We start from the raw sequence: 144,179 nt of genomic DNA on the forward strand, positions 1-144,179 counted from the left end.
TCCGTTTGAGATCCATTGACTAGAACAGCAATACTAGAGGTAGTAATGCAAGACATGATGAGTTTGGTGATTTTAGGAGGGAAATGAAAATAGTGGAGGGATTTACGGATAAAAAACCATTCCAGTCGGTCAAAAGATTTCTCCAAATGGATTTTAAGGAGCATTTTGCCCCTATTACCTTTGATTTTCTTGTAGTGGTGGATAATTTCTTGAATGATAATAGCATTGTCAGCTGCATGTCGTCCTTTGAGAAAGTTTGATTGAAAGGGGCCTATGAGGGTATCTAAAAAGGGTTTTAGACGGTTGACAATGATTTTGGTAATCACTTTATAAGTAGTATTATAAAGTCCAATAGGCCTGAAAGTTTTCAGCTCGTTGGCATTAGGGAATTTGGGTATCAAACAAAGAAAGGTAGTGTTAAGCTGTTCAGGGATGGTATGGTTATCAAATACAGAGTGACAGTTGTCATAGATTGTTTTTTGGACAATGTGCCAATATTTTTGATAAAAAAGGATGTAATCCATCCGTACCCTGACTTTAAAAGGTTTAAACGAGAAAATAGCCCTAGTATAAATCATGGTTGTTTAGTGGTTTGTCTAATGCTGATAAATCAGTAGTACTGGATGAGACTAGGGAATTTTGGGTGGTTAGCCAATTTGAGGATTCATGGCTTGTTTGATAGATCCTTTGAAAATAATTAAAGGTGTGTTGAAGGATTTGGTCGGCATCATTTATCCAATTATTATTAGCATCCTTAAAAAAAGAAATTCAATTTTTCCTTCTCCTATTAAGGATACTTATGTGGAAAAATTTGGTACTAGCATCACCTTCACCAAGCCAATTTATACGGGAACGAAATTTTCAGTAATCCTCTTCTACTTTTAAAAGAGTGCTATACTCATTAGTGAGGGTTTGCTCGAGATTTTTTAAGAAAACACTCGTAGGATAATTGGAGGATTTTGGATACCACTAAGTCGAGCAAGAATTGTTTTCTTTTTCCTAAGAACATCACCGAAATTATTGGCAGCCCAATCTTTAACTTTAATAGTGAAAAGAGTGGTGGCATTGGTTAAGTTCTGACCATTCCAAGTATTCCTAACCATAGAAGTAAATTCAGGGTGTTGGCACCAGTATGTTTCAAGCCGAAAGATACGATTAGTGTGAAGCCTAGTGCAATGAGATAGGAAAATGAGAAGGGGTGTATGATCAAAATAAGTCTTAGGCAGATGAGTAACAAATGTATTCGGGTAATATTCAAGCCATTGTTCGTTAATAAAACACCTATCAAGTTGTTCCAAAATTAAATCAGGACGATTATATCTATGATTAGACCAAGTATACTTAGCCCCCTTAAAACCAAGGTCCATAAACTGACAGTGATTAATGCACGATTGAAATCTAGATGCTCTATTGCGATTAATAGGTCTCCCGCCCCATTTATCTTGTTGACTAACAACCTCATTGAAGTCACCACCTAGGAACCACATGCCCTTGAAATTGTTAGCTATATTTTCTAGATTTGACCAAAGTTGGGACCTAATATGTACATGAGTGCTAGCATAAACAGTACTAAACAACTAAGGATGGTGATTAGGTAGTACCTGGATCATTGCATGGATTTCCTGACCATCAAGACGAATATGGCTAAGTTGGACATGGGAATCATGCCAAAGTATAGAAATACCTCCCGACTGGCCCTGAGCAGGAATCTCCACCATATTACAAAATTGGAAGTCATCTCGAATGCCCATGTGATTGGTCATACGAGTTTCCAAGAGGGAAACTAGGGAAGGGTTGTGGGTAGTTAGTAGGTCCCTAAAATGACGGCTAAATTCATCATTATTTCCACCCCTGATATTCCAAATCACAATATTAGGAAGTCTGCTCGTTGAGGGATCGAAGGGGGGATGTTGTAGTCCTTCACTGATGGGCTTAGTATTACTTCAAAATTGCCTACTGCCTCGTTTAGTGGAGGTCTGATGTCGAGGGAGCATTTGTATAGTTCCTGTGTGTGGGCACTTGCACACAAACTTCTTGTCCTCCAGTGCTTGGAACAACATGATCTTGATTGCGTGTAGGTTTGAAATTTCTATGAACAATGATATGTTTAGTGGTGGGATGATCCGTTCTTGTTCCACTATTTCTTCATCTTCTTGTACGGGTGCATTGTGATGGAGATGAGGTTGTGTTTGATGGATATCCATCGGTGGTGGAAAGTGTTGAGGCACAGGTTGTCATGCATGGATCAAAGGAGGAGTGTTTTGATCCTGTGGAGCAAAGAATGGGAGCTGGTAAAAGAGTTGCATATTCTGCAATGGATTGTAGTGGTGTGGAAGGTTCCAATGAGCCTGCATGTTGTGAAGTAGAGCAGGTGCCAATGCTGGGGCTATTGAGTCGAGAACATTTATCACCCAAAGGTGGTTGATGTAGTTTGACATGGCTAGCCTCATGCCCTCTGAAATTAGCTGGGCTAGTATCTGAGAGTTCTGGAGGACAAATAGAACCTCTTGGTTCTTGATGTTCAGTGTAAAGAAGGTAGCTTGTCCCTGAAGACCTTGTTCCAACTATGTTATTGGTTGGTGATCCGGGGAGAGTGTATTCGTGACATAGATTGGAAGATTTGAATTTGGTACTTGGTTGTCTATTCTGGATAGTATGGACATTGGTGGGGGGATAATTGATTTAGTGGTATTCTCCTTCTTGTGAAAGGTTGTGGTGGATTCATTTTGAAGAGTGAAGGATGTAGAGGCAGTAGGAGTTTGGGGCTCGTGAAGCAATGATTGATCAGGTAATATAGGGTTTGTAGTTTGCATGCTTTGTGTAGTTACTTCCGATTCTAGGTTCTCTTATTGGGGAATTAGTTTGCATGGCCACATGGCCATTGTTGTGTGACAAGTAGTTAATCGATGTATTAGGGGAATTATGGGTAAGAGGGGGCGTGCCAAGTAGGTGTTTAGGGAGTGGGGCCACTGGTTTATCTGTAGTGGTATTGCATGCAACAGCATTGCCATGTGGACTAACAATTTTGGGGGTAGTGGAGTGGTTTCGTGTGGGAATAGAGTGGGGATTATCTGCATATTGACTAAGGGAGATATCATCCAAATCAGTTCTAGCAGACTCTTCTTCCTTAGTTAAATCCTTACTATTAGCAAGCAATGATGAGAATTTATTAGAGGTTTGGATAGGAACAATAGGATTAGCATTAGGATTATATTGTTTTGTAGTAGAGAGGCTTAAATCCTCAAGCTTTTGTTGTTCAGTAGTAAAAGGACTTTTAGGCTTGAAAGCTAATTTTTGATTATTAAGGAACTTACCTGATGTTGCATCAAACATATTGACAGTGATACATGTTTGGTTACCCATGTTTTTGACCCTTAGAGGAGTGGCAGTGTTGCGTTTATGTTTATGGCCTTTTGGGAATGACACTGTTTGCCACTGCTCCTCAGTGGAGTGCTCCTTACCTGTTGAGGTAGATGATATCACCCAAGGTCCTGTTTGAGTCTGCTTCACTATCTTTTTGTTAGGGTAGATGCATGAGGGTGCTATGTGACCTAAACAACCACATGCTTTACACAAAAAGTTTTCTCCTTCATATACTAATTGTTGTAGATGAGTGCCAATTTGAATTGCAGTTTGGACAAGTTGATCTAATGGGACCTGCACACATAGTCTTGCATACCTCCCTCTAATTGTTGAGCTAGTACATGCATCTATACGTAGTAGCTTCCCAATTGAGTTACCAATTTTCCCAAGCACTATCCCATTGTAGAACTCAGTAGGTAATTGAGGAAGACGAACCCAGACTGCTGAGTATAATTCCTTGGCTTGACTGGTTACAAAATTTGGTTCCCACTCGGTAATGACCATTGATGAACCATGGCGCTTGTTGTAGAGCTTTTTCCATGCTTTCTTCTTTGGTAAATTTAACTACATAAAAATTTGATCCCAGGTCAATTAATGGAAATGTTTCGTTTGGTTTCCAAAGTTCTAGGATCCTTCTTTTTAGGTATTGATGACCACTTTTTTACCAAGGAGTTTGATTATGAGAGAGAATCGTCATGTTGAGTACACGCGCTGGCTATCCTCATAGGATAGAGAGATATGAGTGAATTATGGGGACAATGATTCATAGTCGGAATCCTCCCTCATTGGCTCAGCATAGTCAAGTAAGGTGACGTTGGAGTTAATATGAGTATTTATTATAATTTCGTGGGAGAGTAATTTCTCCTTAAACGAGGGATTGTTTGGAATATTTGAGGCGGAATTTACTGGTGATAATGGATGATAAGTAGCTTGATCATGCGGTTTTGGAGGAATGGATGCATGGGATGAGTTTGTTTTTGGGTTCATTCCTTGCTAACCAATAGTAGAAGATGAGATAGAGAGAATGTCTTCTTAATGTTAGGAGACAAAAAAATATGAGATTTTCTTTATTGTAAAGATAGAAATTATTTTCTTACAAGAAAAGAAGGTTATCATTTTACCATTTTAAGAATTAAGTGTACGAAAATTTATATTCTTTATATAAGATTAGGAAAATTAGAAGTTGAGAAAATATGTGCATTTTTTTACATGAATATTTTAATGAAATAATAAGTGTATATATTTATTTTATATTGTACCACATGACCATAATAGTAAAGTATATTATAGTATGATGTATAAAGTGTGTTAAAAGTGAATAGTATTTTAAGAAAGTTAATATAACCTTTTTTACGTGGGTAATAAGTTAATTACCGGATAGCGGGGTATTCCTTAATTAATTAATTGGTGATGGGATAAGATTAAAATCCACCCCACCCCCACGTGGCGGCCACCCTTTCTTCAAGTGATGACTCTCGGTCATATTAGATTAGGTGACAACCCAATTTCAAGACAAGCTATGCATAGAAAAGTTACAGGTCTTTTAATAACTAAAATACTTATGTTTCAACACTTTTTTGGAAAGAGTAGAAATCTTTATTCTTATATGTCTCTTGGTTTCGACACTTCTTCAGATTCTGGAAGTTAAAGGATTATATATAGTGTTTGGACTTTTGCTCTTAAAATCTATCATGGTCGAAGTTCGTCACTGGGATTCATCAAGTACCAAATTACAACACTTTTTGAATTGTTTTCCTCCTAAAGTTGGTACTCTAGACAGGACTATTGTTGCAATTATTGTACAACTTGGATCGATGGTAGCCAAATGTGATGGTTACCAGAGTCTACCATGGAATGGTAAACTGATAAACTGTAGAAACTGTGTTAGTTATGCAAATGAATTAGTGTATAAGGCGTATGAAACCATAATTTCGTAGGTAGAAGAATCCATGTGTTTATGATAATTTGAGATGTTAAATTGAGCAGTAAGGAGCCAATATTTTTGTAACTGATTGTATTAAAAGGAGGAGGAAAACAAAAACCGTGTTCACTGTAATGGTGTTAGTTAGAATCATAAAGCCAACTCTTATCATCCTGATCAATGAGGATTTTGTCTTTAATATTAATTGATCGATGAGGATAAGAACTCCAAAATGAGTCTCATGGAAGATAACATCCATATCTGTCGTGAACTTCTCTTGTCCTATTCCGGGGAGGCACTCAACTTCATGCTAAGTTATAGAACAAAAAAATAGAAATTCAGTGACCTAGTCACACTGCTCATCATTGTTGTAGCATCTCTATGGTTCTCCTGCCAGGAAATTCCAATACCTTGTGCTCAGGTAAGTTAAGGCTATCCCTTCTTTCTTTTGGCATGATCCATATGATATAAACGAAACAAATAAATGCACTACTTCCATAAATGACTCTATTCATAGAAGTATTAGAAATGCCTATGTTCTTGAACTCCCATAGTCTTACTATCCTATCGTCTATTCATGGGTCTTAGAGAATACGTAAGTGTATAAAGTTTGTTTCATGATATTAATTAGAGGTATAATGGTCTTATGACGTTCCAAGAGATTTTATTAACGTAATTGTCATGCATTGCATTCATTTATACATGTACATTTACCCATGACTCAGACGGCATTATATACGCGTATATATGTATATATATGTATATAGGATATGGAAAAAGGTTACGGCATTATATACGCATCACAACCTGATCAACTGGTATACGATGATGATGTTGCCCATAGTGGCTGAAACATGACTCAAATGGCATTATATACGCGTATATATGTGTGTATATATATATATAGGATATGGAAAAAGGTTACGGCGTTATATATGCACCACCACCTGATCAGCTGGTATACGTTGATGATTTTGCCCACAGTGGCCGAGATGAAATGATGGGACGCCCTCAGAGTCTTAATGATGTTATGAACACATGTACCTATGCACGACATGACATTCATATGCATATGCATGACACTATAAGTATTTCATGATTTACAGAGCTATCCAGACTTACAGGTTGAGTCCTTTACTCCACGTTTCTTCGATGTCCTTTATATACTTATTTACATGCCACATACTCAGTACATTATTCGTACTGACGTCCTCTTGTTGGGGACACTACACTCATGCCTGCAGGTATATATAATTATTCTTATTGACGTCCTCATAGTAGACGAGATTGACATTCAGCGAAGGATCGGTAAGACTCCACCTCATTCGGAGTGCAGCCGAGTCTATGAGTCATCGTGTCAGAATTTTACTACAAACTTATGGGTAGACCGGTACCCTATCCCATTTGATGTAGCATAATCTTAGAGGATTTGTAGACAGAGATTCCGATTGTACAGTATGTATAGCCTTGACGGCCCATATGTATTCATGTTTTAAAAAAAATGGTTCAGTGATACAGTATTTTCCACTTATAGTTATTACGATTTGTGGCCATGTTGGTCCATGATAGTTACCAAGAAAAAAATTGAGTTACAGAGTAGTTTGCTCGGGCCAGTGCGGCACCGGGTGCCAGCCACGCCTCCCTAGGTTTGGGGCGTGACAAAGTGGTATTAGAGCGGGTCATGTCCTAGGGAGTCTAAAAATCAGTGCCTAGTAGAGTCTCACTTATGGGTGTGTTGTGGGCCACATTTATAATTGAGAGGCTATAGGGCATTTAGGAAATGTTACCCTTCTTTTGTTTCCAGATCGTGCCATAGAGCTAAGTCATAACAAGTCAGCATGAAGTTGTCGCGAGATTTTATATGCACCAGAGGTGCAGGTATCACAGTAGATCTTTAAGGCGTAATGTGGAAGGGAGGTTATGAAAGAAACAGAAGATACGATGCGATATTGAAAGGTAAGTAAGGTAAAGGTGAAGAAGATACGAGATACTTAAGTACAAATGGTTGTGAATAGCCGAGACTACAGATATAGTTTGAGTTTTAGTTTAGTTTATAGATGAGACCCTAGTGAAAATTTCGTAAATATCTAAGAGTTAACATTCGAGGACAAATGTTCTAAAGGGGGGAAGGATGTTACACCCTGTATTTTAATATTAGGATGACTCGTAGTAATTCATATAAGCTTGAAGGGATTAAGAAAATGGAATTATTTGCCTTAATTATTTAAGAACCACGAAGCATTATAGCAGAAAATGTGACTGATGCTGGATATATAGAACAATTTCTTTTTGTATCTATATAATTACTTCAATCGGAGGAGAGCTCAAACCAAGAAAAATGGACATGAGAATCGTCTCTTTACCTACAAATGGGAAGCAATATATAGCAAATTGTGGGACAATTGAGTCATCTAACCCTTTTCTTTGAGCTCTATGAAACTTATGAAATGTTTCACTCTTAGAATTAACATGTCTAAAGAATGAGTTCTATTGCCCTTTTTTCAAATTAGAATAGTCTATAAGAGGGACTTCCCTCATCATTGATATGTGCCAAGCTATTAATCTATAAAGATAAAGTTATTTAGAGAGAGGTATATATATATATATATATATATATATATGGATCCACTTGTGCAATATAAGAAGTCTTGTAAGTAAATGACTAAAGCAAAGTTAGAAAATTGTTCATATATCAACAACGACACAAAAAATATATCCAAGATACATAACTATTCAAATCTCAAATCAATCGTGAGGTTATAAAGGATTTGTGACTATATTATTATAAGATCCCGTAAGTTTAACAATCTTGATACCATTAGATATTATTATAATGTGGTATTTTCTTTTAAGTGGAGTATTTTAGTAAAAGTTTTATAAGTATAATTTTGGATAGTTACCATTATTACTATTTTTGGATATGGATTTTGAGTGGAACATTTTATAAAAAAAAAAGTTTGATAAATATGATTTTATATAATTATTAATATTACTACTTTCAATTATACTCATAATATGAGAAAGTATGATGACCTCTTGAGGTCATCACTTGTTTTAATGAATTCTGTGTTCTGAGGCCTTAAAAACCTCTTTTAGCATCACCTCGATTTGCGTGCACAGTCCGAGCGCATAGTTGGAAAGCCTATATGTGAAAATCTATGAAAAATGATAAATTTTGACTATAAAATGAATCAATTTGACTTCGGTCAATATTTTGGGTAAACGGACCCGGACCCGTGATTTGACGGTCCTGGAGGGTCCGTAGGAAAATATGGGACTTGGGCGTATGCCCGGAATCGAATTCTGAAGCCCCAAGCCCGATGAATGAATTTTTGAAAGAAATTATTTTCTGAAATTGTTTATAAAGTTTGAAAATGAATTTTTATTAGAACATGTCGGTATCGGGCCCGTATTTTGGTTCCGGCGCCTGGTACAAGTCATATATATGATTTAAGATGATCATGTGAAGTTTGGTAAGAAACGGAATCCGTTTGACGTGATTCGGACCTTAAATGCAAAATTTGATGTTTAAGAAGTTTTGATAAATTTCATTGATATTGAGGTTTAATTCGATGTTTCTGATGTTATTTTGGTGATATGAGTACATGAATAAGTCTGTGGGATGTTTTTGAGGTTGTGTGTATATTTGGTTTGGAGTCCTGAGGGCTCGGGTGAGTTTTGGATATGCCACGGGGTACATTTTGAACTTAGAAAAGTTGTAGATTTCAGTTGTGCATAGCAGGCTTGCAGGCTTCGCATTTGCAAAGTCTGGTTCGCAAATGCAAGTGGCTGATCGCAAATGCGAAGGAAGCCAGGCTTGCTTAGTCTCGCAAAACAGAAACACATTAGGGCGATTTTTCAAAGGCTTCTTCTTCTCCAAATCAATTGTAAGTCATTTTTAACTAGTTTTCTTCAATCATTAACATCTTTTAACATGATTTCAACTTCTATGGGAGAAATTTGGTGTTTTGGGTAGAACCTAGGTTTTTTCAAAAATTGGGGATTTGGACCTCGATTTGAGGTCCGATTTCAAAATAAATTATATATTTGAGTTCGTGGGAGAATGAGTAATCGGGTTTTGGTTCGAACCTCAGGTTTTGATCGTGTGGGCCCGTGGGCGATTTTTAACTTTTTGGATAAAACTTTAGAAAATCCATTTTCATGCATTGGGGTTGATTCATTTAGCATTTATTGATGTAATTAAGTAACTTGTGACTAGATATGAGCGAATTGATGGTGGAACCAAGGGGTAAAGCTATAGTTGAATTGTGAATTGTGTTCGTGGCATCAAGGTAAGTGTTTGGTCTAACCTTAGCTTGAGGGATTAGGAGTTGTGTCTTATTTGCTACATGTTAATTGTGAAGTACGACGTATAGGCATGGTGATGAGTATCTATACGTTGGTGTCAAGCATGCCCGTGAGTCTTGTATTATAATTGTTATGACTCTGTTATGGTTTATTGCGCTTCATATGTTATTACCACTATTGTTCCCTTACCGGGAAGTTTGTTTGATATTAATGATCCCTTGTCGGGATGTTTGTTTTGATAGTATTGTTCCCTTGCTGGGATGTTTGTTTTGATATTATTGTTCCCTTGTCGGGATGTTGTTGTAATATCATTGTTCCCATGCCGAGAAGTTGTTATATTGCTCCTGTTCCCTTGTCGGGATTCCTTGTGATTATTGTTGGCTTGTAACTGGGAGTAGGTGGTACGCCTACCACAAGATATAATGAAAAGGGAGCGGGTGGTACGCCTACCACAAGATATAATGAAATGGGAGAGGGTGGTACGCCTACCACAAGATATAATGAAATGGGAGCGGGTGGTACGCCTACCACGAGATAAATAAAATGGGAGCGGGTGGCACGCCTGCCACGAGATACATGAAATGGGAGTGGGTGGCATGCCTGCCACGAGATATAGGAAATGGGATCGGGTTGCACGCCTGCAACAAGAGGTGAAAAGAAAGTGAAATCTGCCTTTCTTTTCCTTATTCTTGTTAGTGGTTAATTTTGATTCCTTTATAATTCTGTTGATATTCTGTTTTACTTGTTAGTCCCCGAAGTTGTTTCCCCCTCCTATCTTTAATTGTTTATTTCTTTTCCGCTGTATATACTTGAACTGCACAGGTTTATTTGGTAGTCTGGTCCTAGCCTCGTCACTACTTCGCCGAGGTTAAGCTAGGCACTTATCAGCACATGGGGTCGGTTGTGCTGATACTACACTCTGTACTCTTTTGTGCAGACCCCAGTGTTATGGACTTCGGACCGCAGTGAGATTGCTGATTCTTGATCATCAGGCGACTCGAGTTAGTCCTGCAGGCCTTGGCGTCTCCTTCTATCTACTATTCCTGTTTCTTTCTTGCATTTCTAGAGACAGTGTTGTATTTATTCCTTTCAGGCCCTTTATTTGTAGTATTCTTAGACAGTCTGTGAAACTGTGACACCAGTTCTGGGTAATCGAGACTCAAATAGTTGTATTAGATATTCATGTTCATATAGCTTATTGTTTCTTTCTTCCGCTCGTGTTAAATTCCGTTGTTTAAATGTTATAATTTCAAAATTTTTAATGAATATAAAATGGGTAAAAAGGTAAATTATACAATTAATTGGCTTGTCTAGCTCGTACTAGTAGGCGCCATCACGACTCCGGAGGGTGGAAATCCGGGTGGTATGCCTACCATAAGATATAATGAAATGGAAGGAGGTGGTACGCCTACCACAAGATATAATGAAATGGGAGCGGGTGGTACACCTACCATGAGATAAATGAAATGGGAGCAGGTGGCACGCCTGCCACGAGATACATGAAATGGGAGCGGGTGGCATGCTTGCCACGTGATACAGGAATGGGATCGGGTTGCACGAAAAGAAAGTGAAATCTGCCTTTGTTTTCCTTATTCTTGTTAGTGGCTGATTTTGATTCCTTTATAATTCTCTTGACATTCTATTTTACCTGTTAGTCCATGAAGCATGTTTCCCCCTCCTATCTTTAATTGTTTATTTCTTTTCCGCTGTATATATTTGAACTGCATAGGTTTATTTGGTAGTCTGGTCCTAGCCTCGTCACTACTTCGTCGAGGTTAAGCTAGGCACTTATCAGCACATGGGGTCGGTTGTGCTGATACTATACCCTGCACTCTTTTGTGCAGACCCCAGTGTTGTGGACTTCGGACCGCAGTGAGATTGCTGATTCTTGATCATCAGGCGACCCTAGGTAGTCTTACAGGCGTCTGCAGGCCTTGGCGTCTCCTTCTATCTACTATTTCTGTTTCTTTCTTGCATTTCTAGAGACAATGTTGTATTTATTCCTTTCAGACTCTTTATTTGTAGTATTCTTAGACCGTCTGTGAAACCGTGACACCAGTTCTGGGTAGTCGAGACTCAAACAGTTGTATTAGATATTCATGTTCAGATAGCTTATTACTTCTTTCTTCCGCTCGTGTTAAATTCCGCTGTTTAAATGTTATTAGTTTGAAATTGTTAATGAATATAAAATGGGTAAAAAGGTATATTATGCAATTAATTGGCTTGCCTAGCTCGTACTAATAGGCGCCATCACGACTCCCGAGGGTGGAAATCCGGGTCATGACAGAAAGTTTATGAGATTTTCTTTATTGTAGAGATAGAAATTATTTTCATACAAGAAAGAAGGTTATCTTTTTACCATTTTAAGAACTAAACGTACGAAAATCTGTACTCTTTATATAAGATTAGGAAAATTAGAAGTTGAGAAAATATGTGCATTTTTTTACATGAATGTTTTAATGAAATAATAAGTGTAAGTATTTATTTTGTATGGTACCACATGACCACGATAGTAAAGTATATTATAGTATGATGTATAAAGTGTGTTAAAAGTGAGTAGTATTTTAAGTAAGTTGAGATAAAAAAATTTACATGGATAATTAGTTAATTACCGGATAGCGGAGTATTACCTAATTAATTAATTAGTGATGGGATAAGATTAAAATCCACCCCACCCCCACGTGGCAGCTACCCTTTCTTCAAGTGATGACTCTTGGTCATATTAGATTAGGTGGCAACCCAATTTCAAGACAAGCTATGTACAGAAAAGTTACAAGTCTTTTAATAACTAAAATACTTATCTTCCAACACTTTTTTGGAAAGAGTAGAAATCTTTATTCTTGTATGTCTCTTGGTTTCGGCACTTCTTTAGATTCTGGAAGTTAAAGGATTATATATAGTGTTTGGACTTTTGGTCTTAAAATCTATCATGGTCGAAGTTCGTCACTGGGATTCATCAAGTACCAAATTACAACACTTTTTGAATTGTTTTCCTCCTAAAGTTGGTACTCTAGACAGGACTATTGTTGCAATTATTGTACAACTTGGATCAATGGTAGCCAAATGTGATGATTACCAGAGTCTACCATGGAATGGTAAACTGATAAACTGTAGAAACTCTGTTACTTATACAAATGAATTAGTGTATAAGGCGTATGAAACCATAATTTCGTAGGCAGAAGAATCCATGTGTTTATGATGATTTGAGATGTTAAATTGAGCAGTAAGGAGCCAATATTTTTGTAACTGATTGTATTAAAAGGAGGAGGAAAACAAAAACCGTGTTCACTGTAATGGTTTCAGTTAGAATCATAAAGCCAACTCTTATCATCATGATCAATGAGGATTTTGTCTTTAATATTAATTGATCGATGAGGATAAGAACTCCAAAATGAGTCTCATGGATGATAACATGTGTCTGCCATGAACTTCTCTTGTCCTATTCCTGGGAGGCACTCAACTTCATGCTAAGTTATAGAACAAAAAAAATAGAAATTCAGTGACCTAGTCATACTGCTCATCATTGTTGTAGCATCTCTATGGTCCTCCTGCCAGGAAATTTTAATACCTTGTGCTCAGGTATGTTAAGGCTATCCCTTCTTTCTTTTGGCATGATCCATACGATACAAACGAAATAAATAAATGCACTATTTCCATAAATGACTCTATTCATAGAAGTATTAGAAATGCCTATGTTCTTGAACTCCCATAGTCTTACTATCTTATCGTCTGTTCATGGGTCTTAGAGAATACGTAAGTGTATAAAGTTTGTTTCATGATATTAATTAGAGGTATAATGGTCTTATGACGTTCCAAGAGATTTTATTGACGTAATTGTCATGCATTGCATTCATTTATACATGTACATTTACTCATGACTCAGACGGCATTATATACGCATATATATGTATGTTTATACATGTGCATTGACCCATGACCAGATGACGTTATATACGCGTATATATGTAAATATATGTATATGGGATATGGGAAAAGGTTACGGCGTTATATACGCACCACCACCTAATCAGCTGGTATATGATGATGATGTTGCCCACAGTGGCTGAAATATGATTCAGATGGCGTTATATACGCGTATATGGGTATGTATTCAAATGGCGTTATATACGCATATATGTGTATGTATTCAAACGGCGTTATATACGCGTATATATGCATGTATATATATGTATATGGGATATGGGAAAGGTTATGGCCTCAAAGGCTTGATGATGTTATGAGCACATGTACCTATGCACGACATAACATTTATACGCATATGTATGACATTATACGTATTTCATGATTTACAGAGCTATTCAGACTTACAGGTTTAGTCCTTTACTGCACGTTTCTTCGATGTCCTTTATATACTTATTTACATGCCTTACATACTCAGTACATTATTTGTACTGATGTCCTCTTGTTGGGGACACTGCATTCATGCCTGCAGGTATATATAATTAGTTTGACGAGCCCTCATAGTAGACGAGATTGGCATTCAGCAAAGGATCGGTAAGACTCCAACTCATTCGGAGTGCAGCCGAGTCTATGAGTCTCGTGTTAGAGTTTTACTATAGACTTATGGGTAGACCAGTACCCTATCCCATTTGATGTCACATAATCTTAGAGGCTTTGTAGACAGAGATTTAGATTGTACAATATGTTAGAGGCCTTAACGGCCCATATATATTCATGTGTTTAAGAATGGTTCAGTGATACAGTATTTTTCACTTATAGTTATACATTACGATTTGTGGCCATGTTGGCCCATGATAGTTACCAAGAAAAAAAATGAGTAACAGAGTGGTTCGTTCGGGCCAGTGCGGCACCGGCTGCCAGCCACACCTCCCCAGATTTTGGGCGTGACAAAAGCCATAGGGGGTAGCATGAGCCTTGGAGCCATTGATGACCATGTCTAACAGCTTGATGATGAAGGTAGGCCAATTAATTTGCCTTCCACTTTTCAGGCACTCCATAAGAACTAGGTTCATATAATTTGCAATATGCCTTCTCTCCTGTCTAGGCAATATGCACTTGTTGACAAATTCAAACAAGACCTTGTGTTGTGGCCTCATTTCACTCTTCTGAATAGACCTAGCCTCATTCAAATCTTTAGCATCACAGAACCTACTGGTAATGTCAAGGGCAGTAGGAAGGGAGTCCAGACAAGGCCACATTTGCCTTTTATAGTCATCAAACACTTCAGAGGATATATCAAGGATCTCTCCCAGTTTCTCTGCATCCAAGGACACTTGAACTCCTTTCACCAGGCTGCTAACCTTGCCATCCTAAACCTCTGCATTTGCCATGAACTCAATGATCTCATTCCTTGATAGCCTACCATCCATCTGAAGGACCATGTCCTTCCACCCTTGAGTAGCTAAGGCATCCACCAGTCTCTTCATTCCTGGTTCCACTAGGTCTTTCAGCAATCTACCCTTCAAAATCTTTCTTTTTCCAAACATGGCAAGCTTGTCTTGTTCACCATCAGACTCATCTTCTTCTTCTTCTCCACTTCATTCCTCATCTTCAAAAATTTGTACTTGTTTACGTTTCACTTCAGACCTTGTCCTCTTGGCTAATGAAGGTTCAGCAGCCTCAGACATAGAGGAAGACTTCTTGGAAGAAGTCTTGGGCTTGGGGGTCTGAACCTCCACTGTTGGAACTTCCTCCTGATGGACCTGTTCCATCTCCTTAACTTCTACAGCCTCTGAGGACTCTGCAACCTTCCCTTTTCCTTTAGCCATCTTTTTCTTCTTACTCTCAGCTAGAGCCTCTTAGAGATCACTCTTGATAGCATCAAGAACAAGGATATAGTTAAGGACAATGATAGAGATGATAGAGTTTTGGAAGCTCCAAGGCCATTTACAAGATCTCAAGCTAAAGAGTTGCAAGCTAAGGTTGCTAGACTTCAATGGCAAATAAAGAAGCTTTTAATTGTAGAGGAAGAGCTCAAGCCCAAAGGAGATGAATTGTCCAAGTTTTACAATTATTTGGTAGTCCAAATTGAAGTCCAAAAGGAGGAAGATTGGGTTACCAAATCAGCCCTTGAAGTCCACCAATAGGGCTCAAAATGACCTTAAAAGAGGTCCAAAAGGGGGTGTTTCAAAAGGAGCCCAATTGGAGTCCAAACCAATGGCCCAAACTAATAGTTTTAAGGCCCAAATCTGCCCCAAAAGGATTTGGACGCCCCCCACTTAATTTTGATGGCTTTTGTTACCCCTTAGGAGCCACCTACCTAAGTTTGATGGCTATTGTGACCCCTAGCAGCCCCCTACCTAATTTAGATGACTTTTTAGCAACCCCCTACATTATTTTAAGTGCTTTTAACTCCTATAAATAAGGAGTTCTTCTCATTCATAAGACACAACATTTATTGATTAAGTATATCATACTTTGAGAGTTCTTTTGAACCTTTGTTACTTGTGCTTTGAGATTTATCTTTCAACCTTTACTAGTTCTTAGTTCAAGGTAGTAAGATTACTTCTCTTTTATGATATCTTTGATTCCTTTGTGGTATTCTTAGAAGGCGATTAATACTAGTTATTAATTGTTGTCTCAAGTTACTCGTAAAGTGGTCAAGATCCGAATCTATTGTTTTGATTTGCTTTTTAAGTAAAGGCGTTTGTTTTGTTCCATAAATCAAGACGTTGTTACTTTGATCTTGTCAAGGCTATAGAACTTACGTTCTTGGAAGTTCTTGGAATTCTTTCCTTGAATTCTTCTCATATCCTTTATTTTCATCTCTTTAATTCTAGTTGTTTAATTCCTTGTTGTTATTGCTTCCGCATTTACTTCTCAAATTCTTACTCTAATTTGGATTCCCGACCTAGTTGTTATCAAGTGGTATCAGAGCGGTGTTTTTATCAAGATTTCGTTCTTGGTAAGTCTTGCGATTTCTTGAATACTAAGAGCAAAAAAAACGAAAATCAGTTTTTAGAACAAAAAATAGAATTGCGTGCTCTCCGGGATATTTCTTTTGTATGTAATTTGTTACCAAAAATTAACAAAGGAAACAAGAAGAGGGGATCCTAGATTTTCTTACTCTTTCTAATCTAAACATATAATCCTTTCCTTTTTGTTCGCGTCATGGTTCAACCGAGCCTAATAGTTCTAGGATTTGGTTTTTCTTTTATTAGTTCCCCAAAAATCTGAATTTTACTACTAAGAATTTCATACGAGTTGGGTTTAATTATAAATCTACAAAGTATTTTGTTCAAAGGTTATTCCGAGAAAAAAAAAGAGAGCTAACTTTTGTGATACAGTTTACACTTTTTTTTAAAAGATGTCGCGTACAGGTAATGATGACGAACGAAGGGTTCTCCAAGAAGCTGAAATCAAAGCAAGAAATGATTTTACCTTGCAAGCTATGCATCAACAATTTGAAAGGTTGAATTTGCAACTCCAAGAGATGAGGGATACCATTGCTGATCAAAATGATACAATAGCTGAACTTAGGAGGGAAAATAATGTTAGACCCCAAGCTAGGAGAAATTTACCCCATGCTCCCATTGTAAATCAAGAAAACCCTATAGATGATTTTAATGATATTGATTTTGATAGGGTGGGAAGAGATAGGAGGGGACAAAGAGGTAGAGTAGAAGATGATAATATAAGTAGTATAAAGATGAAGATGCCATCATTCAAGGGAGCAAGGGACCCAGACTTGTACCTTGATTGGGAGAGAAAGGTTGAAGCCATCTTTGATTGTCACAACTACTCTGAGGGTAAGAAAGTTAAACTTGATGTTGTTGAGTTTTCTGACTATGCTGCTATTTGGTGGAAAAAGCTTGCTAGGGACATATTGCAAGAAGGACAAGCACCAGTTGCTACTTGGGCTGAGATGAAGAGGGTGATGAGGAAGAGATTCGTGCCATCACACTTTCAAAGAGAGCTACAACAACGTCTTCAAACATTGAAGCAAGGGTCCATGTCTGTGGATGAGTACTTTAAGGCTATGGATATGGCTATGATCCAAGCTAATTGTACAGAGGAAGAAGAGGCTACAATGGCTAGGTTTTTAAATGGTTTAAATAAGGAAATAGCTGATGTAGTAGAATTACAACAATATGTAACAATAGATGAGTTAGTTGATTTGTCTGTAAAGATAGAAAATCAAAATAAAAGAAAGCAGACTAGCTCGTGGAAAGGTCGGACAAGCACCATCTCCAAGAAGCCATGGCCATATCATGAGATGAAGAGTTCTTCTAGACCTCAAGAAGACAAGGGTAAAGGTAAATTTTAGAACAAAGAGGGAGGTAAAACCTTTAACCCTAAACCTTTTACACCTTCTAGTTCTATTCAATGACATAAATGTAAAGGAAGGGGTCATATGATGCATGAATGTCCAAGTAGAAGAAACATCATTCTTAGAGAAGATGGAGGATATGAGAGTGAAAAAGGTGAGGGAGAAGAAGAGGAAGATGTGAGTGATAAAGATGATGTAGAACTACCTAATGAGGGCATGATTGGGGTAGTTAGAAGGATTATGACTATCAATTTGGCAAGCAATAGTGAAGAACAAAGGGAGAATATATTCCATACTAGGTGTGGGATAAAGGGAAAAACTTGCTCTATGATCATTGATAGTGGTAGTTGTGCTAATGTGGTGAGTTCATACTTTGTGGAAAAATTGGGACTTGCATGCATGAAACACCCTACTCCATATAGACTCCAATGGTTAAATGATAGTGGTGAACTAAAGGTAAACAAACAGTGCATGATTTCATTTAATGTTGGTAGATATGAGGATGATATTCTTTGTGACATAATACCTATGCAAGCTTGTCATATCTTACTGGGTCGTCCTTGGCAGTATGACAGGAATGTTTTTCATGATGGAAGAAAGAATAGAGATTCTCTTGAACTAAATGGCAGGAAATTTACTCTTGCACCTTTATCTCCTTCTCAAGTGTTTGAAGATCAAAAGAGATTAAGAGAAATAATGGGAAAACCAATGTGAGAGATAAAAACTGAGCTTGAGGAAAAAGAAAAGAAAGAAGGCCAAGAATTAGAAAAAAAGAGAGATGGCCGAGAGAAAGAGAGAGAGGGCAGCAATTTGAGAGAAGAGATAAAAAAGAGTTTGAATGAAAAAATAGACAGTCTTGGTGAGAGGAAAGAGGTTAAGGAAAGAAAAAAAAGAGTTTTTATATAAAAACCAAAGAGTGTTTAAATGCAAGAAAAGAGGGGCTGCCCATAATACTACTTACTTACAAAGAGACTTTGATTAATTCTGAGTTGCTAACTTCTTCTTTGCCAAGTAGTATTTCTTCTCTTTTGCAGGATTTTGAAGATGTCTTTCCAGAAGATATTCCTAATGGATTGCCACCTTTACGTGGCATTGAGCATCAAATTGATTTTGTACCTGGATCACAAATCCCAAATAGGCCAGCCTATAGGAGTAATCCAGAAGAGACAAAAGAACTTCAAAGGCAAGTTGAGGAGTTGCTTGAGAAAGGTTTTGTGAGAGAGAGCATGAGCCCTTGCTCGGTTCCCGTCCTATTGGTACCAAAAAAGGATGGAACTTGGAGGATGTGCGTGGATTGTAGAGCAATCAACAAGATTACGGTAAAGTATCGCCACCCTATTCCTCGTCTTGATGACATGTTGGATCAATTACATGGATCCAAAATCTTTTCTAAAATTGATCTAAAAAGTGGTTACCATCAGATTCGAATGAATCCTGGAGATGAATGGAAAACTGCTTTTAAGACCAAATATGGGCTTTATGAGTGGTTAGTTATGCCTTTCGGCTTGACTAATGCACCTAGCACTTTCATGAGATTAATGAATCATGTTTTTAAGGATTTTCATGGAAAATTTGTTGTGGTGTACTTCGATGATATCTTGGTCTTTTCTAACACTTTAGAAGAGCATGTAGAACACCTAAAACAAGTTTTTGAAGTTCTTAGAAAGCAATTTTTATTTGCTAATCTTAAAAAGTGTACTTTTTATGTGGATCATGTGATTTTCTTGGGTTTTGTAGTTAGTTCTAAAGGAGTTGAGGTTGATGAAGAGAAAATCAAAGCAATAAAAGAATGGCCTAAACCTAAGAGTGTAACTGAAGTTAGGAGTTTTCATGGACTTGCTAGTTTTTATAGGAGGTTTGTGAGAGACTTTAGTACCATTGTTTCTCCTTTAACTGAAGTTATTAAAAAGGATAAGATTTTTAAATGGGGAAAAGAACAAGATGATGCTTTTAACTTGTTGAAAGAAAAGTTATGTTCTGCTCCATTGTTACAATTGCCTGATTTTTCTAAATCTTTTGAAATTGAATGTGATGCTTCGGGCAAAGGAATAGGTGCTGTTTTGATGCAAGATTCTAAACCTATTGCCTACTTTAGTGAAAAGTTAAGTGGATCCACATTGAACTATTCCACTTATGACAAAGAGCTATATGCTTTGGTAAGGGCTTTAGCCACATGGCAACATTACTTGTGGCCAAGAGAGTTTGTCATTAAAAGTGATCATGAATCCTTGAAATACTTGAAGAGTCAAGGTAAGCTTAGTAGAAGACATGCTAAGTGGGTTGAATTCATTGAAACGTTTCCTTATGTAATTTCTTACAAATAAGGGAAAGAAAATATTGTTGTTGATGCACTTTCAAGGAGGTATGTCTTAGTTTCTACCCTGACTTCTAAATTAATGGGTTTTGATCAAATCAAGGGACTTTATGCTAATGATGTTGATTTTGGCAAAATTTTTGCAGATTGTAAGTTGAGTCCTTTTGAGAGGTTTAACCTCCAAGATGGCTTTCTCTTTAAGGAAAATAAGTTGTGTATTCCTAATTGCTCTTTACGTGAAGTATTTGTAAGGGAAGCACATTGTGGATGGCTTATGGGACACTTTGGAGTCCCAAAGACACTAGATATACTGGCCGAAAATTTCTTTTGGCCTGGAATGAGAAAAGATGTTGAAATAATGTGCGCACAGTGTTTGGAATGTAAACAAGCTAAATCTAAAGTGTTACCACATGGTCTTTACACGCCATTACCTATTCCTACTTCGCCTTGGATTGATATTTCCATGGATTTTGTGTTAGGTTTGCCTAGAACAAGATATGGTAAGGATAGTATATTTGTTGTGGTAGATAGGTTCTCCAAAATGGCTCATTTTATTCCTTGTTTAAAGACTAATGATGCCTCACATGTTGCTGATCTTTTTGTAAAAGAGGTTGTCAAATTTCATGGTATACCTAGAACTATTGTTAGTGATAGGGATGCTAAGTTTTTGAGCCACTTCTGGCGTGTGTTTTGGGGGAAGTTAGGTACTAAATTGTTGTTTTCTACTTCTTGTCACCCACAAACTGATGGACAAACTGAAGTAGTTAATAGAACCTTAGGAAACATGTTGAGGGATATTTTGAAAGGTAAATTAACTTCATGGGAAGATCACTTACCTATGATTGAATTTGCTTACAATAGAACAATTCATTCTTCTACAGGTATATCTCCTTTTGAGGTTGTTTATGGTTTTAATCCCTTCACTCCCCTTGATTTATTACCATTACAAACTAATGATATTGCTAATCTTGATGGTAGGACAAAGGCTGAGATGATGAAAAAAATTCATGAACAAACAAGGCTTGCAATTGAGAAGAAAAATGAGCAAACTGCCTTGAGAAAGAATAAGGGACGAAAGCAAGTTATTTTTAAACCTGGAGATTTAGTTTGGGTTCACTTTAGAAAGGAGATATTTCCTTCCAAAAGGAAGTCAAAGTTGCATCCTAGAGGAGATGGCCCATTTCAAGTCCTTGAAAGGATTGGAGACAATGCTTACAAGTTGGACCTTCCTGGTGAGTTCCAAGTAAGTGCCTCATTTAATGTTGCTGACTTATCTTTGTTTGATGTAGGATCGAATTCGAGGACGAATTCTTTTCAAGAAGGGGGAATGATAGCATCAAGAACAAGGATATAGTTAAGGACAATGATAGAGATGATAGAGTTTTGGAAGCTCCAAGGCCATTTACAAGATCTCAAGCTAAAGAGTTGCAAGCTAAGGTTGCTAGACTTCAATGGCAAATAAAGAAGCTTTTAATTGTAGAGGAAGAGCTCAAGCCCAAAGGAGATGAATTGTCCAAGTTTTACAATTATTTGGTAGTCCAAATTAAATTCCAAGAGGAGGAAGATTGGGTTACCAAATCAGCCCTTGAAGTCCACCAATAGGGCTCAAAATGACCTTAAAAGAGGTCCAAAAGGGGGTGTTTCAAAAGGAGCCCAATTGGAGTCCAAACCAATGGCCCAAACTAATAGTTTTAAGGCCCAAATCTGCCCCAAAAGGATTTGGCCGTCCCCCCACTTAATTTTGATGGCTTTTGTTACCCCTTAGGAGCCACCTACCTAAGTTTGATGGCTATTGTGACCCCTAGCAGCCCCCTACCTAATTTAGATGACTTTTTAGCAACCTCCTACATTATTTTAAGTGCTTTTAACTCCTATAAATAAGGAGTTCTTCTCATTCATAAGACACAACATTTATTGATTAAGTATATCATACTTTGAGAGTTCTTTTGAACCTTTGTTACTTGTGCTTTGAGATTTATCTTTCAACCTTTACTAGTTCTTAGTTCAAGGTAATAAGATTACTTCTCTTTTATGATATCTTTGATTCCTTTGTGGTATTCTTAGAAGGCGATTAATACTAGTTATTAATTGTTGTCTCAAGTTACTCGTAAAGTGGTCAAGATCCGAATCTATTGTTTTGATTTGCTTTTTAAGTAAAGGCGTTTGTTTTGTTCCATAAATCAAGACATTGTTACTTTGATCTTGTCAAGGCTATAGAACTTACGTTCTTGGAAGTTCTTGGAATTCTTTCCTTGAATTCTTCCCATATCCTTTATTTTCATCTCTTTAATTCTAGTTGTTTAATTCCTTGTTGTTATTGCTTCCGCATTTACTTCTCAAATTCTTACTCTAATTTGGATTACCGACCTAGTTGTTATCAACTCTCACTCTGTGTTCACCCTGCTTCTTGTAGCTCTTCCCTTTGGCAATAAATTTTCAGTAGTTGTTGGGGATGAAGCCTTTTTTTCTTGGAGGGTTTAGGAGCACTGGGGGCTTTTGGTGTGGGAGTTCTTCGTTTTTTTTTTATCATAACTTGCCCCAATATTTTTCTATAAGTCTGCTAGGGTCTCTTCAGTAGATGAACCAGGTTCATCTCCTTGTGTGCTTAGGCTAACTAACCCTTCAGCAGCTTCACCAAAACCACTTTCCCCTGACTTCTTGCCACTCTCTTCTACACTTTCTTGTTCAACCCTACAGATAGCAAGCACAGACACATCGGGTGTGGGTGAATGATCAACCACTCTTTTCCCATTTCCCCTCTCTTCACCACATGCACCCTCTCTCTCTTTTTCTTTTTCAGATTTCTTTTTACCTCCACTCTTCGTAACTTAGGTAATTCTACATCCCTATTAGGCCCAACCAGAACAAACCTAGTTTCTACATTTTCAGTCAAAGAAGAACTTACCTTAGAAAGGGATTCTTGAGTCTTCTCAGAGTCAGAAGACCTAGGTCCTTCCCCCTCACTAGCTGATTTATATGACTCAGAATCAGAGTTGGAGTCAGAGTCTTGGGCCTAGCTTGCCTTTAATTTCTCATTTAATTTCTTTGAGAGAGCCCAAGACGCTACTGTTTTCCGAGCAAGCATTTTCACCCTTCTCAGCCTGGGTTTGGGAGATGTACTAGGTGGAGGAGGTGTAGATGAATTAGATGGAGTGGGTGGTGGAGGAGTTTAAGGATTGTCTTGTGGGTTTGTCATGATCGCTGGTTTCTTGGGAGAATTGGTGAGTTAGAATTTTGGAGAAGAAAGCAAGTGGATATGAAGAGGGATTTTTGACGGTTTAGAATTATGGAGATGGCAGGAGGTAATGATGTGTATTTAAAAAGAAATACACATTTAATGTATAACGGCAGCCTTAGCAATGGTCAATTAGAGGTCTAATCAACCTGAAATTTCAGGTTTGAATGAACGGTTAGACTTCCCCAGATTTTAGGCAATTTTTGTAGTTTAGAGTTCTAAGGCTGACGGAACTAGTTCAAAACTAACAGATAGAATTTTCTAAGGAATTGAACAATTGTAGGACTTCTGCTCATGATTTAAATATTTATATTTCTAATTGTGTAAAGTATAGAAAACATACCTTAGCTTTCAGATGAACCCATACTGATGAACCAGATTCTTCATTTAGAATTCTCTTGATGATGCCTCAATTTACCATAATAGAGAAAATTTTGTAAGAGATCAATGAGTCATATTAACACATGTCACAGGAGTATACTAATTATAGTATGAAGCTGAGTAAAGATTAATCTAGATATTTACACAAGTTCAGATTTCCTAGCCAATTTTTTCTAAATTTTTCCTTTTTCAGTTTTTTTTCTTTTCATTTTTTTAATTGTGCATTCTGAGCTTGTCCTATTAGGTGATCTTAATTATCCCTAATTCCAACATGTTCCTCTCAAAGTTTTCTCTACTCAGTGTTGTAGTGAAGATGTCAGCAATTTGTTTATCAGTAGCGCAGAATTCTATGGAGATCAATCCTTTCTCATAGTTATCTCTTAAAAAGTTATGTCTAACTTGTGCTTAGTCCTCTTATGATGAACATGGTTCTTTGTCATACTTATAGCACTAGTGTTATCACAGAAGATAGTAATGCAACCAACTTCAATGCCAAAATATATCAGCTGTTGTTTGATCCACAAGAGCACAACAAGAGGCAGCAGCAACATATTCAGCCTCAGCAGTGGATAATGCCACTGAATTCTGCTTTTTAGTGGCCCATATACAAGACATGAACCAAGAAAATGAGACATACTTGAGGTGCTCTTTTTATCTAGAAGAAAACCTGTATAGTCAGCATCAGCATACCCTACTAGATTGAAATTACTACCTTTGGGGTACCAAAGACACAGATCAGTAGTGCCTTTCAAATATCTCAGTATCCTCTTGACAACAGTCAAATGAGATTCCTTTGGATTAGCCTGAAAACGAGCATAAAGCCCTACATTGAAAACTATGTCAGGTCTGCTGGCAGTAAGATACAAAAGTGAACCAATCATACCCCTATACAACTTCTGCTCAACAGATGAACCAGGTTCATCTATGTCTAATTTAGAGGCAGTTGCAATGGGGGTGTCTATTTCCTTTGATTCATCCATTTTAAACTTTTTGATCAACTCTTTTACATATTTCTGTTGATGTATCATGGTTCCATTTGGGTTTTCTTTGATCTGTAAGCCTAAGAAAAAGTTAAGCTCACCCATCATACTCATTTCAAACTCACTTCTCATTAATTTGGCGAAATCCTTACTTAGTTTGTTAGTGGTTGCCCCAAAAATTATGTCATCAACATATATTTGTACCACAAGAAGATCCTTACCTTTTTCCCTCAAGAATAGAGTACTGTCAATTTTACCTCTATTGTAGCCATATTCAAGCAGGAATTTGGACAATCGTTCATACCATGCTCTAGGAGCCTGCTTGAGTCCATAGAGAGCTTTGTCTAATTTGTACACATGTCCAGGTCATTCCTTGCTCTCAAACCCTGGAGGTTGTTTAACAAACACTTCTTCTTTTAGGTAGCCATTCAGGAAGGCACTTTTAACATCCATCTGATGAAGAGTGTATTCCATGTGATCGCTGCAAAGGCTATGAGGAGCCTTATTGCCTCCAGTCTTGCAACTGGAGCAAAAGTCTCATCGTAATCTATACTCTCCTCTTCGCTGTAACCTTGGACCACAAGTCTTGCCTTGTTTCTTGTAACTGTTCCATCTTCATCAAGTTTGTTTCTAAAGACCCATTGTGTGACAATTACTAATTTGTCCTTGGGTTTTGGAACTAGATGCCAAACTTAACTTCTCTCAAACTGATTGAGTTCATCTTACATTGTATTTACCCAATCTGCATCCTGCAAAGCCTCAACAACATTTTTAGGTTCAATAAGAGATAGGAAAGCATCAAAAGCACACAGATTCTTTAATTGTGATCTAGTTTTAACTCCAGAGGTTGGATAAGTAATTATGTTCTCAATGGGATGAGAACTTTGATACTTGTGAGGTTTCACAACCAACTGATTTTTGCTTGATGTTTCTCCCATGTTCTGTTGCTGAGGAACAGAGTCATGAACATGTTCTTTTAGGAGATTGGCTTCAGTTCCTCTTTGATCTGTTCCCCCTGTCAGGTTGCCATGGATGGAAGAACCTGTTCCATTACTTGTTCCTTCTTTTGGTGCCACTTTAGCTTGAGCTGAGACTTCACTCAAATCTTTTACTAACCCAATAACTTCATCTTCATGTTCCTGTCTCTCAGAAAGAATGTTAGTTTCATCAAACACTACATGTACACTTTCTTCTACACCCAAAGTTCTTTTATTGAACACTTTATATGCTTTGCTATGTGAAGAATATCCCAAGAATACTCCCTCATCACTTCTGGGATCAAACTTACCTAGGGAGTCTTTTCCATTATTGTGCACAAAGCACTTGCATCAAATGCCCTAAGATGGGATATATTTTGTTTTCTCCCTTTAATTAACTCAAGGGGAGTTTTCTCTACAAGAGGTCTAGTCATGCATCTATTTATGATATAACTTGCAATGTTTACAGCCTCTACCCAGAAGCTATGAGGCAGTTTACTAGAAAGAAGCATAGTCCTGGCCATATCTTCAAGAGTCCTATTCTTTCTTTCAACTACTCCATTTTGTTGAGAAGTCCTAGGGGCAGAGAAGTTATGATCTATATCATGCTCATCACAAAATTTAGCAAACTTAGCATTTTCAAATTCAGTTCCATGATCAGACCTGATTGATGCAAGTTGATTACCTAGTTGTTTCTGAGTTTTTCTAACAAAGGCAGTAAACATGTCAAATGCTTCATCCTTAGATGTTAAGAATAGTACCCAGGTAAACCTAGAATAATCATCAACAAGTACCATCACATATTTCTTACCACCTCTGCTCAATGTTCTCATTGGACCACAGAGATCCATATGAACCAGTTCCAACGTCCTAGTTGTGCTTACCATTTTCTTGCTTTTAAAGGATGATCTTACCTGCTTCCCCCTTGCACAGGCCTCACAAACTTTGTCTTCCTTGAACTTGATGTTATGTAACCCTATCACCAAGTCCTTGGAGACTAATTTGTTGAGTTGATTCAGACTTGCATGATCATGTCTTTTGTGCCACAAGAGGGGATCATTGTCCAACACACTCAAGCAAGTGAGTTCATTTTTTGAGAGAGTGGACAAATCTACAATGTAAATATTGTTAACTCTTTTTCCCTGCAAAACAATCTTTTCGGTGGTAAGATTAATCACAAAGCATTTGGTAGAAGTAAATGCTACAAGGTTACCTCTGTCACACAGTTGTGACACACTAATTAGGCTATATTTCAAGCTATCTATCAAGTAGACATTCTCAATGGAGTGTTAGTTTGTCTTACCTACCTTTTCAACCCCAATAATCTCACCTTTCTTCCCATTTCCAAATGAGACATTACCTCCTTTTGAGTCCTGAAGTGAAAGGAATTAGTTCTTGCTTCCAGTCATATGTTTTGAGCAACCACTATCCATGCACCATATTTGGCTACTTCCCTTCACTTGGACCTCTTGTTCATCATTTGATTCTCCAATGGCCATAAGTGCTTGTTCATCTCCAGTTTCATCTTCTAAATCCTCATCTGATGTTTCTCCCCAAACAGCAACCATAACCTTTGTTGATCCTTTGTTTCTTTTGGGTTGAACCTGTTCCTTCGTTTAGCCCTTTCCTGCTTCCATTCAATTTCCCATTGAGGATGGTTCTTGATCATGTGATCAGTCTTGCCACATTTGTAGCAACCCTCGTTGGTCTGTTTCTCAGGAGCCCTTGGTTTGTTGAAGGTTGTACCTCTTGAAGAACCTTTTCCTCTCAGTAGGTACTTTTTGAAATCCCTTGTGATCATGGCCATTTCATCATCCTTCAGATCTGCACCTTTAGCTATTCTAAGAGCCAGACTCCTTTCCTTCTTGGGTGCATCCATTTTCATGGTTTGCCTTCTCAGTTCATAGGCAGTGAGGTTTCCAATCAGTTCATCCAACTTGAGAGTAGCAATGTTCTTTGATTCCTGAATAGCAGTGATTTTGATTTCCCAAGTCACTGGTAAGACCCTTGTCAAGATTTTCTCAACCTTGTCTTCTTCAAGGATAATTCTCCCAAGAGATTTAAGTTCATTTGTTAGTGTTGTGAACCTTGTGTACATCTCCTGGATAGTTTCTCCTTCCTTCATAGTGAAATTCTCATATTGAGAATATAGCAGTGTTCCTCTTGATCTCTTTACTTGAGGAGTTCCTTCACGAGCCACTTGTAAAGTGTCCCATATCTCCTTAGCAGTGGTACAGCTTTGAATCCTGTTGTACTCGTCTGGACCCAGTCCACACACAAGCCATTTCTTGGCCTTGGCATTCTTTTCCCATTTCTTCAAGTCTTCAGCAGTGCAATCAACTCTTGTCTTTAGCATGTCCACTCCTTCAGCATTCTTCTTTGTAGTCGCCAGGGGACCATCAGTGACTATGTCCCAGAGTTCATAGTACTGACCATTAAAGAGTGGAGGCCTAGCAGCGGATTGCCCTTCCTAGTTTCTAGGTGGTGCACTCATCTTGATCTTTTCCTAAGGTGTTAACCTCTTCAAGGATAACCCGCTCCGATACCAATTGATGTTTTAAACGTCAATACCACACAAGAGGGGAGAGTGATTTGTGTGGTACACAATTTTCGCTTAACTGAACTATAGAAGGACCTAGTTCCTCTATGTGTTCCAACTACTACTGTTTGCAGAATAATAAACAAAGAAAATAAAGAATGTAGAGATTTTTACGTGGAAAACACCTCGCTTAAAAGGTGAAAAAAACCACGACCTACTACTCAGTAGGGTTTTCCCAAACTTCCACTAAAATCACTGAGCCAAAACAGCATTTACAAAAAGCCTTTGTAAACCTAAGGATTAACTCTAATCCCGTTGTGGCACACAGCCTCAACTGTTGCAACAACTTCAAGTTAACTCTAACAGAACACTCCAGGTACCTAATACAATTGCTTCTATGAAAGCTGAAAGGTACAATGTAAAATTACCTACTACAATTGAACTAGAATAAAAGATAGACACATGGAATTGGTTCTTCTATCTCGTTCAAGTAGCTTCAAGATTGCACACTCGAATCACACATAAATTGCTTGCAAAATCGCTTTGCTCTTTTGCTCTCAATTTAAGTTTAACTTCTGCTTATATTCATTCCTGTAAAAGAGAACAACACTGACATTTAATAGGTTAGTATTCAAAGATTGACTAGGATTCAAATGCTACTCTTCTATTGTAGAAGAGTTCAAGGTAATCTCAAACTCTAACATTATCTTCTTCCTATACTGTGTTCTCTTCATGTAAGGAGTCTTTCTCTCCTTATTTAATATGCAACCTTTTCGATCAGATCAGGAGATATTGCTTCTCGATCAGTTAGATTTATCTCTTTCATGTGCATCTCACATGTACAGGTTGATCATGATTGTGCTTCACAAGATGGACCTGGTTCATGTCTGAGTTCTTTTGTCAATCTTCAAAACTTCACCTGTTCTTGGGCTAATAAGCAGCTTCCACGAGGGGTAGAGGGCGAGGCCGAGGCAGGGGCAGAGCTCAGCCCAAAGCAGCAGCACCAGCGGTGGAGCCTCAGGTTGAGTTTGATAATGAGGTTCAGGGCTAGGCAGTTCTGGTGGGCCCAGCTCAGGTCCCAGAGGGGTTCATTGCTACCCTAGTACTCTAGGATGCTCGGGTCCGTCTAGTGGGCCTTATAGAGAGTGTCACCCGGGGAGGCTTGCTTCTTGTAGCACCCACCGTCTCTTAGGTTGGAGGAGGAGCCTAGACTCCGCTACCCTCACTCCGGAGCAAATGGCTCCCCAGTTTCAGACTCCAGCAGCTCAGCCAATTGGAGTAGTTCAGCCGGGTGTGGTAGCTCAGAACGGTGATGGAGCAGCTATGTCTGTTGATGCCTTGCGGAGATTAGACAGGTTCACCAAGCTCTTCACTACCACTTTCAGCGATGCATCTTTTAAGGATCCCCAGGATTATTTAGACAGCTATCATGAGGTTCTTAGAAAAATGGGGATAGTGGAGACCAATGGGGTCGACTTTGCTGCTTTTTGTTTGTTTGGATCCGCCAAGACTTGGTGGAGAGATTATTGTTTGGCTAGACCAGCTGGGTCACCAGGCTTGACTTGGGATAAGTTTTCTCAGCTATTTCTGGAGAAGTTTCTTCCTATCACTCAGAGGGAGACCAGGTTTATTGATTTGGCCCGTCATGCTCTTCTTATACTTCCCATTGAGAGAGAGAGAGAGTGAGGAGGTTCATTGAGGGACTCGTTCAGCCTATCCGATTGTAGATGGCTAAGGAGACGGGGAGTGAGATTTCTTTTTAGGATGCGGCCAATGTGGGCAGGAGAGTTGAGATGGTTCTATCATAGGGGGGTGGTCAGGGGTATGACAAGAGGCCTTGTCATTCAGGCAGATTTAGTGGTGCCTCGTCTAGAGACAGGGATTCTTTTGGTAGAGGTCATCCTCCTAGGCATTTTTAGTCATCAATTCAGGTTTCTCACGGTGCTTCAGGTGGTCGTGGTCCTCATATGCAATATTATGATCAGCCGTCCTACAGTGCATCGCCAGCCCCTATCAGTGCACCTCCGCTATAGAGTTTTTAGAGTGGGTATTCGCCATCATGGTCAGCAGTCTCAGCAGCCGAGGGCTTGTTTTACTTGTGGCGACACGAGGCATATTGCTAAATTTTGCCCTCGAGCACCGAGCAGCTCTCAGCATCAGGGTTCCCGTGCCATGGTTCCGGCATCGAGTGTTCTACAGCCCGCTCAGCCAGTTAGAGGTGTGATAGATTTTAAATATTCTTGCCTTATGTTTTGATGATCTAACAAAGTCAAGGTCAGCAGTCTCAGCAGCCGAGGTCTTATTTTACTTGTGGCGACACGAGGCATATTGCTAGATTTTCCCTCGAGCACCGAGCAGCTCTCAGCATCAGGGTTCCCGTGCCATGGTTCCGGCATCGAGTGTTCCACAACCCGCTCAGCCAGTTAGAGGTGTGATAGATTTTAAATATCCTTGCCTTATGTTTTGATGATTTAACAAACTTACTATTAAGAACTAGATAGGGAACCTGACCTACTTGGACTACTGCAAGCTTTAACGGATTCTAGCTAAAGGTGAACTGCTATAGCTTCAAGAGCTAGGAACCCACACAAGGATCTGATACTCTTGTGGTTTCTTCATAGTAGTACAAAGTCAATTAGCACAACTGGAAATGAAGTGACTGACGGCACTGTTTCTGCCGCACTGCACTGTCTCCAGCGCCCACTCATTCTCTAACCAAATAAAGTACTCACATCGTCTCAAGTGATGTGATTAATATGTACCTACAATGAGTTTTATACAAAACATCACTTGAAGGTTTCTGTTTCTCATTCAAGCCTCTTGCAAAAACAGAGAATCCTCTTGTAACCTTGTTATTGTACTTATTGTATCTCCTAAACTGCTTACCTAGAAGCGTTTGATTAGTAATCCTCTTGTAAATCCGTAAACTCCTTGAGTTTATGTTGTGACTTTATTTAGTCATAAGGAAAAGTCTTTGTAATTGTAGAGTTACAAAGTGGCATGTGGTGAGAGCATCACAAGTTAGAAAAAGCTTTTGAAATAGGAAGTCACAAAGTGGCTTGTGGTAAGAGTACCACAAGTTAGTTGAGTAAATCCTTTGCAATAGGAGTCATTGCAAAGTGGCTTGTAATAGTTTCTTTACAAGTTAGTGAAGTTAAAAGCCTACAAGTGTAGGTTGTGGGATTTTGATCCCCTTGTGTGGGATTTTTTCACGTAAAAATCCTCTGCCTTATTTACGTATTGTTTTATTAGCATTCTCAGCAGAATCTTGTAGAGGACCAGGTACTCTACGGTTTGGTGGACTCATACAAACTAACAATTGGTATCAGAGCAGGTTCCTCCTATCAAGCTAACACCAAGGAAGGATCCTCATGGCGGCTCCACCAAATTTTGAAGAAGGTCAATCCATATACTGACCCCCAAGTTTAATGGACAATGCTATTGGTGGTGGAAAGCTAGAATGCACGATTTTATCATGGCTGAGGATTGTGAGCTATGGGATATCATTTGCAATGGTCCTTATGTTCCAACCAAGGTATTAGAGGAATTTCCATTTTCAATGGCAAAAACCAGCAAAGAGTACACTGAAGCAAACAAGAAAGCTGTGGAGAAGAATTTTCGTGCCAAGAAAATTCTAGTATGTCGAATGGGACCTAAAAAGTACAATAGAATCTCCACCTACGACACTGCCAAGGAGATATAGGAAGCTTTGCAAATAGCTCATGAGAGAACTACACAAGTAAAATAGTCTGAAGATGAACCTGATACTGGTGATAGTTCCATGATGGTAGTTGAAGGCGAGGAGATTGGATATGACTCAACTTTTGCTTTGATGGCTCAATGAGATAATGATGAAGACAATGGCAATAAAGAGGTAAATTTCAGGGATGTTCAGAGAAATCTGAAATCCTGTTCTCCAAAAAATCTCATGTCTTTAGCTGATGTATTAATCATTGTCTTTCATAGTCTTGTGGAGGATAGGGATTCTTTGATCTTAGAATTAGTAGAATCTGAACATAATAGAGACGACTTAGTGGTTATAGTTACTGACCATAAGAAAACCATTGAAATCCTCAGAAAAGAAAAGAGTGATCTGTTGGCAGAAATTGCAAACCAAAGGGAAACAATAGTGAAACCATGGACTAAGTCAAAACCTGAAAGTTCTGAAAAGGGAAAGGAGATAGCAAGTGAGGAACACATTAGGCTTGAAAATTAGGTGAATGCTGTGAGATTAAGGATGTTTGCTAAAATTGAGAAAAACGAGCTTCTCCAAACTAATCTGGAAAAAGTAAAGAACGATCTTGAAAAGTCCCTAAAGTGGACCTGGTCCTTAGAAGCTACCACTGCCTTGCTTACTAATGATTGTGAAAAAAGGCAGGGAGCAGGGTTCCAAAGGGAAAAACTCCTTACAACCCTCATAGTAAGTACGTCACTGTCTCTAATAACTGGCCTCGTACCCAATGTGGGAACACTGGGCGCTTCAAGGAAGGTGTCCAGGCCAAGAATCAATCAGTTCAGAAAGACAAAGTGTTTGCTGAAACAGTGACTACAAAAGAGGGAACTAGGTTCCACTCACAAAAAATGCACATTACCTGCATGGACTAAGAGAACTCTTATTCATCCTCTTGCTTACTACAAGGGACCCAAACTTGTTTGGGTTCCTAAAACTAACTCCTAATCTCTTGTGTAGGGAACAGTGAAAGGAAGCTGTCAACAATGGTTCATAGATAGTGGGTGTTCAAAACACATGACTGGGAACACCACAGACTTTCTTTCACTAAAAGCCCTGCAAGGAAGGAGTGTATCCTTTGGCAATGGTAAAAAGGGGTACATTCTTGGAGTTGGAAAAGTTGGGAAGTCACTCACTCATTCTATTGAAAATGTGTACTATGTCAATGGGCTTAAGTACAGTCTCCTGAGTGTTTCTCAAATCTGTGATAAAGGAAACAAGGTGGAATTCTTGTCCAAAATATGTACAGTCACTGACCTTGTGACCGGTGAAATAGTACTGGTGGACAAAAGATACAAGAACATCTATGTTGCTAATTTCGAATCCTTACAGAGTGGTGATCTGAGTTATTTGAAAGTTGTTGATGATGATGCTAAACTATGGCACAGAAGACTGGGCCATGCAAGCTTTTCCCTTCTGAACAAACTAATTCAGAAGGACCTGGTCCATGGTCTGCCTATGTCACAATTCAAGATGCAAAAAGTCTGTGATGCCTGTGCTAGAGGAAAACATGTGAAGTCCTCTTTTAAGTCTAAAAGAGATGTGAGCACCTCAAAGCCACTAGAGCTTCTGCATATGGATCTGTGTGGACCTATGAGAGTGCAAAGCAGAGGAGGAAAAAGATACATTTTCGTAATCGTGGATGACTATTCCAGATTCACATGGACTCTGTTTCACAGATCAAAAGATGAAACTGTTGAAGTGTTTGTGGTATTTGTGAAGAAAATCCAGGTGAAGATGGAGTCTAGAGTTGTATGCATTAGACAGATCATGGGACAGAATTTGACAATGTCAGATTTGATGAATTCTGTATGAAAATGGCATCACTCACAACTTCTCAACTCCCAAAACTCCGCAGCAAAATGGAGTAGTAGAAAGAAAGAACAGAACTCTGGAAGAAATGGCAAGAACAATGCTGATTGACAGTGGAATTGCGATCACTTCTGAATATAACCCCATATGAATTGTTGAATGGAAGAAAATCCAAGCTGACTCACCTAAGAACATTTGGATGCAAATGCTATGTTCTCAATAATGGAAAGGATCAGCTTGGTAAATTCGATGCTAAGAGTGACGAAGGAATATTTCTGGGCTACTCTTCTCAAAGTAAAGCTTACAAGATATATAACAAGCGGACTCAATGTGTTGAGGAAAGTGTCCATGTTATTTTTGATAAATCTTATCCATCATTTGAGAAGAGTGCTGAGGAAGATCAAGATGGAGAACCCTCACTAGTTCCTGGTGAAGTCATTAACATGACAAATAGAAAGGCAGATATGATGAGTCAAGTAAAGGAGCCAAATGAAGACAATGCTGCCTCAGCATCAATAGAACCAAGCACTTCAATTACAACCACTGAAGCTGAAGAAAGAGTAGTTGATGCAGTTCAGGGAACTCCACTAGCACCTGAGAGAAGGATAGAGGAAAATCAGACAAACATACCTTCCTCTTCTCAGAATGAACCTCGGGCGTCTAAATGGAGACACCAAAGCTCTCATCCAATAGACAACATTATCACTCCTCTAGATTCCAGAGTACAAACCAGGTCAAGAGCCAGAAATTCACTTTCCTTCTCAGCCTTTCTCTCCCAGATAGAACCCACAAATATCAAGGAAGCCTTGAAAGATGTAGATTGGATTACAGCCATGCAAGACGAGCTGTATCAATTTGAGAGAAACAATGTGTGGCACCTGGTACCTAGACCCCCAGATCGAACTGATAGCATCCTAGGAAGCTCAACTCTATTCAAGGACATGGATGAAGCTTTTGAATCTCAAAGATTGTCTTTAATAAGAGTTCAAGCTAAAGAATTACAAAACAAGATCATTAGACTTCAAGTGCAAATGAAGAAGTTATTAATTGGGAGGAAGAGATCAAGGATAAAGGATGTGAATTGGCTAGGTGATAACATCAAGGACAAGGATAGAGTTTTGGAAGCTCCAAGGCCATATACAAGATCTCAAGCTAAAGAGTTGCAAACTAAGGTTGCTAGACTTCAGTGGCAAATAAAGAAGCTTTTAATTGTAGAGGAAGAGCTCAAGCCCAAAGGAGATGAATTGTCCAAGTTTTACAATTATTTGGTAGTCCAAATTGAAGTCCAAGAGGAGGAAGATTGGGTTACCAATTCAGCCCTTGAAGTCCACCAATAGGGCTCAAAATGACCTTAAAAGTGGTCCAAAAGGGGGGTGTTTCAAAAGGAGCCCAATTGGAGTCCAAACCAATGGCCCAAACTAATAGTTTTAAGGCCCAAATCTGCCCCAAAAGGATTTGGCCGCCCCCACTTAATTTTGATGGCTTTTGTTACCCCTTAGGAGCCACCTACCTAAGTTTGATGGCTATTGTGACCCCTAGCAGCCCCCTACCTAATTTAGATGACTTTTTTAGCAACCCCCTACATTATTTTAAGTGTTTTTAACTCCTATAAATAAGGAGTTCTTCTCATTCATAAGACACAACATTTATTGATTAAATATATCATACTTTGAGAGTTCTTTTGAACCTTTGTTACTTGTGCTTTGAGATTTATCTTTCAACCTTTACTAGTTCTTAGTTCAAGGTAGTAAGATTACTTCTCTTTTATGATATCTTTGATTCCTTTGTGGTATTCTTAGAAGGCGATTAATACTAGTTATTAATTGTTATCTCAAGTTACTCGTAAAGTGGTCAAGATCCGAATCTATTGTTTTGATTTGCTTTTTAAGTAAAGGCGTTTGATTTCTTCCATAAATCAAGACGTTGTTACTTTGATCTTGTCAAGGCTATAGAACTTACGTTCTTGGAAGTTCTTGGAATTCTTTCCTTGAATTCTTCCCATATCCTTCATTTTCATCTCTTTAATTCTAGTTGTTCAATTCCTTGTTGTTATTGCTTCCGCATTTACTTCTCAAATTCTTACTCTAATTTGGATTCCTGACCTAGTTGTTATCAAGTGGTATCAGAGCGGTTTTTATCAAGATTTCGTTCTTGGTAAGTCTTGGGATTTCTTGAATACTAAGAGCAAAGAAAAGAAAAGAAAATTAAAAAAAACGAAAATCAGTTTTTAGAACAAAAAAATAGAATTGCGTGCTCTCCGGGATATTTCTTTTATATCTAATTTGTTACCAAAAATTAATAAAGGAAACAAGAAGAGGGGATCCTAGATTTTCTTACTCTTTCTAATCTAAACATATAATCCTTTCCTTTTTGTTCGCGTCATGTTTCAACCGAGCCTAATAGTTATAGGATTTGGTTTTTCTTTCATTAGTTCCCCAAAAATTTGAATTTTACTACTAAGAACTTCATACGAGTTGGTTTAACTATAAATCTACAAAGTATTTTGTTCAAAGGTCATTTCGAGAGAAAAAAAGGATAAAGTGTATGAGAGAACAATTGAAAAAAAAAAACAAAGAAGCCAAATTTGAGAGATACATATTTCCTTTAATCTATGTCAAGATATCTCAAATAGGTAGTTGCAGTGGAAGGAGTAGATCTATGACTCTTGAAAGGTCGATATTACAATTTATCGAATGAAAAGAAGACAATTGTAAAGTTATTTTTCAAACAAGAGCTAAAGTGATGTCTACAATTTATACCCTTAGAATTGACAAAGCATTTAACTATAACTTAATTAGCACTTATATGGTTGAGAAATTGAACTTGCCTTGTGTTGAATATATTGATCCCTACATGTTGAAAGGAGTAAAGGTAGATAAAAGAGTGTTATTACCATTCTCTATTGGAAGGTATGAGGATGTGATTTGGTGTGATGTCATTCCCATGAATCGTTTTCATATCTTGTTGGGAAGGCCATGGAATATCTATAGAAGTGCTTCATATAGTATCGAAAAAAATAGATACTCTTTTGAGGTTAATGGGAAGAAACTCAGTCTTGGACCTTTGACTCCCTCATAAATTTGTGCAGATGAAAAGATTGTTAAAAAGAATATGGAAAAATACGAGAGAGAAAAGAATGAGAGGAGTAAGGGAGTGCATGTTGACATTCCAAGAGAGGAAAAAGGAGAGGTTGTCTTGAGTAAAAAGAGTGGGATGTCAAGTGAGGTAAACAATGATCTTGAAAAAAAAGAAAAGAGAGAAAGCAATAAGAGAAACAAAGTTTGTAAGGTAGAGAGAGAAAAACAAGAGAGATTGAGTGAAGGAAAAGAACTCTTTAGTGAGAGAAAAGAGACTAAGGGTGAGGAAAACATTAGTCTTGCGATAAAAGCCAAAGAGAGTGTAAGCAAGAAAAAAGTTTCTTTACTTCCTAACCCATTAACTCTTTCTTGTTTTAGTTCTTGTGATTTTGTACGGCCACGTGATGAAATACCTTTTGAAAGGAGTGGTGAGGCGCAAGAGATGGTGGCAAAAGATTGAATTGGATTCCAACATAAATTCGGCAATATCAATTCTTGTTGGATGCTGGAAGACAAAAGCTTGATTAAATTCTTTGTTATTAAACCTTTTGACTATTTCGATTATTATTTACAGGGTTATGACATGGAGTTGCCTAAAAGCATTGCTAAGGTGGAGCCATTGCATAAAAGAATACAAGGTGATGATGTTCCATTGGTAAATAAGTCCAAGTATGGTATGTATAATTGGTTTATTTGCATTCTTGGTCTTTCTAGAACACCTAAGGTATTTTTGAAGGTAATGAATTACACTCTTATTTCTTATATTGGTGACTTTATAATTTTTGTAGATGATGATACTTTGATGCACATCAAGTCATTAACTATAATATCTAAGTTAATGTGTAAGAGTAATTTGCTTCCTTTTGAAATTGTGTATGACATAGATGATTACTTATTCCAACTTGGTGGAAAGAGGCATGGAATTTCTGTGAAGAGGCTTGCAAATGAGTTAAATATTTCTTCTTATCTTATTCAAGTGGCTAATGAGTTTTCATGTGCTAAAGAATGTGATCTTTGTTATGTGATGGGGAGTCATTCTTCAAGTCATGTTCATTGTAAGCTTGTAAAAGTATTTGTTTCTAGTAAAGAGGATATGCATGATTGTTGTAATACTGGTGATCAAATACTCTTTCATGTAGAGGAATCCATGAGATTTGTAATTGTAGTTAGTAGTCTATATCATGAATGTATCTTGTTTGATAAATGTGGTAAAGGTACTTATATTAAATGGATGTGTAGTCACTCTTTTATAATTTCTTTGTCATGTATACTCATGGACTGTCGTACCGACAAGATCGAATTGCAAGTTCCATTGCATGGTGCATCTAAGAGAGGTTTTTATTGTATTAATCTAGGTAGACATAAATTTTATTGGGATGATGATGTCCATATTCTTTATAAGGGAGTATTTATACCTATTAGGATTGATTGGGTTAAATGGACACATTGTCACTATCTTATTTTATTCCTACTATTTTTTCAGATTAGTGGATACCATTTACTAGTGCGTGTTTTCTTTTTCTTGCAAGGTCGAAATTTGAGGACGAATTTTCTTCAAGAAGAGGGGAATGATAGCATCCTAGGAAGCTCAACTATATTCAAGGACATGGATGAAGCTTTTGAATCTCAAAGATGGCCTTTAATAAGAGTTCAAGCTAAAGAATTACAAAACAAGATCATTAGACTTCAAGTGCAAATGAAGAAGTTATTAATTGGGAGGAAGAGCTCAAGGATAAAGGATGTGAATTGGCTAGGTGATAACATCAAGGACAAGGATAGAGTTTTGGAAGCTCCAAGGCCATATACAAGATCTCAAGCTAAAGAGTTGCAAACTAAGGTTGCTAGACTTCAATGGCAAATAAAGAAGCTTTTAATTGTAGAGGAAGAGCTCAAGCCCAAAGGAGATGAATTGTCCAAGTTTTACAATTATTTGGTAGTCCAAATTGAAGTCCAAGAGGAGGAAGATTGGGTTACCAAATTAGCCCTTGAAGTCCACCAATAAGGCTCAAAATGACCTTAAAAGAGGTCCAAAAGGGGGTGTTTCAAAAGGAGCCCAATTGGAGTCCAAACCAATGGCCCAAACTAATAGTTTTAAGGCCCAAATCTGCCCCAAAAGGATTTGGCCGCCCCCCCCACTTAATTTTTTATGGCTTTTGTTACCCCTTAGGAGCCACCTACCTAAGTTTGATGGCTATTGTGACCCTTAGCAGCCCCTTACCTAATTTAGATGACTTTTTTAGCAACCCCCTACATTATTTTAAGTGCTTTTAACTCCTATAAATAAGGAGTTCTTCTCATTCATAAGACACAACATTTATTGATTAAATATATCATACTTTGAGAGTTATTTTGAACCTTTGTTACTTGTGCTTTGAGATTTATCTTTCAACCTTTACTAGTTCTTAGTTCAAGGTAGTAAGATTACTTCTCTTTTATGATATCTTTGATTCCTTTGTGGTATTCTTAGAAGGCGATTAATACTAGTTATTAATTGTTGTCTCAAGTTACTCGTAAAGTGGTCAAGATCCGAATCTATTGTTTTGATTTGCTTTTTAAGTAAAGGCGTTTGATTTCTTCCATAAATCAAGACGTTGTTACTTTGATCTTGTCAAGGCTATAGAACTTACGTTCTTGGAAGTTCTTGGAATTCTTTCCTTGAATTCTTCCCATATCCTTTATTTTCATCTCTTTAATTCTAGTTGTTCAATTCCTTGTTGTTATTGCTTCCGTATTTACTTCTCAAATTCTTACTCTAATTTGGATTCCCGACCTAGTTGTTATCACTCATCATCCTGGGCGAAGTCAGTTTCAACTTGTATATTCGAGTGGGATTGAATTGACTTACCAATTTAGGCGAAGTCAATTTTTCCATATGTATTTGAGCGAGGTCGAACTTAGAGTTGCCATCTCACATGGAAGCTATTAGAATTCTAATCGCTTTTGCATCTCATATGGAATTCACCTTGTTCCAAATGGATGTCAAGAGTGCATTTTTGAATGGACTCCTTAAGGAAGAAGTCTATGTGAAGCAATCCCCAGGGTTTGAATGTCATGAGCACCCTGAATATGTGTTCAAACTGGACAAAGCTCTGTACGGGCTAAAGCAGGCTCCTCGAGCTTGGAATGAAAGACTGTCAAAGTTCCTCTTGGAAAATGGTTTTAAGAGAGGGAAAATTAACAATACTCTTTTCTTAATGAAACGAGGAAGGTGCTCATTGTTCAGGTTTATGTTGATGATATCATTTTTGGAGCAACAGCTGACTCTCTGTGTGAAGAATTTGCAAAACTCATGGGAAGTGAATTTGAAATGGGCATGATGGGGGAACTAAACTTCTTCTTGGGTCTTCAAGTAAAATAGTCCCCAAAGGGTATATCCATTTGTCAGCAAAAATACATCAGGGAGCTCTTGAAGAGGTTTGACATGGAAGCATCAAAGGTGATATACACTCCCATTGCAACTGCCACTCGACTGGACATGGATGAAACTAGATCTCCTGTGAATCAAACCATGTATAGAGGCATTATTGGGTCTCTCCTCTATCTCACTGCCAGTCGACCTGATATTGTTTTCAGCGTGGGGCTGTGTGCAAGGTCTCAATCAAATCCTAAGGAATCTCACTTGAAGGCTGCAAAAAGAATACTGAGATATCTCAAAGGAACACAAGACCTGGTGCTGTATTATCCACCAAGTGACAGTTTTAATCTGATTGGGTATGCTGATGCAGACTATGCAGGTTATCTTGTGGACAGGAAAAGCACTTCTGGACTAGCTCACTTCTTAGGTTCATGTCTTATCTCTTGGGGTACAAGGAAGCAAAATCCAGTGGCTTTTTCAATAGCTGAAGCTGAATATGTAGCTGCAGCATCTTGTTGTGCTCAGCTTTTATGGATCAAGTAGCAACTAGAGGACTTTGGACCTACTCACTGAGAGTGTGCCCCTTCTATGTGACAACACCAGTGCACTCAACATGGCCAAGAATCCAAGTCAACACAAAAGGACAAAACATATTGATGTGAGGGATCATTTTCTAAGAGATAATGTGGAGAAAGGGTTGATATGTATGAAGTTTTGCAGCACAGGAGATCAAATTGCAGACATTTTTACCAAGGCGCTAAGTAGGGAACAGTTTGAAAGAAACAGAGTGAAGTTGGGGCTGTTGAAGCCAAATTGAGAACCCGATTCCTCTTTAGCTAGCTTTTACCCTTAAGAAATAACTGGCTCAAAGTGTTTTCTGACCATGTCTAACTCACTTCAATACCGTTGCAGGTGACACATGATGAGCATAGAGGCGATAGATGCAGTGCATGAATGATAAAAGAGGATTGATTCTTTTCAAAAAAAATCAAGAACCTGGTTCTTGTACCAAAGGTTAGTAGTTCTATGCATGCTTTAATACACGTTTTAAAAGGGTACAAAATACATCTGCCATGTCATCAACTTTTCAGATCCTGCTGTCACGTCTCTTTATTTCAAAATGTTCCATCTCCCTCTAAAACATTGCAATTCTCCACGCTCAGCTGCCGTTTCAGAATCGGTGCCTATTCCTCTCTCTTCATAATTATCCTCTCCTTTTAAAAACCCTCTCTTCTGCTCTTCTTAACCATAAGTCTTACGCTAGAATCACCCAAAAAGGAGGATCATCACACCACTTCTTTCAATGGCTGAGACGACTTCCAATCTCCCTGCCTCAGTTGTAAGTACCACTGATCAATCTATGGAACCTTCCGTTCTCACTGAGCCTTCATCACCCTCTATTACTCCTGCCGCTACAGTCACACCTTCCCCAGTTTCCCAATCTCTTCCCAATTCATAAACCCTTGAAACTACTGCTCTGTTCTCCCCGTCATTTGATGTTCCCACCAGTCAAACCCTAAGTGGAGAACAAGGTCAAAATCCTGAGGTCACAAAGGGTTTTGCCATCATTGCCACTGATTTCATGGTTGTGGAAGCACCGGTTGAGGAAGAGAAAAATGTTGTAACCGTGTTTGTGGTATCCGTTGATGGTGTATTGCATGAGAATACATCTCAGAAAAATGAGACATAAAGTATGGAGGAAGAAGGGGCCATTGTAGCTATTGAAAGGGATGCAGTAGCAGATACTACTGGGGCATCACATGAGGAACCTGATCCCTCTCCGGAGGACCCAGGTCCGAGCTCTCATCCCTAGGATAGTGATGTTCCTGCATTCGATGTTGTGCCCCTGGAAATTCAAGCACCTGAAATGAGATTCAGTGATGAAGAAGACCTAGATAATGTGGCTCTTGATGCATAAGTAAGCGGAGGATTGTGTCCACCCCTGAGTCTGAAATCAAACGACCTACTACCAGGCTTCAAGTTAAAGTGGCCTACGATTCTGCTCTTCAAAAAAGCAAGAAGAGTAGTAATAAGAAAAGAAGAAAGTTGGTGAAAGATGGTGTACCTGTAAGTGATGAGGCGATCCCTGTAGTCGAGGTGGAATAGGGACCCCAAAGGAACCTGGTTCACTTGTTAGGCGGTCTTCGAAAAAGACAAAGCCTATTTCAATAAAGAAAGGGTCAACATCTAGGTCTAAGCTGAAAGAGGTAGTAAGTGAGTTTTCCATGTTTGATGAGGATTTCCTAGTCAAATCCAAGGGAAAAGGCAAAGTCAGTGGAGAGAAGTTTGGGAAACGCAAGTCTGCATCTTTTGAAGAACCTGGTTCTGTGAAGAAAATGAGAAGTGAAGTCAGCCTTGGCTCTAAGCGCCTGAGGCATCAAAAAGTTCTGTTGGGTCATACGTTTGACCCAGCAATCTTTGAGATGGCTGGAATGCACCAAATTCTGGAAATGGTCGGGTTTGCATCTATTTCAAATTGATACACCTAAGGTGTATGAGGAGGAGGTACAAAGTTTCTTTGCTAGCCTCTTTCCAGTTGATACTGACAATGTTTGTGCTTTGGTCAATGTGGTGGACATCGTCTTTGATGTAAAATTGCTTGGTGAGATCTTAAAAGTTCCTACAGCTGGTGTGTCCAATGTAAGAGATGTGTGTCAGTATAACTTCAGAAATGTAGTGGTAAAAGACAATGCTAACCAGAAAGGGGACCAGATCCATAAGAAAGCACCATCTACTGTTTGAATTGGTTAACAAAGTTCTATTACCTCGAGCTGAAAGGAGGTCAGTGACTTCTAAGTCTGACCTATTCCTAATGGAGCAACTGGACGATTTTACTCCTATGAGTCTGCCTGCTATTATGATTGAACACATGCAAAAGGTTACCACCTTCAAAAACGGTAATCAAGAGCTAGGAACCCACACAAGGACCTGATACTCTTGTGGTTTCTTCATAGCAATACAAAATCAATTAGACACAGGTGGAAATGAAGTGACTGACGGCACTGTTTCTTCCGCATTGCACTGTCTCCAGCGCCCACTCATTCTCTAACCAAATAAAGTACTCACATCATTTCAAGTGATGTGATCAAGATGTACCTACAATGAGTTTTATACAAAACATCACTTGAAGGTTTTTGTTTCTCATTCAAGCTTCTTGCAAAAACAAAGAAATCAATCCTCACAAGGTTGAATGCAACTACGGACTAGTTCCTAAAAGATAGCTTGTTGTTGTCCTAGTTGAGTTGTAACCTTGTTATTGTACTTATTGTATCTCCTAAACTACTTACCTAGAAGCGTTTGATTAGGAGTCCTCTTGTAATTCCGTAAACTCCTTAAGTTTATGTTGTGACTAGATTTACTCATAAGGAAAAGTCTTTGTAATTGTAGAGTTACAAAGTGGCTTGTGGTGAGAGCATCACAAGTTAGAAAAAGCCTTTGTAACTAGGAAGTAACAAAGTGGCTTGTGGTAAGAGTACCACAAGTTAGTTGAGTAAATCCTTTGTAATAGAAGTCATTGCAAAGTGGCTTGTAATAGGTTCTTTACAAGTTAATGAAGTTAAAAGCCTACAGGTGTAGGTCATGGCTTGTGTGGGATTTTTCTACGTAAAAATCCTCTGCCTTATTTACTTACTGTTTTATTAGCATTCTCAGCAGAATCTTGTAGATGACCAGGTACTCTACGGTTTGGTGGACTCATACAAATTAACAAGGTGGAGGTAGAGGTGTTAGAGATGGAGCTCAGGCCGCTAGAGGTGGAGGCCAGCCAATAGGAGGTCGTCCTAGAGATGTAGTTCAGAGTGGTGGGGCCCAACCCCGTTGTTATGCTTTTCCAGCCAAGCCTGAGACTGAGGCTTCTGATACAGTTATCATAGGTACTGTTCTGATTTGTAGTAGAGATGCTTCAGTTTTATTTGATCGAGGATCTACATACTCCTATGTGTCATCTTATTTTGCACCGTATCTGGTCATGCTTAGTTATTCTTTGAGTTCACTTGTATATGTGTCTACACCGGTGGATGATTCTATTATGGTATATCGTGTCCATCGTTCATATATAGTTGTGATTGGGGGTCTTGAGACTCGAGTAGATTTGTTACTTCTGGATTTGGTTGATTTTGATGTCATATTGGGGATGGATTGGTAACCTTACCACACTATCTTGGACTGGCATGCCAAGACTGTGACCTTAGCCTTGCCGGGTTTACCTCGTTTAGAGTGGAAAGGGACTCCTGGTCATTCTACCCGTAGTGTTGTCTCATATATGAAGGCTCGGTGCATGGTCGAGAAGGGGTGTTTGGCCTATTTAGCATATGTTTGTGATCCTAGTGCCGAGGTTCCTTCTATGGATTTTGTGCCTGTTGTTTGTGAGTTTCCTGAGGTATTTCCTTCAGACCTGTCGGGAATGCCACCCGACAGGGATATTGACTTCTGCATTGATTTGGCTCCTGGCACTCAGCCCATTTCTATTTCCACCGTATCGTATGGCCCCGCCTGAGTTGAAAGAATTGAAGGAACAGTTGCAAGACTTGCTTGATAAAGGCTTCATTAGACCTAGTGTCTCGCCTTGTGTGCGTCGGTGTTGTTTGCTAAGAAGAAGGACAGATCGATGAGGATGTGTATAGATTACCAGCAGTTGAACAAGGCTACAATCAAGAATAAGTATCCAATTCCGAGAATTGATGATTTGTTTGATTAGAAGGGTGCCAAGGTATTTTCGAAGATTGACTTGAGATCTGGCTACCATCAGTTGAGGATTAGGGCATCCGATGTCCCTAAGACAGCTTTCCGCACTCGGTACGGGCATTATGAGTTCTTGGTGAAGTCATTTGGGTTGACAAATGCCCCAGTAGCTTTTATGGATTTGATAAACCGAGTATTCAAGCCTTACTTGGATTCGTTCGTGATAGTCTTCACTGATGATATTTTAATCTATTCCCGCAGCCGGGAGGAGCATGAGCAGCATCTGAGAGTGGTTCTTCAGACTTTGAGAGATAGTCAGTTGTATGCTAAGTTTTCGAAGTGTGGTTCTGGTTGAGTTCAGTTGCATTCTTGGGTCATGTTGTATCAGAAAAGGGTATTCAGGTGGATCCGAAGAAGATAGAGGCAGTCAAGAACTGGCCTAGACACGTATCAACTACAGAGATCCGGAGTTTTTTGGGTTTGGCAGGCTATTACCATCAGTTTGTGGAGGGGTTTTCATCTATTGCAGCCCCGATGACCAGGTTGACCCATAAGGGTGCCCAGTTCAGGTGGTCGGACTAGTGTGGGGCGAGCTTTCAGAAGCTCAAGACAGTTTTGACTACGGCGCCAGTGTTGGTTTTGCCTACAAGTTCAGGGCCATATACAGTTTATTGTGATGCATCTCGTATTGGACTTGGTGCGGTGTTGATGCAGGATGGCAAGGTCATTGCTAATGCTTTGCGACAGTTGAAGATTCATGAGAAGAACTATCCAGTTCATGATTTGGAGTTAGCAGTCATTGTTCACGCGTTGAAGATTTGGAGTCATTATCTGTACGGTGTGTCATGTGAGGTGTTCACGGATCACAAGAGTCTACAATATTTGTTCAAGTAAAAGGAGCTAAATTTGAGGCAGAGAAGGTGGTTGGAACTATTAAAAGACTATGATATCACCATCTTATACCATCCGGGAAAGGCCAATGTGGTGGCCGATGATTTGAGTAGGAAGTCAGCCAGTATGGGCAGTATCGCGTATATTCCTGTCGGTGAGAGACCGCTTGCTTTGGATGTTCAGGCTTTGGCCAATCAGTTCGTGAGATTGGATGTTTCTGAGCCCAGCCATGTGTTGGCTTGCACAGTCGCTCGTTCTTCTTTATTGGAGCATATCCGAGATCAACAATATGATGATCCTCATTTGTGTGTCCTTAGGGACACGGTGCAGCTCGGTGGTGCCAAGCAGGTTACGTTAGGAGATGATGGAGTTTTGAGGCTGCAGGGTCGAGTTTGTGTGCTGATGGGCTTCGAGAGTTGATTTTAGAGGAGGCCCATAGTTCCCGGTACTCTATTCATCCGGGCGCCGCTAAGATGTATCAGGATTTGCGCCAGCATTATTGGTGGAGAAGCATGAAGAAGGATATTGTTGCATATGTGGTTCGATGTTTGAATTGTCAGCAGGTAAAGTACGAGCATCAGAAACCTGGTGGTTTGTTTTAGAGGATTGAGATTCTTGAGTGGAATTGGGAGCGGATCACTATGGATTTCGTTGTTGGACTCCCACAGACTCGGAAGAAGTTCAATGCAGTGTGGGTTATTATTGATAGGCCGACCAAGTCAGCACATTTCATTCCTGTGACAGTCTCCTATTCTTCCGAGAGGTTAGCTAAGATCTATATCCAGGAGATTGTTCGTCTTCATGGTGTGTCCGTGTCTATCATTTCTGACCGAGGTACGTAGTTACCTCATGTTTCTTAAGAGTAGTTTAGCGTGAGTTGGGCACACGGGTCGAGTTGAGTACAGCATTTCATCCTCAGACGGACGGGTAGTCCGAGTGCACTATTCAGATTTCGGAGGATTTGCTCCGAGCTTGTGTCATTGACTTTTGGAGGCTCGTGGGATCAGTTCTTGCCTTTAGCGGAGTTTGCCTACAACAACAGCTACCAGTCGAGCATCCAGATGGCTCCATATGAGGCTTTATATGGTAGGCGGTGTCGGTCGTCGATTGGATGGTTTGAGCTGGGAGAGGCTTGGTTTTGGGTACGGATCTAGTACAGGATGCCTTGGACAAGGTCAAGATCATTTAGGATAGGCTTCGTACAGCTCCGTCCAGGAAAAAGAGTTATGCCGACCGTAAGACTCGTGATGTGGCATTCATGGTCGGCGAGCAGGTGTTTCTTCGGGTGTCGCCTATGAAGGGCGTGATGAGATTTGGGAAGAGGGGCAAGCTTAGCCCTAGATTCATTGGTCCTTTTGATATTCTTGATCGAGTGGGAGAGGTGGCTTACAGACTTGCGTTGCTGCCGAGCTTATCAGTCGTGCATCCAGTGTTTCATGTGTCCATGCTTCGGAAGTATCACGGTGATCCATCCCACGTGTTAGATTTCAACATTGTCCAGTCGGACAAGGACTTGACCTATGAGGAGGAGCCGATAGCTATTCTAGATCGGTAGGTTCGTCAGTTGAGATCGAAGAGTTTTCCTTCTGTTCTGATTAGTGGAGAGGTCATCCTGTTGAGGCAGCGACCTGGGAGTCCGAGTCTGATATGCAGAGCTGATATCCCCATCTTTTCTTCGACTCAGGTACTTCTTTTCTATGTCCGTTCGAGGACAAACGGTTGTTTTAGAGGTGGAGAATGTGATGACCTAAAAGCTCATCTCTTTTTTTGCAAGTAAATTCTATGTCTCACCTCGATTTGCGTGCACAGTCCGGGCGCGCTTCCGGAAAACTTTTATGTGAAAACTAAGTGAAATAACGAAATTTGTTTTTAAAATTGAATAAAGCTGACTTTGGTCAACATTCTTGGTAAACGGACCCGGGCCTGTGATCCGACGGTCTCATAGGGTCTGTAGTAAAATTTGGGACTTGGGCATGTGCCCGAAATCGAATTCCGAGGTCCCAAGCCCGAGAAATGAATTTTTGAAAAAAATTATTTTCTGAAAATATAAAGGGTTTTAGAAGCGAATTGATGCATTTTCTTGATGGTATCGGGCCCGTATCTTGGTTTCAGAGCCCGTTACAAGTTTGAAATAATAATTAAGATAAATCTATAAGATTTGGTAAAGATCGGAGTTGGTTTGGTATAAAACGAACCTAAAGTTCAGAAATTGGAAATTTTGATGTTCTTGAATGATTTCATGAATTTGAGGTTTAATTCATAGTTGAAACATGTTATTTTGATTATTTGATCGCACAAGCACTCGTATGATGATTTTAGGCTTGCGTGCATGTTTGGTTGGGAAACCCGAGGGCTCGGATGAGTTTTGGATAGGCCACGGAGTACATTTAGACTTAGAGAAAATAGTTGCAGGTTGCAGGTCTGGTGCAAGCCTCTGATCTCGCAATTGCGAGATCAGGTTATCGCAAATGCGAGGTCTGTGAACTTGGGAATTGCGGGGGCTCTTCGCAAATGCAAAGTAAACCCTGGCCAGCCTTGCTCGCAATTGCGAGCATTTCTTCGCAAATGCGAAAACCACAGAAATCCCCAGTCGTCGCAAATGCGACTATCCCTTCGCAAATGTGAGTTCACAATTGCGAACATTAATCGCAAATGCGAAGATAGCAGGTCTTGAAGGGGTTTGCAATTGCGAACCTTGGTCGCAATTGCGACATCAGCGACCTTCTAAATCATGACTTAGCCGAAATTTTCTCATTTTTCAAACCCTCTCAAACCAAAAACAGCTTTGGGCGATTTTTCAAAACAATTACTCTTCCAAATCGATTCTAAGTCATTTCTAACTCGTTTTTTTTAATCTTTAACATCTTTTCACATGATTTCAACCCAAAATCAAGGATTTTCATGGGGGAAATTGGGTGTTTTGTGTAGAACTTAGGCTTTTCAAATTTTGGGGATTTGGACCTTGATTTGAGGTCTGATTTCAAAACAAATTATATATTTGGATTTGTGAGTGAATGGGTAATCGGTTTTTGGTTCAAACCTCGGGTTTTGACCATGTGGGCCCGGGGTCGATTTTTGACTTTTTGGGAAAAACTTTAGAAAATCTATTGTCATGCATTAGAATTGATTCATTTTGTATTTATTGATATAGTTAAGTAACTTGTGGCTAGATACGAGCGAATTGGTGGTGGAAACAAGAGGTAAAGCGGTAGTTGAGGCTTGAATTATGTTCGTGGCATCGAGGTAACTGTTTGGTCTAACCTTAGCTTGAGGGATTAGGAGTTATGTCTTATTTGCTATGTGTTAATTATGGAGTACGACGTATAGGCATGGTGACGAGTATCTATACGTCGGTGTCAAGCATGCATGTGAGTCTCGTATAGTAATTTTTGTGATTCCATTGTGATTTATTCATGTTTAATATTTTGATTATCATTGTTGGTTCCCTTGCCGGGATGTTATTATTATAAAAATGTCTCCCTTGCCGGAATGGTATTGTTTATGATATTGTCTCCCTTGCCGGAAAGTTATTATTATGACATTGTCTCCTTTGCCGGGATGTTGTTGTTATACTCTTGTTCCCTTGCCGGGATTCTTTTATAATTGATGTTGATTTGTAAATGGGAGCGGGTTGCACGCCTGCAACAAGATATATGAAATGGGAGCGGGTTGCACGCCTGCAACAAGATCTATGAAATGGGAGCGGGTCGCACGCCTGCAACAAGATATATGAAATAGGAGCGGGTCGCACGCCTGCAACAAGATATATGAAATGGGAGCGGGTTACACGCGTGCAATAATATATATGAAATGGGAGCGGGTCGCATGCCTGCAACAAGATATATGAAATGGGATCGGGTTGCACACATGCAACAAGAAGGAAATGAAAGTGAATACTGTGTTTGTTTTCCTTGTTCTGGTTGGCAATTAAATTTTGGTTACTTTACATTCCTCTTTGGTATTTTGTTGTTATCTGATACTCCCCGTAGCATGTTTTCCCCTTCCCATCTTTAACTGAAAATATCTGCTTTTATTTTCCGCTGTATATGATTTAACTGCACAGGTTTATTTGGTAGTCTGGTCCGAGCCTCGTCACTACTTCGCTGAGGTTAGGCTAGGCACTTACCAGCACATGGTCGATTGTGCTGATACTACACTCTGCACTGTGTGCAGATCCTGGTGTTGCAGCTTTTGGACCGTAGTGAGGATGCTGTCTTCAATCCACTCAGGCGACCCGAGGTAGTCCTGCAGGAGTCTGCAGGCCTTGGTGTCTCCTTCTATCTTTCTATATTGCTTCTTCTATGTATTTTTGAAACAGCTTGTATTTACCTTTCGGACCCTTATTTGTAGTATTCTTAGACCGTCTGTGAAATTGTGACACCAGATCTGGGTAGCTTTTAGTTATGGATTTGTATTGGTAATAATTAAATTGTTACATTTCTTCTCTTTTGCTTATTTGATTCCGATGTTCATATAATGTTAGTTCACAACTGTTAAAGGATTAAAAATGAAAAAAAAGGTGAATAACTGTAATGGTTGGCTTGCCTAGCTTTCTCTAGTAGGCCCCATCACGACCCCCGAGGGTGGGAAATCCGGGTCGTGACAACGAACCTTTGGATATTGTCGGGAAAGGTGAAGTCCATATAAAGACTTCACAAGGCACGCTATGGAAATTACAAAATGTTTGACATGTTCCTGGCCTCAAGAAAAATTTGATATCTATGGGTCAGATTGATAGTGAAGGATACACAACAGTATTCGGTAACGGATCGTGGAAGATAACTAAAGGAAATTTGGTTGTGACACCGGAGGATCGGACATATGAGTGAGAATGGATTGAAGTTGTTGGCATCCAAAGAAAAGTTACTGTGCACGGTGAATTCTGGGAGGCCGATTTCTCCTCGACTGAATACCTCGAAGGGTAATCCCGGAAGCCCGGGATCTCGAGCCAGTCACTTCCCTCAAGATCGGTCGGTACCCTCCCAAGGATGGTGTCGACTAAGCCCCGACGAACGCAAGAATCTCCCGAGGAATGCACCCGGGGTCGATCAAGTCTATTCAAGCGGCTCGACATCAGCCCACGCGTACATCGCAAAGCTAGTCGGTTGTCCCATCCTATTTCTTTTATCATGCAATGTATCTTGTACAAAATTGGGACTTCCCCCTCTCTGTAAAAAGGGAGTCGCTAACACCCTGTAAAGGCAGAGATCCAACCATTCTACTCAAGTGCAATAATATCTTCTCTCTCCTTCTCCTCTCTAACTAGCTTTCCCTCACTGGCTCGAAGCCATTTAGCTTTTATTACCTTCTTACTTGTTTCTTTGTTTATCACTTGGTACTGGCCCGAAGTCACCTTAATATCGATTTCCCTCTTATTTGTTCTTCATTATATTACTTAATATTGTCTGTGAAGAGCCCTGTTTAATTATATCCTCAACTGTTATCCCATCCCCGATAGTTCGAGCTCAACCCTGACGTCGACCCCGAGGTCCCCCATCGACCAGACCTATACCCGGGCAGCAGGCCCTTCGGTTCAATTACTATCTCGTTTTAGCTTGTATTTCATCATTAAACTCCATATTATTAGCATCAACTGGTCTAAGAACTAGCTCGGGAATATATCACGTATTTTTAGAATCCCATTTACAAATCTAATTGTTGTTACCATTTTCACGGTAAACAGTTTGGCGCCCACCGTGGGGCTAAAAATAATAGTGATTATTTTCTTGCTGGTTTCATTGCACAAATGCACATTATCTTTCACACTTTTTCCTGTACAAGATCCTTTAATTTCAGGTCAAAATGTCTGACTCGGTAAACTGAGTCGAGAACGACAACCTCGAAAATCACAGGGAAAATGGTGTGGTTGTCCCGGCCACCGGAGCACCACTACAGAATCCCGATAACGCGCCTAGACCGATTCTAGCGAACGCGGATTCACAGGACGCACAGCAAGTCAACGAAACTTCTCACACCGACAAGAGCATACGGCACAGTGACCGACAGGAAGCTTAGAAAACCCCGGCCTGGGAAGAACAGAAATTAGCCTTCATGTTATTTTTGAAATATTGCAGGCACATCAACTTGCCATTGCCTAGTTGCAAAGTCATCCGAAGACTCCCAGCACAGCGGCACCAGATACAGCTCCCCCGCTAAGCAAGTACATGAAAGATCAAGCAATAACGGGTCGGTGGCCGACCCTGCCATGCTCAAGGACCTCACCAAAAGGATCGAATCAGGTGAGAAAATGATTGCAGCCAGCGTAAAAAGTTTGAGACCTACAACTCTAGGGTGGATCAGATCCCGAGAGCACCTCGGTCCTGAAAGGTTTGGATTCGAAGAAGTTCATACAGAGGCTGTTCCCCGAGGAAGCGGCCCCAAAGCCCATTCCTAAAAAGTTCAGAGTGCCGGAACTCCCTAAGTACAACGGTACCACTGACCCCAACGAACACGTTACTGCCTATACCTATGCAGTAAAAGGTAACGATATAAAGAATGATGAGATCGAGTCCGTATTGCTAAAATAATTTGGAGACACACTTTCGAAGGGGGCCATGATATGGTATCACAAGAGCGCATGCTGGCGCCATCAAGGTAGCAATGAGGCAGTCTGACGTGTTCAAGATTAAGCAAAGGGAGAACGAAATGGTGCGAGAATTCGTGTCTCGCTTCCAGATGGAACGGATGGAGCTGCCGCCAGTCTCCGATGACTGGGCAGTTTAGGCCTTCACCCAAGGCCTGAACGAACGAAGCTCGGTGGCCTCGAAGCAATTGAAGAGGAAACTGATCGAATATCCAGTCGTGACCTGGTCGGACGTCCACAACCGATACCAATCAAAGATCAGGACCGAGGACGACCAACTAGGAGCCCCTTCGGGCTCAGTGTACCCAAACAGACTCCTGGTAAAAGAATCGAAACCAAACAAAGAAAGGTACCAGTCGTACCTCGAAGATAGAAGGAACGCCCAAAGGCACAACCTACCTAGCAACGATCGGAGGATAGGTCTCGGACAGGACCCTCTAGGGCTCGTCAATAGAACTAGGTTCGATCGAAACATAGCGCCAACAAATGCGCCCCACTTATCAAAATACATCTTCAGCGTCGATGTGTCAGACATTGTGTTCGCCATTAGCAAGATCGGAGACGCCAAATGGCCCAAACTGTTACATTCGGATCCTTCCCACAGAAACTACAATTTGATTTGTGAGTTTCACAACTCGCGCGGTCACTGAACCAAGGATTGTAGGCAGCTCCGAGAGGAAGTGGCCCGATTGCTCGACAACGGGCACCTTCGGGAACTTCTTAGCAGTCGGGCTAAAAATCAATTGCGAGAAGGAGAAATGGCAAAAGGAAACAAAACAGACGAGCCTCAACTCGTCGTCCACACAATTTTTTTGATGATCGCCCCGGACGCGTTCAAATAAAGGACCCCTTAGCAACTGCCATATAAGCGCCAGAACTCAAGAAGCGTCGTCGCCACCAAGGTATAAGCACCCATCCCACTTCTCATCTTCTACTTCACGGTTACTCTTGTGCAGGGCAATAACCAAGGTAATCAGGACGATACCCCGGCTCGAAGATTTTGAGGCTTCAGAGCGTCCGTTGCACTCTTTTCCTTTGATCGAATTTTTATCCCGAAACGGGTTTTTTACCGGCAGGGGTTTTTAACGAGGCAACATTGACGCACTTCCCGAGAAGGATTCAGCAAGCCTACGGGACTTTCTTTACAACCGGTCGCACGCCGGAAAATGACGAACGAAGCCCCCCAATAGGGAATAATTCACCGGACCAAACGATCCAAGGAGCAGCGCCCGCGCGGGCCGAGCTCGCAACAACGAAAAGGCATGTATTTATAGCATATATCTATGCCAAGCAATAAAGAATATCTTTCGGCATCTTATTCTCCAAATAAGGAAATTTCAAGTATACGGGGATAGGGGCCTCTCCACCAAATGCGTCCCGAGATACTCGGAGACTTAGCGTCAGTAATTCAGCACCTACACGACCCTAGGGTCGGAACTCCGGGCTCTGAGCTCACGAAAAGCGGTCTTCAAGCTTAAACAAATTCGATGACTCAGAGACTGTCATTCGTCGCCAATCGCCATGCAATGGGAAACCCGAAACTGTAAGACCTCTAGCAGGCAGACTCGGCGTAACCAGATCTATTCTACATTATGACAAGAACTGTAAGACCTCAACAAGCATGACAAAAACTGTAAGACCTCAACAAGCATGACAAATTGTAAAACCTTAACAGGCATGACAAACTGTAAGACCTCAACAGGCATGAAAATTCCGAAGTTCAGGCTATAGCATTTGTAATAGTCCCAAAAGGGCATACCCTCGGTGTAGACGCCTGAACTATCACTCGGGATCAAAAATGGCTCCGGCCAAACATATACGACTATGGTCAAAAAGGTTGATACAGCCAAATTAACGCGACTCGGGGATGCCCGACCGTCGCTAAACAAAAATGTAGGCCACTACTTCGAATATACTTCGGAAAGAACCGGTTAAAACAGGCTTCCCTCAATAGGCAAAAACGAGCTTTGACCATGTCAGCTCCAAATCACAAGGCTTCGACCTGCTCAACCTACGAGCTATGAACCTTCCGAGATACTCAAAACATCGCCGATAACGACTTGAAATCGAGGTTCTTCCAGAACCGACGACGGGTCAGGCAAAATTATTTCAAAAGACCTTAACGAGCGGAAAACAAAGCCTACGGGCAAAACAGCGTAAGAGCCATTGTCGCCAGCTTAAAAATTGACAACTTGAGGATTAAAATGAGCTCGAATCGTAACCCGACCGGATCCAAAATAGTTAACTATGCAAGCCTCCAGGCTATATATTGAAAGGTCTCAACGACCAAAACAGCGTAAGAGGCACTATCGCCGGTCTGAAAATACTTAAGGGTCAATTAAAGCTCGAATCGCAACGCGACTCAGAGACTAGACCGGAAATAGTTAAACTGCAACATGCCTAAGGGCACGGCATAAATGCCACTGTCGACTAGTCGACTAAGCCTCCGGGCCACGCGTCTGTAAGGTCACTTTGACCCAAAGCACAAAAGGCCATCATCGACCACCCATGCAGACAAGAGAGAACTTAAGGGTCAAATTAAAGCTCGAATCGCAACGCGACTCGGAGACTAGACCCGAAATAGTTGAAACGACAAAACGACCAAGGGCGAGAAATGAAGGCCACCATTGTCGGATTCATGTAAATTTTCCTTTTATTTTTGTGTTCCCGGAATTTGCTTTTGGCCAAAGAACTCATTTTCTTGGTCAAGGTTTAATTTCCTTGAGTTGCATATTATTAGTGAGTTTATAATCTTTACTAATATATGAGTTTGAGATATTTAGTAGGAGGGAAAGAGGGTAAGAAGAAGAATGGACAAGCAGATGCAAGAAATAGGCGTGCTTTGGTAGATATTGGGAACCTTGTCACTGTTCCTGCTGTTGGAGCAAAGCCTCAAACTAAGATTTCTCGCCCCGTCACAAGGTAGAAATAGGCGTGCATTTTGGTTTGTCTTGTACAGCCCGACCCAATTTGTTTGAGATTGAGGCATTGTTGTTGTTCTTGTTGTTGGTTTTCTCTTGTATACGGCCGTGTAACCTGAATGAAAATTTCCACTATTCAGGACAAGAACCAGGGGAGAAGAACAAGGTAGTTTTCACCATTATCGTGCGGATAATAGTTCTTGTAAAAGTTTTGACTATTAATTGTTCTTTTTTCTGATTTTAAGTTTCAAGGATAGGACTTAGATGATATTATTGTCTTGGTTTGTTTGTAGAAGAAGCCTCCAGTAGAAGTTACCAAAGGAGTTGCAATAAAGAAAGCTGGTGTTCCAACAAAAGCAGAAGCGTCTAAAAAGGTTTCTGTCAAAGCAAAAGCTGAAATACTTACTGTTAAACACCGTGATGAGGATGTGAAAACCATTGAGGAGGAGATCCCCTTGAATGGAAGAAAAGTAAAGAAGAGTGGAAAGACTCTAACTTCTGTTCTAACTGCAAGAAGCAAGGTTGTTCTTTTACCTCTTCTTCCCATAGCTGAAAAATGTACAAAGCAAGATCTGTATACAATTAAATTGACCAATTTTGATCTTTCAGGCTGCATGTGGACCCCTCAACAAACCAAAGATACAGATTGTTGATATTGATGCTGCTGATGTTGATAATCACTTGGCTGCTGTGGAATATGTTGATGATATTTACAAATTTTACAAGCTTACAGACAGTGGCGGACCCAGAATTTTGTGCAAGCGGGTTCAATCTTAGAAATATATAACTTTAGTCGTAAAATAGTAGTTGTCAAGTGGGTTCAAATAAATATTTATACAAAATTTACACAACTTTTAAGCCTAATTTATACATATACACAGTATTATTTTTTGGTAAAGCGGGTTCAGTTGAACCCGCTAGCCACCACTTGGGTCCGCCACTGCTTATAGAGGTATGGTGAATATCATCTGTCTTTATGTTAACACATTCATGTGACTTTACCATTATAGTGGGTAAAATTCAGTTACTTTAATGTGAAAAATAGTTTTGTGACTATATTGTTGTAATGGATAAAATTCACTAATCATACGTGAAATAAATCCTGTTATTTTGATGATTTGGCCGATTCAAGGCGAGGGGCGACCATGTGATTACATGGATTCACAACCAGAGATCACTTCCAGTGTGAGAGCAGCTGTTGTGGACTGGCTGATAGAAGCACACAAAAGGTTTGAGCCGAGTTCTGAAAGCCTATACCTCACAGTTAACATAATGGACCGTTTCCTTTCAAAGGAGACTGTCCTCAGAAGGGAACTTCAGTTACTTTGCATCAGCTCAATGCTTATTGCCTGCAAAAATGAAGAGATTTGTCCTCAGAAGGGAACTTCAGTTACTTTGCATCAGCTCAATGCTTATTGCCTGCAAAAATGAAGAGATTTGGCCTCCAGAGGTATAATAAAAAGTGTATTCTGAAAATGTGTTTAATAATATGTTCAGTTCAAATTTATCATAATCTCTGATTCTCTGCTATTTATGTACCTGCAGGTTAATGACTTCCTAACAATAACAGACAATGGTTATATCAGGGACCAGATACTTGTAGTGGAGAAAGCAATCTTGGAAAAGCTGGAGTGGTATTTAACTGTTCCAACAGCATACGTCTTTCTGGTTGTTACATTAAAGCTTCATTTCCATCTGATCAGGAGGAGGTATTGATCTATTCATAATGTGAATTGTGCTACTTTTAGCAAATAAGTACAGCCGGTTTAGCTGATATACGTGTTTTCCCTTTTGTTTTGAAAAAAGATGGAGAACATGACATTTTGGCTGAGCTTGGGCTGATGAACTACAAGACCGTGATATCTCACTGCCCGTCAAAGCTTGCTGCTTCTGCTGTTTATGTTGCTAGTACTACTCTCAACAAGAGTCCTAGATGGACCGACACCCTGAAGCACTACACCGGCTACTCAGAGGACCAGCTGATGTAAGAAAATAGTTTAAGCAATTCCCATTTGGGATTGGTAACTCCCTATGGATTTAAGCAGTAATTGGGTTGTATTGTTTGAAACAGGGAATGTGCAGTGGAATTAGTTAGGTTCCACTCAGATGCTGCTGAAAACAAGCTGGGTGCAGTTTATAGGAAGTTTTCAAGTCCAAATAGAGGTGTTGTTGCCCTCCTTCCCCCCTGCAAGAGATCTTCTCTAGAAGTAAGATTGTGATGTGTGAGATCATGTCAGCTATTTGATCTCTCTGTTTTGAAGCCTGAAAAATTCATACTACTTTTGTATGATGACTTACTAGTAATGTCATGTGCCCTTTTAACATGTATAGTTCTGTGAATATTGAATTTTATTGCTTGGTTTCAATAATACCACTTTTATTCTTTGGCTCTCAGTATGCAAAAATATCCACTTTTTTAAGCGGTAGCCTTTTTAAACTCCACAATAAATATTCCTGACGAAAAGCTCGCCGTATGGACCACTTGCAAGGCTTGCTCTACTAGGCTTCCCCCGTCCAAAATCTACACTATTTTGGATTAGCAAGTTACACATGCTACTACAGTAGTACACATCACAATGCCTTTGGCGAAAGGGCTGCTCTTCTCTTGTATATGCATTTAGAATCTCCAAAACTCGCTCACTTTCTTTGAGATTGTCTTTGCTGTAGAGATTTTGTTTGGACTTAAATCCGCTACTAACTTTGACAACCTAAGATCTCCTTCGTCGTTGTTATATATTGGAGTGGAAAAGGTCGTTACCATATTCCCAATGGAGTTAGGTGGTAGTGGCAGTGAAATTATATTTTGTAGATCTACTTGTAGGACCAACTGAGATTGCTCCAATGAACCCCCTAAGTAGCTGCAATAACAGCACATTTGTAAAGAAATGCACTCACAACCCCAGTCCTTGCTGGATTTTTCACTTGTCATTCTGCAGAAACCAAGGCTTTGAGGGTTCTTAGCTTCGAGGCAGAGACCACAAAATGGTGATGGAAATAGGGAATCCTCAGCAAAGTATTGGAGATATTTTTGCATTTCCGAGTTAGTGAAGCCCAATCTCTCAGAAAATAGTAAACACTGCATGCATCTCCCACTTTGTGTGACAAACAAACACTTAAGTGCTCTGAGTTGAGCTCTACAGTTAATGCACCATCTCCATGATTATTACTCCAGGGTATACCTTCAGGAAATGTGGCCTTAAATCTTTGACGCTTGAATCTTGGTGATGTACAACTTTGTCCATTGTAGAGTTAATTTGAACTTCCAACAACTCAATAGTAACAAGTTAAAGTTTTTGACAATGGGATCGTTTTTTGACAATGGGATCGTTGTTTAGGTCTGTCTGGGAATATGGTTTCTAGTAGCTATTGGAGTAGAAACACACAAAGGCATATAAACGTTAGAGATGCCTAGGAAAAGTTTGTGCCATCTTTGAGTTTGATAATTTTCTTGGAAATAATTGTTGATGCTAGTCTTGATGATAAAGTCAACATTTTTACAACACCCTTACCAATAACACTTTGATTTGCCTTTGACACTACTTACGTACCCAGATATATATACACCACACTCCACACAAGCCTTGGAAACACTTCAACAACGAAAAAAAAAAAAATCTTAGATTTTATTAACTACTGCACCAAGATCACAAATACTTACTCGTGGTGTACACGTTGTGGGTTTAACGTCAAGACACGTCATCAAATGTATCTAGCAGGCAGCTGATGAATCAGTCCATTTTTCAACTCTTTGTTACTCCTAGTTGTATGATTAAATAAACGAGATACGGATGCCCTTGTTCCAAAACGGGCATAATATAAAAACACGAATAATGCAATATGATTTATGTTTTGCTCTAGAACACCTCTGTTTTATACTAAAATTTGCTTTTATAGTTGACACGTCGAATTGACCCCCTATTAACATTTCCCAAAAATTTCATAGTCTTAAGCTCTCTATTCTCTTCCATCGATAGCCTCGAACAGCAAATTATATAGTAAGCTCTTTACACGTGGTAACTTTTTTGAAACTCGTAATAAACATTCCCGAGGAAAAGTTTGCCCAATTATGATAAAACAAAAAGCAGCCAGGTGTATATTTACTCTGACATCAGGGAATATATTAAACATCAAACACATCCCAAACATGAAACGAAAAATGATAAGTGGAGGTAGGCAATCCAATTCGTTAAGCGGGGATAAGATTCGCCAAGCTGGGTTGCCTTCTACATGTTCTTTTAGAAGCTTTGCAAAACAGGACAGCAACTTCATTATATTCCTGCTTCCTAAGGATACATTGAGAAACCAAACAGATTTAGCTTGAATTGTTAAAGAGGAGATTGACATTAAAATCCAAGTTTGAGACACGCGATTTATATTTCATTGATTTCGCAAGAAAGTAAACCTACAGTTCAGTGAGTTCTTAAATACATTGCATATCCACAATCCACGTTAGATGCACAATTGTACAAATTCATTCCCTTGGTTTTTAGCTCATATAATAGAAGTATATATATATATATATATATATTATGAAGTATGTCAAACATAAATTGGAGCTTAAGATATCAGTTAATTGTTGTTATCTTCTCGTGGAAAATAGGCGAGGGGAGCCTTGGCGTGACCGGTAAAGTTATTGCCATGTGCCCAGGAGGTCACGGGTTCGAGCCGTGGAAACAGCCTCTTGGAGAAATGCAGGGTAAGGCTGTGTAAGTTAGACCCTGGTGATCCGGGCCTTCCCCGGACCCTGCACATAGCGGGAACTTAGTGCACCGGGCTGCCCTTCTCTAGGAAATAGGGAAAAAGAACTTGAAAAACTGATTTAAAAAACTGATTTAGACACTAAGAATGATTTGGCTGTTAACATTTGTGGAATAGAAGACTGAAAATGATTTTTACACAACAAAATGATAGCAATGATGTCAGATTATCTAAAGTTGTCCTGCAGTGTGGCATGATATTGTGTCATGAAAAATAGAGAAAGATCTTGGGAGAACTGATTTTGAAAGACAATGTTGAGAATGATTAAGCTACAAATGAGCAAATTTGTGGAGGTAGAGGCATAAGCAAGCATTAATATTTGTCGAGTTAAACGAGAGCACATTGTAGTATGTAAACTGCCTTATGTTATGATCTGAACATTTCATAGTTGGTATTACACTCATAACAAAAACCTGTCACATGAGAGCAAGAGAGGAAAAGGAAATTGGAAGAAGAATGAATTACCATTCTTTTTTTTCCGGTTTCGTTGAGAAGTGAAGGTGTTTGAACGAAATACAACAACATGTGCTTCAGAACTAGCTACAAGAATCTGAAGTTTCATCATTGACTTTAACCTTTGTCCCACAGCAACTCTTTCTCTCATGTGCCTCCACTTTCTTTTTACCAGAGCAAGCGCCGGCTTGATCATGTGATGTCTTCCCAAGATCTGGCATCCTTTCTATAAACTCTTTATTCTCTTTCCACACTTCTCCATTTGTATATACCTCCTTCTTCCATATCGGAACTGATGCTTTAAGCTCGTCAATCAGAAACTTACAAGCATCCAATGCATCCGCTCGATGGACAGACGATATTGCAACAAAAACACTAGTCTCTCCAACAGGAACAGTACCCAAGCAGTGGGCAACTGCAATCGAGTGGATATCCCACGATGCTCGGGCAGAAGAACAGAGGGTTTTTAAACAACGTATCGCCATTGGAACATATGCTTCATACTTTAACTCTAAGACTTCCTTGCCCTCAAAGGTGTCGCGTGTGGTACCTTCAAACGTTGCTATAGCTCCACATTTGGGAGAACGAACATAACGAGTATATTTGTTGGTGTCTATTGGATTATTCTCTTCCAAGATCTCAATTAGATCTCTCTCCTCATCAGCCATTTGAATCAGACCTATAACTCTAAACAACAGCTCAAAAACTTCACTTTTGCTTCCTAAGAATTACTATAATCCACTCTAGAAATATTTAACATTCACACACTTCTTCAACTAGCTTTTCGCCTCTTTTTTTCTCTCTTTGTATTTGATAGAATTCGCCCCGGTGCACTAAGCTCCCACTATGCGCGGGATTCGAGAAGGACCGGACCACAAGATTCTATTATACGCAGACCCTGCATTTCTGCAAAAGGCTGTTTCCACGGCTCGAACCCGTGACCTCCTAGTCACATGACAACAATTTTACCAGTTACGCCAAGGCTCCCCTTAGGAAGTATATCACAGCAAATTTAATTAAGAACATAGGACCAAATTAAAAAGGGAAGGGATTAACCAGGACTGCACCTGCAGTTTGAGTTTCATAAGAGTTTTATCTGTTACATTAGGCTAATTATCCAACTATACCTCTAATCAATCAATTTCAGCTAATGATCTTGGATTATAATTCTCAAAAAGACCACTTCATTAATTCTTATACAAATTGCAGTCCACTCTCTAATCACTAATAGAATAATCTTGGTACACAGAATAATTATTCATTAGTTATTTAAGATGTTAATATCTTTAACAAATTAGCCTCAAGTCAAATGAAGGCCAACAGGTTGAGATTTTAGGAATATCTTAGTTTAATTGATTTCAAGTGCAGGGATTTGGGATGGTTAGAAATAACAATCAGTTTCAAAAAATTAGAACAATAAGGTGGATTTTAATTACTTTAATACCAAGTACAGAAAACTCACTAATAATAAATATTCCATTCTTTTCATTTATTTAATTACAGAACACAACTCTGTACCCTTTGACGGATTCACGAAAAAGATTGAATCTTTGAGTACTTACCAGTAGAAGAGAAGATTTAGGAAGTGGCTGGTTGTTGAAACCGCAGTGTTGGAGCTTATCTTTCTGATCCAGAGAAGAGGATTGCAATTTTTGGCATTAGCTGAGTTTCCTTATTTATATGTGTTTGACTAATAGCCTGTTTGGCCAAGCTGGAAAAATCAGCTTATTTTGAGAAGTGTTTTTTTCAAAAATGCTTTTGAAAAAAGTACTTTTGTAGAGAAGCAGTTTGTGTTTGGCTAATCAGTCTGAAAAGTACTTTTGAGAAATAATTTGTGTTTGGTCAAACTTTTTAAAAAGTGCTTTTAAGTGTCAAATTACGAATAAGGACATGAATAGATTACTTAATAATTAATATTATAAGTGAATAAATAATCTCAAAATTTTGTTATTACATGCAATAATTAATAAAAAATTTATTTTATTCAAGTAAAATATGAAAATAAAATTAAAAAGTACTTAATTCTTTTAATATAAGTTAAATATATTAAAATTCCTTCAACAAATATAAAAGCATTCATCCCTAAAGTCACTATATATTAAAAAGTTTTCCTAAAAATAAGAAGAAATATTTATAAATTAATATCCTAAGTATTAGGTTTAAGGGTTATTTTGGTATATACTATATTTTGTTAAGGGTATTTTAGGTAAGAAGAAAAGCCAAAACTGCTTCTGCTTCTGCTTTTGGAAAGAAGCTACTTTTTTCTGCTTCTCTGAAACTGTTTCTGCTTCTTCCCAAAAACACTTTTTTTCCCCAAATAAGCTTGGCCAAACACCTCAAGTTAGGAAAAAAAAGTGTTTTTGAAAAAAAAAAGCACTTTTGGCCTCTTGAGAAGCTTGGCCAAACAGGCTATAAGTTCAGGTCAGGTTCATGAATGCACCTGCGGGTCGGGTTCTCACCCACTTTTCCTAATTCCTGTTTCCCCCACCTCACCTTTTTTTTCCTCTCTTTTTTTCATCTTGTGTCTTGTTTGGGGGCTAATTAATATGATTTCACGCTGAAATATTTAACTTCAAGAATAAATCCCTACCACGACCTTGTTCACAAGGCTCTAACATTAAAATTATAGGAGGAAGGCCTTACAGATTTGAAGAAAGCTTTGACTTCATCTCCTGCCTAACTGACTCCAATCTCCGGGATGTAGGTTTTTTTGGCTCCATGTATACATGGTGTGATAATAGGGACCCTCCTAACACCATATGGAAAAGGCTTGATAGGCGAGCATATAACTCTGAATGGTTTGATAGCTTTGGAGGGACCTCTGTTACTCACTTGTCCAGATCCTACTCAGATCATGCCCCTTCACTTATTACTTGCAAAGCTAACAATGTTGATTTCACAAGATACTTTAAATTTCTTAACATTTGGGCTGAGCATAAAGACTTTTTGGATGTGGTACAACATGCATGGGATATTAATGTGGTAGAAAACTCCCTATATATCCTACATCAGAAAAACAAGAACACTTGCAACTCCCTCCATTCATGGTCAAGAGAGGCATTTGGGGATATCTATGAGGAACTTAAGAAATTGAAAATCCTCATTAGAAGCCTTGAAGAAGCCTCCTTGACCAACAATTGTCCTATAAAGAGAATGAATCTTTCTAAGGCCAGAGCTGGTTTTACTCGATATCTTAAGCTTCAGGATAATATTCTGAGGCATAAGGCGAGAGTCAAATGGTTGAAAGAGGGGGATGCCAATACTGCTTTCTTCCATGGATCATTAAGAATAAGAGAAAAAGATTAACTATCCAGAAGATTAAGGACATGGAAGGCAACTGGGTTGAAGGAAGCAATGAAATTGCAGATGCAGCTCTCAATTACTTTGATCACTTGTTTTCTGCCGACATCACTGTTGAGGATAGTAATGTCCTAAGTGTGGTAAAAAGAGTTGTTACCAATGAAGACAATGATGATATTACTATCATTCCTAATCTAGAGGAGGTGAAAGAGGTTGTGTTCTCTATTGACCCTCATAGCTCCCCTAGTTCAGATGGTTTGACAGGTAAATTTATCAATCATGTTGGCCTATTATTCATGAAGATCTCTTTGAAGTTGTGGTTTCCTTCTTTCAGGGAGCTACATTGCCTAAATTCTTCACTCATACATATATCATTATGCTTCCTAAAGTGGAGGCCCCTCAAAGCTTCTCTGACATCAGGCCAATCAACTTGTGCAATGTTTCTAGCAAAATTATTGCTAAAATTCTAAATGCTAGATTAAGCAAAATTTTGCCCAAGATCATCACTCAAAACCAAAGTGGTTTTGTTAAAGGAAGAGCCATAACTGAAAATATTCTACTAGCACAGGAGCTTGTCAATGATATTGGCAAACCAAGGAAAGGAGCTAATGTGGTGATCAAACTGGATATGGCTAAAGCCTACGACAGAGTCTCTTGGCCTTTCTTATGTTTCATGTTGAGGAAATTGGGATTTGCAGAAGTATGGATTGATCTAATTCAGAGATTCATTTCTAACAATTGGTATTCCATCATTGTGAATGGTGGCAGACATGGCTTCTTCAAATCAGGAAGAGGCCTTAGACAGGGAGACCCTCTATCCCTTTCTCTATTTATACTTTATGCAGAATTACTTTCCCAGATGCTTAATAATCTATACACCAATAGTAGATACAAAGGCTATTTTATGAATGATCAAGGACCTAAAATCAATCACCTGTCTTTTGCAAATGACACTATCATATTCTCTAGCAGCATGAAATTTTCACTTCAGCTGACTGTAAAGACTTTTTCCTAGTATGAAAAGGTTTCAGGGCAATTGATCAACAAGAGCAAAAGTTGTTTCACTATGTCTCCTGGCACGGCACAATGCACCATCAATAGGGTCAGAAGAATCCTTGAAATGAGGTATGATCACTTCCCTATGAAATACTTGGGGTTCCCCCTATTTCTGGAAGGAAGAAATTATCCTTCTACTATGACATGGTGACCAAGGTTGGTAGTATCAAGAACAAGGATATAGTTAAGGATAATGATAGAGATGATAGAGTTTTGGAAGCTCCAAGGCCATTTACAAGATCTCAAGCTAAAGAGTTGCAAGCTAAGGTTGCTAGACTTCAATGGCAAATAAAGAAGCTTTTAATTGTAGAGGAAGAGCTCAAGCCCAAAGGAGATGAATTGTCCAAGTTTTACAATTATTTGGTAGTCCAAATTGAAGTCCAAGAGGAGGAAGATTGGGTTACCAAATCAGCCCTTGAAGTCCACCAATAGGGTTCAAAATGACCTTAAAAGAGGTCCAAAAGGGGGTGTTTCAAAAGGAGCCCAATTGGAGTCCAAACCAATGGCCCAAACTAATAGTTTTAAGGCCCAAATCTGCCCCAAAAGGATTTGGCCGCCCCCCACTTAATTTTGATGGCTTTTGTTACCCCTTAGGAGTCACCTACCTAAGTTTGATAGCTATTGTGACCTCTAGCAGCCCCCTACCTAATTTAGATGACTTTTTAGCAACCCCCTACATTATTTTAAGTGCTTTTAACTCCTATAAATAAGGAGTTCTTCTCATTCATAAGACACAACATTTATTGATTAAGTATATCATACTTTGAGAGTTCTTTTGAACCTTTGTTACTTGTGCTTTGAGATTTATCTTTCAACCTTTACTAGTTCTTAGTTCAAGGTAGTAAGATTACTTCTCTTTTATGATATCTTTGATTCCTTTGTGGTATTCTTAGAAGGCGATTAATACTAGTTATTAATTGTTGTCTCAAGTTACTCGTAAAGTGGTCAAGATCCGAATTTATTGTTTTGATTTGCTTTTTAAGTAAAGGCGTTTGATTTCTTCCATAAATCAAGACGTTGTTACTTTGATCTTGTCAAGGCTATAGAACTTACGTTCTTGGAAGTTCTTGGAATTCTTTCCTTGAATTCTTCCCATATCCTTTATTTTCATCTCTTTAATTCTAGTTGTTCAATTCCTTGTTGTTATTGCTTCCGTATTTACTTCTCAAATTCTTACTCTAATTTGGATTCCCGACCTAGTTGTTATCAAGTGGTATCAGAGCGGTTTTTATCAAGATTTCGTTCTTGGTAAGTTTTGGGATTTCTTGAATACTAAGATCAAAGAAAAGAAAAGAAAAAAAATTAAAAAAAAAACGAAAATCAGTTTTAGAACAAAAAATAGAATTGCGTGCTCTCCGGGATATTTCTTTTGTATCTAATTTGTTACCAAAAAATTAACAAAGGAAACAAGAAGAGGGGATCCTAGATTTTCTTATTCTTTCTAATCTAAACATATAATCCTTTCCTTTTTGTTCGCGTCATGTTTCAACCGAGTCTAATAGTTCTAGGATTTGGTTTTTCTTTCATTAGTTCCCCAAAAATCTGAATTTTACTACTTAGAATTTCATACGAGTTGGGTTTAATTATAAATCTACAAAGTATTTTGTTCAAAGGTTATTCCGAGAAAAAAAAAAGAGAGCTAATTTTTGTGATACAGTTTATACTTTTTTTTAAAGATGTCGCGTACAGGTAGTGATGATGAATGAAGGGTTCTCCAAGAAGCTGAAATTAAAGTAAGAAATGATTTTACTTTGCAAGCTATGCATCAACAATTTGAAAGGTTGAATTTGCAACTCCAAGAGATGAGGGATACCATTGCTGATCAAAATGATACAATAGCTGAACTTACGGGAAAATAATGTTAGACCCCAAGCTAGGAGAAATGTACCTCATGCTCCCATTGTAAATCAAGAAAACCCTATAGATGATTTTAATGATATTGATTTTGATAGGGTGGGAAGAGATAGGAGGGGACAAAGAGGTAGAGTAGAAGATGACAATATAAGTAGTATAAAGATGAAGATGTCATCATTCAAGGGAGCAAGGGACCCAGACTTGTACCTTGATTGGGAGAGAAAGGTTGAAGTCATCTTTGATTGTCACAACTACTCTGAGGGTAAGAAAGTTAAACTTGTTGTTGTTGAGTTTTCTGACTATGCTGCTATTTGGTGGAAAAAGCTTGCTAGGGACAGATTGCAAGAAGGACAAGCACCAGTTGCTACTTGGGCTGAGATGAAGAGGGTGATGAGGAAGAGATTCGTGCCATCACACTTTCAAAGAGAGCTACAACAACGTCTTCAAACATTGAAGCAAGGGTCCATGTCTGTGGATGAGTACTTTAAGGCTATGGATATGGCTATGATCCAAGCTAATTGTACAGAGGAAGAAGAGGCTACAATGGCTAGGTTTTTAAATGGTTTAAATAAGGAAATAACTGATGTAGTAGAATTACAACAATATGTAACAATAGATGAGTTAGTTGATTTGTCTGTAAAGATAGAAAATCAAAATAAAAGAAAGCAGACTAGCTCGTGGAAAGGTCGGACAAGCACCATCTCCAAGAAGCCATGGCCATATCATGAGATGAAGAGTTCTTCTAGACCTCAAGAAGACAAGGGTAAAGGTAAATTTGAGAACAAAGAGGGAGGTAAAACCTTTAACCCTAAACCTTTTACACCTTCTAGTTCTATTCAATGTCATAAATGTAAAGGAAGGGGACATATGATGCATGAATGTCCAAGTAGAAGAAACATCATTCTTAGAGAAGATGGAGGATATGAGAGTGAAAAAGGTGAGGGAGAAGAAGAGGGAGATGTGAGTGATGAAGATGATGTAGAACTACCTAATTAGGGCATGATTAGGGTAGTTAGAAGGATTATGACTATCAATTTGGCAAGCAATAGTGAAGAACAAAGGGAGAATATATTCCATACTAGGTGTGGGATAAAGGGAAAAACTTGCTCTATGATCATTGATAGTGGTAGTTGTGCTAATATGGTGAGTTCATACTTTGTGGAAAAATTGGGACTTGCATGCATGAAACACCCTACTCCATATAGACTCCAATGGTTAAATGATAGTGGTGAACTAAAGGTAAACAAACAGTGCATGATTTCATTTAATGTTGGTAGATATGAGGATGATATTCTTTGTGACATAATACCTATGCAAGCTTGTCATATCTTACTGGGTCGTCCTTGGCAGTATGACATGAATGTTTTTCATGATGGAAGAAAGAATAGATATTCTCTTAAACTAAATGGCAGGAAATTTACTCTTGCACCTTTATCTCCTTCTCAAGTGTTTGAAGATCAAAAGAGATTAAGGGAAACAATGGGAAAACCAAGGGGAGAGATAAAAAGTGAGCTTGAGGAAAAAGAAAAGAAAGAAGGCCAAGAATTAGAAAAAAAGAGAGATGGCCGAGAGAAAGAGAGAGAGGGCAGCAATTTGAGAGAAGAGATAAAAAAGGGTTTGAATGAAAAAATAGACAGTCTTGGTGAGAGGAAAGAGGTTAAGGAAAGAAAAAAAAAGAGTTTTTATATAAAAACCAAAGAGTGTTTAAATGCAAGAAAAGAGGGGCTGCCCATAATACTACTTACTTACAAAGAGACTTTGATTAATTCTGAGTTGCTAACTTCTTCTTTGCCAAGTAGTATTTCTTCTCTTTTGCAGGATTTTGAAGATGTCTTTCCAGAAGATATTCCTAATGGATTGCCACCTTTACGTGGCATTGAGCATCAAATTGATTTTGTACCTGGATCACAAATCCCAAATAGGCCACCCTATAGGAGTAATCCAGAAGAGACAAAAGAACTTCAAAGGCAAGTTGAGGAGTTGCTTGAGAAAGGCTTTGTGAGAGAAAGCATGAGCCCTTGCTCGGTTCCCGTCCTATTGGTACCAAAAAAGGATGGAACTTGGAGGATGTGCGTGGATTGTAGAGCAATCAACAAGATTACGGTAAAGTATCGCCACCCTATTCCTCGTCTTGATGACATGTTGGATCAATTACATGGATCCAAAATCTTTTCTAAAATTGATCTAAAAAGTGGTTACCATCAGATTCGAATGAATCCTGGAGATGAATGGAAAACTGCTTTTAAGACCAAATATGGGCTTTATGAGTGGTTAGTTATGCCTTTCGGCTTGACTAATGCACCTAGCACTTTCATGAGATTAATGAATCATGTTTTTAAGAATTTTCATGGAAAATTTGTTGTGGTGTACTTCGATGATATTTTGGTCTTTTCTAACACTTTAGAAGAGCATGTAGAACACCTAAAACAATTTTTTGAAGTTCTTAGAAAGCAATTTTTATTTGCTAATCTTAAAAAGTGTACTTTTTATGTGGATCGTGTGATTTTCTTGGGTTTTGTAGTTAGTTCTAAAGGAGTTGAGGTTGATGAAGAGAAAATCAAAGCAATAAAAGAATGGCCTAAACCTAAGAGTGTAACTGAAGTTAGGAGTTTTCATGGACTTGCTAGTTTTTATAGGAGGTTTGTGAGAGACTTTAGTACCATTACTTCTCCTTTAACTGAAGTTATTAAAAAGGATAAGATTTTTAAATGGGGAAAAGAACAAGATGATGCTTTTAACTTGTTGAAAGAAAAGTTGTGTTCTGCTCCATTGTTACAATTGCCTGATTTTTCTAATCTTTTGAAATTGAATGTGATGCTTCGGGCAAAGGAATAGGTGCTGTTTTGATGCAAGATTCTAAACATATTGCCTACTTTAGTGAAAAGTTGAGTAGAGCCACATTGAACTATTCCACTTATGACAAAGAGCTATATGCTTTGGTAAGGGCTTTAGCCACATGGCAACATTACTTGTGGCCAAGAGAGTTTGTCATTACAACAGATCATGAATCCTTGAAATACTTGAAGAGTCAAGGTAAGCTTAGTAGAAGGCATGCTAAGTGAGTTGAATTCATTGAAACGTTTCCTTATGTAATTTCTTACAAAAAGGGAAAGAAAATGTTGTTGCTGATGCACTTTCAAGGAGGTATGTCTTAGTTTCTACCCTGACTTCTAAATTAATGGGTTTTGATCAAATCAAGGGACTTTATGCTAATGATGTTGATTTTGGCAAAAAATTTGCAGATTGTAAGTTGAGTCCTTTTGAGAGGTTTAACCTCCAAGATGGCTTTATCTTTAAGGAAAATAAGTTGTGTATTCCTAATTGCTCTTTACGTGAAGTATTTGTAAGGGAAGCACATTGTGGATGGCTTATGGGACACTTTGGAGTCCCAAAGACACTAGATATACTGGCCGAAAATTTCTTTTGGCCTGGAATGAGAAAAGATGTTGAAATAATGTGCGCACAGTGTTTGGAATGTAAACAAGCTAAATCTAAAGTGTTACCACATGGTCTTTACACGCCATTACCTATTCCTACTTCGCCTTGGATTGATATTTCCATGGATTTTGTGTTAGGTTTGCCTAGAACAAGATATGGTAAGGATAGTATATTTGTTGTGGTAGATAGGTTCTCCAAAATGGCTCATTTTATTCCTTGTTTAAAGACTAATGATGCCTCACATGTTGCTGATCTTTTTGTAAAAGAGGTTGTCAAATTTTATGGTATACCTAGAACTATTGTTAGTGATAGGGATGCTAAGTTTTTGAGCCACTTTTGGCGTGTGTTTTGGGGGAAGTTAGGTACTAAATTGTTGTTTTCTACTTCTTGTCACCCACAAACTGATGGACAAACTGAAGTAGTTAATAGAACCTTAGGAAACATGTTGAGGACTGTTTTGAAAGGTAAATTAACTTCATGGGAAGATCACTTACCTATGATTGAATTTGCTTACAATAGAACAATCCATTCTTCTACAGGTATGTCTCCTTTTGAGGTTGTTTATGGTTTTAATCCCTTCACTCCCCTTGATTTATTACCATTACAAACTAATGATATTGCTAATCTTGATGGTAGGACAAAGGCTGAGATGATGAAAAAAATTCATGAACAAACAAGGCTTGCAATTGAGAAGAAAAATGAGCAAACTGCCTTGAGAAAGAATAAGGGACGAAAGCAAGTTATTTTTAAACCTGGAGATTTAGTTTGGGTTCACTTTAGAAAGGAGAGATTTCCTTCCAAAAGGAAGTCAAAGTTGCATCCTAGAGGAGATGGCCCATTTCAAGTCCTTGAAAGGATTGGAGACAACGCTTACAAGTTGGACCTTCCTGGTGAGTTCCAAGTAAGTGCCACATTTAATGTTGCTGACTTATTTTTGTTTGATGTAGGATCAAATTCGAGGACGAATGCTTTTCAAGAAGGGGGGAATGATAGCATCAAGAACAAGGATATAGTTAAGGACAATGATAAAGATGATAGAGTTTTGGAAGCTCCAAGGCCATTTACAAGATCTCAAGCTAAAGAGTTGCAAGCTAAGGTTGCTAGACTTCAATGGCAAATAAAGAAGCTTTTAATTGTAGAGGAAGAGCTCAAGCCCAAAGGAGATGAATTGTCCAAGTTTTACAATTATTTGGTAGTCCAAATTGAAGTCCAAGAGGAGGAAGATTGGGTTACTAAATCAGCCCTTGAAGTCCACCAATAGGGCTCAAAATGACCTTAAAAGAGGTCCAAAAGGGGGTGTTTCAAAAGGAGCCCAATTGGAGTCCAAACCAATGACCCAAACTAATAGTTTTAAGGACCAAATCTGCCCCAAAAGGATTTGGCCGCCCCCCACTTAATTTTGATGGCTTTTGTTACCCCTTAGGAGCCACCTACCTAAGTTTGATGGCTATTGTGACTCCTAGCAGCCCCTACCTAATTTAGATGACTTTTTAGCAACCCCCTACATTATTTTAAGTGCTTTTAACTCCTATAAATAAGGAGTTCTTCTCATTCATAAGACACAACATTTATTGATTAAGTATATCATACTTTGAGAGTTCTTTTGAACCTTTGTTACTTGTGCTTTGAGATTTATCTTTCAACCTTTACTAGTTCTTAGTTCAAGGTAGTAAGATTACTTCTTTTATATGATATCTTTGATTCCTTTGTGGTATTCTTAGAAGGCGATTAATACTAGTTATTAATTGTTGTCTCAAGTTACTCGTAAAGTGGTCAAGATCCAAATCTATTATTTTGATTTGCTTTTTAAGTAAAGGCGTTTGATTTCTTCCATAAATCAAGACGTTGTTACTTTGATCTTGTCAAGGCTATAGAACTTACGTTCTTGGAAGTTCTTGGAATTTTTTCCTTGAATTCTTCCCATATCCTTTATTTTCATCTCTTTAATTCTAGTTGTTCAATTCCTTGTTGTTATTGCTTCTGCATTTACTTCTTAAATTCTTACTCTAATTTGGATTCCCGGCCTAGTTGTTATCAAAGGTGGTCAACAGAATCAGAGGATGGCATCTAAAATTTCTATCATTTGGAGGAAGAGCCACTCTCATAAGATATGTTCTTCTAGCTCTCAATATCCATACTTTAGCTGTAGTACACCCCCTAAAGGCACTATTGACACGATTGAGAAATACATCACCAGATTCTTCTGGCTTGGGGCTAATGAGGGAGGGAAAACATCACCGGGTGTCTTGGTATAATCTTTGCTTTCCCTTTAAGGAAGGAGGCGCTAATTTCAGGAAACTTGAGGACATCTCGTTAGCATTTCATGCTAAACAATGGTGGAAGTTTAGAACCAGTAATACCATGTGGTCCAACTTCATGAAGATTAAATATGTTGATAACATTCACCCCCTTACGGTGAATTGGGCAAAAGGAAACTCATACAGCTAGAAAGCTATGTGTGACATAAAAGAGAGAGTGGACTCTAACATTTTATGGTATGTTGGCAGGGGAAACATCAGTTTCTGGTTTGATACTTGGTCCAACATTGGTCCTTTGTACAAAAAGATTGATAGAGGTCTAACCTATCAAAATTTAATGCTTAATGAAGTTCTCATTGATGGTCAATGGGAATGGTCCTGCCTTCAGGTTCAACTTCCTGAACTTATAAAAAGACAAATTATTTATCTGCAAATTATGCTTATCCCAGAGAATGAGGATATCCCTTATTGGATATGCTCAAACACTGGTAATTTTTCCATAACCACTACTTGGAACCTTCTGAGGCAAAATAGGAGTACTAACCAATATGATTCCAAGATTTGGCATAATGACATCCCTTTCAAAATATCATTCTTAACCTGGAGGGCAATCCATAACAGACTGTCTACTGATTAAAAGATCAGTAAGTTTGGTATCAATGTTCCTGCTATTTGTTCATATTGTTTAAATGCAGAAATAACCAATAGTGCTGAGACTGTTGAGCATCTTTTTTGCAAAGGCCACTATGCTCAAAAAATTTGGAAGTACTTTACTGGGTCTCTTGGAGTTACTTTCAGGAATGTAAATATGAAGACCCTTATTATCAGTTGCTGGAATCTGAGAACTAGGAACTCTGTCATTTCCTATGTTCTTAAAATTCTTCATTCTTTCATTTTATGGGAACTATGGAGATCAAGATGCAGTGCCAAAAATAGTATGGAAAGACCCTCTACAACTAGCTCCATTCCTCTCATTTCTTTCAACATTGCCAACAATCTTAAGAGTAACTTTGGGAATGTCAAAATTGGGGATGAATGGTCGGACATTTGCAATCCGAGTAACATCCTTCTCAATAAGGTCTCTATCGTTGCTGTCAAATAGATTAGACCTCCCATCCTTTTTGTTAAACTCAATAGTGATAGATCTTGTGTGGATGGAGAATGTGGTGCTTGAGGTGTAATTGGAGATTGCATGGGTAATTTCATGATGGCATTCTCCAAACCGTTGGGGCAAGGTACAAGCAACTAGGCAGAAGCTTGTGACTATTATTTGGCATCAATTGATGCATTCAAAAAGGCCACAACCTTATCATTGGTGAAATTGATTCACTACTCCTACAAAATTGCGTCACTGGTACCTGGCCTTCTCCATGGAGGATTGCAAACAATATGAGACAGCTAAAAACTTTGGTGCATAATAATGGATAATCATTAGACATTGCTTCAGGGAAGCAAACAGAATGGCGGATAGAATGGCTTCCTTGAGCCACAAGACTGGTGTTGTTTATATTAACACTAATTTTGATACCTTTCCTCGTCAGGTTAAAGTTCTACTTAACACCGACAAATGGAATCTTCCTACTTTTCGAGTCAAGAAGAAAAAATCAAGCAAGCTTATATATGAGCCGCCTTGATATACCGACTTTATTGCCACGTTTTGTTGTTTTGTTTTAGAGGAAGTGTTAGTTGTTTTACTACTAGCTGCTTGACTCTATCTACTCTTGTAAAGAAGGCATGGATATACCCTCCTTCTTCAACTGTAACTTCTTCAAAAGTGACAATAAAATTGTGACTCATTTAATTAAAAAAAATTAGTGACAGTACAGTTCAAATTGTGTCTTATGTAACTCTATCCACTAAATTGTTAGACGTGCTTTATGTCACACTTAACATTCTAGCAAGTTGCAAAACAATATTAGGAAAAAAGACCATAGGAAGAAGAGTAGCTTCTTGAGCTAACTTATTATATTATGGTTACATTAGATGTGAAAGGAAAGTTTAACAAGATAAGAGAGAGGTAGAAGTAAATTTTGATGCATTTCTAAGCAAAAGGTTCAGATCCAATAGGTTGCATCGATATCGATAATTCAATGAATTTATAACAATGCCCCATGGATGTTTAATGCATAAAGAATATACCTTGTTAAAATCTTATTAAAAAATTAATTAAAAATCCTATTGAAAGAAAAATAGCATGTAATTCTTCATAGAATATGCGATAAAATATGCTTCAGTAAAAATCTTATCCAAAAAATTAATAGAGAAAAAACAACTTGGTAAAAGAAAAAAAAGTAATTTAATGTTCGTACACATTGCAAACATATTAATGCAGATCTCTGCGCCTCTACATTCAATTTTTATACAAATTTCAAAAACTTGCATGTGAAAATGTTTTTATGGATATATAAGTAATGTTATCACTTGCGCCAGATTTGATAAACATCAATTTCACCATCATTTAAAAATAATGAGTAAAAGAACCTTTGTGAAATCCCTTTTTTTTTATAACCGTGGTATCCAAGCCAACTTGCGCGCACCTCGACTAATTCCACGGAATATCTGACACCTCCCACCAGCAACAGTATAAGATACCTCTATCCACCAATGCTTGGATAGATGAGAAGAACCTTTGTGAAATCTATTTTGTTCTATCTCTTTTAATAAATTTTACTTTAACTGACTTATGTATGTAACATTATCTTCACACAATAGAGACGATTCTTAGTTAATAGGTAAATCATATTTATTTGAGAAATTCACAATAAAACTATGAAAAACATCTCTCGTATTATTATAATTATTTCTTTGTATGCTATAAAACTAACAATAGCTGCTCATTCTTTTAATCATGTAGAAATTCTAACAATTCACAAACAGTAAATGGTTGAAAAAAAGTTTGTAATCAATTTTTGTGCGACTTTGTTTGTTTACAAACCTTTTCAGAAAAAGTACTAATTTTCTTTTAACTACTTGTCCTCCATCCACTTACCCCCCACCCCCACCCCCTTACCCATCCCCTTCTTCCCTTATTTATTTATTTTAATTTTAAAAGCACATAAGACTAATCAAAATCATGGTTTTTGCATGATATGTTTGTGACATTAAATAAAGATGAGTGTTTAACACCTAACTCTTACAAAAGTATATATTCGGACGTAAATATAGCATTCACTGTTCACTGCTCCTATAGCTTTACTCCCAAATATCTATCGTCTTTTTCTTTTTCTCCTTTTTGAGATTCCATCATACTCTTTGTTGAATTTAGAGTCAATCCACCAGTCTCCAAACTGCCTGCTTTTCTTCATATATATTCCCTTTATTCACAATTCCTGGTTTGATCTACCTTTAATTTAATCAAAACCCTAGTATTCTTCTATAGCTGAAATCATTGAGGATTTTGGAGGAATTGGATCGAAAAAGTTAGTCTTAAATGGCGATAGCTGCACCGGAACAGCTGAACCTTACGGAAGCTCCAACATGGGGATCTCGGACCGTTGATTGTTTCGAGAAATTGGAGCAGATTGGTGAAGGCACTTACGGGTCAGTTCTTCTATTTTTATCTATTTCTTCAACGTAATAAGGAACGAATAACTAGTTTAGTGTTGAAGTGTAGTTGATTAATTGATTGTACGTATTTAAAATTTCATCAACTGTACTAGAGAATTTGTGGATTAGGGCTCTGCTTGCCGCAACTTTTAGTCTTGGGCTCCTTTTGGTCTTTGTGGGTAGGGATAGAGATGAGAAATTGGAAGAGAAGGATAATTGGTGTATTCTCTTTTCCACAATCAATTGCAAATTAGTAACTCTATTGTGATTTGTGAGAAACGTAGATATTCAGCAAATTAAAAACATCTGGTGTTTGTGAGCTCAAAGGTTAGTAAAGCAGTATTTTAGCTTATAGTGTCGCTGACCCAAAAAAAAATCAGCTCGAAGTTCCAAGTTTTTTCTGTCTCATCGAAAGAGTAGACCTTCTCTTTTCGTTTTTTATTGGTATGTAGCAAAACTTGTATTGATCTCAATCTGCACCAAGTTGGTGCAGTATGGTACATCAGGAACCTTACAAAACCTCAGCTCCCGACTAGTCTAGCTCGTGAGGTCTCACAAACTCTATTAAGCTATCTACGTCATGTCCATTTTTTCAGCTTACACCAAAATGCCAAAAAAAGAGACTCTTATACTTCAATATAGGTACCTTAAAAAAAGAAGAAAAAAAACACTTCAATTTAGGTGCTCTCCTTTCTGCTTTCAAAACATCTTTAATTCCTTAATTTCCATACTAACCACCATATACAGGGTGGGATGGTATCCCAAATCCCCTTCTTGCCTTTTCCAACTCCTTTTCTTGTCCAACAAAATAAGGTTCCTTCACTGCTCTTGGCATAACCCCCTTCTTATAAAAAATGTCATCTGCCATAACCGGTCAATTAGGAAGAGACACTGTGCACCTTCTGTCTCCCTTTCACATATGTAGACCCCCAAAGGCATTCAATTCTAGTTTTCATATCTTTGGCAACATCATGCTAGATGGGACATTCAATTAACACTATCTCGACCACAAAAGAAAAGACAGAGTTAAATTAGTACATTTTTTTGTTAAATCGATTTGCACCATCTTAACAAGAAAGAGCAGACTCTTTTCCTGTTCTATTTTAACTCTAAAAGGTATAATCGAGGATAGATGGTGAGAAACCTTTTTCCAGCTCCTTATCTTGTTGCCTATTTATCTCACTAATGTAATATATCCTTAATAAGGAGTAGGGAGTATGAAATATCGCATGCGCTTCATGGAAACTCTGAGATTGCCTCACACCACACTCTTATAACCCAATAATGGAAGGTTTCAGCTATATCCAACTGGTTTTAACATTCACTTACCAAAAGACTACCTATGAGAACATTCAAAACCAAATATGAAGAATATTAGGTAATCAGTCAGATTAGGGGTACCAACAGTTAGCATGCCTGTTCAAGTTTTTGGTCTAATCATGAGTTGAACGAATTCTATGAGGAGCGATATTTTATAGATGAAAATAATTCACATATTCAAAATATTAATGGAGAATTTTCAATATTAATATATTCAAATTCATCTAACTGAGACTTATGCTCTCTGTCCCATTAGGTCTGTGGAATTTAAGTTTCTACTTTCCTACACCTCTGTCCCGCCCACGCTATATTGAGTTCCTTTATAAATTTGCATAGTTATTAAGAGTACGATTAGTATATGCTGTTTATGTCAATAGGGAAACATGTATGGGTCATAGGTTTTTCTTTTGAATGTTGTGGAATAAGAGACAGAAAAGTTTGTTATTGGCAAGTTTACTGGTGGGAACATGTAGTTTTGATGCCCTATACTGTATTTCTGGAAGTGGATTTGATTTTAATACAAATCAAAAGGCAAAAGTGGTTGTTAGATCGAAAGGGAGGGAGTAGTTAGTTATCCATTCTTTAGTTTGACCATTGTATGTACAACTGTTAATGGTGCATATCTTTTACCTTGCAGTCAAGTGTACATGGCTAAAGAAATTAGAACAGGGGAAATTGTTGCTTTGAAGAAGATACGCATGGACAACGAAAGAGAAGGGGTGAGCTTATTTTAGTATGATTTTCGTTTGGCTAATTCCTTCAAAGTTCAAACTCTTGTCTCACTGATTATTCAAGGGTGTAAGGTTATCTTTTGAGAATACGTTGTTCTGAAGTGTTTCTTAATGTTCTTATGCAGTTTCCAATAACTGCTATACGTGAAATCAAAATCTTGAAGAAGCTGCACCATGAAAATGTGATTAATCTGAAAGAGATTGTAACATCTCCAGGTAAGATATAAATAATGTACATGCTTCCATCTTGTGTTCTTTTACTGTTTACTACCTTCCCTTATTTACGTGAACTTGAAAGCAACATACAAAAGTTATGTGTCCTTTTTTTTTCCTTATGTGCCCTCCTTTTGTGCTTTTTCTTCCACTAATAAAGAACCAATACAAAAGTTTCTGCCCTTGCAATTGCATTGCCAGCAAGTATTTATTTACCTTATTAAATATTTCTTATATTTTCCGCAGCTAATGCATTAAGTTTTGCCTGCATTGACTGTGGTCTTCGCCAATATCCAACTATATTCAATTACGGGACGAAACTGAATCACAAAATACGTCCTTTTGATATCAGATTTGACATTATACAAAGGCCCTAATATTTTAATGATGTTTTAGTGAGTATGAGCCTTTTCTTTTGTTATTGTTCTTTATCTTGTGATGAACAGTCCTGTGAAAGTATCAAATGTTTAATTGTTGCAGGTCCTGAGAAGGATGAGCAAGGGAGGCCAGGCAAGTGTTTTTAAATTCAGTTTTAGTTTCATATGGTGCTTTTGGGTACCCTTCCCCCCCAACCCCACAACTGCCGGTCCTGATATCACTTCTTTAATTGAGTTTGTCATATTTGAAGTAACAATATGACTTCATTTGCAGATGGTAACAAGTATAAAGGTGGAATCTACATGGTCTTTGAGTACATGGACCATGATTTGACTGGGCTTGCTGATCGTCCTGGAATGAGATTTTCAGTTCCGCAGATTAAGGTAGCGTAATTTGTCTTGAACATGTTTGGTACCATTTCCGAGCAATTAGATGGCGAGTGGGATGTTGATTTTCATTCTCTCTTTTGCAGTGTTACATGAAACAGCTTTTGACGGGACTTCACTATTGTCATGTGAATCAAGTGCTTCATCGTGATATTAAAGGTTTGATTTAGGAAATTCATGCTGATTTTCTAAAATTCAATCTCTCTAAATGTGGTGATATAGGCTACTCTTTTTCCCTGTAGGTTCCAATCTTCTGATTGACAACAAAGGCAATTTGAAGCTTGCCGATTTTGGGCTTGCTCGATCCTTCTCAAATGATCACAATGCAAATCTTACAAATCGTGTAATTACTTTATGGTACAGGTATGATTTGTGACACTGATCCTTTGGGGTAAGCTGGATTTCATTTTAAATTCTCTTCTCGCGTGAGTGGTGACTTGTGGTATATCAAACAGACCACCTGAGCTGCTTCTTGGGACCACAAAGTATGGTCCAGCCGTTGATATGTGGTCGGTTGGTTGCATCTTCGCTGAGCTACTTCATGGAAAACCAATCTTTCCAGGGAAGGATGAGGTAGCTGATGTTTTCTATTGGTTAAATGTCCTAAATCTTACAAAAGTAGTGAAGATGTGAGTTTTAAGTTAACTAAAATGCACTTCCTTCAGTATTCTCGACCTGACAAAGACTCGGTTAAAGTCTTAGGAAAAATAATAACAGCTTCCGCTTGAAAAGAATTGTGATGTGTTAATATTTTCCCAATGTGTACTTCTTCTTTTTTTTTTTAAATAAGTATGTATGTGTCTGGTGTTCCTTTACGTCTGACTTCTGGTTGGCCGATGGCATGCCTGATTAATCATCGAGTCTCAAGTCTGTTCAAGACAACTGATTGCTTCTACACTTAATTTGTTGCATCTTTAAATATTCACCGTTAGAGTTCTTGTATATTTGTGCTGGTGCACCAGCTTATGACAAGATTTGAAGATCTTCATTCTACACTTGTTTGCCAAGTATTTAAAAAACAGAAGCTGCAGTATCTGCATAAATCCAAATTAATTAGTACTTTCAAACTACTTGTTATGGAGCTTAAAAGCTGTGTGATATTTTGTGTAATGACAATTTTCTTTTTTCCTGAACAACCTGCTAAAAGTCACTACCATGTCTGAATGTGACTTTGGGCTGTGTCGGACTTCTAGGTGAATAACCCTCTTTAACAATGATTTCAGCCAGAGCAGTTGAATAAGATTTTTGAGCTGTGTGGTGCTCCAGATGAGGTTAATTGGCCTGGAGTTTCCAAGATTCCATGGTATAACAATTTCAAACCATCAAGGCCATTGAAAAGACGTCTAAGGGAGGTTTTCAGACAGTAAGTAAACCATATATGGTGTGCTATATTTGCTGTAGTTCCACAGCATAGTTATTTGTGTTAAATAGATCTTGTTCATGTATTTATATCATTGTGTCTGTGGCTTTAGCTTTGATCGACATGCTTTGGAGTTGCTTGACAAGATGCTGACCCTGGACCCGTCTCAGGTATCAGTTTCTCTGGCATGCATGTCATTATGTTGAAACATATATTTGACATGGTGCTTTTAGACCAAAGCTAGCCTACGAATCCCATGTCCAAGCTCATCATATTTTCTACTTATGTTGTTACTTCTTTCAGGCCTTATTTTGTGGTGGTGGTGGGGGGAGGAAGACAAATAAATAAAATACGACATGTATTCTTTTGCTTGTATAGTTCATTGCAATTTTCCAATGAACTTAACAGTTTACTTCCTGTACAAGAAATTTCATAGAATAACCAGATTTTTGGGAGAATTCAGTTCGGTGATAATTCATTTTATTTCTTAAAGGTATGATCTTTTTGGGATGTTTGATCTAAGTTAATTAGGTGCCTAAACCATCTTATATTGAAATTTGGCCACGCGGAATTGCTATTGATTCTTGTAAGAATTGGGCTTTTCAGTGCACTGATGATGCTAGTAATTTGACTGACTCCCGTAGTCAACATTCCCTCCAATATCCTCTCCCCCAGGGAGGGGCCAAAGAGATGCAGAATCCGCCTGTGCAATTTGCACCTGCTAGCCAGCTGAAGTGTGAATATTCTGCAATAGTCTCATTGCATGAGCAAACACTATCTTTGTGCATTAAAAATGTGTGCCATTATATTCCAATGCCAATTGGATGTTAAGGATCTGGTCTTATGAATGATGTGAATGTCCTGACTGACTTGCTTTTCTACTTTTTATCTTGTGAAGAGAATTTCAGCCAAGGATGCACTTGATGCCGAGTATTTCTGGACTGATCCATTACCATGCGATCCAAAGAGGTATTTCTGTCTAGATAATCCTTTTTCCTTAAAAATATCAAAAAAGAGATTCTCTTTTCTTTAGTACAAAGAATCACTTTATGAATTCCCAATATGTTCTTCTAGTTCTTTTAATTAGGAATTATTTGCTTGAGCAGTTTGCCAACCTATGAAGCTTCACATGAGTTCCAGACAAAGAAAAAGCGTCAGCAGCAGAGGCAGCACGAAGAAGCAGCTAAACGCCAAAAACTGCATCACCAGCAGCAGCATGGTCGGCTTCCACCGGTTCAGCAGTCAGGGCAGGGACATCCTCAAATGAGACCAGGCCCAAATCCCCCATTGCATGCACCCCAACCTCAGGTTGCTGGCGGACCGAGCCACCACTACGGCAAGCCGCATGGACCTCCAGCAGGGCCAAGCAGATATCCAGCTGGAGCAAATCCTTCTGGAGGATATGGTCACCCTACTCGTGGCCAAGGTGGAGCTTATGGCAGTGGTCGCTATCCACCTCAAGGAAGGGGTTCCCAATATGGTTCAGGAGGAATGCCTGCTGCTGGTCCCCGGGGAGGTGGAGGTAGCAGTTATGGTGTCGGAGGTTCAAATTATCCTCCATATGGAGCTTCTGGCACTGGACGTGGCTCAAATGTGAATCGCAACCAACAACAATATAATTGGCAGCAGTAAAATGTGCAATGTGAAATATAGGAAGCAAAGCGAAGTGTGGATTGGATATTCCCGCTTTCTTGGCTCTCTGATCCAACCTTATGCATGGCAAAGAAAGGCAGGCAATGTGTGGCAGGGCATCGGCGGGACCTGTTTATATGAAAACCTGTTACACTGAAGGTTACGTAAAGTATATATAATTTTCTATGGACATTGTCTGATGTTCTCTATCCACACCCAAATTTACTTGTAAACAGAACCACCATAAATTTACGTACTTGGCTAGGGAAGACTTCTATTTTCATCTGTTTTCGATGAATATCTTCCTGTTGTTTAAATACTGAATTTCTTTTATTAATCGTGGTCGAGATCAAAATGTGTATTAGCCCCTTTGATTAGCCATATATTTGCGAGGATGAGCCACATCAACTCTTACTAGAGCTCTTCTGATTGGCCATTTCTTTGTGAAGATTATAAGGGGCCTTCTCTACACTTTATAGTTGTATCATATTACATTGCCAATCTCAGCTTAGCAGCTAAATGGACCAATTTCCATGCTATTCTATCAACTCTACGAACAATTAGGTATAACATCAAATAAGGATGCTCTATATGGAAAATTTTCCCTTTAAGAATGGGTGTCGTCTACTTCTTGTGTCGTCTACTTTGAAATACAAAAAATCCAAAAACTCTTAAAGTAGAAAATGAAAGAATTGTCTCGACACCTTTGCCCCCCTTTTCCGTTTTATTAAAATTATTTTGATTATTTTCCTAGCTTTCCTTTGTTTCTAGAAATTATTACTCCCTTTCTTCCACCTTATGTGACATTATCTCCTTTTTAGTCTATTGCGGGTCGGGTCGGATACGGGTAATGCAAAAAACGGATAAATTATCCGACCCGACCCATATTTAATACGAATAAAAAATGGGTTAACCGGCGGATAATATGGATATCCATATTATCCATGACTTCTTGAATATGATCACTTTTATGAGAATTTCTAGTTTCCCAAACTTGAATAACCCCCAATTAAGGCTTTACAGACGTAAAAGCTAAACACATTGGTTATCCATTTTCAAAATGAATAATATGGTTCTTATCCATATTTGGATCCGTTTTTAAAAAGTTTATTATCCAACCCATTTTTTAGTGGATAATATGGGTGGATAACTGTTTTCTTTTAACGATTTTGCCACCACTGGACTCTATTCCATAAAGAATGACCGTCTCTTTAAATTTGGAAATAATTTTAACTTTGAACTTCTCATTTCACTCTTACAGACAAGCTTTTATAGTCAAGCAAATATTATGATATGTTTAAGGTCACAGGTTTCAAAAGTACCTTCTTTTTTGGCTTCTTGAATGAGCATAAGAATGTCGTCTAAACTTTGAATAAAGTTGCACAATAATTTTCCAGCCATAGTGCAGCAGATTTCAGTACACGAAGCTCACCAATGAGAAGGCATTGAGCCATTTGTCTCCGCAGATCATGTTTTCCAACCATACAGAGAGTAGCAGGCAGCTCCAATGACTTAATAGATGCATTATACTCTTCTATTATCTCATTGATTTTTGATTGCAAAAACTGATGTGCTTCAATCTCTCTGCTCTTGTCCTTGAGTGGACGCCGAGCCAGTCGACCATCATTTTCCGCAGCTTCCTCTGCCAAATCATTTATCTATTGTAGAGAACTGGAGCACAAAACACGGGCGAATGCACGCATTGACTGTGGAATTCCCCTACCTTGACCGTCATGAGCATACCCCCTAACCTCCTTGAGCGCGAACGAGTTCTCAGAAGAGCTTAATCCATTGACATCTTTAAGAATTAGCATCTTATGTCTACTCAAAAGCTCCAACTTCAACTGACGTAGGTTGCCCTCATGAGGTATACTCAGCTCAACTTGAACCTGTTCGTACTTATTACAAGGAAGAGTAAATCCAAAATCCAAAAGGAGTCTTGCATTTGAAAACTTTCCATATCTTATGAGCACCTCATCACCAGGAGCATAACTGTAATCCGCAATAACCTCTGAGAGCTGTTCCTCTTCATTACTTAATACAATCGTCTCCGAAAGGTCACTATGATTTGCAAAATCTGCAAAAGGAATCATAGATACACCCCGAGAGCTTTCCCATGCTCGCGATGTAACTAAAGAGAATGCATATTTAAAGTCCTCTAATGTTAACACATCTTGTACAAAATCGGCCTTCTTAATTGTTAGAAATTCTTGTTCAACAAACAACTTATGCATAATTGTTTGGTGATATAATGAACTCGGTTGAATCATCTGTAGCTCATTGTCATCCCAGAATATTGTGTTATGCATATGTTCAAGCCGGGGACGACGAGTAATTTAAGGGGCCCATTCAGATTTGTGTCCCAACTTCTGCTCATATAGAATGAGTAAGGCAACTTTAGCGGCATTACTTACATTATCTCCGAATAAAGTATCGATACCTTTGGGGAGATTATCAGGGGCCAATTGCACATTGTAAGGAACCTTGAACAAGCAATCGCCTGGTTTTATAGGGTGACCAGCAACGAGTGATTTTCCGTAGTGAGCGGAGTTTCCAATTGAAAGCAAGGAAGATATCTCCAACCCAGCCTTGTGTTCCAACCACGGCAAAAAGTCATCACACTCTGAACAACAAGTGGAGAAGGTGAATTTGCAGCGGAGCCGACGGATGACGGTGAGGACTGAGCATGGTGGTCGCCAGGTGTTTGATAATTTGACTCTGTGGGAGATTACCATTTTTAAAGATAATAATCAAAATGCAAATTTTCGCGCATTGGCTTATAAGGTGCGGTTTCAATGTTATGCTGTTGTGACGAGGAAGGGACACCATCTGTTGCTAATTCCGGAATCGTAATGCTAACTGGCTCCAAAAAAGTTTCCTTTTTCTTTCTTAAATTTAGGGTCTCTTTCTTTCTTTCTTAAACTTCATCCCTAGCTAAATTGGCTCACATAAAAGAAGGGAATAATATTGTTTCGGACGTAAAAAGGACCCATTTGGTAATAGATTTTGGCAGTTTGTTTTGAAATTATTTTTGAAAACAATATTTGTTCATGGAATATAATCTATGAAAAAAATTCAATTCTTTTTCAAATTTCCAAAACTGGTTTAGGGTTTTTTTTGGTGAAAATTTCCCTTCCACTCACAAAACTTTAACTTCTTTTTCAAATAAAATGCAATCCAAACATAACTTCATCTTCCAAAATTTATTTTTCAACACAAATTCAACAACTCTATTTTTAAGTTTCAACCAAATATATGCCCAACCGCTAGCGTACAATTGTCATTGCAAAGATATTTTAACGTTATGAATCGGAGTACACTAAAAATAATGCACACAAACTCCTTTGCCTATTATAATGTATTGGTCAAAATCTGACCACTTCGATTAGGGCGGTCACGACCGCATTTTTGCCATCGGGTAAGAAGCCAATAGAGTCAATCCAATCCCTCTTTTAAGACATTCTACACAACAACAACCAGGAGACCTTACGGTCGTAAGGTCGTGGCAAGGGTAAGAGGGTTTTTCGACTATATATACAAGTGCAAGTAAGCCCCAAAGGAGGGGGGGGGGATTCCTCACAAAATAAAGAGATGAACAGAACTCCACCGGAAAGGGGAAAAAAGAGGGCTTTCCGTATAAAGAAGAAGGAGTGAGCTCAATCCCTGTACCCCGAAAAGGGCAAAACAATTATAATTCTTCTTCCCCCTCTACGGAGAGGGAAGGCTGCGCTCAATTTTGAATAAGATCTTTTGGTGCTCTACTCATCTAATTTGCAATTGCGGTCATTCAATCTTTCGATCCGATATTAATTAAGTTTGACTACGATTTACCCCTTCATCTTTGATTGATTTGCTTAAAAAGAGTTAAAAATCTTTTGAGTCAAACAAGTAAGGACTTACATTCGGGGTGAAATTCAAAAATAGTTTGATTTACAAGTGGTAATTGAAAAATAGCCACAGTTTCAAAAATAATCGAAATTTAGTCACTTTTCATGTAAAGATAAATCTGAACGAAAACACTGTTCAAAATCCGAAAAATATTCCAGCATAATATACTGGAGTTCTGGAGTTCCGGAGTTCCGGCATAATATGATGGAAGTTCATACACAGGTGCATCAATCTCCAGTATATTATGCTGGAACTTTCCGTATTGCAGCAAAATAGTGGCTATTTTTCAATGACTTTGCAAACGCTGACTATTTTTCAATTACCAACCAAAAACTGGCTAGCCCATGCTATTTTTTACCTTACGTGAAGACCACAACCATCAATATGGGCTTGGCCCGCCGGCCCGGTCCGGCCCATGATTTAATAGGGCCGGGCTAAAAAATTTGGAACTCATTTAAAAACGAGGTTTTTAAGCCCCAAGTAAGCTCGTGGCCCATGAGGCTTGATCGAGGTTGGGCTGGCTCAGCCCGTGGGCTTAATAACGTATTTAATTAAAAATATAAAAAAAAGAAGAAACTAAAATAACAAGAAGAGTAATCCAATCCTAAACTAGTAATACTTTTTATGTGAATACAAATATTTTTTGTCCTTAAAATTTTAGTTATTTTTTAATGTTTTAACTAATTAACATTGCATATAATTACAGATTTAAAAAAAATGAAGATGTTAAGACATTTTTGTTTCACAAGAGAATTTCAATGTGCTAGATGAAGATGATTTATTGGCATTGGATATACCATGAGCACCTTGAAAATATTTTTGAATAGTTTATTTTGAGTATTGACTTTTAATGAATGAAATATTGTCCTCTTTTTTGTGTTTTATAGTAATCTATTGAAACAATATCAAAAGTTATTAAGTTTTGCAGAAACTTGCTATCCGACAAATATGTTTTTTTGGCGTGTAAATATATATGTTTTGCAATTTTGGTTTAAAAAATATGGAAAACAATTTATAAAGATAGTGGGCCGGCCCGTGGGACCCTGTACCCACGTAGGTTAGGGTCGGGCTGATCATTTTAAGGCCTATCGAAATAGTGGGCCGGCCCAGCTTAGCCCGTATTGACAGCTCGAAGATATATATTGCAAAGGGCTTAGCAAAGTAGTCTGAGTTGCCTTTTCTAAACCTTTTCTCCTTTCTGGGTATTTGATTGAAAAGGAAAAAAAGAGGAACAGAATATCCAAATATCTTATTCCAGATACATGTGTGCGTGTATATTTACCTAATGAAATTGAAAAGGCTACCAGTCAACTTCTGGAAATCACAAATTTTGATGTTACTTAACGTTAGACCTTCTGATACATTATTACTTTGATTGAAAGAACTTTCAATTATTTGAAAAATAAAACAGTAATTTCGTCTTCAGAATTCCTTCCAATAATAATTGGTCGTTATGATCTTTTAGAGCAGCTAGATGTATTTAGGGTAAAAATTGTGTGAGGTAGCCACTTTTTAAAGTGGTATTTACTTTTTATATCTAGCATTTTTAATGCTTAGCAATAGTAGCTACTAGTATATTAAAATTAATATGAAAAGACTGTGTTACCCTTTGTTCTATCTCTTTCATGTGTTAGGGAGAAAAACTGTGCCGCCGTCCGTTGAGGTTTCAGATAGATCTCCTGCTGTTGACTTTTCGTCATGAGCTTATTAGTTTGTTTCTTTGAATTTTTCCATCTAAAAAGAATTTAATTAAGACAAATTCATAGAACAGTTTTATTACGATGTCAAGTTTGAACTTGGATGAACATCTCTCTATATGCTCCCTTTTACACTTAGAGTTACTAAACTTCATACGAGATCTGTATTGTTCTCCACTGATATTGTTCTCCACTGATATGCCTTAAATTGCTTCGCTGCGCACTTAATTAAGTCAAGTTTGCAGATAGTGAGCTTTGTTGCTTCTCAGAACAGGCAGATATGTATGCTTTGTGTGGGACTGTTACTCTTTTGACATGTCACTGGCCTGAGAGGATTGATGACATTGTTGACTGGTTAGCCTAGTTTCATCTTGTTTTTTCATTGCTTGTTTTCTTACACTAACAAGCTCAAAAGTTAAGGACAATAGGTCCTGAACTTACAGTTACAAGTTCAAAAGTTAAGGGCAATAGGTCCTGAAGTCCTAAGCTTAGACTAACAAGCTCAAAAGTTAAGGACAATAGGTCTTGAACTTAGACTAACAAGCTCAAAAGTTAAGGACATTTGGTCCTGAACTTACAGTTACAAGTTCAAAAGTTAAGGACATTTGGTCCTGAACTTAGACTAACAAGCGCAAAAGTTAATAATATTATAGGTCCTGAACTTAGGCTAAGAAGCCCAAAAGTTAAGGTCAATAGGTCTTGAACTTACAGTTACAAGTTCAAAGTTAAGGACAATAGGTCCTGAAGTCCTAAGCTTAGACTAACAAGCTCAAAAGTTAAGGACAATAGGTCCTGAACTTAGACTAACAAGCTCAAAAGTTAAGGACATTTGGTCTTGAACTTACAGTTACAAGTTCAAAAGTTAAGGACATTTGGTCCTGAACTTAGACTAACAAGCGCAAAAGTTAAGAATAATAGGTCCTGAACTTAGGCTAAGAAGCCCAAAAGTTAAGGACAATAGGTCCTGAACTTACAGTTACAAGTTCAAAAGTTAAGGACATGTGGTCCTGAAGTCCTTAACTTAGACTAACAAACTCAAAAATTAAGGACAATAGGTCCTGAACTTAGGCTAAGAAGCCCAAAAGTTAAGGACAATAGGTCCTGAACTTAGACTAACAAGCTCAAAAGTTAAGGACACTTGGTCCTGAACTTACAGTTACAAGTCCAAAAGTTAAGGACATGTAGTCCTGACCTGAAGTTAAATTCAAAAGTTAAGAACAATAGGTCCTGAATTTAGGCTAAGAAGCCCAAAAGTTAAGGACAATAGGTCCTGAACTTACAGTTACAAGTTCAAAAGTTAAGGACATGTGGTCCTGAAGTCCTTAACTTAGACTAACAAACTCAAAAATTAAGGACAATAGGTCTTGAACTTAGGCTAAGAAGCCCAAAAGTTAAGGACAATAGGTCCTGAACTTAGACTAACAAGCTCAAAAGTTAAGAACACTTGCTCCTGAACTTAGATTAACAAGCTCAAAAGTTAAGGACAATAGTGAACTTACAGTTACAAGTTCAAAAGTTAAGAACAATAGGTCCTGAACTTAGGCTAAGAAGCCCAAAAGTTAAGGACAATAGGTCCTGAACTTACAGGTACAAGTTCAAAAGTTAAGGACATGTGGTCCTGAAGTTAAGTTCAAAAGTTAAGGACATGTAGTCCTGAAGTCCTGAACTTAGAGTTCCAAGTTCAAAAGTTAAGGACATGTAGTCCTGAAGTTAAGTTCAAAAGATAAGGACATGAGCAGAAGGATATTTTTGTCCAGGTAGTTAAAGTTTATTAAAGCAGTGGTTAAAGACTAAAGACATTTTAAACAGTGGCTTAAAAGTAAATACATGTGTTCTTAGTGACTAACCGTGCACTTCTCCCGTATTTAAGATTCTTCAATCAATCAACTATCTCATAATCACAATTAGTTGGGTCCATTTATATGAATCCTCTGAATCCATTATGCTTTTATCCTGTTACATTTAAAGGCAAATTACCGTAAAACTAGAAGTTCTCTCAAAAACTCACACTTGCTGCTATTAACTTACAAGACTTTTAGCAAAAATTCAAGGAATCATGACGAATTCTCATCCTAATATAAGTGTAAGAACAATAACTAAGCATTAGTTTCTGTTTGCTACTATTGCTTTAATGACCCTTTGCTCTGCATTGATTCCATGTGCATGTCTCCTAAGACTCATCTAAAGCAACACTCTCCTATTATCTCTTGTACGTGCTCAGTGCTGCTTACAACCCTCTATCATATGTGATTACTTGTATTCTTGTCCAATATAACTCAAAACCGAAACTACACAACTCATTTGGAGAGAAAGAGAGCATAAGAGAAAGCAATACTGCAACTTTAATGTCCTCCCAGCACAAAGGAGATGTGTTGCATTTGTGGTCAACACAACGGAATTAGAAAGCAGGCCATTCAATGCCACATACAAGAAGTGTCATTTGTTTGAATCTCAAAGACTCCACAACTCAAACACAACCATGCAGAAGGCATTTTCAGTCTTATCGGAAAATACTACATTGTTTTCTATTTGTCCTTTAACAGCTGAGACAATCAAAGTTTGTATGGGAAAGATGTTTGCAAAGCGTAAAAGTACCATAATCCTGCTGAGCTTATTGACTGGATGGTAGACATGGCATCCCCTGTGCAAGAGCCATGTCCACAAACTTGATCTGATGGTTTGACTACCGATATAGTCATCAAAAGGACTGTAGCCAAAATGCATCTTTCAGCGCCAAATGGTTCTCACATAGTTCTGCATAGGACTGAAACAATTGGAGTCAAGCAAGTAGTCTGGCCTGGAAAAGATCGGGTTTGAGGCGTCATCCTTCCCATCATAGGGCCCGAAGTCAAACTTCTCCTGCTTAACCTTGCAACCTTCACAACCACAAAACAATCAAATTACATAAAATTCATGTTTTCAACTGTTAACACAATTAGGAGAAGTGAATATTATAATCAGTCTCACCTGGCATCGTCACTAACTGGGGCTCCTCTGATGAGCTTCCACTAGTAGGGGTGTATTCACTAAACACAGATGCAGCAGAATGACCTAAAGGAGAGATTGGATCACCATATGTTTCCCACCCAGTCTCATGGAGATCTGGACATGAATTATCCACCACATCACCGGAACTCTCCTGCTGCAAGTTATTCTTTGAAGCTCTCATAGTTTGTGCTTCATAAAGTACAGCGTCCAACAGACCGCTGTTCCTAGGTGACAGATTGCATGATTCAGTCTGGTCAGTTGGAGGGGACTGAATCAAAGTATCAACGGACTCGAGTGAAGGAAGAGGGGAAGAAGATAAGCCCCAACTTGCCATCTGACTTTGGAGTGAAGGGAGCTCGAGCTTCTTTGCCCGTGAGGGCTCTGAAGAAGAGGAGTTGCCATTTAAATGGGCATGGCTGCCAGGAATTACACCCAAGGATGCCGGGTGATGATCAGATGTTAGATTTCGATAATATGAAGATGAAAACCCCAAGGACTGAGCAAGCAAAGAACCATCGTTCTGATATTTATGGCAGCTTGGGAAAGAATCATCATTTTTTAATGGAGAAGAATCATCATTTAAACCAGAGAACACAGACTCGGAGCCTCGCATACGCTTGGTTGGATGCACCGTTGAGAGGAATGACCGACTATAATAGGCAGAATTAAGACCCTGTGCCAACAGGCTTCTCGCAGGAATATCAAGTAAGCTACCAGAGGGAATATCAAGAAGTGGTGGTGGACACAACTGCTGATTGAATTCCAAATTTTTGAACTCCACTGCTGGAATCTCATAATTGTTCATTGGTAAGAAATCAGGATATTGTGCATCTGTAGAGGAGAATGCACCCAACTCCTCATTTTGCTTGTTTTCGCTAATTGCCTGAAAACAAATATCTGGAGGGTAAACTGGCAAGCCTGCACGCTGTCGTCTCTTTATTCTGGTATTCCAGTAGTTCTTTATCTCATTATCTGTGCGCCCGGGCAACTGAAAAAGTAGAATAGAGGCATCAAATGTTAAACTGGAACAATGATTGAGATAACACAAGATTTCCAATTTGAGAACATGGTGAGGTCACAGTTTTTGTTATTTTGTAGAAAGTCATCTCAGATAGAAGAGGGGACAATCCACATTTCCAATCCGCAAAGAACATTATCCAACTATATCCAAACATACAGGTTTTACCAAGCACAAAGCACTAGTCATATCTGGTGACACGCATTGCACAAAACCACCTAAAGAAAAATCATGTGCACTATATGATAAAATAATGAACTTGGAACATCACAAAAGAGTCGCAAAAGAGTGAAAAGAAATTTATCATGGGAGTTAGGCGCTCCTAACAATGTGGCATTCACTATGAGTACTTTTCCTTCTCCCTAGAATATCTTACTTTTCTTACTCACCAGAATCAAGACTCCTATTCAAGTCAAGAGATTATTACCAAGTGTGCAATAGAATTATAAAATTATTGATAAATATGTCAAAGCAGATAAGACCCTTGTAATATGTTGAATCCCAATGACCCAGACACTTTTGCATTTGGTTTCTAGAAACTTTTTAAGATAAAAGATTGTTAGACTATAAATTCATATCACAACACTTCTCACCATGCCACGATTAGTCACATTTGACACTCCTCAGTGTTAAGAACAGCGAGAAAACGAACAATAAAGGAGAAGGAAAAGAATACTATAGCTAAGGAGAGCTAATCCGAAAGTAGTAGCATTACTTCCAAAAAACAGCAACAAGGCCAGTGCATGATAGGGCTATAAACTACAAGTGTGCACTTCCACTGAGCAATGAACTCCTTAAATGGATAATCTGAATAAATTTCAGAGTACTGTTAATTTGATAACCTGATCAGGATCTAAAGCAAAACCCACATCTGTCATTAAATATAAAATGCAACATATCAAGAAAAAGAGAGATTTCACAACATATCATATGCTGCACATACATTCGCAATATCTAGATATATATAGCACCTAAAATATCAACAGAAGTTACGGATAACTGCACATGGAGGCCGGTAAGTTGAGACAATGATAAGGATAACTTTGTACCCAATCCCACCCTAACACCTCTTTTCGGTCAATTGCAGAAGTATTGATTGACCCTCATTATTATGGATTGAGGTGTAGTTGATTGATTACTTGCAAAAGTATAAAAAAAAATATTCACATATTTTGCACATGTTGTATACAGAAAAATAAGGAAATAAATGAGCACATAAATGGCCAACACCTAAAAAGTGTTGCCTCGGAACATTTCATTCAGTCGCACAAGAGAGGGGTAGGAGGATGTGGATGTATCTTCTGCTTAACATATAGAGCAATAACGGCTGAGAAAGGGTTTTATATTTACTAAATGATGGAACAAGAGCTTAATAAGAGCCAGACGAGGATCAAACCGATCCGAGTCAAGTCACCAGTTTTGAATCAATAATCAGGCAAACGGCATTCAATTTCTAGGACCAACCAGATGGAAAAACCATCCAGGCCGGTTTCTAGAAGGAAAAAAAAAGGTACAGTTGATCAGCTTGTTTCCTCCTCCCTTCAAAAGATGATGTTAATAGCTTTACCAGACCACACTCTTACACCTCAATATCATGGAGGATCAGACATTAACTCCATATCAACTGCCCAATAATTGACAACAAATAGAAAAACAAAAGATAAGAAGTTCAGAGAGCTAAACAACAAACAGGGGAGTCCAAAAAGAAAAGATAAGAATATTTAATGATAAAAACTTGCAATAAGCAAGGTTTCTAAACATTGCACTTGAAAACTTGAAGACAAGCAGATAACACATTATTAAATAAACATACTGAAAGAACGCTACTTTTTTATATAAAGGTAAAATATGAGAACACTAATTGCTTCTCCCAAAAGCAGAATGCTTATCAAGGACTATTAACATTGTTTGGAAAGTGTTATGGTGATTATCAATCTAATTATAGATTTTGTCAATTAATGCCAGGTATAACATCCCGCTAAGACAAAGAATTAAGCAAAATCAAATAGAAACTTAAAAGTGAAAGGATGGGCAGTCATTTCCCAAGTACTGTGATTATAAACTGGTGTTTAAATTATTTAAGGGGCAGATAAGGCTTTTAAACCAGCTCAACCCACCAACTTAAGGAAAAAAATTTTACTGCCCCGCTAGATAATATAGCAGTGCATCACATCAACTGAAAACAAGAATTTTCTTTAAATAAAACAAAGTTCACATATGATTCTGTTTTCATTCCTATTTTTTTCAAGAACGTGATTTAAAATTTTCAATAGAATGATTTGGGTATATGAAATGTGATCATGTAGATAACGCAAAAAGTAAAACATGAAAAAATTGCTGTTTCTACCAAAAGTTATCTTGAACTGTCAGTTTAACCAAATTCTAGAAAATACTAAAATAATGATATCTGATAGCATTTATGGATTTTATAATCGGAGATAAGATTTGAAGAGAAGTAAGCCATTAGCAATATAGACTGCAAAAAAAAAGAAGCAGATTGAGAGAAGTTACGAACATCAGCAGCCATTCGTGCCCATTTGTTTCCCATCTTAGCATGCAGTTCAATTATGCGGCGCTCTTCCTCAGGAGTGAAAGCGCCTTTCTTTAAATCTGGTCTCAGGTGATTGGCCCACCGCAAACGACAACTTTTACCACATCGAGCAAGTCCTGAGTGCTTCTGGACGGCATTCCAGTTCCCCTCACCGTGTTTCGTGACGTAATCCACTAAAATTGCATCTTCTGCAGAAGTCCAGGGGCCTTTTTTTAGTGGTAGACCTCCTCCGGTATTTCCTCCACCACAGGCTTCTTCGACAGATGGCGAATCCACACCAACATTTGATGTCATCCTGTCATCGCTTTCACTTGTCATAATCATATCCTAAAAAAAGGTTGAAGAAGTAAACAAAAGTGACGGCGAATGTAAGGGATATAAAATTGTTGTTACTAGGTCAAGGGAGTAATAAGGGCAACACATCCAAAAGGAGTGACATCATTCATGACAAACCAGTTGCGCTTACTATAAAATGAATGACAATAAAGAAACTGCCAACTTTTAAAAAGCAAGATTGAGATTTTTAAATAATAGTAACAAAGATGGAAAAAGGTTCATGACGAAAAACGAATAACCTATTCTGAAATATCGCAGTCCAAACTTCTGAAAACCCATCAGATCAACTTATCACAACTAACTACCAATTAATGCGACATAATCAGAAATTGGTACACTTGTAAGGATCCAGATGTAACGAATAGCACAATCTTTGTGCTCCTTTTAATTCAATAAAATGTTCACTTACCTATTAAAAAAATGTGAGATAATCACTTATTGGGATAAAATGAAGGAAACACAGGGAGAAAAAGGGTTTGACTTATTTATCGACAAATCAAATCAACTATACCTCAATCCCACACTTGAAAAAAGAAAAGGCTGAGCTCAACATCCAGGTGAGCAAAAAAGGGAACGTTTTGACAAAAACTCAAATAAACATAACTTGTAAAACCTAAAGAAACAGCCAAGAATATTGACCAATCATATAGCTTCTAACCAGTCAACGAACTCAACGATTTTGCTGATAAGGAAATCAATTTGTACATAGGAGAACCTCTTACGTCATATTAAGCATTTGTCGGTTCCATCATAACATTTATCAGCAAATATATTATTATTTTTTTGATAAGGAAAATAATTTTATTGATGATTGGAAAAGAAGACTCCCTGATATACAAGTTGTATATAGAAAATCCGCAAACAGATTATGATTTTCTACAAAAGACACCCGATCTTCAATACAAATTATCATTAAACAAACATTTAGAATGAAAAAGTTCAAAATTCCTAGTTTATCAGCCTCAAAAGGTTGAAAAGTCAAATATAATAAAGACCCTGACTCTCAACTCAAAAAAAAAGATTATCATTTAGAGACCATTCAAATATCGTGATACGCGTAAATTATTTCCAAATGATTAACCTATTCTTAAATTTCTTAACACATTATTCAGGGCACCAAACTTCTAAAAACCCATCACATCACCTTATCACATCCAACTACCAAATAGTGTGACATAATAACTTCTTGAAATAAAATGAAGGAAACACGGCGAAGAGAGGGCTTAAGTTTTTTATCTACAAATTAATCGATCAACTACCACTTAATCCGATACTCGTAAAAAGAAAAAACTCAGCTCAACATCCAGCTGTAACCAAAAAGTAATGATTTGTCCAAAACTCAAGTACCTATATTTTGTAAACCTAATAGCAGCTGAACAACATAAAGAAACCGCCAAGAATATCGACCAATCATTTAGCTTCAAATCAGCTAACAAACTCAATGATTTCGCTGAAACGCAAACAAATCGTGCATAGGTGAATATCTTCCACCATTGGGCATTTGTTAATAAAAATATAACATTTATGAGTAAACAAGCATTATAATAAATACATAAATAATCTCAAATTTTACAATTTATTAGATCACTCAGCATAACCTCAGCATCAAAATACTAATTTTGTTAAATCTAACACCTACAATAGGTGAAATACCTCAAATTAATGCTATTAACAATTCAGAAACTTCAGCAACACCAATAAAGAATCCCCAACCCTCAAATAAATAAAACCTCTATAACTTAAAGACCAATCAAATTCATAAACCATTTACAAAAACATAAGAAAGTATCAAAATAGATAAATGCTGAACAATTAACAGCCCTAAAATGACTGAAAAAAGAAAAACAATAACATACCACAAGCTGAAACTGATATTAAAGATAGTTATATAAATTATTATTATGATAATAATTGAATTTTCATTTTTACCTGAATGAAGAAAGCTGGTGAAGTTGCCACAAGAACTCTATGGAGTAAGTGGGCTCACCTTCAAAACAGTAAATAGTATTCAATCTAATTGAACACCCAGTCCTTAAACCACCTCAATATTACCCCAAAAAAACTTCAAAAGAAAATCCAAACCCTAAATATGGATCATGCAAATATGAACCTTCAAATTAATCACCTAAAATCCCAGACCTCAGAAGCTAAAATGTGAATCCAAAAATGTCCAACTTTTGAAGAAAAAAAAGATTTTTTTTTTTTTGAAACCCTGATAAGGGGGTCGGTGAGAAAAGAAATGGGTAGCAGCAAGATCCACTAATTTTTCAAGTTTTTTTTTTTTAAATAGAGAGAGATATAAAAGGTGTCAGCTGATTATGGAATTTTTAAAAAAAAGGGTAAATGTGAAATGGAGAGAGAGAAAATAGAGATGGCAAAAGAAGAGGGGAAATAGAAGAGAAATATGAGGAATGGCTAACACAACATCGTTAGATTAAAAAGAATGAACTAAAGAAAGTTTCTTCTTTTTGCAATCATCTTTTGCTTGTTTTATTGGCATCTTTTTTCTTCTTTCTTTTTCACCATTTTTTTCTCTCTCCCTATTTTTCTCTCTCTTCAGCTACTACGCGTAGCAATGGCATTTGGGAAGATGGAGATTGACATTTAGTGGTGAAGCTTCTAGAGAGAGAAAATCTTGGACCGAAGAAAAAATTATGGGACTTTTAACATGTGGGAGTTTTGTTATTAAACTATTTGTTGAGTATTCCTTTGTTTATAGTATGATGGGAATTTAATCATTTCTATTAATGATTAGTGTATTAATTAAGATATGTGGACTCTAATAGAATTACTTATGTATTATCCTCTGTTCACATTTACTTATCCACTATATTAAAATATATATTTTTACTTATTTATTTTAGTAAATCAAGAAAAAAATATTTTTTTATTTTACTTTTATCATTAACTAATTATTTTTCAAATTATTTCTCAAGATATCTTGAAATGCTATTATTATTATTATTATGGTAAAATATATATTACTTTTATTATTTCTTAAAAAATGTGTAAAGTTTATTGTGGATAAGTAAAAATAAACGGCTATATGCATGGGTTTAATCATTTATTGATAAAATGATTAAGCTACTAGAAGTAATTATGGGGCCCCACAACATGACAATAAAGAACTATTTCATTTATTGAAAATTGCACAATTCAAGAATTTCGTCTCTACTATAAAGAACCACATGGAGTTTTGTGTCGTTTATGAGATTTATTTATTTATTCTTCCATTGAAGAGCGGATAAACAGTATCTCCACTTATCTTTCATACAATTCGAAAATTTAATTTAAGTATTGATTGTCTAACTTCTAACTTGTTAATGGGTTGTAGAAATGTCTAAGCTAGCGTTTCGCCATAGATTTTTAAATTTGTTTTGAAAATTTTGATTTAGGTGAAGTTTGGTTTGAAGATGAAAATGTGTTTGGACATACGTTTTCAAAACATATTTTCCAAACTTATTTTGGAAAAATATGTATATTATTAGTGTTTGTAAAGATTTTGGCCCAAAACCATCTATTGAGTTGGTTTTGGGATTTGGAATTTAGGATTTGAAATATGGGCAAAATAATGGGTCCTAATAGTGAACTTCGCTTATCTGTTATTTGTAAAATATACTTAATGATTTATAACTGATCATAAGATGAAAATTTATTTTCGATAATAAAAATATTATTACAAAGGTATAAGAATGTTTGTATATAACATACAGAATATATATATATATATATATATATATATATATATATATACAAAATATATATATTTCGGCTATTATTTTAAGAGCGGTTATACAGTGTCATTTATCCACACACAAAAAAATAGTTAAAATGAACCTTCAGAAAATAAAATGAAAATTTCTACATTGGGCATGAAAGAAAACTTAGGGCCGTTTGGCCATAAGATTTTTTTTCGGCTTTTTGTCAGAAAAAATTCACTTTTTTCGAAATTAGTGTTTGACCATGAAATTTTAATTTTCACTTGAAGATGAATTTCGGAATTTTTCGAAAATTTAAAAAATTCCAAAAAACTGTTTTCAAAATTTTCACTTTAAATCACTCACAAAAATTTAAAAATAACCCAAAATTGTATTATGTCCAAACACAATTCTAATTTCAAATATTATTTTCATTTGAAAAAAAATTTCACTTTTTTCTGAAATTTTACAATTCTTATGTCCAAATGCCCACTTAATATTGTGGGTGTTATTGGAAGTGACTACAAATGGAAAAGGTTTAATAAAAGTATCTGTTTAATTATTTTTGGAATGTTTGATTTTGATAGGGTCATAAGGGGGTGAGTGGTTAGTTTAACTTAGTACTGTATTAATTAGGAGAGGTGCTTAGAAAGATAGAATTAATTAATACGAGGAATGAGTTTGATTAAGCAATTATTACTATTAAAAGAGGAATTTAGGTGAGGAGTGTGTTTGATATTAAAAGGAAAGTTTAATAATCCCTTTAGTTACACCAGTCTTAGTCCACCTGGGGAACATAGTCAGAGGAATATAATTAATTAATTAATTAAAAAGTGCAGTTTTAAGTCTCTTACATTAATTAATAAGTGTCTTTTTTCTATAGTTGTACTACTAGTATTAGTATCCGTGCGGATGTGCGCACACTAGTCATGTCAAATATTTAAGTTATTTGGATTGCATGTAAATAATCTTAAAATTTATATTTTCTAAGTAAATATAGATAATCATTGAATATTAACTACATGAAAACAATTAACCATTTCTTTTATTTTTCTTTTTCGATATCATTCTTGCCGGTGCCATTGGATCTTAAAAATAATCAGGAAGCAAAATAAGAACTTATATTTGTGGCAAAACAATCAAATACTGAGACAATGAATGACTCTTTGGATAAGGCTTAACTCTTTTACTACTACTTGAACTCTTATTTGGTGCGTTGATATCTATTAAAAAATATTTCTTTCTTAAAATTTAGTTTCTAAAATATTATTTTTCAATAATAATTATTTTTATAATAATGTAATTGAAAATATTATTCTTAATTCAAAACTCATTTTAATTGCTATCTAAAAATATAAAAAATTCTTTAGCTAGTGATTTTTTTTACTCCATTTTGATATTTGACATTAACCATTTTAAATATCTGAGTTATTTGAATTATATGTAAATAACCTTAACATTTAAACCTTCTAAATAATTATAGATAACCGTCAGATATGAATTAAGAAACACTACATGAAAAAAGACTAACATTTTCTCAACTCTCGTAGTGATAATTTTATTTTTGCACTATTCTCATAGGTGTCATTAGAACCTAAAAATAGCCATAAAGTGAAATAATAACTCATATTTATGGCAAAGCACAAAGGTTGACACGATATAAACGATTCTTTGATTACGACGTGACTCTTATACTACGACTTGAACTCTTATTTGGTATGATTTTATCTTTCAAAAAATATTTCTATTTTGAAATTTCAATTTCTAAAACTTTATATATATATTATAATTATGATTATCTTTATAATGATGCAAGTGAAGATATTATCCTTAATTTAAAATACACTTTAATTGGCTATCTAAAAATTTAAATGATTCTTTAACCGAATTTATTTCAGTATGACTCCACTTTAAGTTTATCGATATCTTTAGCCCAAGAATTTGAATTTTTAATACCCTATATATACAAAAAGTTTGTTCTTTGAATCATTAAATGTTAAATTAGTTGATTATTATTATTATAAAAAATTGCATATATTGTCTTAAAATTGTCAAGTAGTTTATTTTTCGACATCATACTTGGCTTAACCTCAATGCAAACTACTCAAATTGCATTTCATTTCAAATTCGAATATCATATCAGTTTGTTAGTAATAGTGTTTTTTTAAAAACGACACATAATGTAAATTAAAAAAATATTCTAAGATATCCTTATCTTATAATCTATGTATTTGAGTTAAAAAAAATATTTGAAATCAATGAGATTAACTTTCAAATTTTTTATACTCAACAAAGATCAAACATAAGAAGAAATTTGTTGTCATCTTTTATTTCTCATTTTTAAATCTTTCTAACATTTTTTTCAATGTTTATTTTCTTTTATTTTATTTTGATGTCATTATTTCTTTTGTTACAAAAAATTAATTTATTTAACTATAAAAGGATGAGTTTTAATAAAAATTGTCTACATGTGAACTTTAATTATATTTTTAATCTTTGGTTGAAGTTATTTCATATTTTTCTTTTGGCTTTATCTAATCAGCCTAAATAGGTGCTCACCCGACCACTTAAATTAAAAAATTAAATGATGTGTAATTCATATATAATCCATATATAATATGTGTATAATCGTGTGTTGTTGGTGTATTATTATATTAGCTATAAAAAGTAAACAATAAATATGACCGGATATTATGTAAATATTCCATAAGATTTCGGTTTTTTGAGTTTATCCATGATATAACTTCTATTATAATAATTTTAAAACTCTCTACTAATGTTCAAAAATATCTTATTTTTTTATTATCTTATAATTAAAAAAAGTAAAGAGTTTCTTCGAAATAATTTGTTTCATTTAAAAAAAAATACTTCACGTCATACCAATTTTTTCTTTATATATACTCTTTGTTACACTTAAAAGTCGCTATAGTAACTATCAATTAGAAACCAATTTCTCTCTTGTTGAATTTGAAAAAAAAACCTTTTACATAATCTAATGATTCAAAACTAATATTCTTCAATGAAAAAAATATTATACTCTTGCAGTATTGGTTTGACTACAACTAAATGAAGGGGTTTCAGCTTATACCCTTCAATTCCTTGAATGTGCTAAATTGAAATTAATGATAGCAATTGTATAGCCAAAGTTTTGTTATTTGTTTGATGTCCATTTATGCAAATTGACCCTTCAAACAAATATTCTTCAAGGAGAAAAAAAACAACTTTTTTTTTTAATATTGTCTGATTTTGTGATGTTTCTTTCTCCAGCATATATGTTTACTTTATATGTAAGTAAACTTTTATTTGATTTTGTAAACTCTTTTTTGTTATTTAGATAAACATAGTCGTGTACCCTTATATTACATTTATTTTAAAAGAATTTTGTTTTATTCAAATCTAGCTTCAATGTTTCAAAGAACTACACTTATAAGATTTTAAATGTGAAAGAGTTTTATAGTTATATGGAGTAGTTTTTTTTTTTTTTGCTAGAGACGAAGTAGTATTTAAATAATTAGAAAAAATAACAAAAGTTACTAACATGATTGCATATGATCATTAACCGAATTAAGTATAATAACATGATAAAAATATAAATTTTATTTTTAATTTAAATTTGAATTTTAGAACTTTATCTATAAATTCAAAATTATATTTTAATTCAAATTCCATATATATATATATATATATATAATATTATATTTGTATTTAACTAAAATAGTCAAATATAGAATAAAGTTACCATATACTATTGACATTTATTAGCTTGCCACTTGGCTTAACCATAATATCAATTATATATGGTAACTTTCTTGCTTTAATATATATATAGATATAGATAATGATTTTTAAATTCTTTTTTGTTACCTGGATAACCGTAGACGTATATCCTATATGTTATATTTATTTTAAAAGAAATTCGATTTATTCAAATCTAGCTATATTATTTTTAAAAACTATAATTATAGGGTTTTAAGTGTGAAAGAGTTCTATAGTTATATGGAATAATTTTTTTTTCACATTCGCATTAGTATTTAAATAATCAAAAAAGATAACAAAAGTTCCTACCATTATTGCATATGATCATTAACCGAATTAAGTATGATAACTTGACCAAAAAAAAAGATAAATTTCTTTTTTTATTTTAATTCAAATTTAAAAACTTTATCTATAAATTCAAAATTATTCTTTAATTCAAATTCAATTATATATATATGACTAACATAGTCAAATATAAAATAAAGTTATCATATACTATTTGCATTTATTAGCTTGCCACTTGGCTTAACCACAATGCAATTATATATGGTAACTTTCTTGCTTTAATATATATATATATATATATATAAAAGAAATTCGATTTATTCAAATCTAGCTATATTATTTTAAAGAACTATAATTATAGGGTTTTAAGTGTGAAAGAGTTCTATAGTTATATGGAATAGTTTTTTTTTCACAGTCGCATTAGTATTTAAATAATCAGAAAAGATAACAAAAGTTCTTACCGTTATTGCATATGATCATTAACCGAATCAAGTATAATAACTTGACCAAAAAAAAGATAAATTTATTTTTATATTTAATTCAAATTAAAAACTTTATCTATAAATTCAAAATTATTCAGTTATATATATATATGACTAACATAGTCAAATATAAAATAAAGTTACCATATACTATTTGCATTTATTAGCTTGCCACTTGGCTTAACCACAATGCAATTATATATGGTAACGTTCTTGCTTTAATATATATATAGATTTGAAAACTTTATCTATGAATTCAAAATTATTCTTTAATTCAAATTCAGTTCAAATTAAAAACTTTATCTATAAATTCAAAATTATTCAGTTATATATATATATGACTAACATAGTCAAATATAAAATAAAGTTACCATATACTATTTGCATTTATTAGCTTGCCACTTGGCTTAACCACAATGCAATTATATATGGTAACTTTCTTGCTTTAATATATATATATATATATATATATATATATATATATATAGAGAGAGAGAGAGAGAGAGAGAGAGAGAGAGAGATTTCTCAATATCAGCTTCCCTTTTATTTGGTAGTCCAAATAGATGTCTAACTATTTTGAAAATGGAAAAGGGCCTAAACTACCCCTGTCGTTTGCTAAATGGTTTATAAATACCCTCCGTCCATCTATCCGTTCAAAAAAATACACGACGTTAATTCTATTAACAAAAATACCCCCGCGACTAATGGCAGAATTGATGAGTCTTTCATTTAATGATGTGGCAATTTTTAATTGGGCCACGTGGCAATCTTTAACCCATAATCAAATATGGATTTTATTTTTACCCATTTACCTAGTTCGACCCATTTACCCATTTTTCCGTGCTTTGCAGTATTGACCCATTCAATATTACGAAGAAGCAACATTGAATTTGAGGCCACAATTGAAACCCGTCTCTGTCGAGTTCAATGAAGAAGCTAAATTTCGTTTGAAATCTGAAAATGAGGGCTTTGAATTTGATTGGATGTTCATGATTCTAGTTGAAAACATCATTTTGAAGCCGAATATGAAGGATTAGAATCGATTTGAGTGATTTTTTAGGGTTTTGAGTTGCAATTTTTCGAACGGTTTCTCGACGAAGAAGACGAATTGGGTTCCTTCGATTCTGTGGGCAATTGTTCAAATTGATTTCTGGAGTTTGTTCGGATTGTTGAGACGAGCTTGTGGTTACATTTTGAGTTCAAGTTGAAGAGGTTTGGGTTGGCAGTTTGAAGTTGAAATACGATGAACACTTGCCGAACATTTCTGAGCTTCAGCTGCTGAAGATAATTTCGAATTGTTTCCGTTGCCTGATTCATTGAACGATAATTCATTACTATTGAAGCCTGAATCAGTTGATGAACCCGAAGAACATCATCTACAAATTTGAAGAACTTTGTGGACTGATTCGAAACGATCCAAGTAGCTGGTAAATCGAAGAGGAACATGTGTCGAGCTGATTCGATTTGATTTTAGGTTGAAATTTTTTTGGAGTCCATTCTCTCAACAAGAGGGGTTGCTCTGATGGTAAGCAACTCCCACTTCCAACCGAGAGGTTGTGAGTTCGAGTTTCCCCAAGAGCAAGGTGGGAAGTTCTTGGAGGGAAGGATGTCGGGGGTCTATTTGGAAACAGTCTCTCTACCCTAGGGTAGGGGTAAGGTCTGCGTACACACTACCCTCCCCAGACCCCACTAAGTGGGATTATACTGGGTTGTTGTTGTTGTTGTTGTTGTTGTTGTTGTCTCTCAACAAGACGAAGAACTGCTGCCAATGATTTGGGACTGAAATTGCAGTTGTCCTCTCCACTTTTTGGAGTTGTTTGCTATTGATTAATCGCTACGAACTTCAATTCATCCATATGGCCGAAGATGGAGGGTGTAACATTTCTGATATCTTCTTTAATTCTTGGCATGTTCATTTCCCAAAGATGGGGTTTATGATTGGATAAGAAGAAATGAGAGGTCAGATGAGTGGAATGGGTGTGATAGATACCACCCATTTTTGTAAAAATGGATCGGATAAGGTAAATGAGTTGAAATAATGTCCATTTTTTGTTAGTCAAAAATTGCTACGTAGCCCAGTTAAAAATCGCCACATCATTAAATGAAAGACTCACAAATTCTGCCATTAGTTGCGAGAGTATTTTTGTTAATAGACTTAACGTAGTGTATTTTTTTGGACGGATAGATGGACGGAGAATATTTATAAACCATTTAGCAAACGATAGGGATAGTTTTGGCCTTTTCCGTCTTGAAAATTATTATGCATCATTCAAAATAGAAACTTGTAGGGAGCCTTTTTACTTTTTCTAGATATTATTCTTTTCTATTCTATCCTAAAACCAGAAGTTAGTAGTCTTTAGATACTTCCCTTTACAGGAACAAATTTTGAATTTTTTTTAATATGATTATTAAGTCAAAACAAAAAGAAATTCAATGTGAAATGAACAGAGTAGTATGGTCATTTTACGTGAAAGACAATTTGGAGTGGGTATAGAAAACAATTTATTTTCTAAAGAAAAAGAGTCGTAAGGAAGAAAAAAAGTTCTTGAGGTCACCTTTGGCAGCTATTTGCAAATTCATGGGATAAGACTTTTTTCCTACGTTGAAGTATTGTTAAGCAAAAGAATACTCCTCTCACACGTTCAAAATGTGACATTACAAGTGAAAAATTTAGGAAAAATTAGACTATAGCCGCTCCCAAAAAATAATAGCTGACAAAATATATATTTTTATATATATTATTTGACTAGTAGTAGTATGTAAGTATCATTGGCCGACCAGCCAAATATGAACTTGTTTCACGTACCCATATTCGCATTGCGTAAATAAATTAAAAACACATGTACTTGCATGTGTATTTTTATTTTTCAATACTATTAAGTGAATTTTAATAAGTTACTACGATTATGTTCTCACTTTAATTTATAATTTTTATTATGAAATTGATTAATTAGACTTTAGTGTAGGGAGAATCTCCCTCGGCAGGGGAAGAGCCGAAGGGATGGATAGAATACAGACAGAGATAAGGTTCAAATGTGAACATTGAAATTTGAAGTTACTTATTATTTGGTATTGAAATTTTATATGTTTGCACCGTTCCAATGTTATCTTTAGCTGTAAAATTTAGCAGTCTTCTATTTCATTGAAACTAATTGTGAACGTTTTTACGACTTATTGATCTCTATTAAGCTGCTAAATTTTTATTTTATGTGCATTAAGATAATACTATTCATTTAGCATATTGATATTCGTTGAAAAGTGCATATTTTTATTATTTATGCCTCATATTTCGTGCTTAAATGATGTGGTTTGCATGATTACTCTTGTATTATGTGCTTATTATGTGTTTCACATATGTAGGGACTTAGTTGGATGAAAATTGATTAAAATTAAGAGGATTCGGTGCAAAAAAGAACAAAAAATGCGAGGCAGTAACTTGAGCTGAAGGCGAGGACCAGAGTGCGCAAGAAAAAATAACTGAAGGCTCATTCAGGGCTCTTGCATCGCGCGAGACCCAGGTGGACGTTTAGTGAATTCTGTCCGAAGATGGATTGGTTTGTACGACTTCGTAATCGCTCTAGGTCATATAAATATCCCTTGAAACGTCTAGTAAAGGGAGACATACTACTTTTAGAGGTGAAAAAGTGCTAGGAGCGAAGAAGGGCGGATTCGGCGACGAGTTTTCATTATTTTTCCTAATTTTCTTATTAGTTATGAATTTTAGTATTGTATTTTTACATATTATAATGAATAGCTAAATTCTTAGCTAGGGTTTGATGGAACCAATTAATTGTTGGATGAATTTCTTGAATGTTAATATATATAATTGAGCCGTTTTTACATAAAATATATATATATTAATACGCGTGTCCTCCACCTCTTTTATTTATTTTCTTCAAATCTGCCTCCTTTTAGAATTACTTACTATATTCGTGAATTTTAGATCCCATTTGCAACACCTAGTTAAACTTTTCACAGATTTGCTATATATGCAGCGGAAACTAACACTCTGGAAACCTTTTCAATAGATTAGAGAGAGAGAGAGAGAGAGTGTGTGTCCTCTGTATATTTGATTGTACTATTTGTGTGTCTTCCTCACTCAGATACTGTCATCCTATGTATATTTGCTATATATAGAAAGAGCTAGCGTGTGCTTTCAAGGCGAAGCTAGCGTATGGAAGCGATGGGCCTTTTCAGTTTTGTCTATATATCCCTGTGGTACTATTTTTAGTCATGACTAAACCTTTAAACTCTCCAAAAACTAAGAGTCCGAAACTGAAATGATGCCTTTTTGGGTACAAAATATGTTTATACAGTTTAAAAAAAAAGTTACATTTCTAACTAAAACGCAATATTATACTGCGTTTTACTTTAACGAAAAATTAACCGTTAAAGTTAAATACAATATAATATTTCGTTTAATTAAAAAAATTATTTTTTTAATAGAAAAACGCATTATAGTACTGCATTTTCCTATTAAATAACAATCATATCTTTGACGTCTATGACTGGGTCTTTGGACTTGTTTTAGATGACCACTATAATTAATAAACCAACAACAACAACAACAATAATAACCCAGTATAATCCTACTTAGTGGGGTCTGGGGAGGGTAGTGTGTACGCAGACCTTACCCCTACCCTGGGGTAGAGAGGCTGTTTCCAAATAAATCGATTTAAATATTTCAATGAATATGTGGCATTTATTCCAAGGACGTGTCTCTAACTCTAACCAACTCTTCGGATAGGTAAGCTTTTTATGTATGTGGACATGCACACAAGCCGCCGCGTCTCACTAATAAAGTTAAATTTAAATTTTATGGGTTCTAAATTTAAAAGATAAAGATGGTATAAATGATTGAAATTTAAATTTAGTTTTTATATATATATTTAATAAATTTCTTAATCTATACTATATTAAAAGCATGAAGGCACTTAGCGAAATATCGTTCGCCTTTTTCACCCTTCATAAATAGATTTTATACTGGACAAAATTGTCATTCAATTATTTTTCCTATAAATTAGGAGTTTAAAATCAACTAAAATTTTGGTCATTAAATATTTTCCTATTTGAATTGTGTAGCAATTCCTAATATTTAGGAGTTTAAAATCGATTATATTATTCTTTATAGAAATTCTTCCTTATTTTAAAACTTTTTACTTATTAGAAAAGATGCATTTATAAAATTACAAAACCTTGAATAGTTGGAAGTCCATAATATAGAATACAATTCCTTCACTATATTATGTTATCAGAATACTTTTAGTTGGGGCCGAGAAAAAACTGTTTATATATTTGGTTAATTAATTTTTAATTCTCTTCTTTTAATTTTTTGTTACCTTTGTAGTAAATATGTGAATTACACACACACACATGTATGTATGTATGTATGTATGTATGTATGTATATATATATATATATATATATATATATATATATATATATATATATATATATATATATATATATATATGTTCACGTATTTACATTATATTGAAGTCATTCCATCGGTAATCTGTAAAATATTTTAATACTTAGCTCATCAATTAGAATAACAAAGAAAATACTTAGAATATAAATGAGAAAGAAAGTGAGCGAAAATTAGTCCACGAACGTTAAATAACACTAGCGGTTCAATAACATAAAGATCCAAAAATAAAGTACTCATTGAAGTATGTACTATTTTAGAATAAATTTGTATTTAAAAATTAAATTTTGTAATGTATTTGATAAAAGTATAATTACAATTAATATTTTAGATTTATGACGAGCTATATCTCTTACACTTTATATCTTACACTTAGATTATATCAAAATAAAAAAACTGCAGCTAAAAATCATAATCTATTTATTTACATTAACATATCTTGCACTTTTATTATAACTCAAGCACACATTTTAATATAATATTACTGAAATCTTATTTTAAAATAGCTAATTATTGTGACAGGGTACATACGTAATGCGCGTACGTTAAAATTAGTATATATAAATATATGATTTGGACTAAAATGGTTGAGTTTGATATAGCTCCGGCTCTCCGCCCCGTCACAAAGCACAGCAAAGCTTTCGTATATTTCTATTCTATTATCTGTTTTCTTCTTCCTTATGCGGCGAGAAGTTGGCGTAGAAGTAACTCGATCTCATGAGAATAACACTTGTAGAAAAAAGGTTGCACGTGTAATAATACTAACCTAGGAAATTGATAAGGTGGTTATACTAACCTAGTCAACGTATTCATGAGGTGTAAAAGAATGCAGGTGACTGTATGGTGTCTGCAATATATTTTTACTATTTAATAAGAGATGTTAACTCAGCTGTAAGGTTCAACTCAGCTGTAAGGTTATAGGAAAACTCCTTAAACGCATTAATATAATTCGTTTTTCTATTAAAAAAATATTTTTTTTAATTAAACGCAGTATTATACTGTATTTAATTTTAACGATTAATTTTCCGTTAAAGTAAAACGCATTATAATACTGCGTTTTAGTTAGAAATATAATTTTTTTTAAAACTGTATAAACGTATTTTGTGCCCAAAAAGGCATTATTTTCGGACTCCAAAAACTAATACTCCTATTAGCGATTAGCCCCCAGTAAATCTGACAAGGCACAAGTTACAAACATTAGTTTTTGTTTTTCTTGTGGGTTAGGAATTGAAACGTGGGTTAAGTGTATTGGTGGTAAATTTTCACTTTGTTAGGATCTGCAATTCGGGTAGTGCGGAATTTAGTCAAACAATATTATAATAATAACAAAGATGATGCAATTTAATAACAACGGTAATTAAAGCATATAAAGAAGGTACCAATTTAACATAGTTCGGTCCGTGTGACTTATATCCACAAGCGGATAAGAGCAACAACAACAACAACAACAACAACCCAATAAAATCCCACTAGTGGGGTTTGAAGAGGGTAGTGTGTACGCAGACCTTACCCCTACCCATAAGGGATAGAGAGGCTGTTTCCGAAAGACCCTCGGCTCAAGAGGAAAAAAGAGCAATCCAAAATATAAAATTACTATATTTTGGATAAGAGCAATTTTACTATAATAACAAGAGTACAAAAGAGAGTATAAACTTAGAGTAAATACTCTAATCAACCCAAAATATCCCAAGAGAATAACCTTATAAGATCACTCCAAAGAAGGGTTCACACAAGTGTTTTCCGACACTCAACTCTCTTACAAAATACTCTCAATTACTAAATGAGGAGGAGAAGAGACAAGAAGTAAATAACTCAAATCTTGTTGGTACGTTTTTGGAATAAGGTGAGAGTGCTCATTTTATAGCCAAAATTTGAAAGAATGGCTTGTCCAATAATTGGCCACATCTTCCTAAAATACAAGGCCACTTATTGCCAACAAGTTACAAATATGAAAGGCCAAATTGATGATCACGTCTCGCAAATCTCCACCTTGGCCAAAATTTGATTTGTATAGTAAATCTGCTCCACCTTCTCCGGGAAAGTCACAATGGAAAAAATCATTCTTAATAAATGCTGATAACTAGGGATTATGATGCATTTTACACTCCTTCTTACTTGAGTTTTGGTTAGAAATATGTACAAAATAGTCCCAAAGGCTTACATGTTGTACTTGATCGCAAAGTTTGGTCAACAAGGTGACAATTCGTCAAAACCAACTCAAAAAGGAGTGAAACATGCACAAATACCAAGAACAAGTCCAAGCACAGTGTAACAGGACCAATGCGGCCGCACTCCATTTTGTGCGCAAAGAGGAAGTTCAGAGAGGTGCTATTTTGGAGACTCAAGCATTGCGGCCGCACTAGATATTGTGTGGTCCGCAAAGACAGAGTTCAGAGAGTTGCCAAATTTGGGGAATCATTGCCAATGCGATCTGCGGTCCTTTTTATGCGGACCGCAATAGAAGCCACCGCGGCCGCGGTGCATTTTGTGCGGCCCGCGGTGGCCAAGTTCAGAGAGCAAAAGTTTAAAGCCAAGAGCCTCCCTGCGGCCGCACTCAATTTTGTGCGGTCCGCACTACCCCGCAAGGATATTTTTGTCCAGAAAACTCGGCCTAGTATAAATAGTTTTTTTCCCCATTTTTAGGTCATCAGTTGTATTTTACTTAGCTGTTGCGCTCATGAACAATGTTCCTTTACCATTTTGAGTAATTTTACCATTGAATTTTCAAGTTTTAGCTTGTAATTAAATATTATGAGTTTTTCTTCATCTATTTCTTTGTTTTCTTCTAGTATCATGAGTAGCTAGACCCATTAGCTAGGGTTGTGGCTCAACCTTAGTGTGGGTATTTGATGAGTCTTGTGTTTTAAGGCTTGAATGTCTATGGGTGTTTGATATTTGGACTAATTTATGGTTTCAATGTTGAATTAGTGGTTGCAAACACTAATTTATGCCTATTTAACTTGGGCTCTTCTTGAGAAAGAGAGCCTAAGTCTAGGAAAATTAGCCCAACAAGGAATTGGGGCGTATTCAAGAAATTGATAGCCCCAATTAAAAGATTAAACCTAGAGATAGTAATACCCGACTTGAACCTAAATTGCTTGCACAAATTATCATATCCAATTTGTCTTGAGAAAGTCAATTAGGGCAAATCACTTAAACTACCGAGAGGTATAGCGTGAGTAGTATCGTGCAATGGTTATATCGTAATCCCCAACAAGACAACCTAGCCTTAGACTCGAGAACTGTCAAGTGTCCACCTAGGAGAAAGTCACTTCCCTAGTGCCTTCTTAACTATTTAGACAACCTTCAAGTAGTTTACTCTTAGCTCACTCTTAGCTTAACTTAGCTTAATTTAGCATCTTATTAGTATATTTTTAGAAGTAATATCAAAATCAACTATGATTAGAAGTGCAATTAAGAGCAATTACGCATCTCCAATTTAGATAGAAACTCAATTTTCATTTCTAGCTCCCTGTGGAAATCGATCCTGACCTTCTCGGGTAAAAGCTACTTCGACCACTCTCGCTACTTTGTAGTAGTGCAGGGTTGGCCCCGATCACTTTTTGGCGCCGTTGCCGGGGAGCTAACGGTTTTGGCTATCTATCTAAATAGTTTTGTGTATTGTTCTTCTTTCCTTCTGTGTTACTAATTTGTGTGTGTCACAACTTCAGGTATAAAATGTCAGCAAACTTAAACAACACACCTCTTGGAGATTTTCTGTCGAGGGAGGAGGTAGATGACAATGTTGCTGATGAGGTCCCTATTGTGCCTCAAGGACAAAGGAGAGGCCGCCAGGCCAATGATAATATTTTAGACCCTCCCCCGCCACCTCCAAGAGTGGCTCCTCGAGTGCTTCCCAACCAAGGGTATGCAAGTGCAATTGTCCCACCTCGGATCCGGGCGGACAATTTTCAAATTATCAATGTGATGCTAATATTGCTTGAGCAGCGTGGGTATTTCACGGGCGCTGCCAATCAGAATGCTTACAAACAACTATTCCCTTTCTCACTTAGAGGGAATGTATTAGATTGGCTTGAGCGACTTCCCAACTATTCCATCACTACTTGGGATGAGTTGGCGGATAAGTTCATTGCAAAGTTTTTCTCACCGGGGCACATGACAGCATTGAGAGATGAGATCTTAGCCTTCAAGTAGGAGCCCACCGAACCATTACATGAGATTTGGTAGCGATATAGAACCATGGTAAAAGAATGCCCCAACAATGATATGACTGAGGCGATGATCCAACAGACTTTCTACCAGGGCATTAACACAACAAACCAGTGCATACTGAGCCAACTTGCTGGGGGTAATTTCATGAAGCTTTCATATGATGAGCCTTGTGACATTCTTGATGAGATGACTGACACGTCCTCCGCTTGGCAAAGTAGAGCCAATGTACCACAGGGTGATCCCACGGTCACTCATTTACACAAAGAGCTACATGACCATGGGCAGGCTATAACAGAGCTGACAACTACAATGAACCAGCCAAAGGCACAGTTGCAACAAGTTCAAAATCCACGCCAAGTGAATGCCATGGAGGGTGTCAACATGCTAGTGAACAAAAGAAGACAAAGATGTCAACAAAACCAAGAGAGTTCGGATCAATATGATAATGATCGTGGTAGATTCCAGGAGATGGTTATGATGGGCAGAATGAAGAGATACAATACGTGAACAACTATCAAGGCCAAAGGGGCAATTCTTCAAACCAACAACAATAGAGACCCCAAAGCAATTGGGGCAATCAACAACAACAAGAAAATGGTAATTGGGGGAACAACAACTAAAATTCCAATTGGGGCAATCAGAACAATAATCAGAACAATCAGGGTAATTGGAATGGCAATAACAACAACTGGGGCGGTAACAACAATCAGGGAGGTTGGAACAATGGCAATCAAGGACACCGGGGGCAAGGCTTTCAAAGGCCCCCAATGTACCAACAACCGAACAATCCACCCCCATTTTCATCCCAAGGTCATAGTTCTTCCAACAACGAAATGGGGATAACTGAAATGATGTTTGAATAGATGATGAAAAAGAATGCGGACTCTGATGCTCAGTTGTCTTCCCACAATACTTTAATTAAAAACTTGAAGGTTCAATTAGGCCAAATCTCACAATCCTTGAGTACTCGCCCTAAGGGAGCTCTACCAAGTGATACGGTAGTTAACCCGAAGAATGGGAACAATCATGTTATGGCGGTAACTACAAGAAGTAGAAGAGGCAGTGATGTGAATGCCTCCAAGCAAAAAGCAGTTTTGGGTAATGAAGTTGAGTTGCAAGAAGATGAGATTCCTTTGGTGGTTGAAAATGTGATTGATGAGAATGTGAATGAAGAAGTGAGGATTGATCTTCAAGATGCCGAGGTAGAGACTCAGAATGGCATGAACCCGTCTAGGGAACACGTAATAGCCATGCCGGACATGCTCTGGTACCAACTTGTCACGACCCTAAACTCAGACCTGGTCGTGATGGTGCCTCTCGTGAAGACAAGGCCAACCGACACAACACCCATATTAACCCTTTAACCATTAAGAGTTATTTTTAAGCCTTTAATTAGACAAATGTTTCATAATATAAGTCTAAACGAACAGTGCGAAAATAACATACAAGCCCGACATCGGGGTATCACTAGTCATGAGCATCTACTACAACTGTCTAACCACATCAAGACCAATATGGTCGGGAAAAGTCACAAGAATACATAAGGAAGAATAAAGAGGGAGAAAGCAGAGCCGCGATCACCAGGCAGCTACCTTGCTAACTCCGATGGAACTGCCACCAAGCTCAGAAATACTTGAATCTACACACAAGGTGCAGAGAGTAATGTGAGTACTCCAACCCAGTAAGTAATAAAAGTAAATAAAGTCTGAGCAGTAAGAAATCACGCATACCACATCATGGCACCACAGAGGATACTGTGTTTCCAAAAATAGGATACAAATCATTTCACTTTGTTAAACTTCCATCTTCAGTAAAGTCCTTTGAAAAATATCTTTCTAACCTTTCTCATAGAGGTTTAATGAAATATATATATATAGTGAAAGTGATGAAAATTATAATTGGCCCCTCAGGCAAAGCATAGTTTGTATACAACCCCTCGGCGTAACGAAAATTCACAGCCATTTCATAACTTAAAACTTCAATTTAAATGAAAGTTATTTAAAACATTTGTTCAACATTTTTAATAGAGGCTCGGTCTAAAGATGAGCGAAAGCAGTAACTAAATCAACATGTTCAATAGAAACTCACTTTAAAGAGGAGTGAAAAAAAAACAGTAAATTTATAAACTGGCCCCTCAGGCAAATCATCACTAATGTACATGTATATATATAGCCCCTCGGGCAAGCCTCTCAGTCACTCATGACTCAACTCTTACCAATTAGCGGTCACACTCAGCACTCACACTCAATAGGTACCATATAGTAACCATTGCGGCGTGCAGCTCGATTCGTATATATAGTTGATTACACTCACTGGGGGTGTGCAGACTCTGGAGGGGCCCCTACAGCCCAAGCGCTATATCGTTGCGGCGTGCAGCCCGATCCAACATATCGCTGTAGTGTGTAGTCCGATCCATGCATCGCTGCGGCGTGCAGCCCAGTCCATGTACATATAATATATATTATCAACCTCACAATCAACCCCACAATCAAACCCTCGGTCTATCTCAGTCATCAACCTCACAATCCCTCGGACCATCAGTAAATAGGGAACTCAGCCCAAATAGTTTTCACATTTTTAAGAAATAAAGTGATAAAACCAGATTTAAACAATAAACAGGTAAAACATGACTGAGGATATGCTTTCAAAACAAATAGAGTGAGGAAAAAAATAGTGAAAATGCCCCTAAGGGTCTCAATAGGTCGGCACAAGGCCCCAAATATGGCATACAACCCAAAATATAATATCAATCTCTAAAACATGGAATATCATAAGATTTCAAATCAAATACACGAATTAACAGTCGTACGGGACAGACCAAGTCACAATCCCCAACGGTGCATGACTCCACGCTCGTCATCTAGCGTGTGCGTCACCTCAAAGTAGTACAACGATGTAAAGTCCGGGGTTTCAAACCCTCAGGACAACATTTACAATCATTACTTACCTCTATCCGGTCCAAACTCTAGCCTGCGATGCCTTTGCCTCTCGAATCGGCCTCCAAATGCTCCAAATCTAACCAAAAATCAGTACATAACCATTAAAACATGCTAAGGGAACAAAGCCCACTCGAAAATATCCAATTTACATAAAAAATCCCGAAATTACTCAAACCCGGCCCCCGGGCCCATATCTCGGAATCCAATAAAAATTACATTAATAGAATTCTCATCCTCTTACGAGTCTATACACATTAAGATCATCAAAATCAAACCTCTAATGGCCCCTCAAATCGCCAATTTAACTCTCCAATTTCAAGCCCTAATTTCCCAACTCTTTCGTTGATTTTTCCACTAATTTCATGATTAAACAATGAAATAATCATCATAAACACAAGATACAAAGCCCAAGTAACTTACCCCATTGAGGATCTTTGATTCCTCTTGAAAATCACTGCCCAAAGCTCAAATCCCGACCAAAAATGGTGAAGAATGACCAAAAATTCGCGGAGGAGCCTTTATATACACTCTGCCCTGCACTTCCGCATCTGCGGTCCCCATCCTCTCGTGAAGACAAGGACATCCGACATATTTCCAATTTATTTTAAGCAATTTAAAGTAGTACAAATTAAGTCATTAAACATAATAAAATCCCAAAATACGGTGAATAATACAATTTGCGGAAACAACACGGCCCGACATCGGGGTGTCACTAGTCATGAGCATCTATCAATACACTACAAGTCTGAAATGTCTACCAAGCTATTACAGAATATCTGAGAAAAAGAAATAAATGAGATAAAGGGGGAGAAACACGGGACTGCAGACGCTAAGCAACTACCTCGTGAACTCCAAAATCCGTCGAGAGCCCTCAACCCTCACTAGCAGGATCGACAACGCCTGAATCTGCACACGGGGTGCAGGGAGTAAAGTGAGTACTCCAACTCAGTGAGTAATAATCATAAATAAAGACTGAAAGCAAGAAATCACGTAAGGCACATTATAGGCTATAAGGAAGCAGTAAAAACCAGTAAAATAGTGAAGCAATAAAGATGTGGAAAATTACTGAGTTCAGTTTAAACTTCATAAAATGCCTTTTAACAATTAATCAAGCAAATGACAGGCAAATAGGAAAGATAAACACATAAAGGATCGCCCCTCGGGCAAGATCATTGAACAACACTAGCCTCTCGGGCTATCTCTCACATCACAATGGGTACCTGCGCTCACTGGGGGTGTGCAGACTCCTGGAGGGGCCCCTTACAGCCCAAACGCAATATCAAGTCATCTCGTGGCATCATCACTAGGCTCTTGGCCTCATATCAACAAGCCATCTCGTGGCGTATAAATCTTAGGCCTTCGGCCTCATAATCATAATTAGTGTTTCCTCACAACATAGGCTCTCGACCTTACTCAGTCAGAATCTCACATCCACTCGGGCAATAGTAAAACATAATGCTCAGCCCAAAATATCCTTTAAGTGTTAAAGTCGAGTAAACATGGCTGAGTTATGAAAAACAGTAGAATATAGCATGATTGAGTTCAAGTATAAGGTCAAAACAGTGAGGAAATATCAATAAAAATCCCCTAAGGGTTCAAATAGTTGGCACGAAGCCCAAATATGGCATTCAACCTAAAACATGATGATAGCAATAGTTTTCAGTCAAATACGCGATAAAACAGTCATTCGGGATGGACTGAGTCACAATCCCCAATAGTGCACGACCACACGCTCGTCATCTAGCGTGTGCGTCACCTCAATATAGCACCACAATGTGCAAATCCGGGGTTTCATACCCTCAAAACATCATTTACAATCATTACTCACCTCAATCCGCTCCAACTCTAGCCCGCGACACCTTTGCCCCTCGAATCGGCCTCCACTCGTGTCAAATCTATCCAAAATCAGAATCACGACATCAAAAATATACTAAGGGAACGAAGCCCAAGCGAAAAAATCAATTTACAACCTAAATCCCGAAATTACCAAAACCCGAACCTCGGGCCCACGTCTCAGAATTTGATAAAATTCACATCAATAGATTCCTTATCTCCCCACGAGTTCATACATATCAAAAGTACCAAAATCCGACCACAAATGGCCCCTCAAAACCTCAAGTCTAGGTCTCCAATACCAAGCCCTAGTTTTCCTAATTTTAACCCTTAAATTCCATTAATCTCAGCCCTAATATGTGAAATAATACCATAGGAACGAGTTTTAGGTCAAAAATCCTTACCCCAATGAAGTCCCCTTGAAATCCTTCCTCAAAATTGCGACCCACCTATGACTATAGAAATGGTGGAATAGCTCAAAAATTGCGAAGGAAACAATTTATATGTTTGATCGTAGCGGACTCAACCTAAGGAAGAGTGGGCACTAATACTTTTACCCAATAGCGGTATCGGGGTCAATTTTCCACAGGGAGCTTCAATTTGGAGTTGAGTGTTTGTATGGTCTAGGACTATGTTTTAGCTCCTAATTGATCTTCTAACATTTTTGGTTTTCTTTTGACTATCAAATACAATATAGCAACTACAAATTTAAAGCTAAGTTATGCTAAGATATTAATTCTAAGTTATATGCAATATAGAGATTCCTAATGCAAGAATGATGAATATGAGACTTATGCTATAACTGTTGCACTTTTGCACCCACTCTCACACCTCTCGGTAGAGAGAGTGATTTTGCCCAATTGACTCTCTCGAGACCAATTGGGTAGACCAATTTTCCCAAGCAACTCATGGTTCAAGTTGGGTAATTACTCTCTCGAGGTTTAACCCGTTAATTGGGGCTACCATTCTCATGGGTCCATCCCAATTCCTTGTTGGAATTAATCTTGGGGTCGTAGACTCTCTTTCTCAAGAAGAGTCAAGACTCACTAAGCTAGACTTAGTGTTTGCAACCACCAAATCGTAATGAAAATATAAGATTAATCCAAATAACAAATACCCAACATCATTCATGCACTAAACAATCACACTCATTAATTACCCATACTAGGGTTGAGCCACAACCCTAGCTAATGGGTTTAGCTAGCCATAATAGAAACATAAATTGAAGAAATAGTAGATGAAATTGACATAATAATTAGTTACAATGTTAATCTACTCAAATCCACGTTAATACTAGAAGAAATTGCCCTAGGGTCGTGGCATGGTCAACTAACGGGTAGAGATTCCTAATGCAAGAATGATGAATATGGGACTTATGCTATAACTGTTGCACTTTTGCACCCACTCTCACACCTCTCGGTAGAGAGAGTGATTTTGCCCAATTGACTCTCTCGAGACCAATTGGGTAGGCCAATTTGCCCAAGCAACTCATGGTTCAAGTTGGGTAATTACTCTCTCGAGGTTTAACCCGTTAATTGGGGCTACCATTCTCATGGGTCCATCCCAATTCCTTGTTGGAATTAATCTTGGGGTCATAGACTCTCTTTCTCAAGAAGAGTCAAGACTCACTAAGCTACACTTAGTGTTTGCAACCACCAAATCTTAATGAAAACATAAGATTAATCCAAATAACAAATACCCAACATCATTCATGCACTAAACAATCATACCCATTAATTATCCATACTAGGGTTGAGCCACAACCCTAGCTAATGGGTTTAGCTAGCCATAATAGAAACATAAATTGAAGAAATAGTAGATGAAATTGACATAATAATTAGTTACAATGTTAATCTACTCAAATCCACGTTAATACTAGAAGAAATTGCCCAAAATAGGCTAAAACCATGTAGTCACGAGTTCAGCTCCTATCTGATAAAAAACAAAAACTAAAAAACTGCTCCTAAAAAGTAAAATGTTCTATTTATACTACACAGGAAAAATCGGACAAAAATACCCCTGAGGGCCTGGCGCGGACCGCGCACAAATGACGCGCGGCCGTGGAGGGTTTTGGGTCTTCATATCTTGCTTCTGGCACTGGGGACGCGGACCGCACAAAAGTGACGCGCGGCCGCGTGAACTTCATCCACGCGGACCGCACTGATTAGGTGTGCGGCCGCGTGGGATTTTGCCTTGAATGATTGAGTCTCTGACACTTTTAGGCGCAGACCGCACGGAAAGGGGCGCGGACCGCGTGAAAAGGAGCGCGGACCGCGCAGCTTGACTTAAAAATGGCATGGCCTCTGAACTTTCCTGTGCAGCCGCGTGACAAAACAGTGCGGACCGCGCAGGTTTACCTGGAAAATGCCCAGCCTCTGAACTCTCCTGTGCGGCCGCGTGACAAAACAGTGCGGACCGCACATGTCATTTTGTTCCCCCCTTTTGTTGTCTTTTGACACTTGGCAGATTTCACTCCTTTTTGAGCCGATCTTTAGTATTTGTCATCTTGTCGCTCAAACCTGCAATCAAGTGCAACTTGTAAGCATTTTGGGACTAATTTATGGCAGTTAATGCACAAAGCTTAGGTATGAATGGGTATAAAGCATGTAGAAATCACAGTTATCAATGTTCTGGCCCAGAGATTTCGCATCTGCGGCCAAATACTTGCTTCTGCGGTACCGCTTTTGCTGTCAATGGACCGCTTCTGCGGTCATCACTTAAACGACCACTTTTCGCTTCTGCGATCCCTTTCCCCGCACCTACGCTATCGCAGATGCGGCTCATCAGCCGCTTCTGCGGCACTAGCCTTCCTAGGCCCTTTTTGCTTCTGCGGCCCTTTTCATCGCATCTACAACATCGCACCTGCGGTCCCCAATCCGCAGGTGTGAAAACACCAGAAGCAGAAAATCTGCAGCTTCACCAAAAATTCCTAACTCTCCGTCAACCATCCGAAATCACCCCGAGGACCCTAGGACCCCAACCAAAAATACAAACATACCCCATAACCTTATTCAAACTTATGCCAATCTTCAAAGCATCGCAAACAACATCGAATCAACCAAAACACATCAGATTCAAGCCTAAGTTTTCAAAATCTTCCAAATTCCGTTTTTGATAAAAAATCCAATCAAATCACATCAGAATGACCTGCAATTTTGCACACACATCCCAAATGACACAACGGAACTACTGCAAATCTCGGGATTCTATTCCGACTCCTATATCAAAATCTCACCTATCAACCGGAGAACGCCAAAAATCCAATTTCACCAATTTAAGTCTAAATCTACTCCGAACCTCCAAAACTCATTCTGATCACGCTCCTAAGTCCCAAATCACCTCCCGAAGCTATCCAAACAATCGGAACTCACATCCGATCCCTCTAACACATAAGTCAACATCCGGTTGACTTTTCCAACTTAAGCTTTCTCAAAAGAGACTAAGTGTCTCAAACCTAACCAAATCCTTTCCGAACCCATGCCAACCAATCCGATCACTTATAGAACCGATAAACAAAGCAATAAGAAGCAAAAATAGGGAAAACGGAGCGGTAACTCATGAGACGATAGTAAGTGCCTAGTCCAATATACATGGTCTTATTCTTTCTGCCGCAAATTTTAGATTGTTCTTTATGCTTTTTCTCCTGCGTTACTGTTGGTAAATGATATCCCCCTGCAGTATGCCCCCTCCTATCCTTAATTGTGTATTTCTATTTTATTTTCCTCTATATATGTTATAACTGCACAGGTTTATTGGTAGTCTGGTCCTAGCCTCGTCACTACTTCGCTGGGGTTAGGCCAGGCACTTACCAGTACATGGAGTCGGTTGTACTAATACTACACTCTGCACTATGTGCAGATCCCGGAGTAGCAGCCTTCGGACCTTAGCTTGGGTGGCTGCCTTCAGTCCAGTCGGAGATTCTGAGGTAGTCCTGCAGGCGTCCGCAGGCCTTGGCGTCTCCCTCTATCCCTTCATCATGTTTCATTTACATATTTCCCAAACAGTGTATTATTTATTTTTCAGACCTTGTTTGTAGTAATTCTAGACTGTCTGTGAAGCGTGACATCAGTTCTAGGTAGATTTTGCTTAAGACATTGTATTGGATATATATTCAAATGGTTTATCGTTTCTTCTGCTTGCTTTAAATGCATCTCAAAGGTGTAGGGAGCCGGTTGTGCCTAAAACCAAGACTCTTTTGCCAAGGCCACCTCCACATTATCATCAAAGGCTCGCGAAACAGAAAATTGAGAATCAGTTTAAAAAGTTCATTGACATGATGAAGAGCTTATCCATTAATGTGCCTTTGGTGGAGTCTCTTGAACAAATGCTAGGCTATGCCAAATTCATGAAGGACTTTGTGACAAATAAAAGATCCATGGATTGTGAAACTATCACGATGACCCACCAAGTTAGTGCAATAGTGCATTTAATGGCCCCGAAGCTTGAAGATCCCAGTGCTTTCACCATTCCTTGCACCATTGGGAGTGCGGACTTTGCTAAGGCTCTATGTGATTTGGGGGCAAGTATCAACTTGATGCCCTACTCAGTTTTTAAGACTTTGGGTATTGGGCAACCGAGGCCGATTCCATGAGATTGCAAATGGCAGATAGAACTATGAAGAGACCATTGGGTATTATTGATGATGTTCTTGTCCGGGTGGATAAATTTATCTTGCCAACTGATTTTGTGATCTTGGACTGTGAGGTAGATTATGAAGTTCCAATATTATTGGGAAGACCTTTCCTTGCTACTGGGAAGGCCTTAGTTTATGTGGAAGCAGGGGAATTCACCTTCCGGGTGGGTGATGAGAAAGTGGTCTTTCATGTGTGCAAGTCAATGAAGCAGCCCAATAGTTCTGAGGTGTGCTCTTTTATGGACCTTGTCACGGCAGTGATAGTTGATGATACAAGTGCAATGATCAATGTGGAGGACCCTCTAGAGGCCGTATTGTTGAAACTTGATGTAAATGATGATAAAGGCCGAGTGGAGTGTGTGAATGCTTTACATGGAATGGGCTCTTACTCTTATGAGCCTAGGAAACTATCTTTAGACCTTGAGAATAGGAAGACTCCACCAACAAAACCTTCAATTGAGGAACCTCCGGTGTTGGAGTTGAAGCCGTTGCCTCCACACCTCAAGTATGAGTTCTTAGGCCCTAGTTCTACTTTGCCAGTTATTCTTTCCTCTTGTCTTACTAACATGCAGGTTGATGCCACATTGGCGGTGCTTCAAAAGCGGAAAAAGGCAATTGGATGGACTTTAGCTGATATTCGGGGGATAAGCCACGCATTCTGTATGCACAAGATTATTCTGGAAGATGATGCAAAACCCTCCTTGGAATATCAAAGGAGGTTGAACGAGGCAATGCAAGAAGTTGTGAAAAAAGAGGTGATCAAGTGGTTGGATATCGGGGTTGTGTACCCCATCTCTGATAGCTCTTGGACTTCACCGATGCAATGTGTACCGAAGAAGGGTGGCATGACCGTGGTTGCAAATTCACAAAATGAGTTGATTCCTACCCGGACAGTCACCGGTTGGAGGGTATCCATGGACTACCACAAGTTGAATAATGTGACCCGCAAGGATCACTTTCCTTTGCCTTTTCTTGATCAGATGTTAGATCGACTTGCTGGGCGTGCCTTCTACTGTTTCTTGGATGGGTATTCTGGGTACAACCAAATCTTGATTGCTCCGGAAGATCAGGAGAAGACCACATTCACTTGTCCATATAGCACATTTGCCTTTTCTCGGATGCCTTTTGGGTTGTGTAATGCACCCGCTACATTTTAGCGGTGTATGATGGTCATTTTCACTGATATGGTGGAAGATATTTTGGAGGTGTTCATGGACGACTTTAGTGTTGTGGGTGATTCATTTGAGGAATGTTTGAAAAATCTTGATAGAGTGTTGGCCCATTGTGAAGAAACCAATCTTGTTCTTAATTGAGAGAAATGCCACTTCATGGTGGAAGAAGGAATAGTTCTTGGGCATAAAATTTCAAAGCATGGTATAGAGGTGGACAAAGCGAAAATTGATGTGATTTCAAGGCTCCATCCCCCTACCTTTGTCAAGGGAGTTCGAAGCTTTCTTGGGCATGTGGGGTTCTACCGGAGATTTATCAAAGACTTTTTGAAGGTAGTGAATCCCTTATGCAAGTTATTAGAAAAAGATGCCAAGTTCATGTTCGATGAGAGATGTATGCAAGCTTTTGAACTTCTCAAGCACAAGTTGACTACCACTCCTATTATTACCACACCTAATTGGAGCTTGTCTTTTGAGCTCATGTGTGATGCGAGCGATGTTGCGGTTGGGGCGGTTTGAGTCAAAGAGTGAACAAAATATTTCATCCGGTGTACTATGCGAGCAAGATGATGCTCAAGTGAACTACAAGGAGACTAAGAAAGAGCTTTCGGCTATTGTGTTCGCAATGGAGAAATTTCGGCCATATCTTATGGGTGCCAAGGTCATAGTCCATACCGATCATGCCGCACTCCGGTACTTGATAACGAAGTGGGATTCCAAAGCTAGACTGATGTGATGGGTCTTGTTACTTCAAGAGTTTGATTTGGAGATTGTGGACCGGAAGGGTAGTGAAAACCAAGTGGCGGACCACTTGTCCCGCTTGGAGGAGGAGGGGAGGCCTCGTGATGGCCTAGAGATCAATGATTTATTTCCCGACGGATAACTCCTTTCGGTGTCGGTGAATGGTATGCCATAGTTTGGGAACGTTGCTAATTTCCTTGTGACTGGTATAATCCCGTGTGAGCTCTCTTCTAACCAAAGGAAGAAGCTCAAATGGGATAGTTTGGATTTCTATTGGGATGAACCGTACTTGTTCAAGATTTGCATGGATGGTGTGATCCGAAGGTGTGTCCTAGAGGAGGAGCAATTGAGTATCTTAGAGGCTTGTCATTCCTCTCCCTATGGTGGCCATCATGGCGGGGCGAGAACGGCTTTCAAAGTTCTTAGTTTTGGGTTTTATTGGCCAACTTTGTACAAAGATGCAAGTGAACTTGTGGAAAAAGTGTAACGAGTTTCAAAGAGCGGGTGGAATTTCGAAGAAAGATGAGATGTCTCTCAATACCATTCTTGAAGTTGATATTTTTGATGTATGGGGCATTGATTTTATGGGCCCGTTTGTTAGCTCGTGCGGGAACACATACATTCTTGTGGCGGTTGACTATGTTTCAAAGTGGGTTGAAGCCGTGGCTTTACCCAACAATGAGGCCCGAAGTGTTGTTGCGTTTCTCAAGAAGAGCATTTTTACAAGGTTTGGTACTCCTCGTGCAATCATAAGTGATGGGGGGATCTCATTTTTGCAATAGAGCTTTTGACACTTTGCTTGTAAAGTATGGTGTCAATCACAAAGTTTCTACTCCTTATCATCCTAAAGCGAGTGGCCAAGTAGCAGTCTCAAACAAGAAAATCAAGAGTATATTGTCAAAGACGGTCAATGCAAATAGGACCGATTGGTCAAAGAAGTTGGATTATTCTCTTTGGGCTTATAGGACTGCTTACAAGACTCTGATTGGTATGTCTCCGTATCGGTTGGTGTTTGGAAAAGCTTGCCATCTACCGGTTGAGTTAGAGCACAAGGCCATGTGGGCTTTGAGGAAGCTAAATCTTGAATGGGATATGACAACAAATCTTCGTGTGGAGCAGCTTAATGAACTTGATGAATTTCGATTCCATGCCTACTCCAGTTCGTCCTTATACAAGGACAAGATGAAGTACCTTCATGATAAATATACTCGTGACAAGGAGTTCAAATTGGGTGAGTTGGTTCTCTTGTTCAACTCTTGGTTACGTCTGTTTTCGGGAAAGCTTAAATCGAAATGGAGTGGACCTTTTAAAGTGGTGTTTGTGACTCCGTTTGGTGCACTTGACTTGAAGAACAAAAATGGGGAGGTTTCAGAGTAAATGGGCACAGGGGTCAAGCACTACCTAGGCAAGATTGATGACAGCCACATGGTGACACTTCTTCATCTAAAATGATTTGATGGTAACCTGCATCATGCCACGGCGTTAAATCAGGCACTTCTTGGGAGGCAACCCATGTGTCTTTCTTTTTGTTTTTCTTTGATTCTCTTTGTAGTGTAGGATTTATATTTGGACTGACTGGTTGTGAGATGTTGTAGGATTGTTTTGATGTAGTGCAAGACCAAGTTGAAAAATGATCATTCTCTGAGATTTTCAATACGGACCGCACTTTATTTTGTGCGGCCGCACATGCATCTTTGCGGGGGCAAGAATTCAATGAGGACTGCAGAGTGATTTGTCAAAAGTGAGGAGTATCTGAAGTTTTCCACCGCGGCTGCATTGCATTTTGTGCGGTCCGCGGTTGACCATTGCGGCCGCACTAGATTTCTTGCGGTTCGTAGTGGCCAACCTCCCAGTGCTTCATGTTTCTGAGCACCGCAGACCGTGATGCCATTTTGTACGGTCCGCGGTGGGTAGGTGAGATGGGCCCCAAGTCCTTTTTCTATAAATAGGATCTAAGGCCCTCATTTCAAACTTTTCAACCTTTTTACTCTCAGAGCTTCAAAATTACCGTTCATCCCTCTAAATTGCACGAATTTAACTGCTAAGGCTTGTTAATCAAGATTGCATCTCACTTCTTGTAACTTTAATTCTTTCTTAGTTATTTAATTTTGTTATTTTCTTTGAACTTTTATTTTTCTTCCTTTTCTTCCCGTTTTTCTTTCAATTCTGCAACAGAGGTTAGTTTAATCCTATTTTAATTAGGACTAAGTAGTTAAAACACTGAAATAAAAATTTGGCCTAGGCGTTGTCCTAGGGAATCATTAATAGGTGAAAATTTGGACTAAAAATGTGAAAAACTTGAACCCTAGGTTGGTGTTGCAGCTGGGCACTCAATGCGGACTGCAATGCATTTTGTGCGGTCCGCGGTGCTTCTGTGCGGTCCACAATGCTATTTTGTGCGGATCGTAGTGGTTGATAACTAGGAATTTTGATACATTTTATACTCATTCATGCTTAAGTTTTGATTAGAAATGTGTACAAAATAGTCCTAAAGGCTCACAAGTTGTGCTTGATTGCAGGGTTTGATCAACAAGATGACAAGATGTCAAAAAACGGCTCAAAAAAGGAGTGAAACTTGCACAAGTATCAAGACAAGACAAAGCTCAGGCAAAACAAGGCCAGTGCGGCCACACACCATTCTGTGCGGTCCCGCACAAGTGAGGTTCAGAGAGGCTGCTATTCAGGCAAAAAGGCAATGCGGCCGCACGAGGTTTTGTGCGGTCTGCACTGGGATCAATGCGGCCACACTCGATTTAGTGCGGTCCGAAGAACCAAGGTTTAGAGAGTAGCCAGTTCCAAGTTTGAAGCCCAATGCGGTCCGCGCTCCATTTCATGTGGACCATACAAGAAACCATCGCGGTTGCACTCGATTTTGTGCGGTCCGCATTGCCCAACTTCAGAGTGCCGTTTATTCAAGTTTAGAGCCCTAGTGCGGCCGCACGTGATTTTGTGCGGTTCGCACTATCCCCGCCGGGGTATTTTTGTCCATATTTTTCAGATTAGTATAAATAGCTTCTTTTCCCATTTTTAGGTCATCAGACAGTTTGTACTGAAGTCTGCGCTCGTGACTTCGATATTTTTAGCTATTTTGAGTAAATTTAGCTTTATTTCAACATTGAATCTTCAAGTTTAATTTAGCAAATAATTAATATGAGTTTTTCTTCATCTATTTCTTTGTTTTCTTCTCTAATTATGAGTAGCTAGACCCATAAGCTAGGGTTGTGGCTCAACCCTTGTGTGGGTAATTGACGGGTCTTGTGTTTTAGGGTTTGATTGACCATGGATGTTTGATATTTGGACTAATTTCATTGATTGCTGAATTAATGGTTGCAAACACTAGTTTGTGTTTAGTTGATTTTGGCTCTTCTTGAGAAAGAGAGCCTAAGTCTTTGAAATTGGCCCAACAAGGAATTGGGGCGTACTCAAGAGATTGATAACCCCAATTAAAGGGTTAAACCTAGAGATAGTAATACCCGACTTGAACCTTGATTGCTTGTGCAAATTTGCATACCCAATTGGTCTTGAGAAAGTCAATTCGGGAAAAATCACTCGATCTACCGAGTGTAGAGTGAGTAGAATCGTGCAATGGTTATATCATACTCCCTAAATGTGACAATCATGCCTTAGACTCAAGTATCCGTCAATTGATCACCTAGGCGAAAGTCACTACCCTAGTGCCTTTTATCCATTTGAACAACTCACAATAGTTTAATCTTAGCTTATTTTAGTTTAATTGATCATTGTAATTCTATACAATTAGAAGTAAATCAAAACCCAAAATGTTTAGAAGTGCAATTAAGAGCAAATACACATTTTCACTTTAGATAGACACCCGACTCCAACTTCTAGCTCCTTGTGGAAATCGATCCCGACCTTCATCGGGTAAAAGCTGCTTCGACCTCTCTCGCTACTCAATAGTAGTGCAGGATTAGCCAAGATCACTTTTTGGCGCCGTTGCTGGGGAGCTAACGGTTTTGGCTATCTATCTAGATAGATTTGTGTATTGTTCTTCTTTCCTTCTTTGTTACTAATTTGTTTGTGTCACAACTTCAGGTACAAAATGGTAGTGAACTTAAACAATGCACCTCTTGGAGATCTTCATCCGGGGGAGGAAGTAGATGATAATGTTGAAGATGAGGTCCCTGTTGTGCCTCACAGACAAAGGAGAGGCTGCCAGGCCAATGATAATATTCCAGACCCTCCCCCGTCACCTCCAAGAGTGGCTCCTAGAGTGCTTCTGAACCAGGGCTATGCAAGTGCTATTGTGCCACCCCGAATCCGATTAGGCAATTTTCAAATAACCAATATGATGCTAACTTTGCTAGAGTAGTGTGGGTATTTCATGGGCACTGCAAATCAAAATGCTTACAAACATCTCAAAGGGTTCGTGGATACATTGGGGGAGCAAGCAAACTAACGTGTCTGAGGATGCTCTCCAGTTGAGACTCTTCCCATTTTCACTTAGAGGGAATGCACTTGATTGGCTTGACCGACTTCCCAACCATTCCATCACTACTTGGGATGAGTTGGCGGATAAGTTCATTGCGAAATTTTTCTCATCGGGGCATATGGCTGCATTGAGAGATGAGATCTTGGCGTTCAAGAAAGAGCCCACAGAACCTTTGTATGAGATTTGGGAACGCTATAGAACAATGGTGAAGGAATGCCCCAACAATGATATAACTAAGGCGATAATCTAACAAACCTTCTACCGGGGCATTAATACAACAAACCAATACATAGTGAACCAACTTGCTTGGGGCAACTTTATGAAGCTGTGTTATGATGAGGCTTGTGACATTCTTGACGAGATGGCTGCCACTTCTTCTGCGTGGCAAAGTAGAGCCAACGTGCCCCAGGGTGACCCCACGGTCACTCATTTGTACAAGGAGTTACATGATCATGGGCAGGCTATAGCTGAGTTGACAACTATCATGAACCAACTAGCAAAGGCACAATTGCAACAAGTTCAAAATCCTCGCCAAGTGAATGCCATGGAGGGTGTTAACATGCTTGTCAACAAAAGAAGACAAAGAGATCAACAGAACCAAGGGAATTCGGAGCAATTTTACAATGATTGTGGTGGATTCAAGATGATGGTTTTGATGGACAAAGTGAAGAGGTGCAATACTTGAGTAATTATCAAGGCCAAAGGGGCAATTCTTCCAACCAACAACAATGGAGACCCCAAGGCAATTGGGGCAATCAACAACAACAAGGCAATGGTAATTGGGGGAATAACAACCAAAACTCCAACTGGGGCAATTAGAACAACAATCAAAACAATCAAGGAAATTGGAATGGTAACAACAATTGGGGTGGTAACAACAGTCAAGGTGGATGGAATAATGGAAACCAAGGAAATCGGGGGCAAGGCTTTCAAAGGCCCCAATGTACCAACAACCGAACAATCCACCCCCATTTCCATCTCAAGGTCCCAGTTCTTCTAGCAATGATATGGGGAGAATTGAAATGATGTTCGAACAGATGATGAAAAAGAGTGCGGATTCCAATGCTCAGTTGTCTTCCCATAATACCTCGATTCGGAATTTGGAGGTTCAGTTGGGCCAAATCTCACAGTCCTTGAATACTTGCCCTAAGGGTGCTCTACCAAGTGATACGGTAGTGAACCCGAAGGGTGGGAACAATCATGTTATGGCGGTGACTACAAGGAGTGGACGAGGCAGTGATGTGAATGCCTCCAAACAAAAGCAAGTTTTGAGTGATGATGTTGAGTTGCATGAAGATGAAGTTCTTTTGGTGGTTGAAAATGTAATTGATGATAATGTGAATGAAGAAGTGAGGATTGATATTCAAGATGCTGAGGTGGAAAACCAAAATGATGTGAACCCATCTAGGGAACACATAATAGACATGCCGGAATCGGTTGTGCCTAAAGCCAAGGCTCCTTTACTAAGGCCACCTTCACCTTATTCTCAAAGGCTCGTGAAGCAGAAAAATGAGAATTAGTTTAAAAAGTTCATTGACATGATGAAGAGCTTATCTATTAATGTGCCTTTGGTGGAGGCTCTTGAACAAATGCCGGGCTATGCTAAATTCATGAAGGACTTGGTGACAAATAAGCGGTCTATGGATTGTGAAACTATAAAGATGACTCACCAAGTTAGTGCAATAGTGCATTAAATGGCCCCGAAGCTTGGAGATCCTGGTGCTTTCACCATTCCTTGCACCATTGGGAGCGCGGATTTTGCTAAGGCTCTATGTGATTTGGGGGCTAGTATCAATTTGATGCCTTACTCAGTTTTCAAAACTTTGGGTATTGGGAAACCTAGGCTTACTTCCATGAGATTGCAAATGGCGGATAGAACGATGAAAAGACCATTGGGTATTATTGATGATGTGCTTGTCCGGGTGGACAAATTTATCTTGCCAGCTGACTTTGTGATCTTGGATTATGAGGTGGATTATGAAGTTCCTATTATTTTGGGGAGACCTTTCCTTGCTACGGGGAAGGCCTTAGTTGATGTGGAAGCAGGGGAACTCACCTTCCGGGTGGGTGATGAAAAAGTGGTCTTTCATGTTTGCAAATCAATGAAGCAGCTGAACAGTGCCGAGGTGTGCTCTTTTGTGGACCTCATCACAGCAGTGATAGTTGATGACACCAGTGCAATGATTAATGTAGAGGATCCATTGGAGGCCATATTGTTGAATCTTGATGTTAATGATGATGAAGGCCGAGTGGAGTGTGTGAATGCTATACATGGAATGGGCTCTTACTCTTATGAGCCTAGGAAGTTATCTTTGGACATCGAGAATAGGAAGACTCCACCAACAAAACCTTCAATTGAGGAGCCTCCAGTATTGGAGTTGAAACCACTGCCTCCACACCTCAGGTATGAGTTCTTAGGCTCAAATTCTACTTTGCCCGTTATTCTTTCCTCTTGTCTTACTAACATGCAAGTTGATGCCACATTGGCGGTGCTTCAAAAGAGGAAAAAGACAATTGGATGGACTTTAGCTGATATTCGGGGGATAAGCCCCGCATTCTGTATGCACAAGATTATTGTGGAAGATGATGCAAAGCCCTCTTTGGAACATCAAAGGAGGTTGAATGATGCAATGCAAGAAGTTGTGAAAAAGGAGGTGATCAAGTGGTTGGATGCCGGGGTTGTGTACCCCATCTTTGATAGCTCTTAGACTTCACCAGTGCAATGTGTATCGAAGAAGGGTGGCATGACCGTGGTTGCAAATTCACAAAATGAGTTGATTCCTACTAGAACCGTCAACGGTTGGAGGGTATGCACGAACTACCGCAAGTTGAATAAAGTGACTCGCAAGGATCACTTTCCTTTGCCTTTTCTTGATCAGATGTTAGACCGACTTGCTGAGCGTGCCTTCTACTATTTCTTGGAAGGGTATTCTGGGTACAACCAAATTTTGATTGCTCCGGAAGATCAGGAGAAGACCATATTCACGTCCATATGGCACCTTTGCTATCTCTAGGATGCCTTTTGGGTTGTGTATTGCACCGGCTACATTGCAGCAGTGTATGATGGCCGTTTTCACCGATATGGTGGAAGACATTTTGGAGGTGTTCATGGACGACTTTAGTGCTATGGGAGACTCATTTGATGAATGCTTGAAGAATCTTGATAGAGTTTTGGCCCAAATCTTGTTCTCAATTGGGAGAAATGCCACTTTATAGTGGAAGAGTGCATAGTTCTTGGGCATAAAATTTCAAAGCATGGTATTGAGGTAGACAAAGCAAAAATTGATGTGATTTCAAGGCTTCCTCCCCATACATCTATCAAGGGAGTTCGAAGTTTTCTTGGGCATGCGGGTTCTACCGGAGATTTATCAAAGACTTTTCGAAGGTGGTGAATCCCTTATGCAAGTTGTTGGAAAAATATGCCAAATTCGTGTTTGATGAAAAATGTATGCAACCCTTTGAACTTCTCAAGCATAAGTTGACCACCACTCCTATCATTACCGCACCTAATTGGAGCCTACCCTTTGAGCTCATGTCTGATGCGAGAGATGTTGCGGTTGGGGCTGTCTTGGGTCAAAGAGTGAACAAAATGTTTCATCCGGTGTACTATGCGAGCAAGACAATGAAGATGCTCAAGTGAACTACACGGTGATCGAGAAAGAACTTTTGGCTATTGTGTTCGCAATGCAAAAATTTCGGCCGTATCTCATGGGTGCTAAGGTTATTATTCATACCGATTATGCCGCACTCCGGTACTTAATGAAGAAGAAGGATTCCAAAGCTAGACTGATGCGATGGGTCTTGTTACTTCAAGAGTTTGATATGGAGATTGTGGACCGGAAGGGTAGTGAAAACCAAGTGGCGGACCACTTGTCCCCCTTGGAGGAGGAGGGGAGGCCTCATGATGGCCTAGAGATCAATGATTCATTTCCGGACGAACAACTCCTTTCGGTGTCATTGAATGATATGCCATGGTTTGCGGATGTTGCTAATTTCCTTATGACTGGTATAATCCCATGTGAGCTCTGTTCTAACCAAAGGAAGAAGCTCAAGTGTTATAGTTTGGATTTCTATTGGGATGAGCCATACTTGTCCAAGATTTGCATAGATGGTGTGATCCGAAGGTGTGTCTCGGAGGAAGAGCAATTGTGTATCTTGGAGGCTGGTCATTCCTCTCCCTATAGTGGCCATTTGGCGGGGCGAGGACGGCTTCTAAAGTTCTCAGTTGTGGGTTTTATTGGCCAACTTTGTACAAAGATGCAAGTGAACTCGTGAAGAGGTGTGACAAATGTCAAAGAGCAGGTGAAATTTCGCAGAAAGATGAGATGCCTCTCAATACGATTCTTGAGGTTGATATTTTTGATGTATGTGGCACTGATTTTATGGGCCCGTTTGTTAGCTCGTGTGGGAATACATACATTCTTGTGGCGGTCGACTATGTTTCAAAGTGGGTTGAAGTCGTGGCTTTGCCCAACAATGAGGCAAGGAGTGTTGTTGCATTTCTCAAGAAGAGCATTTTTACAAGGTTTGGTACTCCTCGTGCAATCATAAGTGATGGGGGGTCTTATTTTTGCAATAGAGCTTTTGACACTTTGCTTGCAAAGTATGGTATCAATCACAAGGTTTCTACTCCCTATCATCCTCAAGCGAGTGGCCGAGTTGAAGTCTTCAATAGGGAAATCAAGAGCATATTGTCAAAGACGATCAATGTAAATAGGACCGATTGGTCAAAGAAGTTGGATGACGCTTTTTGGGCTTATAGGACTGCTTACAAGACTCCGATTGGTATGTTTCCGTATCAGTTGGTGTTTGGGAAAGCTTGCCATCTACCAGTTTAGTTAGACCACAAGGCCATGTGGGTTTTGAGGAAGCTAAATCTTGAATGGGATGTTGCAGCCAGTCTTCGTGTGGAGCAGCTTAATGAACTTGATGAATTCCGATTCCATTTTTACTCCAGTTCTTCCTTGTACAAGGACAAGATAAAGTACCTTCATGATAAATATGCTCGTAGCAAGGAGTTCAAAGTGGGTGATTTGGTTCTCTTGTTCAACTCTAGTTACGTCTATTTCCGGGAAAGCTTAAGTCAAAATGGAGTGGATCTTTTGAAGTGGTGTGTGTGACCCCGTTTGGTGCACTTGATTTAAAGAACAAAAATTGAGAAGTTTTCATAGTGAATGGGCATAGTGTCAAGCACTACTTGGGTAAGATTGATGACAACCATGTGGTGGCACTTCTTCATCTCAAATGATTTGATGGTAACCTGCATCGTGCTGCGACGTTAAATTAGGTGCTTCTTGGGAGGCAACCCATGTATTTTTCTTTGATTTACATTGTAGGATAGGATTTATTTTTGGACTGACTGGTTGTGAGATGTTACAGGTTTGTGTTGATACAGTGCAGGACATGGTGAAAAAATTGTTCAAGTCTCTGAAGTTTTCAATGCGGACCGCACTACATTGTATGCGGCCGCAAAGAACTCAGTGCGGGGGGCACAAACTCAGTGCAGACCACACTAATGATGGATAAAAACTGATGAAGGACGAAAAGTCCAGCTCTCTGAAGTTTGCCACCGCGGCCGCATTACATTTTGTGCGGTCCGCGGTGGACCACTGCGGCCACACGGCATTTTGTGCGGACCGCAGTAGGTTGCCTTCTCAAACTTGAAAAATGCTATGTGGTGCGGACCACAATCCATTTTGTGCGGTCCGCATTGAGTTGGTAAGCTGAGCTGGGCCCAGTTCCTTTTCTATAAATAGGGCCTGAGGCCCTCCTTTTATAATTTTCGATCTTTTAACTCTCAGAACCCTAAAAAAATCACTGTTCAACGCTAATCTTGCACAAATTCATCTGCATATCCTCGATTAATCATCAGTCACTCTCATATCTGGTAACTTTTACTTCTTTTTGATTGTTTGATTTGATCATTATCTTTTAATTTTTGTTTCCTTAGCTTCTCTCTTTTTCTTCCCGTATTTCTTTTAATTTGGTAGCTTAGGGTAGTTAATTTCTTGTTAAAGTTAGAATTAGGTGTAAAATTGGACTAAAAATCAGTGGAAATTATGCGGTCCGCAGTGCTCTTGTGCAGTCCGCAATGGAATTTTGTGCGGACCGCATTGCTACAAGTCGTGGAATCTGATCATTGAGGACCGCAGCTGCATTGCATTTTGTGCGGTCCGCGGTGCCTCAATGCGGACCGCATTGGAATTTTGTGCGTTCCGTGGAGCGATTGTTCAGAGAGTGGGTAGTTTGACCCCCACCTCTGTGCGGACTGCATTGGCATTTTGTGCGGTCCGCACTCTGCAACATTTGATATTGTCTGCAACATTTTATTTCCTACAGTTGTGAACTTCACTGTCTTTCTGGATACTAACAAGCTTAATGACTGATGATTGTAGACAATGGTGAAACAAAGAGGCAAGGGTTCTAAACAAGCTGGTAGAGGAGAATCCCCCCGGGGAGGGAAACAGAAGATGCTAAGATCCCCGAGCCTGGCAAAACATCAAAAACATGAGGAAGCTCATTAAAGCTGCTGATAGGGCCATTGACCAGTTTGGGAGTGAATACGAGCCCTCTCGGGATATATCTTCAGACTCAATCCCAGAGTACATCCCTGACTGGTCGGAGAGAAACAGATTAAGAGACACTCCTCCACTTTCCCCCACTGCCCAAATGTCAGTAAATGTATCTTCTGGGTTGTCTGAGGGCTCAGCTGAAGGCAATGGGGATGAATACTCCACCTCTCCCACAACTTCATTATCCGGAGAGGGTGCAGTAGGAGAAGACGAGCCAGCAGGAGAAGAAGAGGTAGTAGGAGAAGGGGGTGAACCTCAGGTGGGAGGAATTGCTAGAACTAGAAAACCGGAGGTGTGGCAAGACCGGTTTGTGAGTGAGGTGGCCTACCATAAATTCAGAGAATGGTGGCCTGTGAGGAAATTGATTATGGAGAGGAGTTTTGTTGATAGAGACCTCTTGCCTCACAACCCCAATATGAGAAAACAGTTTAGAGAGAGAGTGGGTTGGGAGTATTTCTTAAACAACTGTGAGGATGCAAACGAGCACCTGGTCAAGGAATTCTACTCCAATGTTGCCCACATCAAGAAAGGCACCAAAGTGATCAAGGTGCGCAATTTGAAAGTGCTGTTTAATGGGAAAACAATAAATGACTACTTGGGCTTCGATGAGGAGGATGAGTCGCTGTATTTGGCAAAGATGGAATTAGGTGAGGAGGTCCGTCCTTGGTTGGCACAGTATCTGGCAATCCCAGGTACCACCCCGATTGGTTGAATGCATGAGTGAAGATTTTGAGAAGAAGTTTGAATTTCGAGGCCAAGGGTTGGGAAACATTTGTGTGCAGTAGATTGGACCCCACTACTATGACAACTCACTCCCTTTTCAGCAGGCAGTATTGGTAGCATCAATCATGGCGGGGTACCCGATTAACGCCGGGAAGGTGATGTCTCGGGTGATTACATAGGTAGGCAGTGAAGGTGACAGAAACTGCCCCTTCCCCAGCTTCTTGACCATGTAGTTTAGGGACCTCAAAGTTGAAAAGAGGCCATTTGATATCAAAGTGAAAGCAAAGGCCCCATTCTCATGGTACAACATGTAGGGTGATGACAACCCTAAAAGCAAGAACTACAAGGGAACAACCACTACTGTAACTGGCCAGTCTGAAGAGCCAGTAGTGGTAGTGGCTCCTACTCAGCCTTTGTCCATGATAACAACTAGGTCGGGAATCCAAATTAGAGTAAGAATTTGAGAAGTAAATGTGGAAGCAATAACAACAAGGAATTGAACAACTAGAATTAAAGAGATGAAAATAAAGGATATGGGAAGAATTCAAGGAAAGTATTCCAAGAACTTTCAAGAACGTAAGTTCTATAGCCTTGACAAGATCAAAGTAACAACGTCTTGATTTATGGAAGAAATCAAACGCCTTTACTTAAAAAGCAAATCAAAACAATAGATTCGGATCTTGACCACTTTACGAGTAACTTGAGACAACAATTAATAACTAGTATTAATCGCCTTCTAAGAATACCACAAAGGAATCAAAGATATCATAAAAGAGAAGTAATCTTACTACCTTGAACTAAGAACTAGTAAAGGTTGAAAGATAAATCTCAAAGCACAAGTAACAAAGGTTCAAAAGAACTCTCAAAGTATGATATACTTAATCAATAAATGTTGTGTCTTATGAATGAGAAGAACTCCTTATTTATAGGAGTTAAAAGCACTTAAAATAATGTAGGGGGTTGCTAAAAAGTCATCTAAATTAGGTAGGGGGCTGCTAGGGGTCACAATAGCCATCAAACTTAGGTAGGTGGCTCCTAAGGGGTAACAAAAGCCATCAAAATTATGTGGGGGGGCGGCCAAATCCTTTTGGGGCAGATTTGGGCCTTAAAACTATTAGTTTGGGCCATTGGTTTGGACTCCAATTGGGCTCCTTTTGAAACACCCCCTTTTGGACCTCTTTTAAGGTCATTTTGAGCCCTATTGGTGGACTTCAAGGGCTGATTTGGTAACCCAATCTTCCTCCTGTTGGACTTCAATTTGGACTACCAAATAATTGTAAAACTTGGACAATTCATCTCCTTTGGGATTGAGCTCTTCCTCTACAATTAAAAGCTTCTTTATTTGCCATTGAAGTCTAGCAACCTTAGCTTGCAACTCTTTAGCTTGAGATCTTGTAAATGGCCTTGGAGCTTCCAAAATTCTATCATCTCTATCATTGTCCTTAACTATATCCTTGTTCTTGATGCTATCATTCCCCCCTTCTTGAAAAAAATTCGTCCTTGAATTCGATCCTTCATCAAACAAAGATAAGTCAGCAACATTAAATGTGACACTTACTTGGAACTCAGCAGGAGGGTCCAACTTGTAAGCATTGTCTCCAATCCTTTCAAGGACTTGAAATGGGCCATCTCCTCTAGGATGCAACTTTGACTTCCTTTTGGAAGGAAATCTCTCCTTTCTAAAGTGAACCCAAACTAAATCTCCAGGTTTAAAAATAACTTGCTTTCGTCCCTTATTCTTTCTCAAGGCAGTTTGCTCATTTTTCTTCTCAATTGCAAGCCTTGTTTGTTCATGAATTTTTTTCATCATCTCAGCCTTTGTCCTACCATCAAGATTAGCAATATCATTAGTTTGTAATGGTAATAAATCAAGGGGAGTGAAGGGATTAAAACCATAAACAACCTCAAAAGGAGACATACATGTAGAAGAATGGATTGTTCTATTGTAAGCAAATTCAATCATAGGTAAGTGATCTTCCCATGAAGTTAATTTACCTTTCAAAACAGCCCTCAACATGTTTCCTAAGGTTCTATTAACTACTTCAGTTTGTCCATCAGTTTGTGGGTGGCAAGAAGTAGAAAATAACAATTTAGTACCTAACCTCCCCCAAAACACACGCCAAAAGTGGCTCAAAAACTTAGCATCCCTATCACTAATAATAGTTTTAGGTATACCATGAAATTTGACAACCTCTTTTACAAAAAGATCAGCAACATGTGAGGCATCATTAGTCTTTAAACAAGGAATAAAATGAGCCATTTTGGAGAACCTATCTACCACAACAAATATACTATCCTTACCATATCTTGTTCTAGCCAAACCTAACACAAAATCCATGGAAATATCAATCCAAGGTGAAGTAGGAACAGGTAATGGTGTGTAAAGACCATGTGGCAACACTTTAGATTTAGCGTGTTTACATTCCAAACACTGTGCGCACATTCTTTCAACATCTTTTCTCATTCCAGGCCAAAAGAAATTTTCAGCCAGTATGTCTAGTGTCTTTGGGACTCCAAAGTGTCACATAAGCCCTCCACAATGTGCTTCCCTTACAAATACTTCACGTAAAAAGCAATTAGGAATACACAACTTATTTTCCTTAAAGAGAAAGCCATCTTGGAGGTTAAACCTCTCAAAAGGACTCAACTTACAATCTGCAAAATTTTTGCCAAAATCAACATCATTAGCATAAAGTCCCTTGATTTGATCAAAACCCATTAATTTAGAAGTCAGGGTAGAAACTAAGACATACCTCCTTGAAAGTGCATCAGCAACAACATTTTCTTTCCCTTGTTTGTAAGAAATTACATAAGGAAACGTTTCAATGAATTCAACCCACGCCTTCTACTAAGCTTACCTTGACTCTTCAAGTATTTCAAGGATTCATGATCTGTTTTAATGACAAACTCTCTTGGCCACAAGTAATGTTGCCATGTGGCTAAAACCCTTACCAAAACATATAGCTCTTTGTCATAAGTGGAATAGTTCAATGTGGCTCCACTCAACTTTTCACTAAAGTAGGCAATATGTTTAGAATCTTGCATCAAAACAGCACCTATTCCTTTGCCCGAAGCATCACATTCAATTTCAAAAGATTAGAAAAATCAGGCAATTGTAACAATGGAGCAGAACACAACTTTTCTTTCAACAAGTTAAAAGCATCATCTTGTTCTTTTCCCCATTTAAAAATCTTATCCTTTTTAATAACTTCAGTTAAAGGAGAAGTAATGGTACTAAAGTCTCTCACAAACCTCCTATAAAAACTAGCAAGTCCATGAAAACTCCTAACTTCAGTTACACTCTTAGGTTTAGGCCATTCTTTTATTGCTTTGATTTTCTCTTCATCAACCTCAACTCCTTTAGAACTAACTACAAAACCCAAGAAAATCACACGATCCACATAAAAAGTACACTTTTTAAGATTAGCAAATAAAAATTGCTTTCTAAGAACTTCAAAAAATTGTTTTAGGTGTTCTACATGCTCTTCTAAAGTGTTAGAAAAGACCAAAATATCATCGAAGTACACCACAACAAATTTTCCATGAAAATCCTTAAAAACATGATTCATTAATCTCATGAAAGTGCTAGGTGCATTAGTCAAGCCGAAAGGCATAACTAACCACTCATAAAGCCCATATTTGGTCTTAAAAGAAGTTTTCCATTCATCTCCAGGATTCATTCGAATCTGATGGTAACCACTTTTTAGATCAATTTTAGAAAAGATTTTGGATCCATGTAATTGATCCAACATGTCATCAAGACGAGGAATAGGGTGGCGATACTTTACCGTAATCTTGTTGATTGCTCTACAATCCACGCACATCCTCCAAGTTCCATCCTTTTTTGGTACCAATAGGACGGGAACCGAGCAAGGGCTCATGCTCTCTCTCACAAAACCTTTCTCAAGCAACTCCTCAACTTGCCTTTGAAGTTCTTTTGTCTCTTCTGGATTACTCCTATAGGCTGGCCTATTTGGGATTTGTGATCCAGGTACAAAATCAATTTGATGCTCAATGCCACGTAAAGGTGGCAATCCATTAGGAATATCTTCTGGAAAGACATCTTCAAAATCCTGCAAAAGAGAAGAAATACTACTTGGCAAAGAAGAAGTTAGCAACTCAGAATTAATCAAAGTCTCTTTGTAAGTAAGTAGTATTATGGGCAGCCCCTCTTTTCTTGCATTTAAACACTCTTTGTTTTTATATAAAAACTCTCTTTTTTTCTTTCCTTAACCTCTTTCCTCTCACCAAGACTGTCTATTTTTTCATTCAAACCATTTTTTATCTCTTCTCTCAAATTGCTTCCCTCTCTCTCTTTCTCTCGGCCATCTCTCTTTTTTTCTAATTCTTGGCCTTCTTTATTTTCTTTTTCCTCAATCTCACTTTTTATCTCTCCCCTTGGTTTTCCCATTGTTTCCCTTAATCTCTTTTGATCTTCAAACACTTGAGAAGGAGATAAAGGTGCAAGAGTAAATTTCCTGCCGTTTAGTTCAAGAAAATATCTATTCTTTCTTCCATCATGAAAAACATTCCTGTCATACTACCAAGGACGATCCAGTAAGATATGACAAGCTTGCATAGGTATTATGTCACAAAGAATATCATCCTCATATCTACCAACATTAAATGAAATCATGCACTGTTTGTTTACCTTTAGTTCACCACTATCATTTACCCATTGGAGTTTATATGGAGTAGGGTGTTTCATGCATGTAAGTCCCAATTTTTCCACAAAGTATGAACTCACCACATTAGCACACCTACCACTATCAATGATCATAGAGCAAGTTTTTCCCTTTATCCCACACATAGTATGGAATATATTCTCCCTTTGTTCTTCACTATTGCTTGCCAAATTGATAGTCATAATCCTTCTAACTACCCCAATCATGCCCTCATTAGGTAGTTCTACATCATCTTCATCACTCACATCTCCCTCTTCTTCTCCCTCACCTTTTTCACTCTCATATCCTCCATCTTCTCTAAGAATGATGTTTCTTCTACTTGGACATTCATGCATCATATGTCCCCTTCCTTTACATTTATGACATTGAATAGAACTAGAAGGTGTAAAAGGTTTAGGGTTAAAGGTTTTACCTCCCTCTTTGTTCTCAAATTTACCTTTACCCTTGTCTTCTTGAGGTCTAGAAGAACTCTTCATCTCATGATATGGCCATGACTTCTTGGAGATGGTGCTTGTCCGACCTTTCCACGAGCTAGTCTGCTTTCTTTTATTTTGATTTTCTATCTTTACACACAAATCAACTAACTCATCTATTGTTACATATTGTTGTAATTCTACTACATCAGCTATTTCCTTATTTAAACCATTTAAAAACCTAGCCATTGTAGCCTCTTCTTCCTCTGTACAATTAGCTTGGATCATAGCCATATCCATAGCCTTAAAGTACTCATCCACAGACATGGACCCTTGCTTCAATGTTTGAAGATGTTGTTGTAGCTCTCTTTGAAAGTGTGATGGCACGAATCTCTTCCTCATCACCCTCTTCATCTCAGCCCAAGTAGCAACTGGTGCTTGTCCTTCTTGCAATCTGTCCCTAGCAAGCTTTTTCCACCAAATAGCAGCATAGTCAGAAAACTCAACAACAACAAGTTTAACTTTCTTACCCTCAGAGTAGTTGTGACAATCAAAGATGGCTTCAACCTTTCTCTCCCAATCAAGGTACAAGTCTGGGTCCCTTGCTCCCTTGAATGATGGCATCTTCATCTTTATACTACTTATATTGTCATCTTCTACTCTACCTCTTTGTCCCCTCCTATCTCTTCCCACCCTATCAAAATCAATATCATTAAAATCATCTATAGGGTTTTCTTGATTTACAATGGGAGCATGGGGTACATTTCTCCTAGCTTGGGGTCTAACATTATTTTCCCTCCTAAGTTCAGCTATTGTATCTTTTTGAGCAGCAATGATATCCCTCATCTCTTGGAGTTGCAAATTCAACCTTTCAAATTGTTGATGCATAGCTTGCAAGGTTAAATCATTTCTTGCTTTGATTTCAGCTTCTTGGAGAACCCTTCGTTCATCATCACTACCTGTACGCGACATCTTTAAAAAAAAAGTGTAAACTGTATCACAAAAATTAGCTCTTTTTTTCTCGGAATAACCTTTGAACATTACTTTGTAGATTTATAATTAAACCCAACTCGTATGAAATTCTTAGTAGTAAAATTCAAATTTTTGGGGAACTAATGAAAGAAAAACCAAATCCTAGAACTATTAGGCTCGGTTGAAACATGACGCGAACAAAAAGGAAAGGATTATATGTTTAGATTAGAAAGAGTAAGAAAATCTAGGATCCCCTCTTCTTGTTTCCTTTGTTAATTTTTGGTAACTAATTAGATACAAAAGAAATATCCCGGAGAGCACGCAATTCTATTTTTTGTTCTAAAAATTGATTTTGTTTTTTTTTTATTTTTTTTTCTTTTCTTTTCTTTGCTCTTAGTATTCTAGAAATCCCAAGACTTACCAAGAACGAAATCTTGATAAAACCGTTCTGATACCACTTGATAACAACTAGGTCGGGAATCCAAATTAGAGTAAGAATTTGAGAAGTAATTGCGGAAGCAATAACAACAAGGAATTGAACAACTAGAATTAAAGAGATGAAAATAAAGGATATGGGAAGAATTCAAGGAAAGAATTCCAAGAACTTTCAAGAACGCAAGTTCTATAGCCTTGACAAGATCAAAGTAACAACGTCTTAATTTATGGAAGAAATCAAACGCCTTTACTTAAAAAGCAAATCAAAACAATAGATTCGGATCTTGACCACTTTACGAGTAACTTGAGACAACAATTAATGACTAGTATTAATCGCCTTCTAAGAAACCACAAAGGAATCAAAGATATCATAAAAGAGAAGTAATCTTACTACCTTGAACTAAGAACTAGTAAAGATTGAAAGATAAATCTCAAAACACAAGTAACAAAGTTTCAAAAGAACTCTCAAAGTATGATATACTTAATCAATAAATATGTGTCTTATGAATGAGAAGAACTCCTTATTTATAGGAGTTAAAAGCACTTAAAATAATGTAGGGGGTTGCTAAAAAGTCATCTAAATTAGGTAGGGGGCTGCTAGGGGTCACAATAGCCATCAAACTTAGGTAGGTGGCTCCTAAGGGGTAACAAAAGCCATCAAAATTAAGTGGGGGGCGGCCGGCCAAATCCTTTTGGGGCAGATTTGGGCCTTAAAACTATTAGTTTGGGCCATTGGTTTGGACTCCTATTGGGCTCCTTTTGAAACACCCCCTTTTGGACATTTTTTAAGGTCATTTTGAGCCCTATTGGTGGACTTCAAGGGCTGATTTGGTAACCCAATCTTCCTCCCCTTGGACTTCAATTTGTACTACCAAATAATTGTAAAACTTGGACAATTCATCTCCTTTGGGCTTGAGCTCTTCCTTTACAATTAAAAGCTTCTCTATTTGCCATTGAAGTCTAGCAACCTTAGCTTGCAACTCTTTAGCTTGAGATCTTGTTAATGGCCTTGGAGCTTCCAAAACTCTATCATCTCTATCATTGTCCTTAACTGTATCCTTGTTCTTGATGCTATCAGTCCACCTCAGCAGACTTGCCCCCTGGTCCATCCACTTCAGCAGTTCCAGACATACCCTCTACCCCGGCCCACCTAGTGATTGCACACCGTCTGAGCCAAGCCCTTCTCAGCATCAACAACTGGATGCAGACAACTTCCTCTAAGTTGTCTGTCCTTACATCTACAGTGGCAGCTCAATCGACACCTCCGCCTTCGCAGGTCCCACAGTCTATTGAAGACGCCCTCAAGGATATCCTGGACAACCAGAAAAAGATCCTGGACACTCAGAAAGTGCTTACAGAGGCTGTGGGTTCTCATGGAAAAGCTCTCAAGGAGCTTTCTAGGGAGGCCAAGAAGATGAGAAAGACTTGGGCTTCCAAGGAGTCCGTGAAGGAGTTGAGGGTTGAGGTTGACAGGTTGGAGGCAGATCATTTGCCTTTGGATTTACTGCTACAGGACCTTGTGCCAGCAGCTCATCCCCAGCCAGAGCAGTCCTAGAGGCCTCCCAATAGAAAGAGGATGCCCGAGCATATGATGTAGTCATCCAGTTGGTAGACCCACCGGAGACCTCCTCCATTCAGTCACAGGATGCAGCCCAGGAGACTGTCCAGGTCCAGGCCCAGGTCCTAGTAGCAGACCAGTAGGCCATAGGGAACCAATTTGAGGTTCCCGAGCATACTGAGGACCCAGGGACCACTCATGATCCCATGCAGATATACGGGCCATAGGGAGTCTCTATATCCTTTTCCCTTTTATTTTTGGTGCTTATTTGGTTTAGTTGGCACTGAGGACAATGCCAGCTTTCATTTAAGCGGGTAGGCCCTACATTGATTTGTTGGATGATTGTATATATTTGACAGTTTTTATGCTTTCTTTATTTTTCATCTTTGGTATGTATATAATTTTAGCACTTCTTTGCATTTTTCATACTTTTTTACTTTGGGCCTGTATATAAAGTTTATGTTACATTATATATTTCATCTCCTCTATTGTATATTCGATTAAATCCCCTCTTGTAAATATTCATTTTACTTTCTGCATTTTTCTTTTCCGTAGCTTCTTATTTATGTTTGTAGCTTCTTATTTTGAACGTTTGCAATAAGCCTTTGATTTTCTTAATGCCACGGTTCTTTCCAAAGGTGGAGTTTGTGTGAACCGGGTGGCTCTTCCCAATGATGGATGGCGTGACAACCTTCTTAAGGGTTTGAGTCTGTTTTTCTTTTTGCTTTTAGTAGTTAGTGGTAAGGGTGCCTCAA

General features: G+C 38.1%; 5 protein-coding genes and 2 pseudogenes across 9 annotated transcripts; 3 read left to right on the forward strand and 4 right to left on the reverse strand.

The window, feature by feature from the left end:
- The first annotated feature begins 43,055 nt into the window (after positions 1 to 43,055).
- On the forward strand, positions 43,056 to 58,879 carry LOC107805138 (G2/mitotic-specific cyclin S13-7-like; annotated as a pseudogene).
- Positions 58,880 to 59,357: 478 nt separating this feature from the next.
- LOC107762931 (molybdopterin synthase catalytic subunit) lies at positions 59,358 to 62,177 on the reverse strand. 4 transcript variants are annotated; one of them, XR_012694081.1, is made up of 2 exons: positions 60,542 to 62,173; positions 59,358 to 59,601 (listed from the first exon to the last, which is right to left on the reverse strand). XR_012694081.1 is itself a non-coding variant. In XM_016581320.2 (2 exons), the coding sequence occupies exon 2, from the start codon at positions 61,195 to 61,197 to the stop codon at positions 60,613 to 60,615; it is 585 nt and encodes a 194-aa protein (XP_016436806.2). In that variant the 5' UTR covers positions 61,198 to 61,216; positions 62,092 to 62,177; the 3' UTR covers positions 60,422 to 60,612. The 4 variants fall into 4 exon arrangements, 3 of the variants coding, with proteins under 3 accessions (XP_016436806.2, XP_075075489.1, XP_075075490.1); XM_016581320.2 differs by lacking the exon at positions 59,358 to 59,601 and having other exon boundaries at positions 60,422 to 61,216; positions 62,092 to 62,177; XM_075219388.1 differs by lacking the exon at positions 59,358 to 59,601 and having other exon boundaries at positions 60,422 to 61,474; positions 62,092 to 62,176.
- A 1,070-nt stretch (positions 62,178 to 63,247) lies between these two features.
- Positions 63,248 to 63,835, forward strand: LOC142163173 (uncharacterized). The gene has a single exon (XM_075220433.1). The coding sequence runs from the start codon at positions 63,248 to 63,250 to the stop codon at positions 63,833 to 63,835; it is 588 nt and encodes a 195-aa protein (XP_075076534.1).
- Positions 63,836 to 75,582: 11,747 nt separating this feature from the next.
- LOC107760785 (cyclin-dependent kinase C-2) lies at positions 75,583 to 82,356 on the forward strand. The gene is made up of 12 exons (XM_075219390.1): positions 75,583 to 75,975; positions 77,939 to 78,020; positions 78,158 to 78,248; positions 78,726 to 78,755; positions 78,897 to 79,006; positions 79,096 to 79,168; positions 79,252 to 79,372; positions 79,465 to 79,582; positions 80,233 to 80,372; positions 80,482 to 80,539; positions 81,268 to 81,338; positions 81,476 to 82,356. The coding sequence occupies exons 1-12, from the start codon at positions 75,866 to 75,868 to the stop codon at positions 81,999 to 82,001; spliced, it is 1,530 nt and encodes a 509-aa protein (XP_075075491.1). The 5' UTR covers positions 75,583 to 75,865; the 3' UTR covers positions 82,002 to 82,356.
- A 1,006-nt stretch (positions 82,357 to 83,362) lies between these two features.
- LOC107760784 (fructose-bisphosphate aldolase-lysine N-methyltransferase, chloroplastic-like) lies at positions 83,363 to 84,235 on the reverse strand. Its single transcript, XM_075220434.1, has 2 exons — positions 83,725 to 84,235; positions 83,363 to 83,643 (listed from the first exon to the last, which is right to left on the reverse strand). The coding sequence occupies exons 1-2, from the start codon at positions 84,233 to 84,235 to the stop codon at positions 83,363 to 83,365; spliced, it is 792 nt and encodes a 263-aa protein (XP_075076535.1).
- Positions 84,236 to 89,921: 5,686 nt separating this feature from the next.
- LOC107805141 (transcription factor GAMYB) lies at positions 89,922 to 97,129 on the reverse strand. 2 transcript variants are annotated; one of them, XM_075219392.1, is made up of 4 exons: positions 96,409 to 97,129; positions 94,108 to 94,438; positions 90,554 to 91,562; positions 89,922 to 90,462 (listed from the first exon to the last, which is right to left on the reverse strand). In XM_075219392.1, the coding sequence occupies exons 2-4, from the start codon at positions 94,435 to 94,437 to the stop codon at positions 90,314 to 90,316; spliced, it is 1,488 nt and encodes a 495-aa protein (XP_075075493.1). In that variant the 5' UTR covers position 94,438; positions 96,409 to 97,129; the 3' UTR covers positions 89,922 to 90,313. The 2 variants fall into 2 exon arrangements, with proteins under 2 accessions (XP_075075493.1, XP_075075492.1); XM_075219391.1 differs by having other exon boundaries at positions 94,108 to 94,470.
- Positions 97,130 to 135,458: 38,329 nt separating this feature from the next.
- Positions 135,459 to 141,305, reverse strand: LOC142163174 (uncharacterized; annotated as a pseudogene).
- Positions 141,306 to 144,179: the final 2,874 nt, after the last annotated feature.

Source organism: Nicotiana tabacum, chromosome 8, assembly GCF_000715075.1.
Source record: "Nicotiana tabacum cultivar K326 chromosome 8, ASM71507v2, whole genome shotgun sequence".
Taxonomy (NCBI): domain Eukaryota; kingdom Viridiplantae; phylum Streptophyta; class Magnoliopsida; order Solanales; family Solanaceae; genus Nicotiana; species Nicotiana tabacum.

Excerpts from the sequence above, each read along its gene's own strand:
- LOC107762931 (XM_016581320.2), bottom strand. The coding sequence starts at position 61,197 with ATGGCTGATGAGGAGAGAGATCTAATTGAGATCTTGGAAGAGAATAAT.
- LOC142163173 (XM_075220433.1), top strand. The coding sequence starts at position 63,248 with ATGTATACATGGTGTGATAATAGGGACCCTCCTAACACCATATGGAAA.
- LOC107760785 (XM_075219390.1), top strand. The coding sequence starts at position 75,866 with ATGGCGATAGCTGCACCGGAACAGCTGAACCTTACGGAAGCTCCAACA. Across the intron at positions 78,249-78,725 it reads AGAGATTGTAACATCTCCAG|GTCCTGAGAAGGATGAGCAA; the intron begins GTAAGATATAAA and ends TAATTGTTGCAG. Across the intron at positions 78,756-78,896 it reads GGATGAGCAAGGGAGGCCAG|ATGGTAACAAGTATAAAGGT; the intron begins GCAAGTGTTTTT and ends CTTCATTTGCAG.
- LOC107760784 (XM_075220434.1), bottom strand. The coding sequence starts at position 84,235 with ATGCATAAGTTGTTTGTTGAACAAGAATTTCTAACAATTAAGAAGGCC. Across the intron at positions 83,644-83,724 it reads GTATGCTCATGACGGTCAAG|AGGAAGCTGCGGAAAATGAT; the intron begins GTAGGGGAATTC and ends ATGATTTGGCAG.
- LOC107805141 (XM_075219391.1), bottom strand. The coding sequence starts at position 94,467 with ATGATTATGACAAGTGAAAGCGATGACAGGATGACATCAAATGTTGGT. Across the intron at positions 91,563-94,107 it reads GGGCACGAATGGCTGCTGAT|TTGCCCGGGCGCACAGATAA; the intron begins GTTCGTAACTTC and ends CTACTTTTTCAG. Across the intron at positions 90,463-90,553 it reads CCAGTTAGTGACGATGCCAG|GTTGCAAGGTTAAGCAGGAG; the intron begins GTGAGACTGATT and ends GTGGTTGTGAAG.